This window comes from Mobula hypostoma, chromosome 5, assembly GCF_963921235.1.
Source record: "Mobula hypostoma chromosome 5, sMobHyp1.1, whole genome shotgun sequence".
NCBI lineage: Eukaryota > Metazoa > Chordata > Chondrichthyes > Myliobatiformes > Myliobatidae > Mobula > Mobula hypostoma.
Window position 1 is genome coordinate 190,426,740 of NC_086101.1, and position 124,190 is coordinate 190,550,929.

The 124,190-nt window shown below is 46.0% G+C and overlaps 2 protein-coding genes and 1 long non-coding RNA gene across 5 annotated transcripts in view; 1 reads left to right on the plus strand and 2 right to left on the minus strand.

The window, feature by feature from the left end:
- Window positions 1-4,968, plus strand: part of LOC134346376 (uncharacterized) — an 8,559-nt gene extending 3,591 nt beyond the window's left edge. The window contains exons 2-3 of the long non-coding RNA XR_010017924.1: window positions 4,324-4,373; window positions 4,474-4,968. This is a non-coding gene — a long non-coding RNA (uncharacterized LOC134346376). The remainder of the gene's footprint in view (window positions 1-4,323; window positions 4,374-4,473) is intronic.
- Window positions 4,969-17,533: 12,565 nt separating this feature from the next.
- Window positions 17,534-63,508, minus strand: LOC134347242 (uncharacterized). Its single transcript, XM_063049586.1, has 6 exons — window positions 63,080-63,508; window positions 44,870-45,268; window positions 27,654-28,037; window positions 24,178-24,208; window positions 20,997-21,058; window positions 17,534-20,620 (listed from the first exon to the last, which is right to left on the minus strand). Exons 1-6 carry the CDS (start codon window positions 63,135-63,137, stop codon window positions 19,785-19,787), a joined length of 1,770 nt encoding a protein of 589 aa, XP_062905656.1. The 5' UTR covers window positions 63,138-63,508; the 3' UTR covers window positions 17,534-19,784.
- A 22,889-nt stretch (window positions 63,509-86,397) lies between these two features.
- On the minus strand, window positions 86,398-107,260 carry LOC134346377 (sialic acid-binding Ig-like lectin 15). Of its 3 annotated transcripts, none has more exons than XM_063047732.1 (5): window positions 107,170-107,260; window positions 102,502-102,918; window positions 96,380-96,658; window positions 90,838-91,212; window positions 86,398-88,342 (listed from the first exon to the last, which is right to left on the minus strand). In XM_063047732.1, the coding sequence occupies exons 1-5, from the start codon at window positions 107,216-107,218 to the stop codon at window positions 88,335-88,337; spliced, it is 1,128 nt and encodes a 375-aa protein (XP_062903802.1). In that variant the 5' UTR covers window positions 107,219-107,260; the 3' UTR covers window positions 86,398-88,334. The 3 variants fall into 3 exon arrangements, with proteins under 3 accessions (XP_062903802.1, XP_062903801.1, XP_062903800.1); XM_063047731.1 differs by having other exon boundaries at window positions 96,299-96,658; XM_063047730.1 differs by having other exon boundaries at window positions 90,838-91,218; window positions 96,299-96,658.
- Window positions 107,261-124,190: the final 16,930 nt, after the last annotated feature.

Sequence of the window (124,190 nt, forward strand, 5' to 3'; positions counted from 1 at the left end):
CTATCCACCTGTGGGGAGGAAGAGGAAGGGAGACCGAGGGTCGGAGGTAGGAGGATACTTGAACCCCGGGGAGCCTTTTGGATTGAGGTGGGATGCTCAATGTGAGGAGGCGTTCCAATCTCTGAAAAGGGCGCTGACGCAGGCCCCAGTGTTGGCTTTTGCTGATCCCCGGAAGCCGTATGTCTACACACTGATGCCAGTCACGCGGGTCTGGGGGCTGTTCTGTACCAGGGAAACGGCTTGAGGCCGGTGGCATTTGTCAGTTGGAGCTTGTCGCCATCTGAGAGAAACTATCCCACTCACAAGCTGGAGTTCTTGGCGTTGAAATGGGCGGTGGTGGACAAGTTGAGTGACTACCTATACGGGGCCCAGTTTGAGGTGAGAACTGACAACAACCCCATCGCTTATATCCTGACCTCGGCAAAGCTGGACACTACTGGGCACCGGTGGTTAGCAGCCTTGTCTGCCTATGAGTTCAGCCTGAAGTACCGGCCGGGGAGTCGGAACATCGATGCAGATGCCCTGTCTCGTCGGGCGCGCGACGAGTCGGGCACGGCCGGGGAGTGGAAGAGTGTCCCGCCCCGGGAGTAAAGGCCATGTGTCAAGTTGGGAGCGACGGGGAAGTAGGAGCACAGATGGGAACGGATCGGGCAGTAGATCAACTGGGGGCTGACGATGACGCGCTGCCCACTGTTTACTGTAATGTGACTGCTCTGAGGAACAGGCAGCCGCCGGAGTTGAGTCCCCAGGAAGTGGAGGCGGCTCAGCGTGATGACCCGAGCATTGGCACTATCTGGTACGCGGTTAGCCAGGGTGATATGGGGCAGGTGGAGAAGGCGAAGCATGCCTCCGTTCCCCTACTACTGAAGGAGTGGCCCCGGTTGAAGCTGAAGAACCACGTCCTGTACCGAGTCACGTCGCCTCCGGACCACCCCCGGCGCTGGCAGCTGGTCATGCCTGAGAAGTATCGGAAGACTGTGCTCCAGGCTCTACCTGATGATTCCGGGCACTTAGGGGTAGAGAAGACCTATGGATTAGTCAAGGACCAGGTTTTACCGGCCCCGGATGAGGGGGGAGGTGGAAGAATACTGTAAGACCTGTAGCCGTTGCGTCAGGAGGAAGACCCTGCCTGCACAGGCGGCCCCGTTATCCCACTTGCAGAGTGCGGGACCCATGGACCTGGTGTGTATGGATTTCCTGTCTATTGAGCCAGACACCAGCAACACCGCGAATGTCTTGGTCCTCACGGATCACTACACTAGATATGCGCAGGCTTTTCCTACTAAGGACCAGAAAGCGACTACAGTGGCGAAGGTGTTGTGGGAGAAGTACTTTGTTCATTATGGCCTTCCCCGGCGGATCCACAGTGATCAGGGACGGGACTTCGAGAGCAGGCTTATCCATGAATTATTGGGTATGCTTGGGGTTGAGCAATCCAGAACCACCCCCTATCACCTGCAGGGTGGTCCTCAGCCCGAGAGGTTTAACCGGACCCTGCTGGACATGCTCGGCACTTTGGAGATCGGACAGAAGAGTAAGTGGAGTCAGCACATCGCCCATTTGGTTCATTGTTACAATTGTACTCGCAATGATGCTACGGGGTACTCGCCCTACTATCTGATGTTCGGACGGGAAGCGAGGTTGCCCATTGATCTGTGTTTTCGGACTGAAGCGGGGGAAATACCTTCGAAGCCATGTCTGATGTACGTGTCCGATACGAGGAGAGAGTTGAAAAGGGCGTACGAGTTGGCTGAGGCGGCAGCCACCAAGCAGAACCAGCGGAATAAGAAGAGGTACGATCAGAAAGTAAAGTTCGTCCAGCTATTGCCGGGAGACCGAGTCCTTATCCGGAATTTAGGACTACCGGGTAAGCACAAGTTGGCGGACCGTTGGGCAGCCACCCCATATGTGGTGGAGAGTCAGATGCCGAATCTCCCTGTTTACCGGGTGAGACCCGAGGGTGGGGAGGGCCTGTCAAGGTACTCCATCGGAACCACCTGTTGCCTCTGGGTCGAGAGGTGAGGGTAGACTCAGAGCTCGAATGGGAGTTTATGCCTAGTACTTGGACTCTGCGAGGGCGCGGGGCGAGGGAAGAGCCCGCTGTGAAGAAGACGGGGCCGAAGAAGAAGGGATACGTCATCGGAAGATGATGAGTCGGACGTGTAGTACCTGTTTCCGTTCGCTGATTCCCCGGTGCCGGGAGAAGAGACTCCTGGCCCTTCCATCACTGAGTTAGGGGAACCGAGGGAGGGTGTTGCAGAGCCGCCTGTATTACAGCCGGAATTGGGGGAGGAGAGGGTGGAACAAGAACCTGAGGCAGAGGGCTCACAGGGGCTGAGGGGTCCCGGTGAGGGGGAGGGTCCGACAGATAGGCCCGGGAGATCACCTGGGGTGTCTGAACAGGGAAAGTCAGCAGAGGAAGTACAGAGGCCGCAGAGGAGTAGACATCCCCCGGAGAGACTGACTTACACAGCGCTGGGAGAGCAGGGTGTGATCTCTACTGCCCTGGGAGGTTATGTCACTGCTTTGTGCACCTGGGTTGGGTTTTGTGTTTTACAAGGAGCAGTGGTGAACTCTGTTAACGTCATGAGGGCATGACTTTTATTGGTGGGGGGAGAGTGTACGGGGTCTTTCTTTTTGTTAAATTTAAAATGGCTTATTTTGTTATGTTATACTGAGGAATGCTAGAAAGTCTCTAACTAGACAGTTGCTTGGGTTATTAGAGATAGCAGGGTGCTATCAGCCTATGGGTGGTCATGTATCGTTTTGTTTTCCAATACAATGCTGCTCATATGACTGGGAACGGGGGTTTTGGGGAAGGAGTCAGAGGAGAGATGGGGAATCGGAGGAGAGACGGGGAGGATGGTGGACGGGGTTTTTGGGGAAGCAGTCGGAGGAGAGACAGGGAGTCGGAGAAGAGACGGGGAGGACGGTGGGGAGATGGGGAGTCGGAGGAGAGGCGGGGAGTCGGAGGAGAGACGGGGAGGACGGTGGAGAGATGGGGAGTCGGGGGGAGAGACGGGGAGTTGGAGGAGAGACGGGGAGGACGGTGGAGAGACGGGGAGTCAGAGGAGAGACGGGGAGGATGGAGGACGGAGGAGAGACTGGGAGGACGGTGGAGAGACGGGGAGGACGGTGGAGAGACGGGGAGTCAGAGGAGAGACGGGGGGGTCGCAGGAGAGACGGGGGGTCGGAGGAGAGACGGGGGGTCAGAGGAGAGACGGGGAGGACGGAGGAGAGACGGGGAGTCGGAGGAGAGACGAGGAGGATAGTGGAGAGACGGGGAGGACGGAGGAGAGACGGGGAGTCGGAGGAGAGACGGGGAGGACGGTGGAGAGACGGGGAGGACGGAGGAGAGACGGGGAGTCGGGGGAGAGACGGGGAGTCGGAGGAGAGACAGGGAGGACGGTGGACGTGCGGGGGTTTTTGACGGGGAGTCGGAGGAGAGATGGGGAGTCGGGGGAGAGACGGGGAGTCGGAGGAGAGACGAGGACGGCGGACACGCAAAAGGCTCCGGTCGATCACTCCGGGTGCTCTTGAGCCGTGAGTCGACAGGATCCGGGTGGTTGTCAGGAATCGATTGAGCTCCAACGGTACTGCGCGAAGAACTTGGACTTGGATAAGTGTTGGTGCCTTTTTTTTCATTACTTTCCTCTCTGTATCAAATTTATATTAATGTCATAGAATTAGTAATATCTATAAAGTGTATTTGTTAAAATTTACTGAGTGTGCTGGCTGATGACTGATGTTTAGGATTGATTTGGGCGGCGACCGACACTGTGGGAAGTGTTGAGGCAGGTGCTGGGCGGGATTTCCCCTAGACATATACGAGCCAATATAACAGAACGTTACACCAATAAGAAGTATTCATTTACATGGAACCCAACTCATCGGGGTTTCCCTTTACGTCCCTGAAGGAATCTACTCATTTCTTAGCCACTCTCTTACTCCCATGAACCAGTCAACAGTTGTGGGATGTCCATTATACTGACCACCAGCATTTCAAATCCTATTTTTATTCCCTCCCAATTTCTTTCTGAAATTCTCTTTAGTAGATGTGAGTGCATTCCAACATGCTATTGTCCTCTGATGTACCCAAGCAGACACAGGAATGAACAACAACAACATCCAGCCCTGCTTGTGACACCCAGACCTCAGGAGTGAGGGAGGACAAACTGTAGTCAGTAATCTCTTCAGCAGATTTCAGATGCAATTACTCCTCACCTGTTACTTTGATGTTTCCATGAGCAATTTCATATTTTCCTGCCTTTTGTGAAATCGACATGACAATATTACGTCTTTCCTTCTGTCTTCTTTATTTAGTTATTCGATGGGATTATTTGAAGCATTGTTCTCCCATGGGTCCCCCAGAGGTTGGTAGCGATCATCTTTGTTCTCCACGATCCGATTTGTCAACCTACATCCTGGTGGATAATTTATGTAATTGAAAAGTGTCAATTCCCATTCTTCCAGATGATGCTGATGTTCCCCTTGTATTCATGGAAAGGGACAGTGAAAGAGCAGAACAGAACCAAGGAATTCCCTTGTCTCCTTATCACCTTGCCAGAAATCTCCATGGTCCATCTATTATTGTCAGCAGCTGTGAAGACAGAAGTGTGGTGTTAACACTGAGCTGAAGCCTCAGACACTTTAGGAGTCATACTATAAGACCATAAGACACAGGAGCAAAATTAGATCATTTGTCCCATCGACTCTGCTCCACCATTCCACTATGGGTGATTTATGTGCCCACCCTGGGTCACTGCCCTGTTGAAAGAGGGCTGAATTATGAGAGAATTGTGTTGTGTCACATTCAATAGATAGTGAATGAATCGAATTGAGTTGAATTGACTTTATTTCTTACATCCTTCGTATACAGGAGGAGTAAAAATCTTTATGTTACACCTCTGTCTGAATGTGCAATGTGCAAATTATAGTAATTTGTAATAAATAGTATGTAGAGTAAGATATACAACAGAACAATCAATAAAGCTTAGAAATACAATTGTGTCAGTGTGAATTAATCAGTCTGATGGCCTGGTGGAAGAAGCTGTCCCTGAGCCTGTTGGTCCTGGCTTTTATGCTGGGGTACCGATTTCCAGATGGAAGCAGCTGGAACAGTTTGTTGGTTGGGGTGACTCGGGTCCCCAATGATCCTTCGGGCCCTTTTTACACACCTGTCCTGAATAGTGGGAAGTTCACGTCTACAGGTGCACTGGGCTGTCCGCACCACTCTCTGCAGAGTCCTGTGATTGAGGGAAGTACAGTTCCCATACCAGGCAGTGATACAGCCAGTCAGGATGCTCTCAATTGTGCCCCAGCAGAAAGTCCTATGATTTGGGGGCCCATACCAGACTTCTTCAACCAACTGAAGTGAAAGAGGAGCCGTTGTTTTTTTTTGCCACACAGCTGGTATGTATAGACATTGTAAGATCCTCGGTTGTATGTTTACCGAGGAACTTGAAGCTGTTCACCCTCTCAACCCCAGATCCATTGATGTCAATAGGGTTGAGCTTGTCTCCGTTCCTCCTGTAGTCCACAACCAGCTCCTTTGTTTTTGCAACATTGAGGGAGAGGTTGTTTTCTTGACACCACTGTGTCAGGGTGATAACTTTTTCTTTGTAGGCTGCCTCATTATTATTTGAGTTTAGGCCAATCAATGTAGTATTGTCAGCAAAATTAACTGGAGCTGTGGGTGGCGACACAATCATTGGTGTACAAAGAGTAAAGGTTGGGGAGGGGCTTAGGACACATCCCTGGGGGGCTTCTGTGTTGAGAGTCAGAGGGGCAGAGGTAAGGGAGCCCATTCTTACCACCCGCCAGTGATCTGATAGGAAGTCCAGGATCCAGCTGAATAAACATAGAAACATAGAAAATAGGTGCAGGAGTAGGCCATTCAGCCCTTCGAGCCTGCACCGCCATTCAGTATGATCATGGCTGATCATCCAACTCAGAACCCTGCACCAGCCTTCCCTCCATACCCCCTGATCCCTTTAGCCACAAGGGCCATATCTGACTCCCTCTTAAATATAGCCAATGAACTGGCCTCAACTGTTTCCTGTGGCAGAGAATTCCACAGATTCACCACTCTCTGTGTGAAGAAGTTTTTCCTAATCTCGGTCCAAAAAGGCTTCCCCTTTATCCTCAAACTGTGACCCCTCGTTCTGGACCCCCCGCCCCCCCCACAACATCGGGAACAATCTTCCTGCATCTAGCCTGTCCAATCCCTTCAGGATCTTATACATTTCAATCAGATCCCCCCCTCAATCTTCTAAATTCCAACGAGTACAAGCCTAGTTCATCCAGTCTTTCTTCATATGAAAGTCCTGTCATCCCAGGAATCAATCTGGTGAACCTTCTTTGTACTCCCTCTATGGCAAGGATATCTTTCCTCAGATTAGGGGACCAAAACTGCACACAATACTCCAGGTGTGGTCTCACCAAGGCCTTGTACAACTGCAGTACTACCTCCCAGCTCCTGTACTCGAATCCTCTTTCTATAAATGCCAGCATACCATTCGCCTTTTTCACTGCCTGCTGTACCTGCATGCCCACTTTCAATGACTGGTGTATAATGACACCCAGGTCTTGTTGCACCTCCCCTTTTCCTAATCGGCCACCATTCCGATAATAATCTGTTTTCCTGTTTTAGCCACCAAAGTGGATAACTTCACATTTATCCACATTAAATTGCATCTGCCATGAACTTGCCCACTCACCTAACCTATCCAAGTCACCCTGCATCCTCTTAGCATCCTCTTCACAGCCAACACTGCTGCCCAGCTTCGTGTCATCCACAAACTTGGAGATGCTGTATTTAATTCCCTCATCCAAGTCATTAATATATATTGTAAACAACTGGGGTCCCAGCACTGAGCCTTGCGGTACCCCACTAGTCACTGCCTGCCATTCTGAAAACGTCCCATTTATTCCCACTCTTTGCTTCCTGTCTGCCAACCAATTCTCTATCCACATCAATACCTTACCCCCAATACCGTGTGCTTTAAGTTTGCGCACTAATCTCCTGTGTGGGACCTTGTCAAAAGCCTTTTGAAAATCCAAATATACCACATCCACTGGTTCTCCCCTATCCACTCTACTAGTTACATCCTCAAAAAATTCTATGAGATTCGTCAGACATTTCACCACTTTCCAAATGTGCTGTTATCACATCTTTGATAACTGACTCTAGCAGTTTCCCCACCACCGATGTTAGGCTAACCGGTCTATAATTCCCTGGTTTCTCTTTCCCTCCTTTTTTAAAAGGTGGATTTACATTAGCCACCCTCCAATCCTCAGGAACTATTCCACAATCTAAAGAGTTTTGAAATATTATCACTAATGCATCCACTATTTCTTGGGCTACTTCCTTAAGCACTCTGGGATGCAGACCATCTGGCCCTGGGGATTTATCTGCCTTTAATCCTTTCAATTTACCTAACACCACTTCACTACTAATATGTATTTTCCTCAGTTCCTCCACCTCACTGGACCCTCTGTCCCCTACTATTTCCGGAAGATTATTTATGTCCTCCTTAGTGAAGACAGAACCAAAGTAATTATTCAATTCGTCTGCCATGTCCTTGCTCCCCATAATCAATTCACCTGTTTCTGTCTGTAGGGGACCTACATTTGTCTTAACCAATCTTTTTCTTTTCACATATCTATAAAAGCTTTTACAGTCAGTTTTTATGTTCCCTGCCAGTTTTCTCTCATAATCTTTTCTCCCCTTCCTAATTAAGCCCTTTGTCCTCCTCTGCTGAACTCTGAATTTCTCCCAGTCCTCAGGTGAGCCACTTTTTCTGCCTAATTTATATGCTTCTTGTTTGGAATTGATACTATTCCTAATTTCCCTTGTCAGCCTTGGGTGCACTACCTTTCTTGATTTATTCTTTTGCCAAACTGGGATGAACAATTGTTGTAGTTCATCCATGGGATCTTTAAATGCTTGCCATTGCATATCCACCGTCAACCCTTTAAGTGTCATTCGCCAGTCTATCTTAGCTAATTCATGTCTCATACCTTCAAAGTTACCCTTCTTTAAGTTCAGAACCTTTGTTTCTGAATTAACTATGTCACTCTCCATCTTAATGAAGAATTCCACCATATTATGGTCACTGTCACCCAAGGGGCCTCTCACGACAAGATTGCTAATTAACCCTTCCTCATTGCTCAATACCCAGTCTAGAATAGCCTGCTCTCTGGTTGGTTCCTCGACATGTTGGTTCAAAAAACCATCCCGCATACATTCCAAGGAATCCTCTTCCTCAGCACCCTTACCAATTTGGTTCACCCAATCTACACATAGATTGAAGTCACCCATTATAACTGCTGTTCCTTTATTGCACACATTTCTAATTTCCTGTTTAATACCACCCCCAACCTCACTACTACTGTTAGGTGGCCTGTACACAACTCCCACCAGCGTTTTCTGCCCCTTAGTGTTACGCAGCTCTATCCATATCGATTCCACATCCTCCTGGCTAATGTCCTTCCTTTCTATTGCGCTAATCTCCTCTTTAACCAGCAACGCCACCCCACCTCCTTTTCTTTCATGTCTATCCCTCCTGAATTTTGAATATCCCTGAATGTTGAGCTCCCATCCTTGGTCACTCTGGAGCCATGTCTCTGTGATCCCAACTATATCATAATCATTAATAACAATCTGCACTTTTAATTCACCCACCTTGTTATGAACACTCCTTGCATTGACACATAAAGCCTTCAGGCACGCTTTTACAACTCTCTTAGCCCTTATACAATTATGTTGAAAAGTGTCCCTTTTTGATGCTTGCCCTGGATTTGTCGGCCTGCCACTTTTACTTTTCACCTTAGTACTTTTTGCTTCTACCCTCATTTTACACCCCTGTTTCTCTGCACTGGTTCCCATCCCCCTGTTGTGAACTAACCTCCTCTCTCCTAGTCTCTTTAATTTGATTCCCACCCCCCAACCATTTTAGTTTAAAGTCACCTCTGTAGCCCTCGCTAGTCTCCCTGCCAGGATATTGGTCCCCCTAGGATTCAAGTGTAACCCGTCCTTTTTGTACAGGTCACGCCTGCGCCAAAAGAGGTCCCAATGATCCAAAAACTTGAATTTCTGCCCCCTGCTCCAATCCCTCAGCCACGCATTTATCCTCCACCTCATCGCATTCCTACTCTTACTGTCGCGTGGTACAGGCAGTAATCCCGAGATTACTACCTTTGCGGTCCTTTTTCTCAACTCTCTTCCTAGCTCCCTATATTCTCCTTTCAGGGCCTCTTCCCTTTTCCTACCTATGTCATTGGCACCTATATGTACCACGACCTCTGGCTCCTCACCCTCCCACTTCAGGATATCTTGGACACGATCAGAAATATCCCGGACCCTGGCACCAGGGAGGCAAATATCATCCGGGTCTCTGGACTGCATCCACAGAATCGCCTATCTGACCCCCTTACTATCGAGTCCCCTATTACAACTGCTCTTCTCTTCCTTTCCCTACCCTTCTGAGGTACAGGGCCAGACTCTGTGCCGGAGGCACGGCCACTGTCTCTTCCCCCAGGTAAGCTGTCCCCCCCAAAAGTACTCAAACAGGAGTACCTATTGTCAAGAGGCACAGCCACTGGGGTACTCTCTATTACCTGACTCTTCCCCTTCCCCCTCCTAACCATGACCCACTGGTCTGCCTCCCGTGGCTCCGGTGTGACCACCTGCTTGTAACTCCTCTCTATCAACTCCCCACTCTCCCTGACCAGACGAAGGTCATCAAGCTGCAGCTCCAGTTCCGTAACGCGGTCCCTTAGGAGCTGCATCTCGATGCACCTGGCGCAGATGTAGACGGCCGGGAGGCTTGGAGGCTCCAGGGCCTCCCACATCCGACACCGAGAACAGCAAACTGCCCTCACACTCATACTGCCTCTCTCCTCAAATAACAACAAAAAATGAATGTCAAACCTTCCTCGCCTTGCCCGTTTCCGCCTAAGCCCGTTGAGCCGAAGCCCTTAAGTCTTCACTCTGCTCCCGGCTCACTCCGCCGCCCGCAAACTACGCTGCCCGCTGTATGAGGCTCTGTTCCTTTTAAATCTGCCGCGCTGCACTGCCCAACGTCACACGCCTGCGCAGTCCCGCCTCTCTGAACGCCGATGGAAAAAAAAATGAAAAATTCAAAAATGGCTTCCTCCGCAGTCCCGCTCCGACTCTCAGACTTCCTTCTTCAAATCCTGCGAAAGGGTGAAGGCCGAGGTCTCTGAGCTTCTTGTCGAGCCTGGAGGGAATTATGGTGTTGAATGCTGAACTGTAGACCAAGAACAGCATTCACACATAAGCATCCCTCCTCTCCAGGTGCGCAAGGACAGTGTGTAGAGCTGCATCTTTTGTGTTATCTGCCAATTGGTTGTGTCAGTAGGTGAATTAAAGAGAGTCCAATGTGGGTGGAAGCATGCTGCAGATGTGGTCCTTGACCAGCCTCTCAAAACCTTAGCTTATTATTGGGGTGAGTGTGACAGCACGCCAGTTGTTCAGACATGTTACCCGGGTCTTTTTTGGTACAGGGATAATGCAGAGAAATAGAATGGGAGACAGCAGCACCCAAGGAGGTTCTCCTTGCCTGGGCCATGCTAGCTCTTCACTGGAACTATGGTTCTCACAGCTTGAAGCTGAGATGAAATGAAGACTCAGTGTGACGGAGAGCACCTGGCAAGCACACTCCTTACACATACACACACACAAACACAAACACACATACAGAGTGACACACAGACACATACACACACAAACAGCCACGTACAGACACAGACACACACCCACAGACAGATACAGACACACACGCTGTGCAATCTGTGACCCTGTTACTAATCAGTGCCACAAAAGACTATACACTGCATACAATTAAAAGATCATATTTATGATTCTGAATCTGATTGAAGGGTTAGTAAAGAAAAGAACAAAAAAAGGGCCCATTTTAATGAAACAGCCAAATGTGCGCAAGTTGGAGGTCCTAGTTTCTCCAAAGTCACCGACCCTCAATCGATCTTGCTCCTGGCTTCGTTGAATCGTGGCCCTGCTCTGGGTCGAATCCGACAACCTCTTCTCTCCTGTGTCTTCCCTCTTCATCCCCTCTCGTACAAAAGCCCCAAGCCCAACTTTAGTGTCCCTCACCCGAGAAACCTCACCTTAATTCGACCATCTTAATTGCATGGCACACATTTCTCCTCATCTCTTATCTTCAACAATAACCCAAACAAGCTGAAAACAGAACAGACTGCTCTCACAGAATTGCTAAATGAAATACATACAGCATAACAATAAAAATATGAACCAGGGCATTACAGGAAGCATCCTCTCCACATCCACTCTGTCCAGGCATTTCAACTTTCAATAAGTTTCAATGAGATCTCCCCATCCCCCATTCTTCTAAATTCCAGCAAGTACAGACACAGAACCATCAATCACTCCACAGGTGAAAAGCCTTTCGATCCCAGAATCATTTTTGTGAATCAGTAATATCAGCACATCTTTCTTACAAAAGAGGTTATCATAGGTTACAGGGAGATGTTGATCAGTTATGGAAACAGGCTGATGAGTGACAAATGGATTTCAAGACAGGTGAGTATACATAGAACATAGAATAGTTCAGCATAGTACAGGCCCTTCAGCCCACATTGTTGTGCCAACCCTCAAACCCTGCCTCCCATATAACACCTCACCTTAAATTCCTCCATATACCTGTCTAGTAGTCTCTTAAATTTCACTAGTGTATCTGCCTTTACCACTGACTCAGGCAGTGCATTCCACGCACCAACCACTCTCTGAGTAAAAAACCTTCCTCTAATATCCCCCTTGAACCTCCCACCCCCTACCTAAAAGCCATGCCCTCTTGTATTGAGCAGTGGTGCCCTGGGGAAGAGGCGCTGGCTATCCACTCTATCTATTCCTCTTATTATCTTGTACACCTCTATCATGTCTCCTCTCATCCTCCTTCTCTCCAAAGAGTAAAGCCCTAGCTCCCTTAATCTCTGATCATAATTCATACTCTCTAAATGAGGCAGCATCCTGATAAATCAACATGCTCCACAACATCAACCTCACTCATATTGTCCTCACTATCATCAAGTTCCCTCTCATTGGTGAATACTGAAGAGAAGTATTCATTGAGGACCTTGCTCACTTCCACAGCCTCCAGGCACATCTTCCCACCTTTACCTCTAATCGGTCCTACCTTCACTCCTGTCATCCTTTTGTTCTTCACATAATTGAAGAATGCCTTGGGGTTTTCCTTTACCCTACTCGCCAAGGCCTTCTCATGCCCCCTTCTTAAGCTCCTTTCTTGCTTCCCTATATTCCTCAATAGACCCATCTGATCCTTGCTTCCTAAACCTCGCGTATGCTGCCTTCTTCCACCTGACTGGATTTTCCACCTCACTTGTCACCCATGGTTCCTTCACCCTACCATTCTTTATCTTCCTCACCAGGACAAATTTATCCCTAACATCCTGCAAGAGATCTCTAAACATCGACCACATGTCCATAGTACATTTCCCTGCAAAAACGTCATCCCAATTCACACCTGCAAGTTCTAGCCTTATAGCCTCATAATTTTCCCTTCCCTAATTAAAAGTTTTCCTGTCCTCTCTGATTCTATCCTTTTCCATGATAATGCTAAAGGCCAGGGAGCAGTGGTCACTGTCCCCCAGATGCTCACCCACTGAGAGATCTGTGACCTGACCCGGTTCGTTACCTAATACTAGATCTAGTATGGCATTCCTCCTAGTCGGCCCGTCAACATACTGTGAAGTGAAGTAAATGAAGTGATAAATTATGGAAAGTCAAACCAGATAAATGGTAGTTCACTCGGGAGGGCCATGGTACAAACGGACCTAATATATTGCAAGCAGCATCTCAGGTAGACGGGGCGGTTAAACATGTGTTTAGTGTGCAGTCCTTCACCAGTCAGGGCATTGCCTTCAGGAGTTGGGGTATTTATGTTGGAGTTGTATTTGTCATCGGTGAAGCCACACTTCAAGTGTTGTGCATAGCTTTCATCACACTGTTATAGAAAAAGATGTGCTTGAATTTTAAAGAGTGCAGAAAAGATTTAAGAGGATATTGCCAGCAAAAGAGGGCTCTATAACAGGAAAGTTATAGAGAAGTGTGGCATTAGCAGCCAACCACTTGATTCGCAGAAAGAGAGCGCTTCGCACAGATCGGGAAGAAAAGCTTAAAAGAGGAGCATTTTGCGGGACTTGGTGCATTAGTGGCAAACCAATCAATTCGCAGGTAGAGAGAGAGAGCTTTGTATAAGTCGGGGAGCAGAGTGTAAAAAAGGAGCATTTCATGGGACTCGGCGCATTGGCAGTGGACCAATCGATTTGCAGAGAGAGAGAGCTTCGCACAGGTCGGGAGAAGAGTTTTTTTGCGGGGTTTGACGTATTAGTGGTGCACCAGTCAATTCATGATTAATTTGCAGGAGCAAATAAAAGTAAAGCAGGGTCTAAGCGTAGCGGCCATTGTGTGAGTGGACCAGTATAGGAGTGGGAACTTCTGGCTTCAGCGAGGAGGCACAGGTAAGTAGCAGGTAAGGCTTTTTTTTAATAAAAAGACACTAAATTACAGCTAATTAAATAGAGGGATGATGCACGCTCAGGTGATGTGCTGTAGCTGCATGATGTGGGAGCTGGTGGACTCCATTGTGGTTCCTGCTGACCACATCTGCGGCAAGTGTTGACTGCTCGAGGAACTCAGACTCAAATTTGATGAGCTGGAATCTGAGCCTCAAACACTGTGGCACATCAGGGAGGGGGAGATCTGCCTGGATTCTCTGGTTTAAGAGGTAGTCACACCCATTAAATTAGCTACCTCAAATTCGGTCTGTGGTCAGGGACAAGAGGGTGTCACTGTGAGTGAGATGGTTAGTGGGATCCAAAAGAGAGTTCTGGACAGCCTTAGCCCTCAAGTTTATCCAACAGGTGAACCACCTCACACTTACCTGGGTTAAACTCCATCTGCCACTTCTCAGCCCAGTTTTGCATCCTATCAATGTCCTGTTGTAACCTCTGACAGCCTTCCACACTATCCACAACACTTCCAACCTTTGTGTCATCAGCAAATTTCCAACCCATCCCTCCACTTCCTCATCCAGGTCAATTATAAAAATCACGGAGGGTAAGGGTCCCAGAACAGATCCCTGAGGAACTCCACTGGTCACCAGCCTCCATGCAGAATATGACCCATCTACAACCACTCTTTGCCTTCTATGGGCAAGGTAGTTCTGGATCCACAAAGCGATGTCCCCTTGGATCCCATGCCTCCTTACTTTCTCAATAAGCCTTGCATGAGATACCTTATCAAATGCCTTGCTGAAATTCATATACACTACATCTACGTCTCTACTTTCATCACTTTGTTTTGTCACATCCTCAAAAATTTCAATCAGGCTCATAAGGCATGACCGGCCTTTGACAAAGCCATGCTGACTATTCCTAATCATACTATGGCTCTCCAAATGTTCATAAATCCTGCCTCTCAGGATCTTCTCCATCAACTTACCAACTACTGAAGACTCACTGATCTACAATTTCCTGGGCTATTTCTACTCCCTTTCTTGAATATGGGAACAACATCTGCAACCCTCCAATCCTCCGGAACCTCTCCCGTCCCCATTGATGATGCAAAGATCATTGCCAGAGGCTCAGCAATCTCCTCCCTCACCTCCCACCTGAGGTACATCTCATCCAGTCCCGGAGACTTATCCAACTTGATGCTTTCCAAAAGCTCCAGCACATCCTCTTCCTTAATATCTACATGCTCAAGCTTTCCAGTCAGCTGTTAGTCAGCCCTACAATCGGCAAGATTCTTTTCCGTCTTGAATACTGAAGCAATGAATTCATTAAGTACCTCTGCTATCTCCTCCGGTTCCATGCACACTTTCCCACTGTCACACTTGATAGGTCCTATTCTCTCACGTCTTAGCCTCTTGCTCTTCACATACTTGCAGAATGCCTTGGGATTTTCCTTAATCCTGTCCGCCAAGGCCTTCTCATGGCCCCTTCTGGCTCTCCTAATTTCATTCCTAAGCTCCTTCCTGCTAGCCCTATAATTTTCTAGACCTCTATCTGTCACAATGGGGTGCTGGGAACAGACCCAAATGCAAGACACAGACACTGAAGTACAAGGAACAGGACTTGACTAGAGTAGGGATGTGACAGGATTCAGGCAAGGAGCAGGGACAAGAACGCAGACTTGGGCTAGGGAAAGCGGGACCAGGACTAGGAACCATGGACTAGGAGACAAGGCTTGGACTCCGAGCTCGAGACTGGACAAGGACCCAGAACCTGGGTCTTGCCTCAGTCTCGGACCCCGGAACCAGGCAAGGACATGACATGGCTTCAGGACAGGATGTGGCTGGGGTCTAGAGGTGTGAGCTTGGAGACAGGCTGGGGTCTTTGCTCTTGAGGCTTGAGGCTTGGGTTCCTGAGTCTGGAACTGGGTGGCGGGATCCTCGAGGCTCGGGTTCCTGGGTCTGGAGCTGGGCTGCGGGATCCTTGAGGCTCGGGTTCCTAGAGCTTGGCTGCGGGATCCTCGAGACCCGGGTTCTTGGAGCTTGGCTGCGGGATCCTCGAGACCCGGGTTCTTGGAGCTTGGCTGCGGGATCCTCGAGGCTCGGGTTCTTGGGTCTATGGCAGCATCTATGGAGTGGAATAAACAGCCAGTGTTTTGGGCTATTTGTTGGGCTTTTCCGAAATACGGAGTTTCTGCAGCATTTTGTGTGTGTTACAAATGAGAAAATTTGCAGGTGCTGGAAATCTGAGCAACACACACAGGAATGCTGGAGGAACTCAGCAGGCCAGGCAGCATCTGTGGAAAAGAGTACAGTCGACATTTCAGCCTGTGACCCTTGGTCCCTGAGGAATGTTGTTTTGTTTAGCTGTATACGTGTGCAGTTGAATAACGATACACTTGGACCTGAACTTCGTGTGTGCCACTGCGAGATGCAAATCTGTTTAGTTTAGTACTGTCACATGCACCAAAGTACAGTAAAAAACTTTGTTTCCAATGCCATCTATAAAGGTCATTTCATTACAAGGCAGTACAAGGGAAAACAGTAATGCAGAATGTCGTTACAGAGAAACGAATTGCGGGCAAACAAGAATGTGTGATGTCACAACGACCTAGACCTGAGGTCAAGAGTCCATCGTATCGTACTAGATAACTGTTCAATCATCTTATAACAGCGGGATAGACTTGCCTTTGAGCCTGGCGGTACGTGCTTTCAGGCTTTTGTATCTTCTGCCCAATGGAAGAGGGGAGAAGACAGAGAGCCCAGTGTGGGTAGGATCTTTGATTATGTTGACTGCTTTACTGAGACGGTGGGAGGTATTGAGCAAGTCCATGCAGGAGAGGCTGGTTTCACTGATATCCTGAACTGCGTGCACCACTTGTTGCAGTTTCCTACCATGCTGTTATGTGTCAGATAGGATGCCTTCTTTGATGCATCAATAAATATTGGTGAGGGTCAGCAGGTAAATGCCATATTTCTGTAGCCTCCTGAGGACATCTCCCAAGCCCCACTTCCATCCAGGACACACAACAGCGGCACTGTGTTCGCAGAGCCCTCAACATTGTCAAGGACTCCTCCCATCCGTCCCATAATCTTTCTGACCTCCTACTGTCAGGAGCAAGGGCTGTTAGGCTGGGGAAGAGCTTCTTTCCCAGGCTGTAAGACTTCTGAATCCCCTGTTGCCACCCAGTACACATTATTTATCGCAGTGCCAGTAACAGTAATACAGTTGTATACTTAACTATATGTCGTGTATGCACTTTATATCAACTTGTACATCTACAGAATACCTAAATCTTCTAATATTATTGTGTTAATATTATTTTCTCTGCTGTTTGTGATATATGAACTGTGTTTTGGTCCCTGAGGAACATTGCTTCAGTTAGCTGTAAACATGTATAGTTGAATGACAGTATACTTGGACTTCAAGTTGAGGGTTTGGAGGACTTTCTTGGCTATGGCTTCTACATGGTTAGAGCAGGACACACCATTGGTAAAGGTCACTCCTGGGGGCTTGAAACTTTCGGCTCTCTTAACCCCAGCACTGTTGATGTAAACAAGAGCCTGTGCACCCCACCCCTTCCTGAAGGAGATAACCAGTTTTTTAGTTTGTTGGTATTGAAGGAGAGATTATTATCATGACACCATGTCACAGAGCTCTCTATCTCCCTCCTGAGATCCTGCCCACTGCAGTGATATTATCTGCTAACTTGTAGGACAGGGGTTCCCAGGCTTTTTTACACCATGGACCCCTACTATTAAGCAAGGGGTCTGTGGAGCCCAGGTTGGGAACCCCCATTAGAGGGAGTTGAGCAGAATCTGGCCACACAGTCCTGAGTACACAGGGAGCCGGGGGGGGCGTGGGGGGGGCTGAGGACGCAACATTTTAGAGCATTGGTGTTGAGGATTACAGTGGCAAAGGTATTGTCGCCATCTTTAATGATGGCAGTCTGTTGGTCAGGAGGTCAAAGTTTGTTGCAAAGGGGTGGGATATTGAGCTGCAGAGTCTCGGAGTTTAGAAATGGAGGAAATAAGATGCAGGACAGGTGGAGGAAAAACTATCCACATGACTACATGAACATCAGCTAACCATAAGCAGACATGATCCTCTGTCACTCACCTCAGCACATGAAAACCAAGAAGGATACAAGTTTATCTGAGAAACTACAAAAATCCTGCTAGAAGCACAGGAGAATTTTTAGAAGTGAAAGACGTATCTGACCATGGGAACCCATTAGAGTCGGAATAAGTACATGGATGGGAGGGGTATGGTCCAGGTGAGGGTCCACTGGACTAGGTAGAATAACAGTTTAGCACAAATTAGATGGGCTGAAGGGTCTGTTTCTGAGCTACAGCACTCTCTGACTCATAACCAATAACGTTCTTTATTTCTGTTCACATGTCAAACATCGGCCCGCTAATACCTGTACAGAACAGAAATGTCTTGCACTAACATTTCTGAGTGAGCAGCAGTTAACAATGAGTTCAAGTTACAACAGTGCAGTGGGTACAATCCAATATTATCACCCAGTACAAGAACCCCATTCCACACAAACGCAAAAGTCATGGCACAGTTACTTTTATAGTGTCAGTGACTTGGGTTCAATTCTGGCGTCTGTAAGAAGTCTGCACGCTCACCCCGTGACCGTCTGGGTTTCCTCCTACATCACAAAGACAGACGGAACTGGGTGGCACGAGCTCACTGGGCCTGTTACCATGCTCATTCTCTAAATGAAAAACTAATCAAAAAGACAAAGGCCATTGGCTTGTGAAGGGAGGGTCTGCTTTATGCATTGTTTGGAATGTCTTTGAGAAAACCCAAACATTTTTCAGAAGTTTTCCCAGTGCTGAATGCCAAAGAAATAAATAAATAATGAATGAAACACACCAAGAATTAAATATTTGACACCCAGAGGAAGTTTTGTTCAACTGAAAAGCGGGTGAATGGAAATATATTAATCTTTGGGGTGGTCTCGAAGCGGAAACACTTTTGCTAGTAACTAAATTATCTATATGTGGTGCATTGAACTCCAGCGAGTACAGGCTCAGAGCCACCAGATGCACCTCATATGTTAACCCTTCCATTCCTGGACTGATTCTCATGAACCTCCTCTGGACTCTCTCCCACACCCGTACATCCTATCTTTGATAAGGGACCCAAAACTGCTCAGAATGCTCCAAATGCGGTCTGAACGTTGAAATTCAGTTTCCAGTGGGAGGAATTTTTTTTTTAAAACACCTAGAAGCTGCAGAAGTTGTTAGAGAACTCTCATCTGGCCGCTTTCTCCTTAGGTCTGATGTCTGGCACTCTGGCTCCACTCAGCCAAGGCTCACCAGCATCTTCCCACAGGGATCAATTCTGGCCGGATCCTGCAGAAGTTTGCAACCTGTCTACCAAGCTCTGGAACCACACCGCTGGGCAGGACGTCACATCCTGCTAGGGTAGAATCTATGTCCTGTGGGAAACCGCTTCACCGCTTCACGGCTCCACGTGTGTCCACTCGTCCACTCACTTCAAGGATCTTAAAAGCAGTCGTTCATCCTCAGCACTCTCTGTGCTCACACACACTTAAATATGCGCACAGTGATGTACCCACTGGGAAACAGCTCACTGACATACAGTACACACAGATAGAAATGCACTGATATACTGATAAATACACACACACACACACACATACACACACACACATACACACACACACACACACACACACACACACACACTTGTAAACAGCTCACTGAAATACGCACAGATACAAATGCAGCTATATATTGATAAATACACACAAACACACTCACTCACTCACACACTCGTACACACACATGACATGCTTGTAAACAGTTCACCGACGTACACACTCATCTACACACACTGACTGATATAGAAACACACTCTCACTGACATGCATAGGCTGGTAAGTGGGTTTATTGACATACATATACTCTCGGACACACATCACGAACACAGAATTGTATCTACATACGCACACACACACTGGTAAATGTACACATGCTCTTCATACACACTCACAGACACTCGTTACAGATGTGTTCATTTATACACACACACGCTGACATACTCACAGGTAAACCCACACGCAGACATGCTCATATACACATACACACTAACATTCACACTCAGTCTCTCTCTCATACACCGTTTGTCCTGAAAGTAGATTCGATTTGGCTGAAGTGTGTCCCTAGTAGTGAGTCTCTGCAGCATTAACTCAGGGTTAGTTTGGCCACTCATTTATCGCTCCCCTCCGTGTCCTGCTCAGGCACACAGGACACTGCCACAAGCGAGTCATTGTCTTCAGTCACGTTCGCTTCAGGCGTGCAGGTCTGCGCAGTAAGAAAGGCGCTCTCCTCAGTTGCGTTCAGTTCTGGCGTCTGGGACACCGCCGCAGGAGAGGCGTTTTCTGTGACTGAATTCCCCTCAGGCGTCTGGGACACCGCCGCAGGAGAGGCGTTTTCTGTGACTGAATTCCCCTCAGGCGTCTGGGACACCGCCATAGGAGAGGCGTTTTCTGTGACTGGATTCCCCTCAGGCATCTGGGACACCGCCATAGGAGAGGCGTTTTCTGTGACTGGATTCCCCTCAGGCGTCTGGGACACCGCCATAGGAGAGGCGTTTTCTGTGACTGGATTCCCCTCAGGCATCTGGGACACCGCCATAGGAGAGGCGTTTTCTGTGACTGGATTCCCCTCAGGCGTCTGGGACACCGCCATAGGAGAGGCGTTTTCTGTGACTGGATTCCCCTCAGGCATCTGGGACACCGCCATAGGAGAGGCGTTTTCTGTGACTAAATTCTCCTCAGGCGTCTGGGACACCGCCATAGGAGAGGTGTTTTCTGTGACTGGATTCTCCTCAGGCGTCTGGGACACCGCCGTAAGAGAGGCGTTTTCTGCGATTGAATTCTCTTCAGGCGTCCGGGACACTGCCACAAGAGAGCCGTTTTCAATCACGTTCACTTCAGGCATCCAGGTCTGCGCGGTAAGAGAGACGCTCTCTTCAGTCGCATTCGGTTCAGGCACAAGGGGCACCACCTCAAGAGAGCCGTTCTCTTCAGTCCTGTTTACCACTGCAAGAGAGGAATTCTCTTCAGAACAGATTATCTCAGAAAATGGGGAGGAATCACAGAGCCCCAACCTTCCTCCGCACCACCCCCGGCACCACCTTCCAACTTCTACCCCCGCCTTACCTCCTCCACTCCACACCTGAGCTCACAAAGTCAATAGCGAGATTCCACACCCTACCCTCCGCCCTCTACCCCCAGTCTCCGGACTCAGTCCATCCACTCCCGGCAACTCCCGCACGCATTCTGTCCTTTCCTCCACACCTTCCAGCTGCATTACGCTCCCCCTTGAAATTTACCAAATACTTTTCCCCGGCACTTTCTACCACAGAATACTCTGTTTAAGGAGCTGTGGAGCGGTTTAATTGTTAAACCAGGTTACCTGCTGACGTTTGCTGCAGACGCACACTAGCTCTTGAATACTCCGATGAATTTGGCTGGGCCCTGGGTGATAAGCAAGAAACCGAATTAAACCTTCATTGCTGTGTGGGGCACACAATACGCCTCGTTACCCTGAGACTAGTGCTATTTCGGGCTCATAAACCTCGCTGTATTCCAAGAACCACGCCTCAGGTAAAGACACAGTAACGGTTAGCGTAACGCTATTACAGAGTCAGTGACAGGGGTCCAATTCCAGCCGCTGCTGTCTGCAAGGAGTGTGTTTTCCAAGGGACCGCGTGGGTTTCCTCCCACATCTCAAGGACCTACGGGTTAGCAGGTAAATTGGTCACATGGGTGTAACGGGGCGGCAAAGGGACCAGAAGGGCCTGTTACCCTGCTGGATCTCCAAATAAATAAATAAAATAAATCTTGCTATAGGTGAAGAGGCATCTCGGTTTCTTGGCATGTGAACCCAGCAAACTAGCAGGCAGGTGCAACGAGGTGTCAAGAAGACAAATTGGCCTTTGTAGGAAAGGGATTTGAGTTTAAACGCAGAGAGCTTTTGTTAAGTTGCACAGAGTTGGTGAGGCCACAGCTGGAATACTATGCAATGCTGTGGTCCCTCTAGTCCAAAAAAACAGGGATAGAGTAATGTCGGGCGCAATGCTGAAGAGATTCACCAGGCTCATTCTGGACACAAAAGGGTTGTCCTATTTAGAGAAGTTAGGCAGTTTGGGTTTTTAATGCTTTAAGTTTAAAAGGAAGGGTGTTGTTATTGATCCTGAGAGGCTTGATGGGAAGATGGTACGTAGAAAGTGAGACATTTTAACCAATGGGATATCTTAAACAAGGGGACCTATTTACAAGAAAAGGAGATGCTCACTTAAAAGAAGGTTCTTTTTTTTTTATCAAGGGCAATGAATCTCTGGAACCCTCTACCCAGGAGGTTTAGGGAGATTGTCATTAGAGTTATTTAAGTTCTGATGCAGATGATAAAGATTAGCTTTATGTGTCGAACATCAAAAGATACAGTGAAGTGCATTGCCTTGTGTCAGATCAAATCAGACAGGACTGTGCCAGGCAGCCTGCAAGTGTCGCCATGCTTCTGGTGCCAACATACCATGCCCATAACTCATTGGCCCTAACTCATACATCTTTGAACTGTGGGAGGAAACTGGAGCAGCCGGGGGAAACTCACATGATCTTTAGGAACTGCATGCTAACCACGATGCTACTGTTCCGCCCATAAGAGCTGACTGAGGGCTAGACGGAACAGGAGCAGGAGAGGGGTTGAGGCCACTGCGGATCAGTAATGATGTTGTTCAGAGGTGGGACTTGAGGGGCCGAGTGGCCCACTGGTGCTCCTACTGTCATGCGACACGTGGTCTTGTTTTCATTTTAGTGCTGAAATACACCTGACAAATATTCGCCTTGGTCAACACAGGTGAGTTAGAGTTATTGACGCAAGACTCAGTCTACCAGGTAGGTTGGAAGAATGCTCCTGTGAGAGCAGTGACTATGTCATTAGAGTTACTTAACATTGAACATTAAAATTCCTAGATAACCTACTAAATACTGAAAGGCCTAGATGGATTGGATGGACAGGATACCTCCTATAGTGGGTGAGTCTAGGACCAGAAGGCACAGCCTCAGAATAGAGGGACATCCATTTAGAACAGATAAGGAGAGATTTCTTTCGTGAAGCTGTGGAATTCATTACACAGGCGGCTGTGGAGGCCAAGTCATTGGGTATATTTAAAGGGAAGGTTGATAGGTTCTTGAATAGTCAAGGTGTCAAAGGTTATGGGGAGAAGGCAGGAGAATGGAGTTGCGAGGGGTGATAAATCAGCCACGACAGAATGGCAGAGCAGGCTCGATGGGCTGAATGGCCTACTTCAGCCCCTTTGTCCTGCGGTCTTATGAAGTGGAGAGCAGAGAAACTTGACGCCGGGAATCCAGACATAGCACTCCCACGGATGGGCGTGCGTTGCTCAGAGCAGATTGGTGTGGATTGTGACGGTGTCTGAGGGGCCCTCAAAGGTGCAGTTTGAGCAGGGTCTACACGACGACTGAGAACCCTTAACCATGGGTGTAGGAGCCAGAGAGGTGGGTGAGTGGGCTGCGTCACGAGTTCTGGTGAGCCATGTACTGGGTGATTAGAAGACAAAGTCAGCAAGGAGACCAATTAAATAATTGAGTCTGGAGGTAGCCGTAGAGATAGATGGGGGTTTCAGGAGTGGACTGCCTGGGCTACACAACAGTGGAGAGGACCCAGTGTAAGAGGGAGACTTTTAACTGGGTATACATCTCATAGGATCAGGTTTGTTATGTTATACAATGTTACACCACACAAGATATATGGTTAGTGGCCACTTTAATAGGTACACCTGTACACCTGCTCATTTCTACTAATATCTAATCAGCCAATCATATGGCACTAACTCAATGCATAAAAGCATGCAAACATGGTCAAGAATTTCAGTTGTTGTTCAGACCCAAAATCAGAATTGGGAAGAAATGTGATCTAAATGGCTTTGACTGTGGAATGATTGTTGATGTCAGAAGGGGTGGTTTGAGTATCTCAGTAACTGCTGATCTCCTGGGATTTCTACACACAACTGTCTCTAGAGTTTATAGGCAATGGTGTGAAAAACAATAAAACATCCAGATATGTGGGTGAAAATGCCTTGTTTATGAGAGAGGACAGAGGAGAATGGCCAGACTGGTTCAAGCTAACAGGAAGGCAACAGTAACTCAAATAACCACACATTACAACTGAGATGTGCTGAAGAGCTGAACAGATATTTGCATGAATGGACAGGTGTACAGGTGTACCTGGTGAACAGGTGAACAGAACGTGATGTCAGAGGACTGGCTCACAATGCCTCCTCCCTGCTAATCCATTTGGAGACACAGTGGGAGCCCACCACACCAATGGAACACTCTATAATTCCCACCCTTACTGATCCCCAAGGTATTCTCCACAAAGTGTGTCCAGTTCTATTAGTACGTTTCTCCCGACATTCTGCCCCTCTGATGACCCTGATTAGCAGATTGATTCCATTCCCATAAAGCCAGTTGAGTAGCACCTTTCCCTTGGTAATTCCTAATTTGGTACATTAATTTAACTTTAACAACAGTTTGGTACACAACAGAGAAAGATGACGATTTTTGCTTCATACCTTCTGCGCGTTGGGTTAAACTCTGCTCTTCCTGGAAGAAGAAAGGAGAGATTGTATTGTAAGTATAATCTTGCTGCTGATTACACATAGAAACATAGAAAACCCCCAGCGCAATACAGGCCCTTCGGCCCACAATGCTGTGCCGAACATGTACTTAATTTAGAAATTACCTCGGGTTACCCACAGCCCTCTATTTTTCTAAGCTCCATGTACCTATTCAGGAGTCTCTTGAAAGACTCCATCGTATCCGACACAACCACCGCTGCCCGCAGCCCTTTCCGCGCACTCACCACTCTCTGCATAAAAAACTTGTCCCTGACATCTCCTCTTGCCCCTGACATGTCAATGTACCACATGTTCACCCTGGTGACTTAACTTGGTGCATCAAATGTTCATAGTTGAAGAAAAGGAGATAAAGATGAGCTTTATTTGCCATGTGTGCATTGTGTCAAAGACCAACAGTCTGCGGTTATACTGGGGTCAGCCCGCAAGTGTCACCGTGCTTCTGACGCCAACATAGCGTGCTCACAACTGACTCCAACCCATGCGCTGGCGCAGTGTGACGGCGTAGTTAGTGCAGTGGTGAGTATCACACTTTGCCGCACGAGCTGTAGGACCAGGGTTGACTCCCGCCGTTGTATCACCTCCCCGTGACCGTGTGGATTTTCTCTGGGTGCTCTGGCTTCCGCCCGCGAGTTAGGGTTGCTGAATTGTGGGAATGCCATGCTGGTGCCAGAAGCATGGTGACATCTGCGGGTTGCCCAGCAGAATCGTCGCAGATTTGATTTGACACAAACGATGCCTTTCACTGTACGTTTCAAAGGCAAATAAAGCTAATCTTTTAACCTTTATCTTTGGACTATGGGAGGAAACTAGAGCACTCTGAGGAACCCCAGGCATACAAGGGAAGAATGTATAAACTCCTAACAGACAGCAGTGGGAATTGTACCTGGGTCGCTGATGCTGTGAAGCACTGTGCTGTTTTACTGCACTACCCATATATGTTTGGCCAGACATACAGTACCGTGCAAAAGTCTTAGACATATATGTACTGTATGGCTCTAGTGCCTAACCTTTGCACAGTACTGTAGTAATCTTATGTACTGCACTGTACGGCTGCCACGAGAAAACTAATTTCATGAGACATGTGAGTGATGATAAACCTGATTCTGATACGGGTCTCTGTTGTGGACTGGGAATGGGAAGGGGGCAGGGAGAGGGGAATCATGGTTAGGAAAAGGGGAAGGGAGAGGGGAGGGAGTGGGAAGCACCAGAGAGACATTCTGTATTGATCAATAAACCAATTGTTTGGAATCAAATGACCGTGCCTCATGACTTGGGGCTGGAGGTGTCTGCGCCCGTGCCACCCTCCACCCCCGGCACTCCTTCTCTGCCACCTGTCCCACACCCCTCCCGTGACGTTCCACCCTCGTCATTCCCAACGTCCTTTGCTCCCACCAGCGTTACAAAATCTCTACACATAGTACTGTGCAAAAATCTTGGGCACCTGAGCTATATATATGTGTCCAAGTCTTTTGCACAGTGCTGTATGAGAAATGAATCCCAGAAAGTGGGTTAGATTAGTATCCTTTGGGAAATAACTTACTTCACAGCACCCAAAGCCCCTCCACCAGCAGGACACAACCAGTCACAAGTCTGATGGGATAGATTCCTCTTGTCTGAGGAGTGCAGTGCCAAAAGGACTGAAGAAGCTTGCAACCAACCCAGAACAAAGGAGCCCACTATCCACAATGAACCCTATCCACTACCTCCACCACTAAAGTATACCATTTGCCCCCTCCCTCCCTCCCTTTTTAGCCACACCAACTCACATTCCTCCGAGGTACTTGATGCAGAGGGTGGTGAATCTGTGTAACTCTTTGCCCCAAGGGCTGGTAGAGGCTGGCTCACTGGAAGTATTTAAAGTGGAGGTGGATAATTTTTTTCATTTTTATTTATTGAGCTCGAGCACGGAACAGGTCCTCTGGCCCTTTTGAGCCAAGCCGCTCAGCAGTGCCGACTTAACCCTTGCCAATCACGGGACACTTTACAATGACCAATTAACCCACCACCTGGTCGGTCTTTGGACTGTGGGAGGAAATTGGAACACCCGGAGGAAACCCACACGGTCACGGGGAGAACGTGCAGGCAACGGTGGGAATTGAACCGGGTTGCTAGTACTGTAAAACACTGCACTAGCCACCATGTTACCATGCTGATAGAGAACTAGAGGAGTATGGAGAAATGGCACAGAAAAGGACAGCTTAGCTCAGCTACAGTCAGATTAAATATTGGGGCCAAGTTGCCGGCACTGGCTCGTATGTTTCTGGTGTGTTTTCCCCTTGATCCTCTACTCTACCCACCACTCTCCATCCTCTCTCCTCCTCTTTCCTCTCTGGGTTTCCTATTTCCCAATGACCACGCAACTCGATTTCCTCCCTCCAATTTCTTCAGTCAGAGGCTGGTGAACCTGTGGAGTTTATTGTCACAGACGGCTGTGGAGGCCAAGTCAACGGGTACATTTAAGACAGAGGTTGATATATTCTTGATTAGTCAGGGCATGTAGGGATATGGGGAGAAGGTAGGAGATTGGGACCGAGAGGGAATTGGATCAGCCATGATGAAATGACAAAGCAGACTTGATGGGCCAAATGGTCTCATGGTCAATTCATGTACTATCACCACACTCCCATTCATCCAACACAAATTTCCCAACCCCACTTGCCTATTCCCAGCCATTCCCAAGTCCTTTCCAATTTATCAGATTCCACCTAGGAATCTCCCTCCCATTTCCCACACCTAGGTCCCTCCCTCCTGGTCTTCACTTCATCCATCGTTCCTCCACACTCCCCCCCCCCAACCCTTCTTCACCGGCCACCCCAGGCCCTCCCTTATACTTCTTCCTCTTCACTCCTTCCCCTTGACTTCAATCACTCCTGTAACCCGGAGCCTCTCTTCCCTGCCCTCCCCATCCAGAAGCGTGCATTCACAGAACCCTCAGCATCGTCAGGGAGCCCTCCCTTCTGTTTAACAATCTCTTTGATCTACCATCAGGCAGAGGGTATCGTAGTGTAACGACAAGCACCGTTAAGCTGGGTAACAGGTTGTGAGACTCCTGAATGTCCTGTTACCACCCAGCACACATTATTTATCAAAGTTGTATACTTAACGTTCTTTTGTAGATGCACTTTATATCAATTATGAATTATTAAATTATCTCTTAATATTATTCTATGTGCTCTGTGTGACTGTATGGACTGTGCTTTGTAACTTGGTCCCTGAGGAACTTTGATTTGTTTGGCTGTCTACATGTGCATTGTTGAATGACAATAAACTTGACCTTGAACCAACTCTTCCTTCCAAACCATATATATTCACCATCTAAAACGTATCTTTGAAATAAATCCAGTGTGACCTGACCCTCTGGTGAGGTTGTCAGCTCCCAGATCCCTTGCCCCCTACAAAAAGTAACTCACCGCTCCTCCTCCTCAGGATCACTAAGACAATAACAATCAGAATCATCACGATGATGCTTCCGACCAGAATTCCGATGATGTAAATGAGCCGGTGTTGGCTCTGCGCGGTTTCGGGCAGGTGGACGGACTCCGTACTGTTTCCTTGGTCGTTTACCACCAGGCAGGTGTAATTTCCCCCCAGCTTTGGGTGATGTAGCTCTCCCAGGGTCTGAAACTTTCCCGGTCCTGGTGTGACGGGAGTGTCGCTGCCGTTCACTGGAAGCCTCTTGTTGTGGGGGTCGATCCAAATGATGTTTGGGGAGGGTTGCCCTTCTGCCAGACATTGTAGAGTAGAATGGGTGGCGTTGATTACGTTAACTGAGACATGCAGGATGATAGGGGCACCTGCGAAAGGAAGAACACAGGTTTAATATTTAACTACGTAAGATATTCAAATCATTGTTTACTTAACAATTCCTGTAGAACCGTTGTACTAACGTGCAAGGCACATGCCTCTGCTCACAACAGGAATTCTGCAGATGCTGGAAATTCAAGCAAACATATCAAAGTTGCTGGTGCAGATGCTGGAAATTCAAGCAACACACATCAAAGTTGCTGGTGAAGGGTCTCGACCTGAAACATCGACTGCACCTCTTCCTAGAGATGCTGCCTGGCCTGCTGCGTTCACCAGCAACTTTGATGTGTGTTACATGCCTCTGCATTCTGGGGAGGCTGTGGAGAGCTGGACTGTGCATATCCATACTCGCGTCATTCTACAGATGGGCAGTAGAGGGCACCCTAACAAGCTACAGAAAGGGTGGGTAATGTAGCAGGATCCTCTTTTGAGTCAATATGGGTGGAAGTCAGGAACAGGAAGGGAGCAGTTACTCTACTGGGGGTATTCTATAGGCACCCTGGTAGCAGCAGAGATAACGAGGAGCAGATTGGGAGGCAGATTTTGGAAGGGTGCAAAAATAACAGGGTTGTTATCATGGGTGACTTTAACTTCCCTAATATTGATTGGCACCTGATTAGTTCGAAGGGTTTAGATGGGGCAGAGTTTGTTAAGTGTGTCCAGGATGGATTCCTGTCACAGTATGTGGACAGGCCGACCAGGGGGAATGCCATACTAGATCTAGTACTAGGTAATGAACTGGGTCAGGTCACAGATCTCTCAGTGGGTGAGCATCTGGGGGACAGTAACCACCGCTCCCTGGCCTTTATAATTATCATGGAAAAGGATAAAATCAAAGAGGACAGGAAAATTTTTAATTGGGGAAAGGCAAATTATGAGGCTATAAGGCTAGAACTTGCGGGTGTGAATTGGGATGATGTTTTTGCAGGGAAATGTACTATGGACATATGGTCAATGTTTAGAGATCTCTTGCGGGATGTAAGGGATAAATTTGTCCCTGTGAGGAAGATAAAGAATGGTAGGGTGAAGGAACCATGGGTGACAAGTGAGGTGGAAAATCTAGTCAGGTGGAAGAAGGCAGCATACATGAGGTTTAGGAAGCAAGGATCAGATGGGTCTATTGAGGAATATAGGGAAGCAAGAAAGGAGCTTAAGAAGGGGCTGAGAAGAGCAAGAAGGGGGCATGAGAAGGCCTTGGCGAGTAGGGTAAAGGAAAACCCCAAGGCATTCTTCAATTATGTGAAGAAAAAAAGGATGACAGGAGTGAAGGTAGGACCGATTAGGGATAAAGGTGGGAAGATGTGCCTGGAGGCTGTGGAAGTGAGCGAGGTCCTCAATGAATACTTCTCTTCGGTATTCACCAATGAGAGGGAACTTGATGATGGTGAGGACAATATGAGTGAGGTTGATGTTCTGTAGCATGTTGATATTAAGGGAGAGGAGGTGTTGGAGTTGTTAAAATACATTAGGACAGATAAGTCCCCGGGGCCTGATGGAATATTCCCCAGGCTGCTCCACGAGGTGAGAGAAGAGATTGCTGAGCCTCTGGCTAGGATCTTTATGTCCTCGTTGTCCACAGGAATGGCACCAGAGGACTGGAGGGAGGCAAATGTTGTTCCCTTGTTCAAAAAAGGTAGTAGGGATAGTCTGGGTAATTATAGACCAGCGAGCCTTACGTCTGTGGTGGGAAAGCTGTTGGAAGAGATTCTTAGAGATAGGATCTATAGGCATTTAGAGAATCATGGTCTGATCAGGGGCAGTCAGCATGGCTTTGTGACGGGCAGATCATGTCTAACAAGCCTGATAGAGTTCTTTGAGGAGGTGACCAGGCATATAGATGAGGGTAGTGCAGTGGATGTGATCTATATGGATTTTAGTAAGACATTTGACAAGGTTCCACACGGTAGGCTTATTCAGAAAGTTAGAAGGCATGGGATCCAGGGAAGTTCAGCCAGGTGGATTTAGAATTGGCTTGCCTGCAGAAGGCAGAGGGTGGTGGTGGAGGGAGTACATTCAGATTGGAGGATTGTGACTAGTGGTATCCCACAAGGATCTGTTCTGGGACCTCTACTTTTCGTGATTTTTATTAACGACCTGGATGTGGGGGTAGAAGGGTGGGTTGGCAAGTTTGCAGACGACACAAAGGTTGGTGGTGTTGTGGATAGTGTAGAGGATTGTCGAAGATTGCAGAGAGACATTGATAGGATGCAGAAGTGGGCTGAGAAGTGGCAGATGGAGTTCAACCTGGAGAAGTGTGAGGTGGTACACTTTGGAAGGACAAACTCCAAGGCAGAGTACAAAGTAAATGGCAGAATACTTGGTAGTGTGGAGGAGCAGAGGGATCTCGGGGTACATGTCCACAGATCCCTGAAAGTTGCCTCACAGCTGGATAGGGTAGTTAAGAAAGCTTATGGGGTGTTAGCTTTCCTAAGTCGAGGGATAGAGTTTAAGAGTCGCGATGTAATGATGCAGCTCTATAAAACTCTGGTTAGGCCACACTTGGAGTACTGTGTCCAGTTCTGGTCACCTCACTATAGGAAGGATGTGGAAGCATTGGAAAGGGTACAGAGGAGATTTACCAGGATGCTGCCTGGTTTAGAAAGTATGCATTATGATCAGAGATTAAGGGAGCTAGGGCTTTACTCTTTGGAGAGAAGGAAGATGACAGGAGACATGATAGAGGCGTACAAGATAATAAGAGGAATGGATAGAGTGGATAGCCAGCGCCTCTTCCCCAGGGCACCACTGCTCAATACAAGAGGACATGGCTTTAAGGTAAGGGGTGGGAAGTTCAAGGGGGATATTAGAGGAAGGATTTTTACTCAGAGTGTGGTTGGTGCGTGGAATGCACTGCCTGAGTCAGTGGTGGAGGCAGATACACTAGTGAAGTTTAAGAGACTACTGGACAGGTATATGGAGGAATCTAAGGTGGGGACTTATATAGGAGGCAGGGTTTGAGGGTCGGCACAACATTGTGGGTCGAAGGGCCTGTACTGTGCTGTACTATTCTATGTTCTATGTTCTATAAGTTGCATCACTACATGGTACGGAAATTGCACCGCAGTGAACAGGGAGGCTCGACAACGGTTAGACCTGTGAGGGGATCCTGGAGTGCCCCTATTAACTGTTTGGAGAGAGACAGAGCGAGACATTCATCATTGTTGGTTTGTCTGGGAAGGAGAGAGAGACAGAGTTAATTACCACCGATATGTTGCTTTTGAAAAGAGAGAGAGAGAGAGAGAGAGATGAAGATTAACGGTGACTGTCACTTTAAGGCATTGGAAGTAACTTTGGATTTCTACTGAGTTTGGAGTTGGAGACAGCACTGAGCAGCTCGAAGGTTGCTATGGTGACCAAAGGCAGATTGTTGATCTTACTTTCAAGGACTTATTGCCTGCTTGTGCTCCTTTACAGACAAAGGAGGGAGGGACTCTTTGAATGACAGGTGATGCTCAGCCTGGTGAAATAAATAGGGGGTCAGATGATACAGACCTCAGATACATGATCTGGACACTGAATGAGCATTGTTGTGCCCGCAGAGAAAGTGGGTTTTGGAGGATCGATCAGGTGGATCGATTCCAAATTGCCATTCCAGTTTGAGGAGAAGGAGTTGACCGGTGGGGAGTTGTCTATGTGTCCACCCTTGCTGGGGTGATAGCTCCACCACAGGAAAACCGGTCCGCCTGGTTAAAGTCACAGTCGGTGACTTGTAAAGGATTTCGGAGGACAACGAGAAGATTGATGGCATCAGCTCACCTGAAGACTCAACTCCCTCTCCCTCTCTCTCTCCCTCTCCCTCTCCCTCTCTCTCTCCCTCTCTCTCTCTCTCTCTCTCTCTCTCTCTCTCCATCACTACTCAACTAAACACCACGAACTGAACTGAACTGAACTTTACTCAACATCGTATGACTGTATCTTTTTACCCCTAGACTTAAAGAAGCTTGGTTTTCATACATATATATTCCACACTTACTTTTATATATAATCATTGCTAACCTGTTTGATTTATCTACATTTATATTACTGTATTGCGTAGTTACTAATAAATATTATTAGTTGTTAGCAATACGAGACTCCAAAGTGTTTTCCATCTGTGCTGGTTCTTTATCCCCGTCATAGGGTACATGATAGATCAAAACTGCGTAACGCATCAATGGCACCATCCTACCTGCTATCAAGGACGTGTATACAGAAAGGTGCAGGGAAAGGGCCAGTAATATCATGAAGGATCCCACCCACCCTGCTCATAGACTGTTTGTCCCACTCCCATCAGGGAGGAGGTTATGTAGCATCCACTCCAGAACCACCAGACTTAAAAACAGTTACTTTCCCGAAGCAGTAAGGCTGATCAACACCTCCACCCACTAACCCACCCCCCACCACCACTACTTTATCATCTCCTGTCAGAGTCACCTTATGTCCAGGCATTCCTGTGCCTAGCATAACTTTATGGACATAGTCAATCTATGTATATAATCTGTCCTATGCATTTATATTTATTGTGCTTTTTATTATTGTCTTCTTTATTTTATTGTGGTTTTTGCGCTGCATCAGATCTGGAGTAACGATTATTTTGTTCCCCTTTACACTTGTGTACAGGAAATGACATAAAACAGAAACGAGGAAATCTGCAGATCCTGGAAATCCGAGCAACACACACACAAAATGCCAGAGGAACTCAGCAGGCCAGGCAGCATCTATGACCTAAAGCAGTCTTGAATCCTGACCAGTTAATTTTATGAATCTAATACAGAGGTATAAAAATTGGATTGCATCTATTTTTGATGTGCTAAAATATTGTTACTCTTTAAACTGAATTTACTTAAAAATAGTGATAAGTGTCAGAGTACAGCACAGAAACAGGCCATTCGGCCCACTTAGTCCATGCTGAAACCATTGATCTGGACTGGGACTATCACCCTCCATAACCATACCATCCATGTACCTATCTAAACTTCTCTTAGACACTGAAATCGAGCTCGCCTGCACCACTTGTGCTGGCAGCTCATCCCACACTCTCATCACCATCTGAGTGAAGAAATTTCCCCTCTTGTTTCCCTTAAACTTCTCACCCTTCACCCTCCCATGAACTCGGGCTGTAGTACCACCCAAGCTCAGAAGAAAAGGTCTGTTTGCTTCTACCCTAGCCCTCATAAATCTGTGTACCTCTATCAAATCTCCTCTCAATCTTCTACATTGCAAGAAATAAAATCCTAACCTATTCAATCTTTACTTACAATTCAGGTCCACTCAGGTCCTCCAGACCCAGCAACATCCTTGTAAATTTTCTCTGTACTCTTTCAACCTTACATACATCTTTCCTGCAGGTAGGTAAACAAAACTGCACACAATACTTCAAATTAGGCCTCAACAACGTCTTGTACAACTTCAACATAATATCCCAACTCCTGTACTCAACGTCCTGACGAAGGGTCTCGGCCCGAAACGTCGACTGTACCTCTTCCTAGAGATGCTGCCTGGCCTGCTGCGTTCACCAGCAACTTTGATGTGTGTTGCTTGAAGTTCCAGCATCTGCAGAATTCCTCGTGTTCCTGTACTCAATGCATTGATTTATGGCCAATGTACCAAAAGCTTTCTTTACAACGCTATCTACCCATGAAATTTGTCACTTTCAATGAATTATGGACCTGTATTCCCAGGTCCCCTTGTTCTACCACTCTCCTCAGTGCCCCACTGTTCACTTTGTGATCTACCATGGTTTAGGGGAAACTTGGATTATCCTGATGTAGGGTAAAGGTAGTTGAGTAATTATATCCCCATTGAATTGGTTCACAATATGCATGTTCACTGCCATGAGTCTTGCTGCATCATTACACTGAGGCCTAATTTGTAGTATTGTGTGCAGTTTTAGTCACCTACCTACAGGAAAGATATCTATAGCAGGGGCGTATCGACGGAAAATAGCGCCTATGGCAAGCACTAAAATTCCGCCACTGTCCAAACATCTGACACTCATCTTCTAAATAAATTTACCATAATATCAGTTCAAAAATACAAGTCAAGCTCGTTAATCATTTAGTTAACAAATTATGGCACTACATGAAAATTATAACAGCACCTTCCTTGCTTTCACTGATGCAAGTTGGTCTATGATGTGATCAAAGTCAGTTTTTTCATCAGAGCAAGATCACAGAGTCTGCCTTGACCCATGGAGGCTCTCAAATATGAAAGTATTTGTTTTAACTTACTGAATGATCTCTCACAGCTGGCGATGGAAACTGCGATGGTTAGCATTATCTGAATAGCAATGCGAAGATTGGGGAAGACGCTCTCATCTCCACACTGAACAATAAATTCAAGAAGCTCTTCAGGTCTTGATATTTTCATGTTGACCCGCCTTGATAGCAACATTCTTCCATCCAAAATTTCTTCATATAGCTGCTGTCCATCAACATCAGAGCTGTACAATTCACCCAAATTTTCACACTTCTTCTTTAGGTCGTTACCGTCGGCACCGTAACACAGTCCCTCGACATTGAGAAGGAACCCAAACTTGGTGTCAGTGTCATGCAAATGAGCGAACCTTTCGTCCATTTCTCTGTGAAGATGGTCGAGTGTTCCCTTCATGACTCTTTCCATCTCCTCCTTAGCTGTTAACCCAGCGTCTCTTGAGTTCTCATCAGCCATTTGTTTCTTTCATCTCTGACATCTTTCAACTTCAATATTCCATTCTTGACAGAGACCGACTCCTTCTTCGAGTGACTCACTGACCAACACTTCTCTTTCATCATAAAAATTATCTTGGAGTGCTTTCAAATCCAGGGCAGCATCCTGGAAGTTCATGCTAGGATCCTGCAGCCTGTTTTGAATATGGTCAATGTGAATGAGCACTTTGTTCCAAAATCCTAGCAAAATCAGAAAATCGTAACTCAACATGCAGTTGTACAGCTGCCTTGCATCACTTCTTGATTCACTGGACTCATTTTCATTGTCTATCATGTCCTGGAGAACTTGAAGTATCTCAAGGTACTTGTTGACGGGCTTCACTGCTTCTGTCCTTGCACTCCACCTGGTTTCAGACTCCGACTTAACAACCACAGGCACGGCGTTTTTGAGTTTTTCCCAACGCTGTGTTGAACGAGAGAAAAACACTTATAGAGCTTTGATGGTTCCAAAAAATGTGACCATCATTGTATCCTGTACACCCACCAAATTGAGTGAGTGATTGTCGCAATTCACAAACACTGCCAGGTTGTTTTTCTCACTTATTCTTGGAGGAACACCACTTCTGTGTCCAGCCATCACAGCAGCGTTGTCATAGACCGACAATCTTGTAGCTCCACTTCATCCTTCTCTAGCTGTTTCAAGAAGTCTTCCACCAAGCTCTCAGCATCCTTCTGGTTTATCTGGATAAAACCAAGGAAGGACTCTCTAACACGAACTGTTTTCCTCTCAAAATCAACTTCCACATACCTCACTACTTCTGACATCTGCCCACGGTGTGCCTGATCGGGAGTTGAGTCAAACATGAGACCATAGTACTTGGCTTTACGAATGCTTCTCAGTTAACTCTGGAGAACGGTGGATGCCATCATGTGGATTAATTCATTCTGGACACCCGGTGAAAGATAAGACATGGATCCAGGATGACTTTCCAAATGAGTGAGGTGTTCCTTTATGACAGGGTCAAAGATGGCCAGTAGTTTCAGTAAGCCAAGGAAATTTCCCACATTGGACTCATCGTCTAGCTGAAGTAACTCCTTGTGTCCTCGCAAAGCCAGGTTCTGAGTCGCAAGGAATTTTATGCAGTCAAGGATTCTTGTCAAGATATCACACCACTTCTGCTTTTCCTTCTCAATCTGTGACTGAAATTCCGCGTCAATAACTCCTCTGTTTCCAGCTAAATTTCTTTCCACTGTGTGAAGCATTCCCGATGATTCTTAGAATTTTCATGAACACTAATCCTTTCAGGTGCTTTCCACAGGTTGAATCCACTTTCCTGCTCCAATGAGGATGGATGGTCTGACTGGGAATAGAGAAGACAACAGACACAAAATGCAGACTTCTTAGAAGGGGAATAGACCAGTCATGAGCGAGTCACTTCCTCACCACGACCATTTCCCAATTTCCTCTTGAACCAAGTTTTGTTCATTGAATGGTTATTTGTTGGTAGGAAAGGCCCCTCACTGTTCTGAAAATACTTTGAACCCAGCTTTATTATTTCTGTTCTCACGCGTCAGGCAGAATTGCTTTTCCAGTATCCTTGTCGAACTTCAGAAGTCCAATGCCATGCTGTTCAATCACTGCTGGTATGACAGTTCGATGCTCTTTGACACCATCCAGTTCACTAGGTTCAGTGTCGTCAGGTTCAATCTCGTCAGGTAAAATCTCGTCAATAAACTCAACATCACCACCACTATCGTCTTCCCCTCCTGTCATGTCCACGTTCTCTGTGGCAGCCTCACTCTTAATCTCGTCATACTCGGATTTATCTGACTTGACTTCCTCCTCGGCTTGTGACCCATTTGTACTTGATCCACCTTCAGATTCTAACAAACTTGTAGAAGGTGCAGGCGACTCTGTGGAACATGTCAAACTACTTGTTCCGGGCTTTTCAAAGAAAGGCATGAAGAATTTGCTCGACTTCTTGGCTTCCTCCACCTCCAACTTTCGTCTCTTCCATCCTTCAGCTCCACTTTCCTTCTTCGTGAAGAAATGTTTCACAGCCTTCTTACACAATGCTCTGAAATAAGGCCATCCTAGTGCTTCTCACCCATGATAATCAAAGACAAATCATACATCTGAAGAAAGCTCTTTTTCACTATCCGAGGATGGCTTGTCTGACTTTAATAGAAACTGCTCAGTGGCGCCCCCCCCCCTTCAAGTGGTGCCCAGGGCACGTGCCATACCTGCCACACCTTAGAGATGCCACTGATCTATAAGATTTAAGGAGTACAAAGGAAATTAAAATAATTTTCCCATGACTTGAGAATCTGAGTTATAGGTTAGGACTTTATTCCATGGAGCATAAGAGAATGAGGTGAGATTGAATAGAAAAACATAAGATTATGAGAGCTATAGATAAGGTAGTGGCCAAGTGGATGAGGCATTAGACTAGCGACCTGAAGGTCGTGAGTTCGAGCCCCAGCCGAGGCAACGTGTTGTGTCCTTGAGCAAGGCACTTAATCACATGTTGCTCTGCGACGACGCTGGTGCCAAGCTGTATGGGTCCTAATGCCCTTCCCTTGGACAACATCAGTGTTGTGGAGAGGGGAGACTTGCAGCATGGACAACTGCCGGTCTTCCATACAACCTTGTCCAGGCCTGCGCCCTGGAGAGTGAAGACTTTCCAGGCGCAGATCCATGGTCTCGCAAGACTAACGGATGCCTTTAGAGAAGGTAAATGCAGACAGGGTTTTTCACTGAGGTTGGTTGGGACTAAAACTAGAGGAGTGAAAGATGAAATATTTAAGGGGAACATACAGGTAACTTCTGCAGTCAGAGGGTAGTGAGAGCGTGGAATATGTGGCCAGTGGATGTGCTTTCGATTTTAACATTTAAGTGAAATTTGGATAAGTACGTAGGTGGGAGGGATATGAAGGTCTTTATAATAATGCTTTTCTAAGTTATGTGTCTAAACGGAAGGTTGTAAGAGAAGAGGGTGGAGACCAGTACCACTACGTATTGGGGAAGCCTGGTGTTAGAGAAGAGATCTTGTAGGAGCAGCTTCTTTGTGCAAGAGGGGAACGTTCTCTTAAGCCGAGTCACAACTAGGGATAGTGCCAGGAGTTGGAGACAGGGACAAGAATGGAGAGGGAGAGAGGGAGAGAGAGGGAGACAAGGTGAGGGGGGAGAAAGAGAAAACGGTTGCATGAAATATTGTCAGATACCCGGCATTGCAGAGATCGGCTTATTACGTGTATGATAACTGCTGCGTTGTTTTCAGAACTCCTCCCTCATTAATCGTAAACATGAGGAATTTTGCAGATGCTGGAAATCCAAAGCAGCAGACAAAATGATGGAGGAATTCAACGGGTCAGGCCACATCTACTGAATGGAAGAAACAGTCAAAGTTTCAGGCCAAGACCCTCTATCAGGACTGGAACGGAAGGGGGAAGAAATCAGAACAAGAATGTGGAGGGAGGGGAAGAAGTACAGGCTGTCAAGGGTTAGGTGAGACCAGGAGAGGAGAAGATAGGTGGTTGGGGGAGGGCTTGATGAAGTGAGAAGCTGGGAGGGGATAGGTGGAAAAGGTAAAGGGCTGGAGAGGAAGGAATCTGATAGGAGAGGAGAGTGGATCTTGGGAGAAAGGGAAGGAAGACGGGGATAGCAGCAGCAAAGTGGACAGTGGAAGAAAAGGAAGGATGCAATGAGCTCATCAGAGGCTGACACTTTCTCAGATGTTGCAATTCAACTAACGCCTGATCTACCCCCTTGGTGAGCGATCCTGATTCCTTTCTCTGTGCCCCACTCTAACAACTTTCTACAGGGGTATCACTGAGAGTGTCCTGCCTGGCTATGTCATTGTGTGGTACTGGAGCTGCAAGGCATCAGACCGCAAGACCCTACAGAGGATAGTGAAAAGCACCGAGAGGATCGGCGGGGTCCCCCTTCCCTCTATTTGTAACAGTTACCGGGGGCGTGGGACACCAAGGGCCCAAAGTATCATTGAGGGTCCCTACCACCCATCCTGCAATCTCTTTGACCCACTACCATCGGGCGGGGGGGAAGTACAGGAGCATCAGGACTAGCACTACCAGAGTGGGTAACAGCTTCTTCCCTTCACCTATGACACTAGTGAATGCCCCGTCGCCACTGATGTCTCATCACCAGGAGAGCCAGCTGTTTACTGTTTACCTGTGCTGTGCACTACATGCATTTTGAATTATATTTTATTAACTTATCTGTGGTCATATTTTGTTTTCTGTGCTGTGTGTGATATATGTATTGTGGGAAGACCATGGTCCAAAGCAATGTTGTATACATGCACAATCAGGTGACAATAGACTTGAACTGACAGAGTGGATGAGAACCTGGTTCTTCCCAGTTTCCAGGGCAGCACCTATTCCTCATCACTAAAGAAAAACATCATCTGCTCAATGACTCATTTCTAAATTGGTGGATTAGTTTACTATTGTCACATAAAGATAAGGATTAGTATTATTTGTCACATACAGTGAAAAGCATCCTATCAAATCCGCGAGAATTGATCGTGATGAGGGCCGTCCATATGTGTCGCCACACTTCCACTGCCAACAAACCTTCCCACAACTTACTAAATCTAAACGGTACACCTTTGGAATGTGAGAGGAAACCAGAGCACCCGGAGGGAACCCTCGCAGAAAGGGGAGAACCAGGGCTGGACTTTAGGCAGGGAGAGGCTGGGCTGCAGCCCAGGGGCTAGAGCTGCAGAGGGGCCCCAAAATAATTAGCTATCATCATGGCAGACAAAAAAAAATATGAGAGTGGAGCACAGAAAAGAAAAAAGAAAGAAAAAGAGGACCGTGAGAAAGAAGCATTAAAAAAGACATTGAAATTGACGGAATTTTTTAAACCTGTTCTCGATGATGCAGCACTACCATCGCTCTTGTCACAGTCCGAGACCGGTGGACAAATGGAGACTTGTTCAACAGCTAGAGCTAGCACCAGCGTTAGCACAGGACCACTGTCCTTGCCACAGTCAGCAGCTAACGTTGAAGAGGCAGAGAGCATGACTTTGGAATTCCCGACCACAGAGGCCTCTGAACAACCAAGTTGAGCCGCCATTAATGTTAACGTTACTGCTACTGAGGATCCTTACAGCACTGATCCTGCTCGCTGGGGAAAGGAAACGTTAGATGATTCAGTCTGAGTGTACTGGGCTAAGAAAGGGCCGGAGTCCTGCCAGAATAAGGATGTGGATATCAAAGCTTTGGAACGAGTATACAAACAGCAGAGACTTTTATTCTCCGAATTTCACTTCAAACGCAAGCTCGTAAATGGAGAGTACATATCAAGGCAATGGCTTTTATATTCCCCTTCCACGGCTGTGTGTTTTGTTTTGCATGCCGTATCTTAAGTGATGGTAATTGTCAGTCCATCTTTGAAACTGGCTTTAGCCACTGGAAACATGTTGCTGAGCACACAGCAGTGCATGAAAATAGCGAACACGACAGGAAAGCAAGACTGACCTATGTTACTCCAGTGCCTGACAGCAGAAGAATAGATACAGAACTGCAAAAACAATATCCCTTCTCTCTCTGTACAAGATCTGCACAAGAGAGCGTCTGATCTCCAAAGCTGACCTGGAGTTAGACTTTGTGGAGGAGATTGTCCATTTCGGGGAAATTGTAAGTGGCAAAGATATTTCATCCGCAACAGAGCTTTTATGCTTCCTCAGAGAAAAACACTTGCAGGTCATCTTCCCAAATGTAAGCATTGCTTTGAGGCTTTACCCGACTCCCCCTGTCACAAATGCAAGCGGTGAGCGATCTTTCTCCAAGCTCAAGCTAGTGAAGAATAGGCTCAGGTCCACAATGGGACAGGACAGGTTGAGTCATCGTACTCTGATGTCACTTTAAAGTGATCTTGTTCGGAAACTGGATTTTAGTGATCTGATCAAGGACTTTGCTGCGAAGAAATCCAGAAGAACTAGGCTTTAATTTTGAAAAACAAGCATCTGACTTTGTACATTCTAAGCTTGTGTGTCAGTGCTGTTCCTGTTTTTGTGGCAATAGGCTAATAGTTGACTGTTTACAAACCTAGTAAGTAATGAGTGCTCTTTACTCTGCAAGTCACACAGTACAGCAACAGGTTAGTATGTGCTTGATCTCATTTTTCAAAAAGAGTGTTGGGGTATTGTGAAGTTTCCTAGTTTGCCAGAGTGGCATCTCCCTTGGCCTTTTTGTCTCTCATTTCCATTTTACTTTCTCAGAACACACGGTTGAGAAAAATACTGAGATAAAAATGCTTTGGCATTGTTTGAGAGATAAGGCCTATGGTATGTGCAGCACTAGCTAAATAAAGATTTAAGATTGGGTACATCATACATCATCTCCCTCATAACTTTACTCAGCCAACTGAGCCTAGGTCAATTTTTGAGTGCTTTAGATGCTGTCCTTCAAACTAAGAATCTGCATTACTTTCTGTCCTCCCTCTTAAGGCCTGTAAGCTTATAGCCTACGTATTGTACTAAACCAATGTCTTGGTCCACAGTTTTGATATTTAGACCAGTACGACCTTTGCTCTTGTTCTTGCCTTTTTTTGCTTGGTACAGCAGCATTTTATGGTGTCAGCAGGGGCCCATCAGGGCCTCCAGCCCAGGGGCCCTGGGGAGAACGTACAAACTCCTTACAGACAGGATTTGAACTTCGATCAGTGTTCGCTGATGCTGTAATAACGCTATGCTAACTGCTTTGTTACTGTGCCGACCTGTACCAGGTACAGTGAAAACTTTATTTTGCATACCATCCATACAGATCATTTCATCACATCAGTGCATTGAGGTAGAACACGGGAAAAAATAACGGAATGCAGAATAAAGTGTTACAGTTACAGAGAAAGTGTAGTGCAGCCAAACCACAAGGTCAAGTGTCCAACTGTCATTCAATAATTGTATAATATTTCTCAAAACTTTCTGTGTATAAAAGACAGGTGAATGCACACAGTTTCTTGTTTTCTGCCCTCAGTGCTGGGGAATCAAGAACTAGAGGGCGAAGGTTTAAGGTGAAAGGGGAGAGATTTAATAGGAACCTGAAGGACATCTTGTTCACCAGGATGGTGGTCAGTATGTAGAATGAGCTGTCAAGGTGGTTACTTCAACAACATTTAAAAGATACTTGGACAAATGCAAGGATAGGAAAGGTTTAGAGAGATATGGGTTAAGTTCAGACAAACGGGATGAGATAGTCAGCACAGACTGGTTGGGCTGAAGGGCCGGTTTCTGTGCTGTATGACTCAGACACGTTGGCTGCTTGGTTTGCCAAAACTGGAAACCTCGGCTCCGACACATCCCTCAGGCAAGAGTTCTCATGCAGTGAGAATGGGGGATCCCATAAGTTGGGACCTTGACCACTGGAGCCCCACTCTGACCCTCCACGTGCACACAGACACAGACACACCCTACCCACTCTCATTGACTGGATACAGTATCCGGAGGAGGCCAGACACATGACCTCTGCTGATGGTAGTGTGGGCAATCTACCTGGCACTAGAAAGAGTGCAGAGAATATTTACGAGGATGTTGCCGGGACTTGAGGACCTGAGTTATAGGGAAAGGTTGAAAAGGTTAGAACTTTATTCCCTGGAGCGTAGGAGAACGAGGGGAGATCTCACAGAGGTACACAAGATTATGAAGGGTATCGATAGGGTGAATGCTTGCAGGCTTTTTCCTCTTATGTTAGGCGAGACTAGAACTAGACATTATAGGTTTGAGGTGAAAGATGAAATATTTAAATGGAATCTGAGGTGGAACCTCTTCACTCAGAGGGTGGTGCAAGTGTGGAACGAGCTGACGGTGGAAGTGGTAGATCTAAGTTCAATTGTAACATTCAAGGGAAGTTTGAAGAGGTACAATACATGGATGGGAGAGAGACGGGTTGATATGGTCTGGGTGTAGGTAAACGGAACAAGGAAGAAAACTGGGCTGGCATGGTCAAGATGGGCCAAAGAGTCTGTTTCTGTGCACCATGACTACCAGTTGTTACATTTTCTTGATATGGAGTAGTTTGCTGCACTGTTTTAGAAGGCAGCCACAGGTCAGTCACATGAAGTCGAGACTGCTAATAGACAGAAGACTTCCTTCCCTGTAGGATATTAGTTATAGTCATAGTCATTGAGTACTACCCCACAGGAACAGGACTTTCAGTCCATGTGGTTCTTGTCAAATTGTTATCCTGTTTAGTCCCAGTGACCCACATCTGGACCATCGCCCTCCATACCCCTCCCTTCCATGTACCTATCCAAAATCCTCTTAAATGTTGAAATTAAACTGTCCCACCACTTCCACTGGCAGCTCGTTCCACACTCTCACCACCCTCTGAGTGAAGAAGTTCCCCTGAAACGACCCAGATTGGATTTTTTTTTTAGGACAATCGATTTCTTTCTTGACTTTTGTAAAGATTTACTGAAATAACCGAATTTAAGTTCCATGGCTGTTGGGTTACGTTTGAGTTTCCATTGTTGGAGGACTGTCTCAGGACTGTAACTGCTGTGTTAATGAAGGCTGGAGGACGAGCAGTGTGGAATGATCGAGCCTGGAGTGAGGCAGGCATGGCGCCTGATGCAGATGATGGAAGCGTCTCACAGTGGTAGAAGCAGTCGACCTTTGGACTGACTTGGAAGCTGAATGATATTGAATGAGTCCTTCAGATGCATACAGCTCACACGCCGGACACAAGAGGCAGGGAGGGGTCCTGGTGGAAGCCAGGGCTCAGAGGTCATGGTAGGAGGAAGGGATTTTACCTTTTGTCCGTAAGACCATACAACACAGATGCACAATTAGACCATTTGGCCCATCAAGTCTGCTCCGCCATTCCATCATGGCTGACTTATTACCCCTTCCAACCCCATTCTTCTGCCTTCTTCCTTAACTTTTGATGCCCCTGACTAACCAACAGTCCATCACAATTCACTTTAAATAGGCCCAGTAACTTGGCCTCCACAGTGGTCTGTAGCAATGAATTTCAGATTCACTAAAATAAATTCCTCCTAATCTCTGTTGTAAAAGGATGTCCCTCTGTTCTGAAGCTGTGCCCCCAGTCCTGGACTCTGGCAGTATACGAAGCTTCCTCTCTGCAACACAATCATTCTTTTTCTTTCTCGGCCTTGCAACATTAGGTTTCAATGACACCCTCCCCTCCCTCAGTCGTTCTTCAGAACTCCAGGAAGTAGAGGCCCAGAGCCATCAAACACTTATCTGTTAACCCTTTTGCTCCCAGGATTATACTTTATCCATGTCAGCACATCCTTTCTTAGATATGGGAGAGGAGAGAGGGAGGGGGAAAAGAGAAAGAGAAGAGAGGGAGGAGAGGGGGAGAGGGGACAGGGGACAGAGGGGGAAGGGGAGGGGGAAAGGGGAGAGGGGGAAAGGGGAGAGGGGGAAAGGGGAGAGGGGGAAAGGGGAGAGGGGGAAAGGGGAGGGGGGGAAAGGGGAGGGGGAAAGGGGAGGGGGAAAGGGGAGGGGGAAAGGAGAGGGGGAAAGGAGAGGGGGAAAGGGGAGATGGGGAGGGGAGAGAGGGAGGGGAGAGGGGGAGAAGGGGAGGGGAGAGGGGGAGAAGGGGAGGGGAGAGGGGGAGAGGGAGGGGGAAGGGGGAAGGGGAGGGGGAGGGGAAAGGGGGAAAGGGAAGGGGAGAGGGAATGGGGAGAGGGGAGGGGGAGAGGGGGAGGGGGGAAGGGGAGGGGGAAGGGGAGAGGAGAGAGGGGGAGGGGAGAGAAGGGGAGGGGAGAGAGGGGGGAGAGAGGGGGAGGGGGAGAGGGGGGAGAGGGGGGAGAGGGAGAGGGGAGGGGGAGAGGGGGAGGGGGAGGGGAGGGGGAAAGGGGAGGGGAAAGGGGGAAGGGAGGGGGGAAAGGGGGAAGGGAGGGGGGAAAGGGGGAAGGGAGGGGGGAAAGGGAGGGGAAAAGGGGAGAGGGGGAAAGGGAGAGGGGGAGGGGAGAGGGGGAGGGGAGAGGGGGAGGGGAGAGGGGAGGGGAGAGGGGAGGGGAGAGGGGAGGGGAGAGGGGAGAGGGAGAGGGGAGAGGGAGGGGGAGAGGGAGGGGGAGAGGGAAGGGGAGGGGGAAAGGGAAGGGAAAGGGGGAGAGGGGAAGGGGAGAGGGGAAGGGGAGAGGGGGAGAGGGGGAGAGAATATGAATGAGAATGAATATATCCAACATCTATGATATTTACCCAATATTTCCAGTGTGATCCCAGGTTTGGACTCAGCCTTGAAGGTGCCCAGGCCCTGCCGACTAATTTCCACACGGCAGAAGTATTGATCGCTGTCATCCAGCGTAGCGTTCTGCAGCTCCAGGGCGGCATTTCCCTTTCTCGGGTCCCCAGCCAGTCTGTACCGGCCTTCAATATTTGTGTGAACTTCATTCTCAAACTCCTTGCTGCCCTTGCTCCTGTTAGTCACGTTGAACAATACCGGCCCTTCGTAAAACACCTTTATCTTCCAGATGATGACAATCTCAACGGTCGTGTACTCAGTGTAGGGAGACTTTAAAGTGCAGGGCAAAACCACCGAATGTCCGACAGTACCGTTCACTCTCTCCGGGACCTCCACAGACATAAGGTCTGGGTCTCCTGTAGGGATAAAGAGTCTGAGCATAAAGGACGTCTCACCTTGGACAATCAACGATGTCACAATGCAAGAAGAACACAAACAACAGAACTACAGTACATGATAAACAAATCAAACTCCAAGTTCAAGTTTATTCCATTTAGCTGTTCATCGCCAGGCGAAACAATGTTCCTCCTGACCAAGGTGGACAACGCAGTACTTACGATCAAAGGAAGAAGCTGTTTCCTATCCTAACAGTCCTTGTCCTAATGCTACAGTACCTCATGCTTGATGGTAGGAGGGTTCAAAGAGATTGTTGGACGGATGGGAGGGACCACTGACAAAGCTAAGGGCCCTGCACACACAGTGCTCCAGATAAACATCTCAGATGGGTGTAAGAGAGACCCTGATGATCCTCTCAGCTGTCCTCACAATCCTGTGTAGGGACTTGAGGTCAGGTGTCTTGCAATTCCTGTACCAGACAGTGATGCAGCTGGTCAGAACACATCTCAATGTTCTGTAAAGGTTCTGGTGACTCTTCTGTCCAAGATCACAGGACATTGAAGGGAGTTGTGAACACAGTCCAGCCCAACACACAAAACCAGCCTCTCCTCCCTGTACTCCATCTACACGCTTGATTTTCAGCATCTGCAGGTTTTTTCCCAATGAAGCTGGGACCAATTCCTGAATGTAGAGTTGAGATAAAACATGGACATACAGACACAGCATGGGAACAGACCCGTATCTGAGAACACACCCACCCCCAGCTTTCCATGAACTCCCCCCTTGATTCTACAATCCTCCTACACACTACACAGACTAGAGGCAATTTGTAGTGGCCGATTAACCAATCAACCTGCACGTCTTTGGGATGTAGGAGGAAATAGGAACTTCCAGGGGAAAGACCATAAGACACGGGAGAAAATTATGCCATTTGGCCCAACAATTCTTCTCCACCATTCTACCTTAGCTGATTTATTGTCCTACCTTCTCCTGATAGCTTTTGATATACTTACGAATCAAGAATCTATCAAACCCCACTTTAAATACACCCAATGACATGGCCTCCAAGAGCTGTCTGTGGCAATGAATTCCACAGATTCATCACCCTCTGTCTAAAGACATTCCTCCTCATCTCTGTACTAAAGGGACGCCCTTCTATTCTGAGGCTGTGCGCTTTGATCCTAGACTCTCCCACTATTGGAAACTTCTTCTCCCTGTCCACTCAATCCAGGCCTTTCAATGTTCGATAGATTCCAATGAGATTCCCCCCGCACCCCACCGCTCATTCCTCTAAACTATGAGTACAGGCACAGAAATATCAAATGTTCCTCACATGTTAACCCTTTCGTTCCTAGGATCATTCTCGTGAACTTCATCTGGATCTTCTCCAAGGCCAGCACATGCTTTCTCAGATAAGGGCCCAAAACTGCTCATAATATTCCAAGTGTTGTCTGACCAATGCCTTAAAAATTCCACACAGGCAGCACCAGAGGTCAGGATTAAATCCTGGTCACCTGAACTGTGGAGCAGTGCACCAGGTGTACTACTGTGATGCTCAGAGAAAGAGGCTGAGGCAGATACAATTCTAACGCATAAAGATATCTGGATGAGTAAATGGATTGCTTTATTATTATCACATGTCCCAAGATATAGTGAAAATCTTTTGTTTGTGTGCGATCCCCAGAGATCATTCCATACACAAGTACAAAAGGGAAAAGAGAGAGCAGACTAGCTCGGAGTTTTGGAGTTGGGAAGTTACGTTATGGGTATTGGATGACACAGACGTTGGGGGTGTTGTGGATAGTCGGGAGGGCTGTCGGAGGTTACAGCGGGACATCGATAGGATGCAGGACTGGGCTGAGAAGTGGCAGATGGAATTCAACCCGAATAAGTGTGAAGTGGTTCATTTTGGTAGATCCCATTTGAAGACAGAATATATTATAAATGGTAAGACTCTTGGCAGTGTGGAGGATCTGAGAGATCTTGGAATCCATGTCGATAGGACCCTCAAAGCTGCTGTGCAGGTGGACATTGTTGTCAGAAAGCGTGTGGAGTGTTGGCACTCATCAACCATGGAACTGAGCTCGGGAGCCGGGAGGTGATGTTACAGCCATATAAGACCTTCGTCAGATCTCACCTGGAGTACTGTGTTCAGTTCTGGTCACCTCATTACAGGAAGGATGTGGATACTACAGAGAGAGTGCAGAGGAGACTTACAAGGATGTTACCTGGATTGGAGGGCGTAGCTTATGAGAATAGGTTGAGTGAACTTGGCCTTTTCTCCTTGGAGCGACAGACGATGAGAGATGACCTGATAGAGGTGTATAAGATGATGAGAGGCATTGATCATGTGGGTAGCCAGAAGCTTTCTCCCAGGGCCGAAATGGCTAACACAAAGGGGCATAGTTTTTTGGTGCTTGGAAACAGGTATTGAGGGGATGTCAGGGGTAAGTTTTTCACGCAGGGAGTGGTGGGTGCGTGGAATGCACTGCCAGCGGCAGTGGTGGAAGTGGATACAATAGGGTCTTTTAAGAGCCTCTTAGACAGGTACCTGGAGCTTAGAAAAATGGAGGGCTATGTGCTAGGGAAATTCCAGGCAGTCTCTAGAGCAGACTACATGGTCAGCAGAACATTGTGGGCTGAAGGGCCTGTAATGTGCTGTAAATTTCTATGTCCTATATGTAAAACATCAGTGAGACCTGTCTTGGAGTACCTTGTACAGGCGAATAAACTTCTCAGCCTTCCAGCTGGGTACAGGTATCAATTATAACCGAAGTTTCGATGACAAACTCTGCCATCAGGGATGAAGATGGCAGGGTTTGCCATCGAAAGGTCGATACTTGTACCGGGCTGGAAGCCCGAGACGAGTTACTTGTCATATATGCCAGAAAAGCACTCGGTCCTTTTTACTTTCTACAGGAAAGATAGTATTAAACTAGAAAGAGTGCATAAAAGATTTCTCAGGATGGCACCTGGAATTGAAGGTCTGACTTACAAGATATTCCATAGACTAGGACTTTATTTCCTGGAACGTAGAAGATCAAGGGGGTGACCTGATAGAGGTACATAAGGTCATGAGGGGCATAGACAGAGTGAGGGGCTGCCAAAAACAAGACAGAATAGGATCAAGATCAGAGGCAAGAACTTTAAAAGGAACATGAGGGCAGTTCTTTACAGAAAAACTGGTGTGTATTTGGAATGAGTTGTCAGAAATAGTGATTGAGGTGGACACCTATGCGAAATTTAAAAGCTGTCCAGATAAGTACATGGGTAGGGGAGGTTTAGAGAGATCTGGGCCAAATGCAGGCAGATGGGACGAACTCTCAGGGCAACGCATTCCGGATGGACAAGGCATAATCAGGTTTAATATCACTGGTAGATGTCGTGAAATTTATTGTTTTACATTGCAATACGTAAAAATAAACAGAAACTACAAATCTGAATAAAATATATCAAAAATTTAATTAAGTAAGCAGTGCCGAAAAGAGCAAAAAACAGGGAAAAATCGTGAGGTAGTGCACGTGGGTTCATGGTCCATTCAGAAATCTGATGGGGAGGGGAAGAGGCTGTTTCTGAAATGTTGAGCACGGGCATTTTGGGCCGAATGGTCTGTTTCCCTGCTCTAGACTGTATGGCTTTAATAAAGTGTGGAAGCTACGGAGAAAGTGCAATGGGTAGGGGTGGAGTATAGGGCCATGGCCCTAATGCGGGCACTCAGGTTCAGAGCAGGCAGGCAAAGCCGTTTCTCTGCTGTATCTTTCTGAGAGTCATGGACTAAATATGGCAAGAGGTTGAGTCACGGGGAACTTAGAATGAGTTCCTGTGACTGACAGCCCATGCTTTATTCAGCGTGTTCTGCGGGTTGCTAATCACAAGACGCGACTTGGACAGGAAACTCCCACAAACTCCCAGCTGCACTGAGGCATTCTGAGGACCTGCAATGACTCAGAAAGCTTTTCTCTTGAGGAAAGAATTTTCCCCACTGCTCGCGTCAGTCTCTCTTTTTCTCTCTCTCTCTCTCTCTCTCTCTCTCTCACACAGCTTTTCTCTTGAGGAAAGGATTTCCCCCACTGCTCTTGTTAGTCACTCTCCCTCTAACACACTTTTCTTTCCTGCTTCTCAGTGCACCGTGTTGGTGAAACGGCCCTCGTAAACTTCCACGGCTCCCACAGTTAGGAAAACCACAAGTGGCTTCCGGTTTAACCTAACTCCACGGCCTGGCCAACGCTTCCTTTCTCATTATTTGACCCCTGATCCCAACCTCTCCCCACCAGCCAGGGGCCATAAGACATAGCAAGAGAATTCGGCCATTCAGCCCATCAAGTCTGCGCCAATATTCCATCATAGCTGATTCCATAGATGTGTGGGGAAGAGTATATTGACTGGCCGCGTCACAGCCTGGCGCGGAAACACCAATGCCCTTGAATGGAAAACCCTACACAAAGTAGCAGATCAGCCCAGTCCATCACGGGTAAAGCCCCTTCCCACCATTAAGCACATCTATACAATACGATGTCGCAGCCTTCTATCATCAAGTAACCACCCCCCCACTACCACCCAGGCCTATGCTCTCTTCTCACTGCTGTCATCGGGAAGAAGGTACGGGAGCTCAGGACCCACACCGCCACATTCAGGAGCAGTTATTACCCCCTCAATCATCAGGCTCTTGAACCAAAGAGAATAACTTCACTCAACTTTACTCACCCATCGCTGAACTGTTCCCACCAACAATGGATGCCCTTTCAGGGACTCTGCATCCTAACCCCAACACTTACTGCTTATTTATATTTTATTACTTTTTTTCTGTTTTATATTTGCACAGTTTGTTGTAATTTGCACATTGGTTGTTTGTCCGTCCTGTTGGGAGTGGTCTGTCATTGATTTTATTGTGTTCTTGGATTTACTGTATACTGTATGCCTGCAAGGAAACAAATCTCAGGGTTGTATAGGGTAACATATACATACTCTGATAATAAATTTACTTTGTACTTCGTACTCACAACTCCATTCTCTTGTCTTCTCCTTGTAATCTTTGACACCCTTACTCATCAAGAATTTATCAACCTCCACTTTAAAGATACCCAAAGACTTGGCTTCCACATCCATCTGTGGCTATGAATTCCACAGATTCACCACCCTCTGGCTAAAGAAATTCCTCCTCATCTCTGTTCTAAACGAACATCTTTCTATCGGATGTGCCCTCTTGTCCTTGACTCCCCCACTATAGAAAACATCCTCTCCATGTTCCTCTACTATAGGAAATATCCTCTCCATGTCCACTCTAAATAATTGATAGGTTTCAATGAGATTCCCCCCTTCTAAACTCCAGCTGAGTACAGGCCCAGAGCCATCAGTACATCAGCCGTAGTGCAGGGCTATGATAGGAAACTTTGTCACATGGTGTGAGCAGAATTATCTGCAGCTTAATGTGAAAAAGACTAAGGAGCTGGTGGTAGACCTGAGGAGAGCTAAGTCACCGGTGACCCCTGTTTCCATCCAGGGGGTCAGTGTGGACATGGTGGAGGATTACAAATACCTGGGGATACAAATTGACAATAAACTGGACTGGTCAAAGAACACTGAGGCTGTCTACAAGAAGGGTCAGAGCTGTCTCTACTTCCTGAGGAGACTGAGGTCCTTTAACATCTGTCGGACGATGCTGAGGATGTTCTACGAGTCTGTGGTGGCCAGTGCAATCATGTTTGCTGTTGTGTGCTGGGGCAGCAGGCTGAGGGTAGCAGACACCAACAGAATCAACAAACTCATTCGTAAGGCCAGTGATGTTGTGGGGATGGAACTGGACTCTCTCACGGTGGTGTCTGAAAAGAGGATGCTGTCCAAGTTGCATGCCATCTTGGACAATGTCTCCCTTCAACTACATAATGTACTGGGTAGGCACAGGAGTTCATTCAGCCAGAGACTCATTCCACCGAGATGCAACACAGAGCGTCATAGGAAGTCATTCCTGCCTGTGGCCATCAAACTTTACAACTCCTCCCTTGGAGGGTCAGACACCCTGAGCCAATAGGCTGGTCCTGGACATTTATCCTGGCATAATTTACATATTACTATTTAATTATTTATGGTTTTATATTGCTATATTTATATTCTATTCTTGGTTGGGGCAACTGTAATGAAAATCAGTTTCCCTCGGGATCAGTAAAGTATGACTATGACTATGACTATGACTATGACTATGACTATGACTATGACAATGATCAGACGCCCCTCACGTGTCCTTTCATTCCTGGAATCATTCTCATGAACCTCCTCTGGACCCTCTCCAATGTTAGCACATCCTTTCCTAGATAAAGGGCTCAAAACTGCTCACAATACTCCAAGTCTGACCAATGCCTCAGAAAGCCTCAGCATTACATCCCACATTCTAGCCCTCAGTAAACAAGGACCAAAGTAGGTCATGGTGAATTTTAACAGTGGAATAAAATAAGAGATTGCTGGGAACTTGGAGACTTTCCCCAAGCTTTCCCTCATACTCCAAGCACGTGCTTGAGAGGAGTCTTTTGCAGTTCTACACGCAGACCGAGGCTGCCCGTGGAGTGATGCACCCCTTCACATCCGTCGTACCAATGCCCCTCACTCACTGAACATAGAACAGTCACAAACAAGAGAAAATCTGCAGATGCTGAAAATCTGAGCGACACACACAAAATGCCGGAGGAACTCAGCAGGCCAGGCAGCGTCTATGGGAAAGAGTATAGCCGATGTTTCAGGCCGAGACCCTTCATCAGGACTGGAACACAGTTGAAGCATTCCTGTGCGGGTCTGGAGCAGAGCTTGAAAAACCCAGTCCCCATAAAAGAGAGATACCGCCTAGTGGAGTGCCCATCATGGAAGTGTTCTGAGTCAGAATGGTCAGGCTTTGGCAAGAACAGGCGAAGGCAAGGTAAGTTTATTTCCTTTTCTTATTTAACTCTTGAAAGTATAGGGGGTATGTCTGCAGGGTCAGTGTTTTGTTCTGGGTGTCAGATGTGGGATTTCCAGGAGACATTCCGCCTCCCTGATGGCCACATCTGCGCCAGGTGCATGGAGGAGCAGTTCCTTAGGGACAATGCTAAGGAACCAGAGCTGCAATTCGATGACCTTCGGCTTGTTAGGAAAAATAAGGGGATGATAGACAGGAGTTACAGGGAGATAGTCACCTGAAGACTACAGGAGATAGATACATGGGTGACTGTGAAGAGAGGGAAAGGAAAACGTCAGATAGTGGACAGCACCCCTGTGACCGCCCCCTCAACAATAAGTACTCCATTTTGAGTACTGTGTACCTGAGGGAAGCAACAGTGGCTGTGCCTCTGGGACTGAGACTGGCCCTGTGGCTCAGATGGGTAGGGAATGGAAGAGGATAGCAGCAGTAATAGGGGGCTCTATAGTTAGGGGACAAATAGGCAATTCTGTGGACGCAAAAAAGAAACACGAATGGTAGTTTGCCTCCCAGGTGCCAGGGTCTGAGATGTTTCTGAACATGTCCACAATATCCTGAAAAGGGAAGGTGAACAGCCAGAGGCCATGGTACATATTGGAACCAACAATATAGGTAGGAAGAGGGAGGAAGTCCTGAAAACAGACTACAGGGAGTTAAGAAAGAAGCTGAGAAGCAGGACCTCGAGGGTGGTAACCTCAGGATTATTTCCTGTGGCACGCCACAGTGAGGATTGGAATAGAATGAGGTGGCAGATAAATGCGAGGCTGAAGAATTGGAGTAGGGGGCAGGGATTCAGATTTCTGGATCACTGGAACCTCTTCTGGGGTAGGTGTGACTTTTTCAAACGGGATGGATAGCATTTGAATCCGAGGGGTCCAATATTGGGAGTGGTTTAAACTAATTTGGCAGAAGGGTGGGAACCAGTATGATAGAGCTGAGGATGAGCCAGCAGGTTTACAAGTAGATGATGTCATCTGTAATATGAATGTAGGGGACAAGCCATTGATGGGGTACAAATGCAGACAGTGCAAAGAGTTAAGTTGTACCACAGTTAAAAATTCAAAAGGGCGAAGAATGCAGGACTGAAGGTGACTGTCAGGAGAGGGAAGGGGAATAGACAGAATGAGCAGAGCACCCCTGTGGCCGATCCCATCAATAATAAGTACATCATTTTGGATACTGTTGATGGGGATGACCTACCAGGGACAAGTTGCAGTGGTTGCGTCTCTGGCACCGAGACAGGACCCTCAGCTCAGAAGGGAAGGAGGGAAAAGAGGAGAGCAGTAGTGATAGGGGATTTGATAGTTAGGGGGACAGATAAGAGGTTCAGTGAAAGAGATCGAGAATTTTGGATGGTCGGTTGCCTCCCTGGTGCTGGTCCACGATATCTTGGATCGAGTTCTAGGTATTCTCAAGAGGGAGGGTGAACAGCTGGATGTCGTGGTCCATGTAGGGACCAATGACGTGGGTAGGAAGAGTGAGGAAGTCCTGAAAGGTGAGTTTAGGGAGTTAGGCGCCAAGTTAAAGAACAGGACCTCCAGGATAGCAATCTCAGGATTGCTACCAGTGCCACGTGCAGGCGGGTTTAGAAATAGTAAGGTAGCTCAGATCAACACGTGGCTGAAGACATGGTGCAGGAGGGAGGGCTTCAGATTTATCGATAATTGGGCAGTTTTCCAGGGAAGGTGGGACTTGTTCCGGCAGGACGGTTTACATCTGAACTGGAGGGGGACAAATATTCTTGCAGGTAGGTTTGCTAGAGAGGCTCTGGTGGATTTAAACTAGATACAAGGGGGGAGGGGAACTATAGTGTAGGAACAGATGTAGGGGAGAAGGAAGAAAAAGAAAATAGTAAAGTTGTTTGCACTGTTAGTGTTAAACAGAGAGTAAGAGGTGGAAAATTTCTTAAATGCATTTATTTTAATGCCAGGAGCATTATAAGAAAGGTGGAGAGCTTAAAGTATGGATTGATACCTGGAAGTATGATGTGGTAGCAATTAGTGAAACATGGTTACAGGAGGGGTGTGATTGGCAGCTAAATATTACTGGATTTAAGTGCTTCAGGTGTGATAGAATCGGAGGGACAAGAGGGGGAGGTGTTGCATTGCTTGTCAGAGAAAATATTACAGCGGTGCTCTGGCAGGATAGATTAGAGGGCTCGTCTAGAGAGGCTACTTGGGTGGAACTGAGGAATGAGAAAGGTGCAGTAACACTTATAGGGGTATATTATAGACCCCAAATGGGGAGCGAGAATTGAAGGAGGAAATTTGTAAGGAGATAGCAGATATCTGTAGTAAGCACAAGGTCGTGATTGTGGGAGATGTTAATTTTTCACACATAGACTGGGAAGCCCATATTGTAAAAGGGCTGGATGGTCTGGAGTTTGAAAAATGTGTGCAGGATAGTTTTTTGCTGCAATACATTGAGGTACCAAATAGAGAAGGGGAAGTGTTGGTTTTCCTGTTAGGGAATGAGATAGGTCAGGTCACGGAGGTATGTGTTGGGGAGCACTTCGGGTCCAGTGATCACAATGCCATTAGTTTCAATGTAATTATGGAGAAGGATAGATCTGGACCGAGGGTTGAGATTTTTGATCGGAGAAAGGCTAACTTTGAGATACAAAAGGATTCAGAAGGAGTGGATTGGGACAATTTGTTTTATGGGAAGAATGTAACAGAGAAATGGAGGTCATTTAAAGGTGAAATTTTGAGGGTACAAAATCATTATGTTCCTGTTCGGTTGAAAAGAAAGGTTAAAAGTTTGAGAGAGCCATGGTTTTCAAGGGATATTGGAAACTTGGTTCAGAAAAAGAGAGATATCTACAATAAATATAGGCAGCATGGAGTAAATGAGGTGCTCGAGGAACATAAAGAATGTAAAATGAATCTTAAGAAAGGAATCAGAAAAGCTAAAAGAAGATATGAGGTTGCTTTGGCAAGTAAGGTGAAAATAAATCCCAAGGGTTTCTACAGTTACATTAATAGCGAAAGGACAGCGAGGGATAAAATTGGTCCTGTAGAGAATCAGAGTGGATGGCTATGTGTGGAGTCAAAAGAGAAAGAGGAGATTCTGAACAATTTCTTTTCTTCGGTATTCACTAAGGAGAAGGATATTGAATTGTGTAAGATAAAGGAAACAGGTAGAGAAGTTATGGAAATTATGATGATTAAAGAACAGGAAGTACTGACACTTTTAAGGAATATAAAAGTGGATAAGTCTCCGGGTCCTGACAGGATATTCCCTAGGACCTTGAGGGAAGTTAGTGTAGAAATAGCAGGGGCTCTGACAGACATATTTCAAATGTCATTAGAAACAGGGATGGTGCCGGAGGATTGGCGTATTGCTCATGTTGTTCCATTGTTTTAAAAGGGTTCTAAGAGTAAACCTAGCAATTATCGGCCTGTGAGTTTGATGTCAGTGGTGGGTAAATTGATGGAAAGTATTCTTAGAGATGGTATATATCATTATCTGGATAGACAGGGTCTGATTGGGAACAGTCAACATGGATTTGTGCGTGGAAGGTCATGTTTGACAAATCTTATTGAATTTTTTGAAGAGGTTACTAGGAAAGTTGATGAGGGTAAAGCGGTGGATGTTGTCTATATGGACTTCAGTAAGGCCTTTGACAAGGTTCCACACGGAAGGTTAGTTAGGAAGTTTCAAACGTTAGGCATTAATATTGAAGTAGTAAAATGGATTCAGCGGTGGTTGGACGGGAGACACCAGAGAGTAGTGGTGGAAACTGTTTGTCAGATTGGAGGCCAGTGACTAGTGGTGTGCCTTAGGGATCTGTACTGGGTCCAATGTTGTTTATCATATACATTAATGATCTGGATGATGGGGTGGTAAATTGGAGTAGTAAGTATGCAGATGATATTAAGATAGGTGGAGTTGTGGATAATGAAGTAGGCTTTCAAAGCTTGCAGAGAGATTTAGGACAGTTAGAAGAGTGGGCTGAAAGATGGCAGATGGAGTCTAATGCTGATAAATGTGAGGTGCTACATTTTGGTAGGACTAATCAAAATAGGACATACATGGTAAATGGTAAGGCACTGAAGAATGCAGTAGAACAGAGGGAGCTAGGAATAATGGTGCATAGTTCCCTGAAGATGGAATCTCATGTGGATAGGGTGGTGAAGAAAGCTTTTGGTATGCTGGCCTTTATAAATCAGAGCATTGAGTATAGGAGTTGGGATGTAATGTTGAAATTGTACAAGGCATTGGTAAGGCCAAATTTGGAGTATTGTGTACAGTTATGGTCAGCAAATTATAGGAAAGATGTCAACCAAATCAAGAGAGTACAGAGAAGATTTACTAGATTTACTAGATTTACCTGGGTTTCATCACCTAAGTTACAGAGAAAAAACAAGTTGGGTCTCTGTTCTTTGGAAAGTAGAATGTTGAGTGGGGACTTGATAGAGGTAGTTAAAATTATGAGGGGGACAGATAAAGTTGACGTGGATAGGCTTTTTCCATTGAGAGTGAGGGAGATTCAAACAAGAGGACATGAGTTGAGAGTTAAAGGGCAAAAGTTTAGGGGTAACATGAGGGGGAACTTCTTTACTCAGAGAGTGGTGGCTGTGTGGAACGAGCTTCCAGCAGAAGTGGTTGAGGCAGGTTTGATGTTGTCGTTTAAAGTTAAATTGGATAGCTATATGGACAGGATAGGAATAAAGGGTTATGGGCTGAGTGCAGGTCGGTGGAACTAGGTGAGAGTAAGAGTTCAGCACGGACTAGAAGGGCTGAGATGGCCTGTTTCCGTGCTGTAATTGTTATATGGTTATATATGGTTATTTAAATGTAGGCAGTATTCAGAATAAAGTGGACGAACTCGTGGTGCAATTACAGATTGGTCAGTATGACGTTGTGGGCATTACTGAGTCATGGCTGAAAGAAGGACAGGCAGGAGGGCATAGGCTCTGTTGGTAAGAGATGGAATTACATCTTTAGAAAGAGGTTACATAGGGTCAGAGAATGTCGAATCTTGTTGGTGCAAGGGTGAAAAAAGATTATGGGAATCATATATAGGTCTCCAAATAGTAGCCAAAATGTGGGGTTGAGATTGCAAACGGAGCTGGAAAAGGTAATAAGGGTAATGTCACAATTATAATGGGGGACTTCAATATGCAAGGGGATTGGGAAAATCAGGTTGGTGTCAGACCGCGAGAGGGGGAATCTGTCTACGAAATGGCTTTTTTTACTACAGCTTGTGCTTGAGCCTACTCAGGGAAGGCTATCTGAGACTGGGTGTTGTGTGATAACCCGAATTTTACTAGGGAGTTTAAGGTAAAGAAATACTTGGGAGGCAATGATCATAATATGATTGAATTCATACTGCAGTTTGAGAGGGGAAAGCTAAGGCAGACGGAGTAAAGGGAATAACAGAGGCACAGAGAGGAGCTTGCCCAGGTGGAATGGAGGGGAATACTGGCAGGGATGACAGCAGGGATAAGAAGTTTTCTAGTAATAGTTCACAAAATGCAGGATAGGTATGTCCCACAGAGGAAGAAGTTCTCAAATGGCAGTGCTAGGCAACAGTGGCTGACAAGGGAAGTTAAGGACTGCATAAAAGCCAAGGAAAGGACATATAATCTAGCAAAAGTGAGTGGGAAGTTGGATGATTGGAAAGTTTTTAAAATTCAACAAAAGGCAACTAAAAAATGCCTAAAGGGAAAAGATGAAATATGAGGGGAAACTAGCCAATAATATAAAGCAGGATACCAAAAGTTTTTTCAGTTATATAGAGAGTAAAAGGGAGGTGAGAGTTGATATTGGACTGGAAAATGATGCTGCTGAGGTAGTAATGGGGATAAAGAAATGGCAGATGAATTTAAATTGTACTTTGCATCAGTCTTCACTGTGGAAGACACTAGCAGTGTACCAGAGGTCTGTGAGTGTCAGGGAGCAGGAGTGAGTGCCATTGCTATTACAAAGGAGAAAGTGCAAGGCAAACTGAAAAGTCTTAAGGTGGATAAGTCACCTGGACCAGATGGACTACACCCCAGAGTCCTGAGAGAGGTTGCTGAAGAGATAACAGATGCGTTGGTCATGATCTTTCAACAATCACTTGATTCTGGCATGGTTCCAGAGGACTGGAAGATTGCAAATCTCTCTCCGCTCTTTAAGAAGGGAGGAAGGCAAAAGAAAGGAAATTATAGGCCAGTTAGCCTAACCTCAGTGGTTGGGAACGTGTTAGAGTCCATTATTAAGGATGAGGTTTCAAGGTACTTCGAGACTAATAATAAAATAAGTCAAAGTCAGCATGGTTTCTGTAAAGCGAAATCTTGCCTGACAAATCTTTTAGAGTTCTTTGAGGAAGTAACAAGCAGGGTGGACAAAGGAGAGGCAGTCGATGTCATTTACTTGGACTTTCAGAAGGCATTTAATAAGGTGCCACACATGAGACTACTTAACGAGATGAAATCCTATAGCATTACAGGAAAGATATTGACATGGATAGAGGAATGGCTGACAGGCAGAAACAGCCAGTGGGAATAAAAAGGGCCTTTTCTGCTTGGCTGCCAATGACTAGTGATGTTCCTCAGGGGACAGTTTTGGGACTGCTACTTGCCACATTGTTTGTCAGTGATTTAGATGACGAAATTGATGGCTTTGTTGCAAAGTTTGCAGATGATACAGAAGTAGGCGGAGGGGGTAGGAAGTGCTGAGGAAGCCATGCATTTGCAGAAGGACCTGGACAAATTGGAAGAATGGGCAAAAAAGTGGTAGATGGAGCAAATGTGTGGACTATTATCTAAATGGGGAGAAAATTCAGAGGTGCAAAAGGACTTAGGAGTCCTCATGCAAGACTCCCAGCAGGTTGAGCCTGTGGTAAAGAAGGCAAATGCAATGTGGCATTTATTTCAGGGGTAACAGAATATAAAAGCAAGGAGATATTGCTGAGGCTTTATATGACACCGGTCAGGCCACACTTTGTCAACAGATTTGGGGCCCATATCTCAAAAAGGATGTGCTGTCATTGGAGAGAGTCCAGAGGATGCTCATGAGGATGATCCTGGGAATGAAGGGGCTAACATATGTGGAGCATTTGACAGCTTTGGGCCTGTTCGCACTGGAACTTAGAAGAATGCAGAAGGATCTCATTGAAACCTAATGAATGTTGGAAGTGCTAGATAAGGTTGATATGAAGAGGACATCTCCTCTGGTGGGGGAGTCTAAGATTAGAGCAGACAACCTCAGAATACAGGGATGTACATTTAGAATGGTGATGAGGAGTAAGTTCTTTAGATAGAGAGTGGTGAAACTGTGGAATTTGTTGCCACATGCGCTGTGGAGGCCAAGTCATTGGGTATATTTAAGGCAGGTGTTGATACATTCTTAATTAGAACTAGAGGGTACTGGCTCGAAATTGTTGGGCAATCCTTTAGAACCGAAGTAAGGAGGAATTTTCTAGCCAGAGAGCAGTGAATCTGGGGAATGCTCTGTCACGGACTGCTGTAGAGGCGAAGACTGTAGGTACATTCAAGGCAAAAATTGATAGTTTCCTGATTTGTCGGGGCATCAAAGGTTATGGCAAGAAGTCATATGTAAGGGGTTGAGTGGGATCTGGGATCAGCCATGATGGAATGATGGAGCAGACTAGATGGGCTGAATGGCCTGATTTGGCTCCTATGTCTTATGGTCTAAAAGATGAGCAGTCAGAGTAAGGGGGGGGTGGGGTGGGAAGAGAGAAAGACATAGGGTGATAGGTGAAACAGGTGAAGTCAAGAGCTGGGAAGTAAATTGGTGCAAGAGATATGGGGCTGGAAAAGGGGGAATCTGATAGGAGAGGACAGAAGGCCATGGAAGAAAGAAAAGGGGGGAGGAGCACCAGAGGGAGGTGATGGGCAGGTAATGAGATAAGGTGAGAGAGGGAAATGGGAATGCAGAATGGTGATGGTGGGGGGTGGGGAAGGCTTTACAGAAAGTTCAAGAAATCGATGTTTGGGCCATCAGATTGGTGGCCACCCAGACAGACTATAATGTGTTGTTTCTCTAACGTGTGTGGCCTCATCATGACCATAAAGGGGACCATGGACTGATGTGTCAGAATGGGAATGGGAAATGGAATTAAAATGGCTGGCCACTTGGAAATTCTGCGTTTTCTGGCGGGTGGAGCATAGGTGCCCGGTGAAGCGGTCTCCCACTCTGTATCAAGTCGCACTGAAATACAGGAGACCACGCCAGGAGCAGCAGATACAGTAGATGGCCCCAACACACCACAACTGTCCAGGTAGACCCATTGTTTTTGCTTGTTCCTTCCCCCCTGAGCTCATATCTGCATGCCCCAACTCAGTCCCCTCCTACCTACATCCATGGCACTTCACATGCTCTTGATCTTTTCAATGATTTCAAGTTCCCTGGCCCCCATCATCTTATTTTTACTATGGATGTCCAGTCCTCATACATCCCCATTCCCCACCAGGAAGGCCTCAAAGCTTCTCCATTTCTTTCTGGACACCAGACCCAACCAGTTCTGCTTCACCTCTCTCCTCCATTTGTCGGAACTTGTCCTGACTCTTAATAATTTCTCCTTCAGCTACACCTCCTTCGAACAAGAAGTGTAACCATGGGCACTCACATGGGTCCCAGCTATGCCCGCACCCATGCCAAGCTTGTCAACTTTATTAACTTTGCCTCCAACTTCCACCCTACCCTCAAATTTACCCGGTCCATTTCCGACACCTCCCTTCCCTTTCTTGATCTCTCTGTCTCTATCTCTGGAGACAGCTTAGCTACTGATGTCTATTATAAATCCACTGACTCCCACAGCTACCTGGACTATACCTCTTCCCAACCTGTTACTTGTAAAAATGCCATCCCTGTCTCTAATTCCTCCATATCTGCCATATCTGCTCTCAGGATGAGGCTTTTCATTCCAGAACTAAGGGGATGTCCACCTTTTTCAAAGAAAGGAGCTTCTCTTTCTCCACCATCAATGCTGCCCTCAACTGCATCTCTTCCATTTTGTGCACATCTGCCCTCATCCCATCCTCCCACCATGCCACAAGCGATAGGGTTCCTCTTGTCCTCACCTACCACCCCATCTGTCACCGCGTCCAGCACATAATTCTCTATAACGTCCATCATCTCCAGCAAGATCCCTCCACCAAGCACATCTTTCTCTCCCCCTACTTTCTGCTGGATTTGCTTCCAGTGCAACCCCCTCCCCATTGATCTCCCTCCTGGCACTTTTCCCTGCAAGCAGAACAGGTGCTACACCTGCCCTTACACCTCCTCCCTCACCACCATTCAGTCCTTCCAGGTGAGGTAACATTTCACCTGCGAGTCTGTTGGTACCATCGACTGTATCCGGTGCTGCTGGTGTGGCCCGGGAGACCCGACGCAGATTGGGAGACTGCTTTGTTGAGAGCCTGTGTTCGGTCTGCCAGAAAAAGTGGATCTCCCAGTGGCTACCCATTTTAATTCCAATTCCCATTCCCATTCCGACATAGACAGTCTGCTGTTGTGATGAGGCCATACCCAGGTTAGAGGAGCAATATCTTATATTCTGTCTGGGTAGCCTCCAACCTGATGGCATAAGTAAACATCAATTTCTCAAACTTGCCCCCTACACCATTCCCAGTTCCCTCTCTCACCTATTTCCTTACCTGCCTATTACCTCCCTTTGGTGCTCCTCCCCCTTTTTTCTTCCATGGCCTTCTGTCCTCTCCTAGCACACTCGACCTTCTCCAGCCCTGTACCTCTTTCACCAATTTACTTCCCAGCTCTTTACTTCACCCCTCCTGGTTTCACCCGTCACCTTGTGGTTCTTTCTCCCCTCCCCCCAATTTCTTAATCTGACCCCTCATCCTTTCTTCCTGGCCCGAAACATTGACTGTACCCTTTTTCCGGAGATGCTGCCTGGCCTGCTGAGTTCCTCCAGCATTTTGTGTGCCTTGATTGAACATGGAACAGTGTTGTGTCAACCTTTTAACCCATTCCCAGATCGTTCTAAACCTTTCCTCCCACATAGCCCTCCATTTTTTCTATCATCCATGTGCCTATCTAAGAGTCTCTTAAATGTCCCTAACTCATCTGCCTCTACCTCGATCCATGGCACCCACACTCTGTGTAAAAAAAATTACCTCTGACATCCGCCCCCCCCATACCTTCCCCCAATCACCTTAAAATTACGTCGCCTTTTACAAGCCTGGATTGGTTGCTGTGATAATAATGGAAACAGGCTGCTTGGTGGAGTTTAAGAAGCTTTTAGATAGACCAATGAATAAGAAGGGGATGGAGGGATACGGGGTGGCCATTTAGTAAATAACCAGAGATTCTGCAGATGCTGGAAATCCTGAGCAACACACACACAACACTGGAGGAACTCAGCAGGTCAGGCAGTATCAATGGAGAAGAATAATCAGTTGACTTTTGGACCTAAACCTTTCATCATGGCTCCTAATATAAATTGGCAGCGGGATCAGCACAACATAGTGAGATGAATGGCCTGTCAGTGTGGTGCTGCTTTCTGCCCTGTGTTTTAGCAGAGACACAGAGTGGTTTAGAATTCTACAACGCTGAACTCACGGTTCTAATTTGAAACAATTTTTGATCCCACCCCTGTTGCCCCGAGGATATGTATTTTATCACCGTCTCTCGCCTCAAAGGCAAGAAAAATACGGTCACCACATAACACACATCGTGGGCATGAAAGGGTAACCTTTATGCCAGTTCTGTGTGGTGTGTGGCCTTCACGGGTCCTTTAAGTTCTATGTGGAAAGATACGACGGGAATTAAAACGGAGTTGGGGAGCGGGGAGAGAGAGGGGGAGGGAGAGAGGTTTGGAGGGAGAGAGAGAGAGCGAGATCTTACTTCCTGGTATCCATGTTTAATCTAGTTACCGACCATGAGCCTGAGAGAGAGAGCGGGGAAAGGAACCTACCTGAGATGAGCACCGCGGCCAGGAGTATTAAGAAGACCAGGAGGGGAGGGAAGGTCATCCTCACACCGCGGACTCGGGCGCGCTGTCTCGGAGACTCGGCGACTAGGCAGGGCGGCAAACTGCGTCGCTCTCTTCCCCTCTCTGATGTCGCAAAAACCGAAAGTGAAGCTGCTGTCAGCTTCCTGTGTCTTTTGTGAAGTCCCCCGTTTAACTCCCGGTGAAGGGCGAAAGACTGGTCAAGTGCCCCACCTCCACGCGGGACTGATCCGACCGGCTCCGTCGCTGAACTGCGTGATCAACCGGGACTCTAGGCTCACCGGCACTGCCCGAGAGCGAGACTCTTCCGGCCTCTCCAACTCGCCCCGCTTCCTCAAAATAAAAAGCAACTGTGGCCGGCTGGACGCGCGGCGGCTCCGGAGATTTTTCTATCTCCAGGGCGTTCAGGAATTCTGAAGTGCAAAACCAAAGGGTAACCTAATCTAACTCCTCCAAAGATAGAATGTGCGATACAGTCTTCCTCCTCGGAAATTCCAAGGGTAATTTTTCTTAAGCTGTTTAAAACAGGAAGCAGGTCAGGTAACGTGTACAACATTACCTCATTAATTTCAAGCCATTCTGTTTGCCACGAGGAACGAGGGGAGAAACCTTCAGGGGAAAAAACATTGCATTCAGAAGAAAGTGGATCTCAGAGTATGAGGCTTTCTATACAATCGCAGAGGTCACTGGGTCTGAAGGTGAAGGGAAAATCCAGATTGATAGTAGGGAACCCAGAGTAGATGGTCAGGAACCTTTAGGAATCTCCAATCCAGTAATCCCTTCAACAGAATTCAGCACGGATATAGACCCTTCGGCCCAACGACCACCTTCTGGTCCCAATTTATAAACACAAGAGATTGGGCAGATGCTGCAACTCCAGAGTGAGGAGCTCAAAATGCTGGAGGAGCTCAACAAGATGGGCAGCATCTATGGAGGGGGAATAAACAGTCGATGTTTTGGGCCGGGGAAAAGTCCTTAGTACGCTGTAAACGTTCTCTGGTCCTAATTTCCTGCGTTCGTCCCATATCCAGGCGCTTCCCGTTCCATGTACCTAACCAAATGCTTCTTAAATGATACTATTTTACCCCCTCAACCTCTTCCTCTTAAAGCTGAAACTCAAAAAGTTACCCCTCGGGCCCCTTTCAAATGTTACCTCTCTAACAATGAACCCCGCCATCTAGTCTTGGAATATTTTACGCTGGGGGGGAAAAAAACTATTACTGTCCATCTTAACTAACCGGAAACAATAGGTGTACAAAGTTCATAGTAAATTTATTATCGGAGTGCATATGTCATTATTACACCCCTGAGATTCATTTTTTGTGGAGTGGGAGGTGTTTCTCACTCGGCAGATGTTGCCTGAACTGCCAGCTGTTTGCAGCATTTACAGAGGCGAGATAAAACCCAACACAATCTCTTTGACTTCCCACCATCAGACAGGAGGTACCGTAGCATTAGGGCAGGGGCTGTTAGTATGGGAAACAGCTCCTTCCCCCCAAGGCCGTGAGACTACTGAACCGCCTGCCACCACCCACGTCTCATCACGTGTGAAGCGCCAGTAACGTCATACTGTGTACATTTTAACTTGTATCTTATATGCACCTTAAGATTTGTTGTTATTTATAGTAATGTTGCTTTATGTGTTTTGTGTGCGAGTTATACGTTGTGTCCATAGGTTCGGAGGAACGTTGTTTCGTTTGGCAGCGTTCATTTGTACAGTTGAAAGAACTTGAAGACAAGATTGCTCTCGACAGCACATGTGAAAGCTTTCAATGGCAGCAGTGACTGCGGCGTACAAGCCTCTGTCTCATAACTCGAGGGAACCAGGTCGGGAACTGTTTGCGCGTCCAGCGGTTAATTTATTTGCTGATGACACTCCCCGTTAGAAGGAACTCCTAATCTTGATGTACCAGTTTTCTGATTATTTTTGTTTGGCGTCCCGAGTTTAGCAAACACTGCACGGGGCACGCGACGGGGCGCGCCTGAATGGGGAAACCCCAATGAGGGGAACCCCACTCATCAGCGACCCCAGCCTGGTGGTGTGAAATCCCCGCCACTGCCCTCTCCCAGCTCCCCCGAGCCCTGGCGGTATTTTGTTTTGTGTCAAAACCAATCTCGGCGATAACATTTTCCTCCCACGTACGTTCAGCCCGCCGTCTAACATTCAAATTTGGGTAAGTCCAGACAATTCGTAGGCGGGAATAGGTTTCTACAGAATTCAAATCACTTCAGAATCAATCAAATTTCTCTCACAATATAGAAAACCAACAGGAAACTGTCAGGTCGGCAGAAAAGGTCATTGGCTGCAGTTTACCGTCACTGCAGGACTTGTGTATGCCCAGGATAAAGAAACAGGCAGGAAAAATCATTGCAAACAAACTGCTTTTTCCAAACGCTCCCTATTGGAAAATACTGTAGGGCTATTAAAACAAAAACTTATTGTCATTTTAAAAGCTTCTCCCTCAGACAGTTAATCTGATCGACCATTCAACTTCTATCCTGTGAACACCTTAAACCACCTTTTATAGTGTTGTCTACATTGTAAGCACAGTACCTACTGGTATTTACGAAAACAAATATTCCATACCTGTAGTTTAATGTCTAACTTTATTTTATATAAATCTTTATTTTTTTTTATAATTATTGAACGTTGTCTTTGGTTGCATGTCGGGCCCTGATCAACACAGCCCGTCGGGACCATACCCAGCCGTCGCTGACTGATAGGAGCAATGCCCGCGGGAGCTATGCAGCAGCAAGTGGGAGACACGCTGCAGTGAGCACAGAAGCCTAGGCCCCGGAGGAGCTGCCATAGCTGCCAACCTTGGTGGTAGTAGCAAATGTTCTAACCGGAACACTGAAGGCAGAAACAATTGTATCTGTTTGATGAGATTTGGTATAAGACCATAAGAATTAGGCCATTTTGGCTCATTGCTTCTTCTCCGCTATTTTATCAAGGCTGATCCAATTTTCCTCTCAACCCCAGTCTCCTGCCTTCTCCCAATATGTCTTCATGCCCAGAACAATTAAGGATCTATCAACCTCTGCCTTAAATATACATAAATACTTGGCCTTCACTACAACCTGTGACAAAGAATTCCACAGATTCACCACTCTCTAGTTAAAGAAATGCCTTCTCATCTCCATAAAATGTCTCTCTATTCTGGGGCTGTGTCCGCTGGTCTTAGACTCTCCCAACATAAGAAACATTCTCTCTACATCCACTCTATCAAGGCCTTACACCATCAGATAGGCTTCAATGAGGTCACTCCTCATTCTTCTGAATTCTAGTGAATACAGGCTCAGAGCCATCAAACACTCTTAATGTGACAAGCCATTCAATCCTGGAATCATTTTCGTGAACCTCCTTTGAACCCTCTCCAGTGTCAGCAAATCCTTTCTCAGATAAGGGGCCCAAACCTGCTCATAATACTCCGTGAGGTCTCACCAGGGCTTTATAAAGTTTCAACATTACATCCTTGCTTTTATATTCTAGTCCTCTTGAAATGAATGCTAACATTGCATTTGCCTTCCTCACCACAGACTCAACCTGCAAATTAACCTTTAGGGAATCCTACACAAGGACTCCCAAGAACCTTTGCATCTCAGTTTTTTTTTGTATTTTCTCTCCACTTTGAAAATAGTCAACCCTTTCATTTCTTCTACCAAAGTGCATGACCATACACTTACCAACACTGTATTCCATCTGCCATTTCTTTGCCCATTTTCTTAATCTAAGTCCTTCTGTAGTTTCTACTTCCTCATGACTACCTGCCCCTCCACCGACCTCCATATCATCGCAAGCTTTGCAATAAAGCCATCAATTTCACCATGCAAATCACTGATATAAAACGTAGAAAGAATCAGTCCCAACACAGACTCCTGTAGAACACCACTAGTCACCAGCAGCCAGTCAGAAAAGGTTCCCTTCATTCCCACTCTTTACCTCCTGCCAATCAGCCACTGCTTTATCTACTCTAGAAACTTTCCTGTAATACCATGGGCTCATAGCTTATTAAGCAGCCTCATGTCCGGCACCTTGTCAAAGGCCTTCTGAATATCCAAGTACACAACATGAAGCGATTCTCCTTTGTCTATCCTGCCTGTTATTTCATCAAAGAATTCCAATAGATTTGTTAGGCAAGATTTTCCTTTAGGGAAACCATGCTGACTACGGCCTATTTTATCATGTGCCTCCAAGTACCCCGAGACCTCATCGTCAAAAATCGATTCCAACATCTTCCCAACCACTGAGTTAAGACCAACTGGTCTATAGTTTCCTTTCTTCTGCCTCTCTCTCTTCTTGAAGAGTGGAGTGCCATTCGCAATTTTCCAGTCTTCCGGGACCATTCCAGAATCTAGTGATTCTTGAAAGATCATTACTAATGCCTCCATGATCTCTTTAGCCACCTTTTTCAGAATTCTGGGGTGTACTCCATCTGGTGCAGGTAACTTATCTACCTTCAGACTCTTCAGTTTCCCAAGAACGTTGTATCTAGTTTTGGTAATTTCACACACTTCATATCCCTTGGCACCTGGAACTTCCACCAGACTGCTAGTGTCTTCCACTCTGAAGACAGATGCAAAATACTTCTCAGTTCATCCGCCATTTCCTCATTCCCCATTACTACCTCTGCGGGACAGCTTCTTCCACCAGGCCATCAGACTGTTTAACTCATGCTGACACAACTGTATTTCTGTGTTATATTGATTATCCTGTTGTACATACTATTTATTATAATTTACTATAAATTGCACATTGCATATTTAGATGGAGATGTAACGTAAAGATTTTTACTCCTCGTGTATATGAAGGTAATAAAGTCAATTCAATGCAATTCATCAAAAGGTGATGCCTGAAAAAGGTGGCATCCATCATTGGGGACCCAAACACCCAGGACATGCATCCTTCTTATTGTTACCATCAGAGGGGAGGTACAGAAGCCTGAAGACACACACCCAGTGATTCAGGAACAGCTTCTTCCCATCCACCATTCGATTTTTGAATGGTCCATGAACCAATCCATACCATCCACTATTTTGCTCTTTTTACACTACCTATTTATTTTTAAAAATTATACAGTATTTCTTATTGTAACTTAGTAACTTGCTATGCATTGTATTATACTGCTGCTCAGTCATTAAACTTTCTCATTCCACATAGACACCACTCTTCGCATAAAAGGGTTGCCCCTCAAACCCCTAGCATAGTGGTTAGCATAACGCTTTACAGTACGAGCGACCTAAGTTCAATACCCTCCACTGTCTGTAAGGTGCTTGCACTGTTCATCATCCCCGTGACTGCATGGATTTCCTTCGGGTGCTCAGGTTTCAACCCACAGTTTAAAGACGTACTGGTTGGTAGGTTAATTGGTTATTGTAAACTGTCCCATGATTAGTCTAGGATTATATCGGGGGTTGCGGCCAGCGTGGCTTAAGGGGCCAGATAGGGCCTACTCCAGCTGTATCTCAATAAATAAATAAAAATAAATCTTTCCCCTCTCACCTTAAACCTATGCCCTTTATTTCTTTTAATTCTCCAGAGTGCAGCTTGAACCAATAGTCGAGAGGAAAGAGAAGGTTAGTGGCTCCTTCCCATGTAGCTCTCCCAGAGCACCCATTTCTGCTCATGTGACCCTGACCTCAGCAAGCATCACTAGATCCACTGTTAGTCCCACAGAAACCACTTTCTTGCTGGGTGTTAACGTGCCCCCGGAAAGCACTGACATCACAAGTACCAACCAGGATCTCTGGTCCACCTGGATTACACAGAACAGTACAGCACAGGAGAAGGCCATTTGGCTCATGGTATCACTGCTGAGCACAATGCCAAATTAAACTAAATCTCTTCTGTCTGCACATGACCTATATTCCCCCCCCCCGCCCCCCGCCACCCCGTGTGTCTTGTCCAAAGCCTCTTAACACTATAAAACATAAAAGTCGTATTAGGCCATTTGGCCCATCGAGTCCACTCTGTTATTCCATCATGGCTGATTTATTAGATCTCTCAAACCCTGCCTTCTGCCTTCTCCCCGTAACCTTTGATGTCCGGACTAATCAAAAACCTATCAATCTCCGCTTTAAATATACTCGATAGTTTGGCCTCTGCCTTAAGCACCTCTATCTACTTTGACTCCTGACAGCCTGTTCTAAACACCCACCACTCTCTGTGTAACAAAAACCCGCCTCTCACTATGTCCTCCAGTCCTTCCCATCTGCTCTGTATCTGACTACAGGAAACAACAGAGAGTTGTGGTCACAGTTCAGCACCCACAAGAACCAGCCTCCTCTTTATGGACTCGGTCTGTACTTCTTGCTGCCTCAGTAAAGCAGCCAGCATAATCAAAGGTCCCACCCGCCCCAGACATTCTCTCTTCTCTCTTCTCCCCTCTCCCATCGGGCAGAAGGGACAAAAGTCTGAAAGCACGTCCCACCAGCTTCACGTACAGTTTCTACTCCGCTGTTACCAGACACTGGAATGCATCACGTGTACAGTCTTGGCCTCACAATCTACCTCATCAAGATCTCGCATTTTATTGTTTACTGCACTGCACAGTTTTGGTAGCATTTACAGTTTATTCTGCATTGTCATTGTTTTACCTTGTTCTACTGCAATACAATGTGATGTGTATAAACAATGTACAAGACAGGCTTTTCACTGCATCTTGGGACATGTGACTATAATATTAATTAACCAATACCAACAGCCACTGTGCGGAAGATTTTTGGTAGACAAGGATCTGGTATTAAACCAGTTTGCATTTCTGCAGTGTATAGAAAAACATGTAGATAATCATCTTTCTATTTAATGTTGACAAACATCCTTCACCATGATTTCCCTGCCAAATGTAAATGAGGATATCAGGGATGCAACAGGATCAGAGCTTTAGGTCAAAGTCTCATTGGCAAACCCACCTCTAGGCTTTTAACTTCCTGCAACAGAAGCACCCTTGCTTTGTCTGCAACATGGAGGGTTTCTTGGTGGCCACCCATTTTCACTCCAATCCCCATTCCCATTCCAGCATGTCAGTCCATGGCCTCCTCTACTCCCACAACGAGACCGCACTTGGGTTGGAGGAGCATCACCTCATATTCCTCTTGGGTAACCTCCAACCTGGTGGCATGTGCATCAATTCTCCAACTTCCAATAACGTCTCCCCTTCCCCTTCTCTCATTATCCATCCCCAGTCTGGCTCCCCTCTTACCAGTTCTATTCTCCTCACCTACCTATCACCTCCCTCTGGTGCCCTTCCTCCTTCCCTTTCTCCCATGGTGCACTCTCCTGCCCTATCAGATTCAGCTTTCTTCAGTCTTTTACCTCTTCCATCTATCACCTCCCAGCTGCTGACTTCATCCCCTTCCCCCACTCACCCACCTTCCCCCTCACCTTGTCTCATCTCTCACTGCTAGTCCCTCCGCTCTGCCTACTTTCTTATTCTGATCCCTTTCTTTCACATTCTGAGGGAGGAGAAGATGGCGGCGCGACGGCAGCGCGCATGGTCACTTCGGTGGTGATGTCTGTAATCTGTCAAGTAGGGACCGTGCACAATCCTGATTTGATGGAGACAGATGTGAGAGCACGGAGGAACATCTGGAAAACTTCTGAAATGCCCGCTTCGCTGCCGCTGCTACTGTGTGGTAACCGGAATCTCCGGAGCTGAAGGCCCCGAAATCCTCGGTTTTGCATGTTTCAGCGGCCGGGGAGGGGTCGAAGGCGCTTGGCAGAGGATGGCGCTCGGGAGGCTGTATCGGAGAGGCTGGTCAGGAACTCGAAGTTTTAGGATGGATGGACTCAGTGTCGGCTGGGGTCGGCTGCTTCCAAGGTATCGGCAAGTTGACGGTGCCTGGAGGTTTATGGCAGGGAGTTTCTCCCTTTTGCCGCCTGTTATCGAGGACTCGGGAGTCGTTCGACTCGGGGACTTTGAGACTTTATTTTACTGTGCCTATGGTCTGTTCTTCATCAAATTATGGTACTGCTTTGCACTGCTGTAACTATATGTTATAATTATGTGGTTCTGTCAGTTTTAGTCTTTGGTTTGTTCTGTTTTCTGTGATATCACTCCGGAGAAACATTGTATCATTTCTTAATGCATGTATGCATTTCTAAATGACAATAAAAAGAGGACTGAGTGTTCTCATGATCTAATCTAATAAAGGGTCTTGGCCCAAAACATCAACTCTATTCCTCTCCGTGGATGATCTCTGTCTTGCTGGGTTCCTCTGGCACATTTTGTGTGTGCTAATCATCATGTTTACTGTTTCCCATGAGACAGGTTTTGGCTACTTTCTTTGGAAAATATAGCAGAACAAGTTTTAAAGTTAAGGTGAAATGCTGGAGGAAGTTGTTGCAGTCTCAGGAAATCAGAATCATTTTATTGCCAGTATGTGAGACATACTAGAGTTCATTGTGGTACAGTGCCAGGCATAACACCATGGGACACCACAAGACAATGACAACCAACAATACACAAGACACAGGGAGAATGCTGGAGCAACACAGCAGGCCAGGCGTTATCTATGGAAAAGAGTAAACAGTCAATGTTTCGGGCCACGTTGATTGAAACTCGGCCCAAGTCTCGACTGTTTACTCTTTTCCATAGATACTGCCTGGCCTGCCGAGATCCACGGATGGTAGTTTGCCTCCCAGGTGCCAGGGTCCGGGATGTTTCAGATCGTGTCCAAGATACCCTGCAGTTGGAGGGAGAACAGCCAGAGGTGGTGGTACATATTGGTACCAGCGGCATAGGAAGGAAAAGGGAAGAGGTCCTGAAAACAGACTAGAGGGAGTTAGGAAGGAAGTTGAGAAACAGGACCGCACAGGTAGTAATCTCGGGATTATTGCCTGTGCCACACAACAGTGAGTATAGGAATAGAATGAGGTGGAGGATAAATGCGTGGCTGTGGGATTGGAGCAGGGAGCAGGGATTCAGATTTCTGGATCATTGGGACCTCTTTTGGGGCAGGTATGACCTGTACAAAAAGGACAGTTTGCTAAGGCTGCTGGGGAGAGTTTAAACTAGAACTGTTGGGGGGTGGGAACCGAACCGAAGAGAACTGGGGAAGAGGCAGTTGGCTCACAAATAGAGAAAGCTTGGAGACAGTGTGTGAGGGAGGACAGGCAGGTGATCGAGAAGGGATGTGCTCAGATGGACGGTTTGAGATGTGTCTATTTTAATGCAAGGAGTATTGTGAACAAAGCAGATGAGCTTAGAGCGTGGATCAGTACTTGGAGCTATGATGTGGTGGCCATTACAGAGACTTGAATGGGCTCAGGGACAGGAATGGTTCCTTCAATTGCCGGGTTTTAGATGTTTCTGAAAGGACAGGGAGGGAGGCAAAAGAGATGGGATGTGGCACTGCTGATCAGAGATAGTGTCACGGCTGCAGAAAAGGTGGAAGTCATGGAGGGATTGTCTATGGAGTCTCTGTGGGTGGAGGTTAGGAACAGGAAGGGCCAATACCTTTACTGGGTGCTTTTTATAGGCCGCCCAATAGTAACAGGGATATCGAGGAGCAGATAGGGAAACAGACCCTGGAAAGCTGTAATAATAACAGAGTTGTCGTGATAGGAGATTTTAATTTCCCAAATATCGATTGGCATCTCCCTAGAGCAAAGGGTTTAGATGGGGTGGAGTTTGTTAGGTGTATTCAGGAAGGTTTCTTGACACAATATGTAGATAAGCCGACAAGAGGAGAGGCTGTACTTGATCTGGTATTGGGAAATGAACCTGGTCAGATGTCAGATCTCTCAGTGGGAGAGCATTTTGGAGATAGTGATCATAATTCTATCTCCTTTACAATAGCATTGGAGAGAGATAGGAACAGACAAGCTAGAAAAGCGTTTGTGTGGAGTTCTGCATAGGTACGCTCCAATGAGATGGGGAAGTTATGGTAGGGTACAGCAACCGTGGTGTACAAAGGCTGTAATAAATCTAGTCAAGAAGAAAAGAAAAGCTTACAAAAGGTTCAGAGAGCTAGGTAATGTTAGAGATCTAGAAGATTATAAGGCTAATAGGAAGGAGCTTAAGAAGGAAATTAGGAGAGCCAGAAGGGGCCATGAGAAGGCCTTGGCGGGCAGGATTAAGAAAAACCCCAAGGCATTCTACAAGTATATGAAGAGCAAGAGGATAAGATGTGAAAGAATAGGACCAATCAAGTGTGACAGTGGGAAAGTGTGTATGGAGCCAGAGGAAATAGCAGAGGTACTTAATGAATACTTTACTTCAATATTTACAATGGAAAAGGATCTTAGTGATTGTAGTGATGACTTGCAGCAGACTGAAAAGCTTGAGCTTGTAGATATTAAGAAAGAGGATGTGCTGGAGCTTTTGGAAAGTATCAAGTTGGATAAGTCGCCGGGCCTGAATGCGATGTACCCCAGGCTACTACAGGAGGCGGGGGAGGAGATTACTGAGCCTCTGGTGATGATCTTTGAATCATCAATGGGGACAGGAGAGGTTCTGGAGGATTGGATGTTGTTCCTTTATTCAAGAAAGGGAGTAGAGATAGTCCAGAAAATTATAGACCAGTGAGTCTTATTTCAGTGGTTGGTAAATTGATGGAGAAGATCCTGAGAGGCAAGATTTATGAACATTTGGAGAGGTATAATATTATTAGGAGTAGTCAGCATGGCTTTGTCAAAGGCAGGTCGTGCCTTGCGAGCCTGATTGAATTTTTTGAGGATGTGACTAAATTAATTGATGAAGGCAGAGCTGTAAATGTAGTGTATATGGATTTCAGCAAGACATTTGATAAGATACCCCATGCAAGGCTTATTGAGAAAGTAAGGAGGCATGGGATCCAAGGGGACATTGCTTTGTGGATCCAGAACTGGCTTGCCCACAGAAGGTAAAGAGTGGTTGTAGATGCGTTATTTTCTGCATGGAGGTCAGTGGTATGCTTCAGGGATCTGTTCTGGGACCCTTACTCTTCATGATTTTTATAATTGACCTGGATGAGGAAGTGGAGGGATGTGTTAGTAAGTTTGCTGATGACGCAAAGGTTGGAAGTGTTGTGGATAGTGTGGAGGGCTGTCAGAGGTTACAGCGGGACATTGATAGGATGCAAAACTGGGCTGAGAAGTGGCAGATGCAGTTCAACCCAGATAAGTGTGAAGTGGTTCATTTTGGTAGGTCAAATATGATGGCAGAATATAGTATTTATTGGTAAGACTCTTGGCAGTGTAGAGGATCAGAGGGATCTTGGGGTCCCAGTCCACAGGACACTCAAAGCAGCTGCACAGGTTGACTCTGTGGTTAAGAAGGCATATGGTGTATTGGCCTTCATCAATCGTGGAATTGAATTTTGGAGCCGAGAGGTAATGTTGCAGCTATATAGGACCCTGGTCAGACCCCATTTGGAGTACTATGCTCACTTCTGGTCGCCTCACTACAGGAAGAATGTGGAAGCCATAGAAAGGGTGCAGAGGAGGTTTCCAAGGATGTTGCCTGGATTGGGGAGCATGCCTTATGAGAACAGGTTGAATGATTTTGGCCTTTTCTCCTTGGAGCGACGGAGGATGAGAGGTGACCTGATAGAGATATATAAGATGATGAGAGGCATTGATCATGTGGATAGTCAGAGGCTTTTTCCCAGGGCTGAAATGGTTGCCACAAGAGTACACAGGTTTAAGGTGCTGGGGAGTAGGTACAGAGGAGATATCAGGGGTAAGTTCTTTACGTAGAGAGTGGTGAGTGCGTGGAATGGGCTGCTGGCAATGGTGTTGGATGAGGATACGATAGGGTCTTTTAAGAGACTCTTGGATAGGTACATGGAGCTTAGAAAAATAGAGTGCTATGGGTAAGCCTAGTAATTTCTAAGGTAGTGACATGTTCGGCACAACTTTGTGGGCCGAAAGGCCTGTATTGTGCTGTAGGTTTTCTATGTTTCTATGTTTTTGTCTATGTTGCTTGGATTTCCAGCATCTGCAGATTTTGTTGTGTTTGTGCATTTACAAGTCAAAAGTGCAAGCAGCTATGAGCAATTGACAATTAGCAGAATGGTCACATGCACAAATGTTAACAATCAGACTTAAATAAATGTGAACGTATGAACAGACTCAACAATTATCAACAGAACAAGGAGGGCAGGAGAGACAATTTAATGGATATTGCGCAGGGACAGTTAGGGTATTACACTTGAATGTGTTTTGTGAAGAAGTTGGATAGCTACAGGAAAGAAGATTCAGAGATTATGTGTAGTCCTGTCCTGGTGGTGATGGACTTGTAGCGTCTCCCTGATGGCAATCTGGTGAATAAGTGACTGCTAGGATGGGTGGAGTCAGCAGCAATTTTTTCAGCTCTTTTCTCTGCTTTGGCAATGAGCAGGTCTTCTAATGTCGGTAGCTGACAGCCAATGATCTCCTTCACTGAGTGGACCACGCACTGCAACCTGGACTTGGAGAGGAAGGAGCTAAACTTCCTGGATGTCATGACTCATGAACTAAAACTGACAGGAATGAACCTTTAACGAAGGGGATATTTAGAGATTAACAGTCTTCACAATGCACTTGAACAGCAGCAGCGAGCTGATGCTGTAATTAGGGAATCAGCTCAGCTTTGAACTGTAGCATTTCTACTGGTAACTTTGTCATTAACAGTCCTCCCACTACAGTCCACTATTCTCCATCCCATCACCAGGTGGAATGTATTCTAGCTGCAGGTCAGTGCCCAGTAGTGGTCTGCAGGGAGCTGTTCTGGGACCTCTGCTCTTTGAGAATTTTATAAATGACTTGGATGAGGAAGTGCAAGTGTGGGCTCGTCAGCTGCAGATGAGATGAAGGTTGCTGATATCGTGGGTAGTGTAGAAGATCAGGAGATTGATAGGATGCAAAGCTGGGCTGAGGAGCAGCGGATGGAGTTTCGTCCTGAAAATGTGAACTTTGGAATGTCGAAAATTAAGGGATGACAAAGAAGTCAAAGATTGGAGTACAAAGAAGGTTCACCAGATTGATTCCTGGGATGGCAGGACTTTCATATGATGAAGGACTGGATCGACTAGACTTATACTCATTGGAATTTAGAAGATTGAGGGGAGATCTTATTGAAACGTATAAAATCATAAAGGGATTGGACAGGCTAGATGTAGGAAAATTGTTCCCGATGTTGGGGAAGTCCAGAACGAGGAGTCACAGTTTGATGATAAAGGGGAAGCCTTTTAGGACCGAGATTAGGAAAAACTTCTTCACACAGAGAGTGGTGAATCTGTGGAATTCTCTGCCACAGGAAACAGTTGAGGCCAGTTCATTGGCTATATTTAAGAGGGAGTTAGATATGGCCCTTGTGGCTAAAGGGATCTGTGGGTATGGAGAGAAGGCAGGTACAGGGTTCTGAGTTGGATTCACCTCTTCTGGGGCAGGTGGGACCTGTACAAGAGAGACGGGTTACACTTGAACCACAGGGGGACCAATATCCTTTCAGGGAGGTTTGTTAGTGCTGTTGAGGAGGCTTTAAACTAGATTTGCAGGGGGATGGGAACCAGAGTGCCAGAGCTGACAGTGTGGCTGGGGTGAAAATAAATGGTGTTGAAAGTTTAAGCAAATCCGCTGATAGAAAGGTTGTGAGTGGTGGTAAAAATCTTCTGAGGTGTATATATTTCAATGCTAGGAGTATTGCGGGGAAGGCGGATGTGTTGAGGGCGTGGATTGACACGTGGAATTATGATGTTGTAGCAATTAGTGAAACTTGACTACAGGAGGGGCAGGACTGGCAGCTTAATATTCCAGGGTTCCGATGTTTCAGATGTGATCGAGGCAGGGGAATGAAAGGTGGGGGAGTAGCATTGCTTGTTAGGGAAAATATTACAGCAGTGCTCAGGCAGGACAGATTAGAAGGCTTGTCTACTGAGTCCTTATGGGTGGAGCTGAGAAACAGGAAAGGTATGGCCACATTAGTGGGATTGTATTACAGACCACCCAATAGTCAACGAGACTTGGAAGAGCAAATCTGCAGAGAGATAGCAGGCAACTGCAGGAAACATAAAGTTGTGGTGGTAGGGGATTTTAATTTTCCATACATTGACTGGGACTCCCATACTGTTAGGGGTCTAGATGGTTCAGAGTTTGTAAAATGTGTTCAGGAAAGTTTTCTAAATCAACATATAGAGGGACCAACTAGAGGGGATGCAATATTGGATCTCCTGTTAGCTAACGAATTAGGGCAAGTGACAGAAGTCTGTGTAGGGGAGCACTTTGGTTCCAGTGATCATAACACCATTAGGTTCAATTTGATCATGGACAAGGGTAGATCCGGTCCTAGGGTTGAGGTTCTGAACTGGAAGAAGGCCAAATTTGAAGAAATGAGAAAGGATCTAAGAAGTGTGGCTTGGGACAGGTTGTTCTCTGGCAAAGATGTAATTGGTAGGTGGGAAGCCTTCAAAGGGGAAATTTTGAGAGTGCAGAGTTTATATGTTCCTGTCAGGATTAAAGGCAAATTGAATAGGAATAAGGAACCTTGGTTCTCAAGGGATATTACAACTCTGATAAAGAAGAAGAGGGAGTTGTATGAAATGTATAGGAAACAGGGGGTAAATCAGGTGCTTGAGGAGTATAAGAAGTGCAAGAAAATACTTAAGAAAGAAATCAGGAGGGCTAAAAGAAGACATGAGGTTGCCTTGGCAGTCAAAGTCAAGGATAATCCAAAGAGCTTTTACAAGTATATTAAGAGTAAAAGGATTGTAAGGGTTAAAATCGGTCCTCTTGAAGATCAGAGTGGTCAGCTTTGTGCGGAACCAGAGGAAATGGGGGAGATCTTAAATAGGTTTTTTGCATCTGTATTTACTAAGGAAGCTGGCATGAAATCCATGGAATTGAGGGAATCAAGTAGTGAGGCCATGGAAACTGTACAGATTGAAAAGGAGGAGGTGCTTGCTGTCTTGAGGAAAATTAAAGTGGATAAATCCCCGGGACCTGACAGAGTGTTCCCTCGGACCTTGAAGGAGACTAGTGTTGAAATTGCGGGGGCCCTGGCAGAAATATTTAAAATGTTGCTGTCTACGGGTGAAGTGCCGGAGGATTGGAGAGTGGCTCATGTTGTTCCGTTGTTTAAAAAAGGATCGAAAAGTAATCCGGGAAATTATAGGCCGGTGAGTTTAACGTCAGTAGTAGGTAAGTTATTGGAGGGAGTACTAAGAGACAGAATCTACAAGCATTTGGATAGACAGGGGCTTATTAGGGAGAGTCAACATGGCTTTGTGCGTGGTAGGTCATGTTTGACCAATCTGTTGGAGTTTTTCGAGGAGGTTACCAGGAAAGTGGATGAAGGGAAGGCAGTGGATATTGTCTACATGGACTTCAGTAAGGCCTTTAACAAGGTCCCGCATGGGAGGTTAGTTAGGAAAATTCAGTTGCTAGGTATACATGGAGAGGTGGTAAATTGGATTAGACATTGGCTCGATGGAAGAAGCCAAAGAGTGGTAGTAGAGAATTGCTTCTCTGAGTGGAGGCCTGTGACTAGTGGTGTGCCACAGGGATCAGTGCTGGGTCCATTATTATTTGTCATCTATATCAATGATCTGGATGATAATGTGGTAAATTGGATCAGCAAGTTTACTGATGATACAAAGATTGGAGGTGTAGTAGACAGTGAGGAAGGTTTTCAGAGCCTGCAGAGGGACTTGGACCAGCTGGAAAAGTGGGCTGAAAAATGGCAGATGGAGTTTAATACTGACAAGTGTGAGGTATTGCACATTGGAAGGACAAACCAACGTAGAACATACAGGGTTAATGGTAAGGCACTGAGGAGTGCAGTGAAACAGAGGGATCTGGGAATACAGATACAAAATTCCCTAAAAGTGTCGTCACAGGTAGATAGGGTCGTAAAGAGAGCTTTTGGTACATTGGCCTTTATTAATCGAAGTATTGAGTATAAGAGCTGGACTGTTATGATGAGGTTGTATAAGGCATTGGTGAGGCCGAATCTGGAATATTGTGTTCAGTTTTGGTCACCAAATTACAGGAAGGATATAAATAAGGTTGAAAGAGTGCAGAGAAGGTTTACAAGGATGTTGCCGGGACTTGAGAAACTCAGTTACAGAGAAAGGTTGAATAGGTTAGGACTTTATTCCCTGGAGCGTAGAAGAATGAGGGGAGATTTGATAGAGGTATATAAAATTATGATGGATATAGATAGAGTGAATGCAAGCAGGCTTTTTCCACTGAGGCAAGGGGAGAAAAAAACCAGAGGACATGGGTTAAGGGTGAGGGGGGAAAAGTTTAAAGGGAACATTAGGGGGGGCTGCTTTACACAGAGAGTGGTGGGAGTATGGAATGAGCTGCCAGACGAGGTGGTAAATGCGGGTTCTTTTTTAACATTTAAGAATTAATTGGACAGATACATGGATGGGAGGTGTATGGAGGGATATGGTCCGTGTGCAGGTCAGTGGGACTAGGCAGAAAATGGTTCGGCACAGCCAAGAAGGGCCAAAGGGCCTGTTTCTGTGCTGTAGTTTCTATGGTTCTATGGTTCTATCAGCCATGATCATACTGAATGGCGGTGCAGGCTCGAAGGGCCGAATGACCTACTCCTGCACCTATTTTCTATGTTTCTATGACACGGTTGAGGTGTTTAGGAATTAAAACAGACATGATAGAGCCCAGAATATACTTAAAATTCGAATCGACAAATAATGTCTTTGCAAGGCTCGTTAGGACCTTAACAGAATCTCAGTCAGTGCTTTAGACCGTAACGAGTTCAATAAAAGTTTTGTTCCCCAGGATGTAAACAGATATGGCACCTGGTGAAGGAATAGAGTTGGGATACAGCTCAGCCATCATCTCAATGGGCAAGGATTTGATTCGATGGCCTGAGCGGTTTGCCTTTATGTTCCAGCCCTTACTCTGGGCTTTCTTGAGTTCCCTTTCCTACTCCTGTCAATGGCTGTCTCTATTTAACATCTAACATTTAACCAGCAACCGTTATGGCTAGAAAATGTCCCTTACATTTAAAGTAATTTGGTTAAATGATATATGGTACAGACTGGTTTTTATTTTATTTATTTTTTACTTTCTGATACAGCACAGTAACAGGCCCTTCTAGTTCAATGAACCTGCACTGCCCAATTGCACTGATGTGACTAATTAACCAACTAACCTATAAATCTTTTGACTATGGGAGGAAATCAAAGCACAAAGAGGAAACCCAAGTGGTCATGGGGAGAACATACAAACTCCTAACAGGCAGTGGCAGGAATTGAACCCATGTCACTGCCTCTGTAATAGCATTACACTAACTGCTAGGCTACCATGCCACCCCTTAAAAGGACTTACTTAAAATCAAGGGTTTGCTTGGTATTGGGAAGAGGTTTAAATATTACAGAAAATGAGGGGTCGATGTGTAGGTGGGTGATAGTCACCACTCAGAGTGTGAGATTCGCTTTAAAGAGCAGACGTGCTTATCTTCAGTTCCTGCACATTATGAGTCAGAGCGTCCCGGTGCACAGGGTGTGATGGTGTACGAGGTGCCTGACAGAAACCTGGACTGAAAAAGAACCCAGAGAACTGAGTTCAAGTTTCGCCTGAGCTGCTGTGGAATTTTCATTTACATTATATGGAATTTACAAAGGTCGTCAGCTTCAGAACCTAAATACAGGGGGACCTCTGAGTCACTGATTACCTGATTTACGAAAACCTGACTTTAGGCAAATTCTCTGATACATATTCAAAGCATTTTTCAATCTTGTATTAATAATAAAATAGTCATAGTCATACTTTATTGATCCCGGGGGAAATTGGTTTTCGTTACAGTTGCACCATAAATAATTAAATAGTAAAAAACCCATAAATAGTTAAATAGTAATATGTAAATTATGCCAGGAAATAAGTCCAGGACCAGCCTATTGGCTCAGGGTGTCTGACCCTCCAAGGGAGGATTGTAAAGTTTGATGGCCACAGGCAGGAATGACTTCCTATGACGCTCTGTGTTGCATCTCGGTGGAATGAGTCTCTGGCTGAATGTACTCCTGTGCCCAACCAGTACATTATGTAGTGGATGGGAGACATTGTCCAAGATGGCATGCAACTTGGACAGCATCCTCTTTTTAGACACCACCATCCCCACAACATCAGTGGCCTTACGAATGAGTTTGTTGATTCTGTAGGTGTCTGCTACCCTCAGCCTGCTGCCCCAGCACACAACAGCAAACATGATAGTACTGGCCACCACAGACTCGTAGAACATCCTCAGCATCGTCCAGCAGATGTTAAAGGACCTCAGTCTCCTCAGGAAATAGAGACAGCTCTGACCCTTCTTGTAGACAGCCTCAGTGTTCTTTGACCAGTCCAGTTTATTGTCAATTCGTATCCCCAGGTATTTGTAATCCTCCACCATGTCCACACTGACCCCCCGATGGAAACAGGGGTCACCGGTACCTTAGCTCTCCTCAGGTCTACCACCAGCTCCTTAGTCTTTTTCACATTAAGCTGCAGATAATTCTGCTCACACCATGTGACAAAGTTTCCTACCGTAGCCCTGGACTCAGCCTCATCTCCCTTGCTGATGCATCCAACTATGGCAGAGTCATCCGAAAACTTCTGAAGATGACAAGACTCTGTGCAGTAGTTGAAGTCCGAGGTGTAAATGGTGAAGAGAAAGGGAGACAAGACAGTCCCCTGTGGAGCCCCAGTACTGCTGATCACTCTGTCGGACACACAGTGTTGCAAGCACATGTACTGTGGTCTGCCAGTCAGGTAATCAAGAATCCATGATACCAGGGAAGCATCCACCTGCATCGCTGTCAGCTTCTCCCCCAGCAGAGCAGGGCAGATGGTGTTGAACGCACTGAAGAAGTCAAAAAACATGACCCTCACAGTGCTCGCTGGCTTGTCCAGGTGGGCGTAGACACGGTTCAGCAGGAAGACGATGGCATCCTCAACTCCTAGTCGGGGCTGTAGGCGAACTGGAGGGGGGATCTAAGTGTGGCCTGACCACAGGCTGGAGCAGCTCCAGAACAAATCTCTCCAGGGTCTTCATGATGTGGGAGGTCTATGCCACCGGTCTGTAGTCATTGAGGCCGCTGGGGCGCGGCGTCTTCAGCACAGGGACGAGGCAGGATGTCTTCCACAGTACAGGAACCCTCTGGCGCCTCAGGCTCAGGCTGAACACAAGGCGAAGTACGCCACATAGCTGAGGGGCACAGGCTTTGAGCACCCTGGTACTGACACCATCCGGTCCTGCAGCCTTGCTTGGGTTGAGATGTTTCAGCTGTCTTCTCACCTGTAGAGCTGTGAAGCCCACCGTGGTGGTTTCATGTGGGGAAGGGGTATAGTCATGAGAGTAGGGTGGGAGACTGTGAGGAGGGGTAGGAGAGGAGAGTGGAATATGCGTTGGTTGGGGGCCGACAACAGATGGCTCATGTGGGGGATGGGCAGGGGTCACAATGTCAAATCTGTTAAAGAACAGGTTAAGTTCATTGGCCCTGTCCACACTGCCTTCAGCTCCTCTGTTGCTAGTTTGCTGGAACACAGTGATGGTCCTCATCCCCCTCCAGACCTCTCTCATGTTGTTCTGCTGGAGTTTCCACTCAAGCTTCCTCCTGTACCTGTCTTTAGCCTCCCTGACCCTGGCTTTCAGGTCCCTCTGTATTGCCCTCAGCTCCTCCCTATTCCCATCTCTAAACACCCTCTTTTTAGCGTTCAGGATGTCCTTGATGTCCTTTGTCGCCCATGGCTTGTTATTTGAATAACAAAGGACAGTTCTTGTCGGAACATTGCAGTCCACACAGAAGTTGATGTAATCAGTGATGCACTCTGTGAGCCCATCAATATCCTCTCCATGTGGCTCACAGAGTGCCTGCCAGTCTGTCACCTCAAAACAACCCTGGAGCGCCTCATAAGCCTCCTCCGATCACTTCCTCACTGTCCTCGAGGTTGCAGGTTTACTCTTCACCAGAGGCACACAGCAGGGTTTTAGATGCACCAGGTTGTGATCTGCCCTTCCCAGTGGGGGGAGGGGAGAGGAGCTGTATGCATCCTTAACGTTAGCGTACATCAAATCCAGAGTCCTCTCCCCTCTGCTTGTACAGCTCACATACTGCGTGAAGTTGGGCAGTGTTCTAGCCATGGTAACCTGGTTGAAGTCACCTGAGATGGTAATGAGGGCACTCGGGTGCTGGGTTTGTAATCTGGCTATGACAGTGTAAATGATGTTACACGCCGACGTCGGGTTGGCAGAGGGAGGGATGTACACAACAACCACAATTGCATGCGAGATTTCCCTTGGCAAAGAATATGGTGTTAATGACAGGATATATTCTGTTAGGTCAATTATGGGTAGTGTTCAGATGTTTCTTAAATGAGAGCTTTATAACGTGTGTAATGTGATATGATCATGGTTACTATCGAACACGGAACACTACAGCCTTTCAGCCCACAATGTTGTGCCAGCCCTTTAACCTGCTCTAAGGTTAATCTAACCCTTCCCTCCCATGCCATCAAAAATGTATGGGCTAGGGTTAGTGAGTTGTGGGCAAGCTTTATTGGCATCGGAAGCATGGGAAGACTTACCAGTTTCCCTCAGTAGAGCCCCAGACTGCGTTGGTCATTGATGTAATTTCACTGTATGTCTTGATGGCTCAGTGTTCTAATGTGACAAATAAAGCTAATCTTTAATACCTTCTGAGGAGGAAACGTGGCATTGATCAAAGTTCAAAATAAGTTTCACTATCAGAGTACGTATATGTCACCACATACAACCCTGAGATTCATTTTCCTGCAGGAATATTTCTATGTCTCTATATTCAGCAAATCTATAGAATAGTAACTATACCAGGATCAATGAAAGATCAACCGGAGTGCAGAAGACAACAAACTGCAAATACAAATGTAAGTAAATAGCAATAATTAATGAGGACATGAAAAAAGGAGAAATTTCTGGAATGCCTAGTTCGCTGCTGTTACTGTGCGATCAAGAATCTCCGGAGGGAAGGCCCCAAAATCCCCGGCTTTGCCTGCTGCTGGCGACCGAGGCTGAGGTCGAAACGTTTGGATAGAGATGGTGCTCGGTACTCGGTGTCGGAGGGCTGATCAGAGCTCAAAGTTTTCGGACGACTCAGAGTCGGACTGTGGTCGGGCATGGCAGGGAGAGTTTTCTTCCTTCTCCTGTCTGTGTGAGATGTGGGACTTTCAAGAAACTTTGAACTTTTTTACTGTGCCATGGACTGTTCTTCATCAAGTTATGGTATTGTTGCACTGTTGTAACTATATGTTATAATTATGTGGTTTTTGTTTGTTTTTCAGTCTTGGTCTGTCCTGTGTTTTTGTGATATCACACCAGAGGAATATTGTATCACTTCTTAATGCATGTGTTACTAAATGACAATAAAAGAGGACTGCGTGTCCTCATAATCTAATCTAATCTAATAATCTAAAATAACAAGATAAAGAGACCTTAAAGTGAGATTATTGGTTGTGGGAACATCTCTATGAGTGGGAAAGTGAGTGTAGTTATCCCCTTTTGTTCAAGAGCTCAATCGTTGTGGGGTAGTAACTGTTCTTGAACCTGGTGATGCGAGTCCCTAGGCTCTTGTACCTTCTACCTGATGGCAGCAGCAGGACGAGAGCATGGCCTGGGCGGTGAGGATCTCTGATGATGGATGCTGCTTTTTATGTAGATGCGTTCAATAGTTGGGAGGTCTTTACCCATGATGTACTGGGCTGAATCCACCATCTTTTGTAGGATTTTCCATTCAAGGGCACTGGTGTTTCCATACCAGGCCGCGATGCAGCCAGTCAATACACTCTCCACTACACATCTGTAGAAGTTTGTCAAAGTTTTTGATGTCATGTTGAATCTAGTGTGAGCTCTCTTCAATTTTAGACCCACCAGTGTGGTTGTCTCTTAAGTGCCATCTAACTGGCCAGCAGCCACTGTTCAAGGAACAACTTTTTTCAGCACATAAATTTATATGTAGTGTCAGGAATTTGCTGTGGTGTGTTGTCAGGGTGTGACATGCAACAGAAACAACATTCAGTGATTATAAGGAATAAATAACTATATAAAAATAAACAGAGAGGTTAAAGTACAGATATTGGAATAATATGTGCGTAAATACATAAATTCCAACATGTATTTAAACAGCTGTACAAAAAGTGGTTTAAAGTGCTTCCAGTGCAGTGGTCGAAATGATAGAGAGGGTAGCAGCTCAGGTTAACTGCCTGGGAGATGAAATTTGTAAGATGGTGTGAAGTTTTTGTTTTAATTGCCCTATAAAATTTTCCAGAAAGGCAGTTTGCCTGGTGGGTAACAATTAGCAAAGAGCATTAATTCCCAACCTTGGAAGAGGTGCCAATGTCCTGAATAATGAGTAAATAAAGGAATGTGGCAGTGGAACATCACTAATTGGGACCAATGGGTGTGGAAATCCAATCAATAAATAATAATATTAGCTATGGACAAGATTGCTTGTAACACTAAGGCTGAGTATACATGCCATTTCAGCAGCTGACAAATTTAATTTGCTCTTATTTCCCTCACTTCCCCTTTAACACATTACTGCAATTCATCCCACTCACTTGGAAACCACTTCCACTTTCCTACTAAAACTCAGGTTAAGAAGTAAAATTCTCAATTCCTCTTTGGGACTTCTGGTAAATGTGTTTCCGGTGCCTGCTCTTGGAAACATTGCGTAATTATTAACCAATTCTATTGTTACTTTCTTTTATGTCCTGTTATTCTCTCAATAAACTACACATGATTGAACAAAAGTGTAAAAGTTGTGTGATTGGACAAGGTGTATAAACTACACTCAATTGGACATAAGTGTAAAAGCTACATGATTGGACAAAGGTGTAAAACTACACCTGATTGGACAAAGATGTAAAAGCTACACATGATTGGACAAAGATGTAAAAGCTGCAAATGATTGGATAAAGGTGTAAAAACTACAAACAAGAGAAAATCTGCAGATGGTGGAAATCCAAGCAACACACACAAAATGCTGGAGGATCTCAGCAGGCCAGGCAGCATCCCTGAAACATCGACTGTACTTTTTTCCATAGATGCTGCCTGGCCTGCTGAGTTCCTCCAGCCTTTTGTGTAAAATCTACTCCAGATTGGACAAAGGTGTAAATACTTCACGTGATTGGACAAAGGTGTAAATACTGCACGTGATTGGACAAAAGTGTAATTACTGCACATGATTGGACAAGAGTGTGAGCACTACATGATTGGACAAAGCCAGAGTGGGTCTCTGAAAGGGAGGTAATGCTTAAAGAATCTACTAGAACAATTTGAAGCTATATAAAGTTCAAAGTTCAAACTAAATTTATTATCAAAGTAGATATATGTCTCCATACATTAACTTGAAATTTATTTTCTTGCAGAAATTTATGGGAAAAAATTAGTACAATGGAAAAAGCTACACATAAATAGACAAGGATTGATAAATATAAACACAAGATATGCTGCAGTTGATGGAATTCCAGAGTAACACAAACAAAATGCTGAAGGAATTCAGCAGGTCAGGCAGCATCTACGGAGAGGAATAAACAGTTGACTTTCCAGGCTGAGACCTTTCATCAGGACTGGAAAAGAAGAAAGAAGAGGTCAAAATAAGAAGGTGAGAGGCGGGGTGGGAAAGAGTACAAGCTGGCAGATGATAGGTGAGACCATGTGATGGGGACGGAGGTGGATGGGGAAGGTAGGCGGATGAGGAAGTCAGTGGATGGGGAAGTCAGTGGATGGGGAAGGCAGTGGGTGGGGAAGGCAGTGGATGGGGAAGGCAGTGGGTGGGGAATGCAGCAGATGGGGAATGCAGCAGATGGGGAATGCAGCAGATGGGGAAAGCAGATGGATGGGGAATGTCGGTGGATGGGGAAGGCAGACAGATGGGGAAGGTGGCGGATGGGAAGGCAGTGGATCAGGATAAAGTAAGAATCTCAGATTAATAGGTGGAGGAAGGAACCTGAAAGGAGAGGAGAGTGGACCATGGGAGAAAGAGAAGGAGAGGGGGAACCAGATGGTCGAGATAGGCAGGGCAAAGTCAAAGTGGGTCTTTGATGGGAAGATCATGTCAACACTAGAGCATTTTGAATCTGTACAAAATTTGAAGTAAATTGACTATCAAAGTGTACATATGTTACCATATGAACCTTGAGATTCATTTTCAGTGGGTGAAAATGTTGTCTCCCAGATTTCTATTTAATCTCTCTCCTCTCACCTTACACCCATGCCGTCTGGTTTCAAAAGAGCGTGTGTGCGTTCACCCTGTCCATACCCCTGGTGGTACTCATTCATTTGTCTGTGGTGACAAAAAGGTCATTTGCACACATCAACACGAGAACTGCAGTCATTTTGATGACTGAGTCACACTGGAAAATGCATGGCAGGTAAAGGCTGAAGTGGATCAATTTGTGGTTATCCACTTCTGTTTCCAAAGCGGAAAGCTATTATTCCCAATGAAGTCCTTCTGATGAGCCCCGATGAAGGGTCTCGGCCCGAGTCATCGACTGTTTATTCCTGACCTGCTGAATTCCTCCAGTATTGTGTGTGTGTTTCTCAAGATTTCCATTATCTGCAGAACCTCTTGTGTTTCAACTATTATTCTCTGTGTGGTGGTGGACTGGAAAGGGGAGATACAACATCTGCATCAGGCAGAAGGTACCACAGAATAAAAACAAAGAGAGTTCGGCTGGTTCACAGCTTGTTCTTCTGGGCTGTGAGGCTTCTGAACGCCCTGCTGTGACTCAGAGAGCCCCCGTACGTATACTTGAATTTACAAATGCTGAGGGAGCTTGTTCATAAGTACAAATGTCCATAAGTCAATTATTTATAACCTATGGACAATCTGTACAAAAGGGAGATGTTCTTTTACATAGCATCCTTATGTCAGGACACTTTTTAAAGTTTTGGTAAACACAATTAGTGTTCACGTGGAAAAGATTGTACTGTTCACAGTTACACACACAAAATGCTGGAGGAACTCAGCAAGTCAGGCAGCATCAGCAGAGAGGTACAAAGAGTCAGGCCGAGACCCTTCATCCAGATTCAAACCTTCAAACTTTTCACAACATTCTCCAAAGATGTTCATTTTAGTAAAACCCCTAAGAATAGGTCAAAATGGAAGTGCTTGTGTTCCAGTGGATGCTGTGTTTTCCATGGTCCAGAATTGCCACGTCTTCTGAATTATAGTGCGTCAATAAGTAGAATCATTCCGTCAACATACAAGAAACTGCTCTCCCCAGGTGTTCAAACTCATTGTGAATGGGGATTGTTGTAAATGTACGAATCTTTCAGTTCTCTGGCAAGGGAACAAAAATTGGAAGACCAAGAGTTAATTAGTAAAATAAGGTAAAGATCTTACCTCTAAGACTAAAGATTAGCTTTATTTGTCACTTGTTCTTCGAAACATCAAACATACATATGTTGGTGCCGGCAGCAGAGCACATTTGGTAACTGCCTCTAGAACATGTTCAGACAGTGTTGGTCATTGACGCAAAAAAACATATTTCACTGCACTTAAAATACGTTATTTTGCATCAATGTGAACACAGTCCGAACAGATCCTGGAGGCAGCCAGCAAGCGTTGCCATGCTGCCAGCACCAAAACAGCATGACCACAACTTATTTACCCTAACCTGTACGTCTTTGGAATATGCGAGAAAACTGGAGCGCCTAGAGGAAACAAACACAGGGAGAGCAAACAAACTTACAGGCAAGGACAATATTTGACTGCAATCAGTTGCCACGTAAAACGGGTAAAATTGCGATAATCGTGGAGGATTTCAGTATACAAGTAGACTGGGAAAATCAGGTTGGTGTTGGATTTCCAAGAGAGGGAATTTCTACAAGATAGCTTTGTTAAAGCAATTTGTGTTTGAACCCATTAGGGGAATGGCAACTGTGGACTGGGTGTTCTGTAATAACCTGGATTTGGTTAGAGAGCTTAAGGTAAAGGAACCCTTAGGAGACAGTGACCATAATATGATAGAATTCACCCTGCAGTTTGAGAAGAAGAAGCTAAAATTGGATATATCAGTATTACAGTGGAATAAAGGGAATACAGAGGCAAGAGAGAGGAGCTGGACAAAGTGGTTGGAAGGGGGCAGGAGCAGGGATATCAACAGAATAGCAATGTCTAGAGTTTCCAAAGGGAAATTTGGATGGTGCAGGATAGTTACATCCAAAACATGCTGCACACGAGGTTGCTTAATAGGTTAAGAGTCAATGGTATTGGAGGAAAGATACTAGCATGGATAGAGCATTGGATGATTGGCAGGAGGCAAAGAATGGGAATAACGGGGATTTTTTCTAGTTGGCTGCCAGTGACTAGTAATGTGCTCAGAGGTTGGTGTTAGGTTCACTTCTTTTCACATCATATGTCAATGATTTGAATGAAGGAATTGATGGCCTCGTGGCTAAGTTTGCAGATGATACAAAGATAGATGGAGGGACAGATAGTGTTGAGGAAGCAGGGAATCTGCAGAAGGACTTAGACTGATTGGGAGAATGGGGAAAGTGGCAGGTGAAATATAACGTAGGGAAGTGCATGGTCATGCACTTTGGTAGACGGAATAAAGGGATGGACTATTTTCTTAATGGGGAGTAAATTCAAAAATCAGAGGTGCAAAGAAACTTGGGAGTCCTCATGTAAGATTCCCTAAAGGTTAACTTGGAGTTTGAGATGGTGGTACGGAGGGCAATCTTAATGTTACCATTCATTTTAAGAGGACTAGAATATAAAAGCAGGGATGTAATGCTGAGGCTTTATAATGCATTGGTCAGACCTCACATGGAGTATTGTGAGCATTTTAGTGTCCCTTATCTAAGAAAAAATGTGCTGGCATTGGAGAGGAGGTTTACGAGAATGATCCCAGGAATGAAAAGGTTAATGTATGAGGGTTGTTTGATGGTTCTGGGCCTGTACTTACTGGAGTTTAGGAGAATGAGGATCTCATTGAAGCCTATCGAATACTGAACGGCCAAGACAGAGTGGAGGTGGAGAGGATGTTTCCTATAGTGGGTAAGTCTAGGACCAGAGGGCACCACCTCAGCATTGAGGGAGATCCATTTAGAAGGAAGATGAGGAGGATTTTTTTTTTTGCCAGGGCATGGTGAATCTGTGGAATTCATTGCCACAGGCGGCTGTGGAGGCCAAGTCATTGGGTATATTTAAGGCAGAGTTTGATAGGTTCTTCATTAGGGAGGGTATCAAAGGTCCCAGGCCCAAGGCAGGAGAATGGGGTTGTGAGGGATAATAAACCAGACAGAGGGCATGTCCTGGGTGATGGGGACCCTTAACGATGGATGCCGCCTTTTCGAGGCATCGCCTTTTGAAGATGTCCTCAGTGCTGGGGAGGCCAGCGCCCATGATGGAGCTGGCTGAATTTACAACTTTCTTCAGCATTTTCAGATCCTGTGCGGCAGTCTCTCCTGCATACCAGGCAGTGATGCAGCCAGTTAGAATGCTCTCTACAGCCCATAAGAGGGGGCATGATTTTAAGGTGATTCAGGATGATAGAGTTAAGTTTTTCTACACGTGCATGGAATGCCTTGCCAGGGGTGGTGGTAGAGGAAGACACATTGGGGGCATTTAGGGGACTTAGGCATTTGGATGATAGGAAAATGGAGACTATGTGGGAGGGAAAGTTTAGATTGATATTAGAGTAGGTGAGGAGATCGGCGCAGCATTGTGGGCTGAAGGACTGGTTCCGTGCTGTAATATTCTATGTTCTGTGATGGCTAACTGCCTCACTTCACACTCGCTTTAAAACAAATAGATGAGGCCTGAGGTACCTTTTATCTTAATGAAGAGAATGATGCCTGTTATTAGAAGGAGAAGAAACTTAATCAGTGGAATCAGGCACAGCATTCCGATGATGAAATTCGAGTAACTGTTATCGGTGGCGGACAGGTCAATCTCGCGCGTGTCTCTTCCGTGTCCATTCTCAGCCACGCAGTGGTAGCTTCCTCCCGTCCTGGGGCGGAAAAGCTCCCCAACAACCTGATGTCGCTCTGGATCTCGCGTGAATCTCATCTCACTACCGTTGGCGGGCAATGCACTGTTCTCAGGGCCGATCCACGTGATGATTGCAGGGGGTTCTCCTTCAGCCCTGCACACCAGGGTCTCTCTGTCATCATCAGTCACAAGAGACAGCTCCAGGATGGTGGCTGGGACTCGAGGAGAAACAAAAATGGATTAAATTAATGTGTGTAATGTGTGTGTGTGTGTGTGTGTGTGTGTGTGTGTGTAATGTGTGTGTGTGAGTGTGAGTGTGTGTGTGTGTGTGTGTGTAATGTGTGTGTGTGTGTGTGTGTGTGTAATGTGTGTGTGTGAGTGTGTGTGTGTAATGTGTGTGTGTGTGTGTGTGTGTGTGTGTGTGTGTGATTGAGGAGGGGTTTAGAACATAAGACATAGGGACAGATTTAGGCCATTCGGCCCATTGATTATGCTCCATCATGGCTGATGTATTATCCTTCTCAACCTTGTTTTTCTATCTTCTATCCAAAACCTTTGATGCCCTGATTAATCAAAAACCTATATAAAAACTTCAGTTTTAAACATATTCAATGACATGTGCTCCAAGACCATCCATGGCAATGAATTCTACAGATTTACCACCCTTTGTCTGAAGAGGTTCCTCCTCATCTCTGTTCTAAATGGATCGTCCCTCTATTCTGAGGCTGTGCCTTCCCCCACTGTAGGACACATCCCCTCCGCGTCCACTCTATCTCGGCCTTTCAATATTTGATAGGTTCCAAGGAGATCCCCCACCGTTATTCTAAACTCTAGGGAGTCCAGGCCCAGAGGCATCGAATGATCCTTATACGTTAACCCTTTCATTCCCAGAACCATTCTCGTGAACCTCCTCTGGACCCATTCCAATGCCAGCACATCTTGTCTCAGATAAGAGGCCCAATGCTGCTTACAATACTCCAAGTGTGGTCTGACTAAAGCTATGGAAAGCCTCAACATTACATCCTTGCTTTTATATTCGAGTCCTCTCAAAATGAATGCCAACATTGGATATGTTTATAACGAACATTAGGGTCTTTTTACCCTTCCAGTTTCTTAACTCTACCCACAAGGATTCTACATCTCCTGATGCTACATCTCTTCTTTATAAAGATTTGTTTTCAGTTTTTACCTACAGAGAGAGCCCACCCCCTCTGCTTTCCTGTCTGTTCTTTCGATGGAATGTGTATCTTTGGATATTAAGCTCCGAGCTATGATCTTCATTCAGCCACGATTCAGTGGGATTCAGCCCTATCACACCAGTTCCCAAGCCCCTGCCAAGTTCATTTGAACTCTCCCCAACAGCTCCAGCAAACCTGCCTGCAAGGATATTGGACCCCTCTTGGGTTCAGGTCCAACCCGTCCTTTTTGTCCGGGTCATACCTTTCCCAGAAGGGGGAATCCTCATACTGTTTATATCACATATATGTCTCACGATATACAGAAACTAAAGCGAACTGTCAGGTCAGCAGTAAAGGCCATTGACTGCAGTCAACCATCACTGTTGTTCGTCCATCACTGACGTCGATGAGGACCTCAACACCATTATTGATGGTGTCGAGACTAGCGCGTGACTTGGATTTAAGTGAGGGAGAGTTGCGCAGCGTCAGCCTCACTCTCTCTTCCCAATTCCCATCTGGATCCAGTGGCAAGACAGAGTCTAGATGGCTGGAGATGGGACTAGGTGCAGTGGATGACCAGGACGTCTTCTGTGTCTTGTCCTGCTCTACACGTTCCACGACGCTTGCAAAGACCACCTTCTTGACCGTTGGACCTTCCATTGGTCTCGTCCACTCAATCCGCCGGAGTCTGTCTTCACATGCTGGGATAGACAACTCCCTATCTCACCGAGGGTTTGAGACCCGTCGGCTACCCTCACCTGGTTTAGCCGGCTTGTCGAAGCCGTTGCCTGGGGTGTGGCCGCTGTCGCATGCAAACAGCTATGGGGAGCCTCAGGTGAGAGCTGAGTGCCAGGTGGGGACCAAAGGTGGACTAACCGCCCTGAAAAGGACACGACATGTTCCCCCACCAGAGGTGCTACCCCTCCCTGACACCCCATATACATCACTGTAGGACTTGTACGTGTCCAGAACAAAGGAGCAGGCAGGCGACATTATTGGACACCACCCATCCTGCAAACTGCCTTCTCCAAAAGCTCTCTTCTGGAAAGCACCATAGGGCAATTAAAACAAAAACTGCACACCATCTTAAAAGTTTCTTCCCCCAAGCAGTTAATCTGATCAAACATTGTAGTTAGCACCCGTGGGTATTTATATATTTATGCACCTTTTATCCCATATGCTGTTTTTTTGTTACATGCTGCACCCTGACCAGCACACCACAACAAATTCCGAGTATATGTAAATGCATATGGCAAACAAAGGTGATCCTTGATGCACTATCCTCTCACTTACACCACTGTGTCAGTCAGCCTGAGGGAATGACTGGTATAGGAAGCAGCTGTGTGGAGCTGACAGATAAGTTTCCTGTTCGCGCACTGCTCCACTGCTGTGGGAAGGGGAAGGAAACCCATGTGGCGATGGGAGAATGAGCAAACTCCTTACACATAGCGGTAAGGGATTGAACCCTGGTGACCTTTGGCACGGTCATGTGATTGCGTTAACTGGTGCGCTACCGTGCAGTTTGTTTCTCCGCTGTATCTCAGTTCAGTTCAGAATGCTAATTGCTTGTGTTTATTGTTTTCATGATTTACTTTTCTCTCTGCAGTGTTTGACAGTCTGTTTCTAATGGGCTCTTTTGGGTTTCTTTGTTTAGCGGCTGCCTGTTGGGAGACGAATCTCAAGGTTGTATAATGTACACATACTTTGAAGTAAATGTATCTTGAACTTTGAATCAGGTCAGAATCACTGATATTGTCATGAGATAAAGCGACAGTAAATTTGACCTTTATCAAATGGCGGCGCCATGCAGCTGTTCCGAATGATATCGTATGTGTTAACTAGGGGGCTGTGCACAATCCTGATTTGATGGAGACAGCTGTGAGAAGCACAGAGAAACATCTGGAGTAACTTCTGAAATGCCCGCTTCGCTGCCGCTGCTACTGTGCGATCGAGAATCTCCGGAGACGAAGGCCCCAAATCCTCGGCTTTGTGTTTTGCCTGTTGCTGGGGCCGGGGTCGAAGCGCTCGGCAGAGATGGTGCTCGGTGCTCGGTGTCGGAGAGCTGGTCGGAGGCTCGGAGTTTTCGGACGGACTCGGAGTCGGACTGTGGTCGGATGCTTCCAGGATGCTGCATCGGCAAGTTTGCGGTGCTGGAGGTTCACCGTCTGCGTGAGATGATGGGAATTTCGAGAGACTTTGAGACTTCTTACCATGTGCCCATGGTCTGTTCTTTATCAAATTACGGTATTGCTTTGCACTGTTGTAACTATATGTTATAATTAAGTGGTTTTTGTCAGTTTTTCAGTCGCTTTGTCATGTGTCTCTGTGATATCATTCTGGAGAAACATTGTATCATTTCTTAATGGATGCATTACTAAATGACAATAAAAGAAAGCTGCGTGTCCTCATAATCTAATCTAATCTTTATGCCATTAGATATGTGCTCAATGGGGAATGATTCCGGCGCTCTGCAGATGAAGCAGGGAGTGGGCAATGCTTTCTAAATGGCAGCAGAGACAAACAGGCCAAATAGCCTTGCTCTGTGTTGTAAAATTCCACTAGTCTGCACTGAGGCTGCAGTTAACACCTTGCACAGTTTCTTTGCCAGCACCCGTCAGTCCCATGACGAACTTCTACCACCTTTGAATGACAGGCACAGAGAAATACTGTCAAGTTTCCCAGTTGCCACTATCCAGGCCAGTCCCTCTTCTTGCTACTACCGTCAGGAAAGAGTTACAGGAGCCTCAGGCCCCACACCACAACACTGAACTGATTCTACGACCTGCAGACTCTCTTTCAAGCACTCTTTACAACTCACGTTCACAGTATTGTTTTAATTTACATAGTCTGAATTCCCTTATGCATTGATTGTTTGTCAGTCTTCCTTTATGTCTGGTATTTCATAAGTTTTATTGTATTCTTACAAGTGTATTTTATTCTCTATTGATTATGTAGTTCCAGTAATATCTATAAACTGTAATTCATTTAATTGTATCTGGTGTTTTGTCTGTTATTTGGGCGGGGTGGGGTACATCACACAGCATCCACACAAACTAATTACCCATTTTGGCGGGGCTGAGGGCTGTTTCCCTAGACGACAGTGAGCCGAGCGACCCTGAGGGTGGCCGGGGGGGCTACACAAGCTTACAAGAAAATGAATCTCGAGGTAGTTCAGTTTGTTTTCTTTTGCACATTGAACATTTGCCAGTCTTTCTGGGAGCCCGCGGCATCCGATTACACCATGTGACCAATTAACCTACTAACCGGTACACCTTTGGGACTGTGGGAGGAAACTGGAGCACCCAGAGGAAACCCACACAGTCACAGGGAGAACGTACAAACCCCTTGCAGACAGCAGCGGGAATTGAACCCAGTTCACTGTAATAGTGTGATGCTAACTGCTAGGCTACCGTGACATACCACCATCATTTCCTCCTGGAGTCCTCTGGGGCCCTTCCATGATGTTTTATTTAGAGATAGAGCAGGGTAACAGGCTGTTCTGGTTCAAAGACCCAGTGTCACCCATTTACGCCCATGTAACCAATTAACCTATTAATCCGGAGGAAAATGACGTGGTCACAGGAAGAAAGTAGAAACTCTTTACAGACTGTGGTGGTCACTGGTGCTGTAATACTAACTTACATATAGTATTTTTTGTAAGATTCTATTGCATTTCTTTTTCCCTGTAAATATCTGTAAGCAAACAAATCTCAAGTTAGTACATGGTAACATACACGATTTTTAATGGGAAATTTACTTTGAAAGTTGAAGTTGAGTGAAATTAATTTAAAGTTGATGTGGAATTTGAAAACTGTGTAACTTTGAAGTTACACACCTCCCTGACCTGGAAACAAAATGCTGCCAATTCGATCTAAATTCTGGGAGCTTCTGCTCAGACGTGCTGGGGGAGCACCGTCACCGCAGGGACAGCAGCAGCTCAGACAGGGAGTCTGCCACCACTCTGCTGAGCAGAAGGGAGTGCAGATGGGTAAGAAATGCTGGTGCTAGCCACGATCTCCTTATGAATAAAGAGAAACACCATCAAATCCACTCCAGGACGAACGATGCTAAGGCTCAAGAATTACGGCTGCTGTTCTCACTGACAAAGGTGTTTCCTTACCTATAACCTGGAGTCCTGTCTCGTCCTGAATCACCGTTTCCCATGTGGAATTCCTGACCCAAACACAACAGAAATAATCACCAGAGTCATTCATTCTGAGGTCCGTCACCCCGATGGAGGCGTCTCCCTGCTCTGGGTTTCCCACCAGCTCATAGCGACCTCCTTCGTTTACAGTGATGGTGTAGGGAGTGCTGACGGAGCTGGAGCGAGTCTGATTGAAGACAGTGGTCCCTTTCCAAGGATTCCCCTTCGTCCAGAGGATAGTGATGGACGCAACTTTCTTATCAAGGGGGCTGAAGGAACAGGGCAGTCTGGAAGAACCTCCCCTCTTCCCGATCACCGAAGTTGCTTTGAAACCACCTTGGATAGAGAAGTGTTGCAAAGAATTATGTTATTCAACTATTAACTGTGCTGTCTTTGCAGTAACAAGGGCAGTAAAACTGTTAATGCTTACCATAAGACAGGGGTCCCCAACCTTTTTTGCACTGTGGACCGGTTTCATATTGACAATATTCTTGTGGGGGGGGGGTAGGGTTGCCAACGAACAAGAGTAGCAGTCAAATACGTTGTTTACCCCAAAAGACGACAAGGACCATGAAGCCTTGCGCGGGCACCTGTGCGCATGCGCGATTTCTGCATGCATGTATGTGCCAATGTTTTCTACAATTTGTTTCTGGCGATTCTGTTCAGGGGGGTGGTGCGGTGTTAATCACGACCGGAATATAGGTGATATGTGGCTAATACACTCAATTTCGTTTCTAAAAGGGTTTATCTAACGAATTTAATATTAAACACGCAGTGCATATTTTCCTCGCATGAATATAGCAATAAGTCAATTATCGGGGAGGACAGGGGAGCTTGAAGTAAGTGTTGAACGAACTTCCAGTAGAAGTGGTAGAAGCAGGTTCGATGTTATCATTTAAAGAAAAATTGGATAGGTATACGGACAGAAAAGGAATGGAGGGTTATGGGCTGAGTGCAGGTCGGTGGGACTAGGGGTGAGTAGCGTTCGGCACGGACTAGAAGGGCCGAGATGGCCTGTTTCCGTGCTGTAATTGTTATATGGTTATATAATGGCATCATAACATTTTAAGTAACGTTTGGATATTAAACACACAGCACATATTTTCCCCGTATGAACATATAAAATCATTGCAACACACCAGTATCGCTGAACCAGTGGGAGCCCTGGGATGGGAGACAGCGATACTCGAACGGGGTTCCTTATGTCCAGTCTATTCTGCAATTTAGTTTTTGTTGCATTCTGTAGCTCTGGGGTGGGGTTGCCAGCCCCATGCACTACCCTCCTCCTTTTGCAGCTGAGCTTGTGACCGCCCATGGAAGAGTTTTCCTCATCCCTGCATCTCATCATTTTGTACACCTCTCAGGTCTCTCCCCCTCCACCCAAATCGGTCCGGTCTTTCACTGATTCTATTATAGTTGTTATTCCATTAAGGATTTACCGAGTATGCCTGCAAGAAAATGTATCGCAGGGTTGTATATGGTGACGTATATGTGCTTAGATAATAAATTTACTTTGAACCAGAGATATTATTAGATCTTTGTGGTTGGCTATGCTCGAGGCCAGTGGCAGACACTTCCTTCACCATAAAACCAAAAGTTCCCATCAGTGTTTGTCTGAAACTATTTTTTTTATAGGAATCCATTAGTCTCGTGAGACCATGGATTTGCGCCTTGGAAGGTTTCCAGGGCGCAGGCCTGGGCAAGGTTGTATGGAAGACCAGCAGTTGCCCATGCTGCAAGTCTTCCCTCTCCACGACACTGATATTATCCAAGGGAAGGGCATTACGACCCAAACAGCTTGGCACCAGTGTTGTCATAGAGCAATGTGTGATTAAGTGCCTTGCTCAAGGACACAACGCTGCCTCAGCTAAGGCTCGAACTAGCGACCTTCAGATCACTAGGCGAACGCCTTAACCACTTGGCCACATGCCAACATCTGAAACTATTAACTGAAAGAGAAAGTGAGATCATATCACACCTAGCAGGAAGGTTATTCAACCTACTAACGAATAAAAGGCCCTGGAAGCTGCTACTAAAAATCTTTGCAAGAACCGTCGCTCTTTTCCTTATTGGTGGAAGAAAGCTGTCCCACCAGGACAGAGCAGGACAGGGCAAATCCGTTGGGTCTGGGAAAAGTGGGAACTGAGCTCATTGAGATCTTCTAATTGCCTACCATGGTAGATGGTAAGAGGATGTTCTCCATGTCTGAAGGGTCTTGAATCAGAGTGTGGGGTCTCCCAACAGATGGGAGGATTGTTTATAACCAAAGACAGGAATAGTCTCTTTACTCAGGGAGCTGTGAAATCAGGGTCACTATATTATGAATAGACTTTTGGAGTCTGGAGGAGTCAATCGATATGAAGATCAGGAAATGATGAAGAACATAGAACAGTACAGTACAGGCCCTTCAGCCCACTTTGTTGTGCTAACCTTTTAACCTACTCCAAGATCAATTTAATTCTTCCCTCCCACATAACCCTCCATTTTTCTATCATCCATGTGCCTATCTAAGAATCTCTAAATGTCCCTGATTTATCTCTCTACCACCACCCCTTGCAGCACAGTCCATGCACTTACCACTGTCTGTGTAAAAATACCTTACATCTGACACCCCCCCATATACTGTACTTTCCTCCAAAATCTCTTTAACATTATGCCCTCTTGTTTATACATTTATGCCCTGGGGAAAAGACTCTGGTTACCTACTCTATTCATGCCCCTTATCAACTTATCCACCCCTATCAAGTCACTTTTCATCCTCCTTCGCTTCAAAGAGAAAAACCCTCGATCACTCAACCTGACCTCAAAAAACATACTCTCTAATCTAGGCAGCATCCTAGTAATTCTCCTCTATACCCTCTCTAAATGTTCCACACCCTTCCTATAATGAAGCAACCAAACTGAACACAATACTCCAAAGTCTAACCAGAGTTTTATAGAGCTGCAACACTACCTCACAACTGTAGAATTCAATACCCTGACTAATGAAAGCCAACACAACGTACACCTTCTCAATCAACCTATCAACTTGCATAGCAACTTTGAGGGGTCTATGGACGTGAAACCCAAGATCCACCTGTTCTTCCACACTGCTAAGAATCTTTCCATTAACCCTGTGCTCTACCTTCAAGTCCAAGCTTCTAAAGTGAATCACCTCACACTTTTCTGATTGAACAGCATCTGCCACTTTGCAGCCCAGCTCTCTAGCCTGTCAATGTCCTATTATAATCTACGACAAACGTCTACACTATCCACAACCAATCTACCACAAAGGTGACGCATTATATTATTTCGCTGAACACCTACGCTCTGTCGGCCAGAGAAAGCAGGATCTCCCAGTGGCCACACATTTTAATTCCACGTCCCATTCCCATTCTGATATGTCTATCCACGCCTCTCTACTGTAAAGACGAAGCCACACTCAGGTTGGAGGAACAACACCTTATATTCTGTCTGGGAAGCCTCCAACCTGATGGCATGAACATTGACTTCTCAAACTTCCACTAATGCCCCACCTCCCCCTCGTACCCCATCCGTTATTTATTTATTTACATACACATTTTCTTTATCTCTCGCTCCTTTTTCTCCCTCTGTCCCTCTCACTATACCCCTTGCCCATCCTCTGGGCTTCCCCCCACCCCTTTTCTTTCTCCCTAGGCCTCCTGTCCCATGATCCTCTCATATCCCTTTTGCCAATCACCTGTCCAGCTCTTGGATCCATCCCTCCCCCTTTGGATCTCCCCCTCCCCCTCCCACTTTCAAATCTCTTACTAGCTCTTCCTTCAGTTAGTCCTGACGAAGGGTCTCGGCCCGAAACGTTGACTGTACCTCTTCCTAGAGATGCTGCCTGGCCTGCTGCGCTCACCAGCAACTTTGATGTGTGTTGCTTTATATCATTGAATGGTGAAGCAGGTTGCAGGCTCCATTTGGTTGACTCCTGACCCTCGATTTTATGCTCTAAGGTGACCAAGAAGCACAGCAGATGTTCAGAAAGTTTCCACATATAACAATAAAGCAGTAACACATGAAAAACTGGAGGAACTATGTGCGTCAGGAGGGAAATAGGCAGATGATGTTTTGGGTTGAGACCGTTCATCAGGACTGGAAATAAAGAGGAGAGATAGACAGTATAAAGAGGGTAAAGAGGAGGGGGGAGGGATGGAACAAGAGCTGGTGGGTGACAGATGAAATGAGGTGTGATTGGCAGGTCAGGGATGGATATCACTGGCAATGATGCAAGAAGCTGGAGGTGAGAGGTGGAGATCATAAAGGGTTGAAAAGGATGGAATCTGTTAGGAGCGGACGGTGGACCATGGAATCTGTTAGTAGCAGACAGTGGACCATGAAATAAAGGGAAGGAAGTGAGGAGGGGAACTGGAGAGTGGAATGTGCGAGCAGGCAGGAAGAGTGATGAGGTTAGTAATTACTGATCAAAATGGGGCAGAGGGGAGTGGTTACCAGAAGCTAAAGAAAATGATGTTCATACTTCAGGTTGGAGACTACCAAGGCAGGATATGAGATGGTTGTTCCTGGCAATAGTGGAGGCGATGAACAGACATATTGGTGTAGAAATGGGAATTGGAATTTAGTTGCAGAAGGGTCCTGGTGTGACAGCAGCAGGGAAGGAAGGAGTTCAGTGAAGTGAACCCAAATCTATGTTGGGTCTCCTGGATATAGAGGAGGCTGCTTTGGATACAATACATGATACTGATGCATCGCCATGTGAGGGACTGTTTCACCACCTGCACAGTAAAGTAAGGACAATGTCAACTGTTTTATTGATGTTGCTTGAGATATTGGCCAAGTCATCAGGAAGAAACCCTCTGCTGCTTTTGCAGATGGTACTATGGGGTCTTTTCTGATCACTTTAGTGAGCTAACTGGAGCATTGTTTATCAGCTCATCTGAAGGAAGCCACTTCCAATGGGGCAAGACTCTGTTAGTGTCTTTCAGTGTGGAGAGTGTGGGTAATTCTCTAGGGCAGGATTTGACAATATAATAGCCAGTGTTCAGTGGTAGGACATCTTGAGTTGTGTCATTTGTAGGGCGGGGGATAGATGAGGGTAACTACAACTTAACACTTTCAAAACAGCTGGCGGCACAGTGGCATAGTGGTTAGCTTAACGCTTTACAGTGCCAGTGATTAGCGACTGCCGTTCAATTCCTGCCACTCTCTGTAAAGAATTGAATGTTCTCCCCTTGACCACAAGGGCTTCCTCCGGGTGCCCTGGTTTCCACCCACATTCCAAAGATGTTCAGGTTAGGGTTAGTAAGTTGTGGGCACTGTACCGTTGGTGGTGGAGGCATGGTGATACTTATAGGCTCCCCCAGCACAACTTTGGGCTGTATTGGTTGTTAACAAAATTAGGCCAATTGGCCCATCAAGTCTGCTCCACAATTTCACCACGGCTCATCCATTTCCCTCTCAGCCCCAGTCTCCTACTTTCTCCCCGTAACCCTTCATGCCCTGACTGATCAAGAATCTATTAACCCTTGACTTGACTTGGCCCCCCACAGTCAACTGTGGCAACAAATTTCACAGATTCACCACTCTCTGGCTGAAAAAAGTCCTCCTCGCCTCCATTCTAAAGGGATGTCCCTCTATCCCGAGGCTGTGTCCTCTGGACCTAGACTCCCCCACTATAGGAAACATCCTATCACAAATCCACTTGATCGAGGCCTTTCAACGTTCGAGAGGTTTCATTGAGATCACCCCTCATTCTTCTGCATTCCGATGAATAGAGGCCCAGAGCCATAAAGTGCTCCTCATATGATAAACCTTTCTATTTCACTGTATATTTTGACAAATTAAGTTCATCTTCTTACTAATGAATTGTTGGCAGCATTCCAGAGAAAAATGTTAAAGTGGGATGGGAGACCTCACAGAGCATTGGACTTAATAACCGTAAGGAGTATCCTTAAAGAAACTGGACATTACTGAATGCCTCAAGCAGAACTGGACAAAAGACCAAATAAGGAGAAAGCAAAAATGCAGGTGGCAGCTCAAAGAAAGATGTTCCCATGATTGGATTTGGACTTGGATGGGTTCCAATCGAGGGGAGGACAATGGGGGTGTGAAATTAATTGTATACTTTCAACAAATCAGTGGAAGCAGTAACATGTCTGTTAAGTGATGCTTTGTATTGAATAATCCACAAGCCAATTGGAACAGTTCCTCACCTGTTACCATGAGAAGTGTTTGGGAGAAGTTATGGGCTGTCTGATTCCTGTGCACCTGCAGCTCCACAAGGCAAGTATACTGCGTATGGTCATCACAAGGTCTCAAACTCCTGATGATTATGGACACGTCGTTCCGCCGCGGACTCCCCACTAGTTGGAAGCGCTCCCCTGCACTCTCTTGGATCCAACTGGCAAACCCGTTGCCCGAAGGGTAATTGGTGTAATTGAGAAACCACTTGCCCGTCTTCTCTTCCCTCCAGCTGACGCTGATGTTCCCTCTGTATGCATGGTGAGGGTGAGTGAACGTGCAGAACAGAACCACTGGCTTTCCTACCCTCCCTATCACCGTGTCCGGGCTCTCCACACTCCATGTCACCACATCCGGTCTCTCCAGGCTCCTGCCATTACGATGGAGGCCTGCAAAGTTCAAAGTAAATTAAATATTATCAAATTACATATATTTGTCACCTTTATTAACCTGAGATTCAGTTTATTTAATTTTATCTAGAGAGACAGTGTGGAATAGCCCTTTCCGATTCAGTGAGCCACACAGCCCAGAAACCCACCTATTTAACTCTAGCCTAATCACAGGACAACTTACAATGACCAATTAACCTGCTAACCAGTATAACTGTGGAATGTGGGAAGAATATTCTTGCAGGCATTCACAATAAATACAAAGAAACAAAAGAGAATCAATGAAAAACTACAGACAAACAACCAATGTGTAAAAGACAACTTTTCAAAGTTCAAAGTAAATGTATTAGCAAAGTACATGTATGTCACCATGTACTGTAGAACCCTGAGATTCATTTTCTTGCTGGCATACTCAATAAATCCATAATAAAATAATAATAATAATAATTGAAAGAATAAAAGAACACACAAACTTGAGTGTTTAATCAGTGTGCAAAAGATATAAATTATTCAAATACGAAAAAGAAAGAAATAATAATAAGTAGACAACAAATATCAAGAACATGAGATGAAAAGCCCTTGAAAGGGAGTCCATAAGCTGTGCAAACATTTCAATGATGAAATGAAGTTGGGTAAGGTTATCCCCTTTGGCTCCAGAGCCTGATTGCAAACATTTCAATGCTGAAATGAAGTTGAGTAAGGTTATCCCCTTTGGCTCCAGAGCCTGAAAGCTGAGGGGTAATAACGATTCCTAAACCTGGTGGTGAGAATCTTGATGCCCTGTACCTTCTTCCTGATGGCAGCAGTGGGAAGAGGGCATCTCCTGGACAGTGGTGAGCCTGATGACGGGTACTGCTTTCCTGCAACAGTGTTTCATATAGGCGCGCTGAATGGTGGGGAAGGCTTTACCCGCGATGGACTGGGCCATATTCACTACTTTTTGTAGGATTTTCTGTTCCAGCGCATTGGTGTTTGCTCACCAGGCTGTGATGCAGCCAGTCAGTATACTGTCCACCACATATCTATAGAAGTTTGTCAAAGTTTTAGATGTGATGCTGAATCTTTGCAAACTCCTAAGGAAGTAGAGGCACTGCTGTGCTTTCTTCATGATTGCACTTGTGTGCTGGGTGTAAGACAGGTCATCCAGGATAAAAACACTGAGGAATTTAAAGTTGCTGACCCTCTCCAACCCTGATCCTCTGATGGACCTTTGGTTTCCTCCTCCTCAAGTCAATTACAGGCTCCTTAGTCTCGCTGACATTGAGTAAGAAGTTGTTGTGATGGCACCACTCAAACAGATTTTCAATCTCCCTCCTATACGCCGGTTCGTCACCACCTTCCTTTTTGTGCAAATACAAAAAGACAAACAAAGTAAGAATAATAATAGATAACCTATCCCTCAACGTCAGTAAGACAAAGGAATTGGTTGTTGACTTCAGAAGGAGTAGCGGACCGCACGACCCAATTTACATCAGTGGTGTGCAAGTGGAACAGGTCAAAAGCTTTAAGCTCCTCGGGGTCAATATCACAAATGACCTGACTTGGTCCAACCAAGCAGAGTTCACTGCCAAGAAGGCTCACCAGCGCCTTTACTTCCTGAGAAAACTAAAGAAATTTGGCCTGTCCCCTAAAACCCTCACTAATTTTTATAGATGCACCGTAGAAAGCATTCTTCTGGGGTGTATCACAACCTGGTATGGAAGTTGTCCTGTCCAAGACCGAAAGAAGCTGCAGAAGATCGTGAACACGGCTCAGCATATCACACAAACCAATCTTCCGTCCTTGGACTCACTTTGCACCGCATGCTGTCGGAGCAGTGCTGCCAGGATAATCAAGGACACGACCCACCCAGCCAACACACTTTTAGTCCCTCTTCCCTCCGGGAGAAGGCTCAGGAGCTTGAAGACTCGTACGGCCAGATTTGGGAACAGCTTCTTTCCAACTGTGATAAGACTGCTGAACGGATCCTGACCCGGATCTGGGCCGTACCCTCCAAATATCCGGACCTGCCTCTCAGTTTTTTTGCACTACCTTACTTTCCATTTTTCTATTTTCTATTTATAATTTAAATTTTTAATATTTACTAATTTTTACCATTTTAAATATCTTTAATATTTGTAACCCAGGGAGCAGGAAGTGCAAAATCAAATATCGCTGTGATGATTGTACGTTCTAGTATCAATTGTTTGGCGACAATAAAGTATAAAGTATAAAGATAAATAAGGAATAAATAATATTGAGAACATGAGTTGTAGTGACTTTGAAAGTGAGCTCATAGTCCTTCGGCAGAGCAGGAGAGGATTGGCACCAACCAAACCATTGAGTTGAACTTCAAGTGATGCACTCCACCCTCTGCACAGTGTGCTGGGATCAATGCCATCCATTGCTGCATCAGATAGTCATCCTGGAGTCTCTGTTTGGTCACTTAAACCCACTACGTTGAGACTCAGAGGCAAGAATGGGACCCACTACACAAAACTAGCTTCCTCTTATAACAGCAGCAAAATGTGTAGGAGAACACAAGAGACTGTAGGTGCTAAAATCTGCACCAACGCACAATCTGCAGCAGGAACTCAACATTGGTGGGGGGGAATCAAAGTTCGAAGTGTATTTATCAAAGTCTCCATATTATATAGAATCTTGAGATTTGTCTCCTTGCAGGCAGCCACAAAATAGAGAAACACAGTAGAACCAATTGAAGATGAAAACTGTCAAACACCCAACTGGCAAAAAAAAATCGTGCAAACAATAAAAAGCAAATAACAGAAGTTCGTGAAAGTGAGCAACACACACAAAATGCTGGAGGAACTCAGCAGACCAGGCAGCATCTGTGGAAAAAAGTACAGTTGACGTTACAGGCCGAAACCCTTTGGCCGGACTGGAGTATGGTCTCAGCCCAAAACATGAACTGTACTTTTTTCCACAGATGCTGCCTGGTCCATTGAGTTCCTTCAGCATTTTGTGTGTTGCTCGGGTTTCCAGCATCTGAAGATTTTCTCTTATTCACGAAAGTGATGGAGCATAATCAATGGGCCGAATGGTCTAAATCTGTTCCTATGCCTTATGTTCTAAACCCCTCCTCAATCTCTCTCTCTCTCTCACACACACACACACACACACACTCACCCATTGACTCTCTTTCTCTCTCTCTCTCTCTCTCTCTCTCTCTTTCTCCCTCCCTCCCTCCCCTCTATCTCTCTCTCACACATACACACAAGTTTCACATCACACGTCGGTGATATTAAACCTGATTACTGATTCTGATTCGGAACACTGCGGGTAGTGGGTGTGTGGAATGAGCTGCCAGAGGAAGTGGTAAAAGTAGGTAAAACTACAGTGTTTAAAAAAGCACTTGGACAGGTACACGGGGGCAGGAAAGGGTTGGAGTTACATGGATCAAATGCAGGCAAAAGGGACTAATTCAGACAGACATCTCAATCGGCACGTGCAAATTAGGCTGAAGGGCTTGTTTCCATGCTGTTTGCTTCACGGAGAAAAGGAAAGAAGATCCTGTGATGGTGTTTGATGAAACTAACAGAGCAATGACTGACTGGGTTGAATGGTTTACTTCATTGCTGTGTGTTCCCCAGCCCCTCGATTATCAGTCATAAACCATTGTGGATTCCTCAGCCTGGTTGCCAGTGAATCATTAACCGGCTCCCAATACATTTATCCATGGTTTGTTACCAGAATGCTGTCAAACAAAAGGACATGAGAGAAACAAGAACCTGAAGTGGGAATAACCTTTCCATCCCCTCGATTCTGACCTCCTGTTGGATAATATCGCAGCCCATCTTTTATTTCTGCCCCACTTTCTCGCTCTAGCCCCATACCTCTCAATTACTTCAACATCCAAAAATCAATTCATTCCTCTCTCTAATGCTCTCGAATCCCTGTGCCCTCCGGGAGAAAGACTTCCGAAGTTTCTTCCCACTGGGAATGATGAAGTATCTTCTCACCCCATCCCTCTAATGTTGAGACCGTTTCTCGCCTGCAGCATCTCAGTTTTCCCTCCACTGCTGCATTAGAAAGGCAAGAGATTTTCAAATCTCAGCACGGATTTCAAACGTTATGTTGGACTGCCCAGCTCGCCAAAGGGATTTGGTCGGTCCCAACACAGGGGGTTCTCAGCAAGTGAATGAGCTGATGGGTGGGTTTAGAGCTAACATAGTCCAGGATAAGAGGGTTAAACTCTGACCACATTTACTCCGGAGTGGAATAAGTTTGTGCCTCACACTGTGAGATACTCACCCCCAGTGGAAAAAACACAGACGATTATGCAGAGCAAGACAGCCAGCATTGTCCACTACCACCCACCTCCAGGAGTCTGATCCTGGCTGCTTCTTCCTGAGCCACACCATCAGTCATTTCTCCGCCTCTGTAACCCTGTAAGTGCCAGGCTGATGTGTGAACCAAACACAGTACACTTCAGCACCCATAGCTTCTATGTACAGATGCACCACCGAAAGCTCTCTGTCTGGATGCATCAGGGCTTGGTGCGACAACGGCTCTGCCCGAGACCACAAGAAACTGCAGAGTTATGGACACAGTTCAGCACATCACAGACACCAGCTCCCCTCCGTGGACTCTGTGTTCAAGTTTACTGCCATCTGACTGTACATGTATACAACCAAACAAAACAACATTCTTCCAGCCCGTGGTGTGCCCACAAACTTAGATCACACACAGCACATTAAATAAAATACTGTCACAAATAAGTTAATAAAATATAATTCAAAATGCATGTAATGTGCAGCACAAGTATACATTAAACATCTCACTGTCCCAGTGACGAGATCTCAGTGGTGTCAGGGTATTCATTAGTCTTACAGTCTGAGGGAAGAAGCTGTTACCCAGTCCGGAAATCTTAGTCCTGATGTCTAGTACCTCCTTACTGATGTACCGGGTCAAAGAGATTGTGGATGGGTGGTAGGGATTCTCAACAATGCTTCAGACCCTTTGATTACAATGCTCCTGGAAAATGTCCCAAACTGGGGGGAGGGAGACCCTGGTGATACTCTCGCCAGTCTTTACTGCCCTCTGCAGGTTCTTGCAGTCCGATGCCTTGCAGCTCCCGTACCACACAATGATGCAGCCAGACATGACATTCTCAATGGTGCTCCTGTAGAAAGTTGTTAAAATACAGTGGGGAGTCTCCTCAGAAGGGGTAGATGACTAGTGAAGAGGTGTTGTGGGTTGTGGGTCAAGGTTAGATTGTCCATTATGTGCGCGTCAAGGAACTTCACTCTCTCCAGGGCAGAGCTATTGATGTGCAATGGAAAGTGGTCAATCTGTGCCTTCCTGAAGTCCACAATCACCTCTTTTGCCTTGTCCACATTGTGACTCAGATTGTTGTTCTCACACCATTTCAGAAGACTCTCTACCAGCTCTCTGTATGAGTCCAAAAGCCATATAACCACAAAATTACCATAAATAAGTTAATAAAATATAACTCACTCACTCACCTGTGGGTCAACAACCCTTTGTCCTTGGAACCTGCTGACCGCTGTCCTTAAGCAGCAGCATCAGTGGTTTTGTCCTCCATGCCTGCAGACCAGACCCACCGGTATCACTAGCCTTCAACATCACTGCACTTCAACTTGGACTCTGAAAACAGGCTCCTGCCCCTATCTCTTCATTTATCGCCCCTGACCTCTAACTCCCCCTCATCCCTGCCCCTGAACCCCACACTTCATAAAAGGCTTGGCAGGTGGAAGCAGGAAAAATGTTACAAAATTCCATAAACACTCTGTTAAATCCATCCTTTTATTCCTAATTAAAATTAATTCAAGTTCCCCAGTTACTATGGTGGGATTTGACCTTGTGTCATTTGTTATTTCTGCCAGGGAGAAATAATAACATCAGTAACTTTGTTTTATTGTACCTGGCCTGGGAGTAGTCACTCAGTAATTTTTAATAGCTTTCTCTGCTTAAAGCAGGTATTTTGAAGGCTTGCTGAGTGCAGGCAGAGGCCATTGTGCCCATCAGTACAATGGCAGCACTTTGTCTTGATAATTCCAACCAAATTCCACTGCCTGGGTTTCTTCCCTTAGTCTGCTCAATTTCTTAACCACCCTTCACACTCAACTCCTTACTCAACAATGAGTGAATCAGATGGGATGGTTCCCATTCAATTCAGTTTCCAATGAGTGGGCACGCCAGGGAAAGCAGACATGGAATTGTTACAACGTTGAGAGGGGTTCCAGGCGATTGAGTCTGTCAGCTCCTGGTAGAACAGTTCTTTGTCTGTCTCCATTACCCTGATAATGACTTTCACCCTGATCTATCTTATCCCCTGCAGAAAATTCCAATCCCCACTTGAACATTCCACGAATCACAGAGTCGTAGAGCAATCCAACATGAATACAGGCCCTTCAGCCCAACAAGACCATGCTGACCACCCTTCCAATCCCAACTTCCTGAATTCAGCCCACACCTCTACAAGCCTCACCCTTCTATGCACTAAAGTGATTCTTAAATGACTCTGGCAACACACATAAAAGTTGCTGGTGAACGCAGCAGGCTAGGCAGCATCTATAGGAAGAGGTACAGTCGACGTTTTGGGCCGAGACCCTTCGTCAGGACTAACTGAAAGAAGAGAAGAAAGTCTTAAATGACTACTGCAGCTGCTTCAACCATTTCCTCTGGCAGCTCGTTCTATATATACCACCCTCTGGCTGAAAACGTGACCCCTCATCTTTCCCCTCTCACCCTAAACCGATGCCTCACAGTTACAGTCCAGCCAGTGAAGCACTTGACAAAGTATGTTGTAATTGTGGGATACCGGAATCACTCAGTGCCCTAACGCACCCACACATTCATTTGCAACTAAGTGTGCATCCACACCGAGCAAGAAGCAAGTTTCTCTTTTATGTTAAAGATTTAAAAGATTAGCTTTATTTGACACGTGTACATTGAACCATATAGTGAAATGCGTTGTTTGCATTGACGACCAACAAACCACGAGGATGTTCCACGGGGAGACCGCAAGAGTTGCCAGGCTTTCGGCATCAACTTAGTGTTTCCATAACTTACTCGCCCTAAAGTTTAAGAGACTACTAGACAGATACATGGAGGAATTTAAAGTGGGGGGGGGGTATATGGGAGGCAGGGTTTAAGGGTCGGCGCAACGTTTCGGGCCGAAGGGCCTGTAACGTGCTGTACTATTCTATGTTCTATGTTCTAACCCTGTGGAGTCTGTGGAGTATGGGAGAAATCCAGAGCACCGGAAGAAGATCCATGCTGTCTCGGGGAGAATGTACAAACGTTCACGTTATTGAGAGTTTCTGGTCGCTCCTTTTCTCGTTGCTGTTTTGTGCGATTTTGATCCGGACGGACTACCGCTGTCGCCAGCAAATAGCGGCGCAAGATTGACGTGAACTGAATACGCCTGGACTCTCAGGATGTCTTTGTGATTTCCTGTTTTGCGTTCTGCGTGTCTCACTCTTCTTTGCCGTTTGCGCGATTTGTTCTTTTTTTTTGCTCATGGGGGTTTGATGTTTTCCTCTAAATGGGCTCCTGGGTTTCTTTGTTTCGTGGCTGTCTGCGGGGAAGAGGAATCTCAGAGTTGAGTACTGAATATATACTCCTATAATAAATGTACTGTGAAGCTTGAACTCCTTGCGGACGGCAACGGGAATTGAACCCCGATCAGTGATCACTGGCGCTGTAAAGTGCTTGCGCTAACCACAATACTCCTTCAACACAACTCTGGGTATTTGCTGGACCGTGTCAAGAATCGAACCCGTGTCCCTGGCGCTACAAAGTGCACCCTCAGTGCTATACAGTACTAGCGTGCCATTAATCATCCGCAGAGTGGCAAATGTTGGTTGGTTACGGTACAGTCTGATCATACAGTTCGTCTGCCTCTAGTTCTCCGCTTGTCCTCAGGACATTGACTCAACGTTGTGCTGCACCTGAGTCACATGTCTGCCCAGGGCAGATCAGGCGGCCACCTTCCCGAAGGACACTTAAATCACCGAGGTTTTACAGCAATGCCACAGATTCACATGGTTGTTTTTTTTAATATCAGATTTCAGCGGACGGACGGGTTACTGCACCATTTAGTTTTAATAGCGGCAGTAAAATGCACACGTGGTTAGTTTAAGATTAGCCGAGAGCACTTCCACAGCGACACGGTCTGATTTAAAGGGTTAGGTTCTCAGGGGACTGCAGGAAAAGCTGAGACACACTCGTTTTGGAAACAAAGACCTGTGCTCAAAATAATTTACCAATTCCTGATGAAGGGTCTCGGCCCGATAAGTCGACTGTTATTCATTTCCATGATCTGCTGAGTTCCTCCAGCATTTTGTGTGCCTTGCTCTGAATTTCCAGCATCTGCAAAATCTCTTGTGTATGTACTCAAATGGTGCCTTTCAGGAATTTCCCTTGCATACCCCAGCCGGCGAAATAATTTACAAAGTGTACTCATTGTAAATACTGGAATTGTTCTGCGCATCTGACCATAATCCCAACCTCAATAAATAACCTTTATTCAAATAACCTATCACCCCTTCTCTTCTCCTCACCTGTCCATCACCTCCCACGGTCCGCTGTCCTCTCCTATCAGATTCCTTCTGCTTCAACCCTTTACCTCTTCCACCGATTCCACACCCCCCCCCCCGCTTCTTACTTCATACTCCCTTCCCCACCTGTTATATTTTCTAACTGCAGAACCGAATTGAAAGAAAATCACAGGAGCCAGGATTATTCGTTTACTTAGTTTCTTTACTTTAGTGAGGCACACAGGAATGACACGGTGGTACAATCAGGTATGCTATTTACATACGTCTTACTTATAACTCGTAATGACTTATGTAGCAAAGAATACTTAATCAAACAATATATTTGCAATAGGACCAATCAAGTGTGACAGATGACACAAAGATTGGAGGCGTTGTGGATAGTGTGCAGGGCTGTCAGAGGTTACAGCGGGACATCGATAGGATGCAAAACTGGGCTGAGAAGCGGCAGATGGAGTTCAACCCAGGTAAGTGTGAGGTGTAAATATGAGGAATTCTGCAGGTGCTGGAAATTCAAGCAACACACATCAAAGTTGCTGGTGAACGCAGCAGGCCAGGCAGCATCTCTAGGAAGAGGTACAGTCGACGTTTCGGGCCAAGAACCTTTGTCAGGACTATCTGAAGGAAGAGCTAGTGAGAGATTTGAAAGTGGGGGAGGAGGGAGATCTGAAATGATAGGAGAAGACAGGAGGGGGAGGGATGGAGCTGGACGGGTGATTGGCAAAAGGGATATGAGAGGATCATGGGACAGGAGGCCCAGGGAGAAGAAAAAGGGGGAGGGAGGGAAAAACCCAGAGGATGGGCAAGGGGTGTAGTCAGAGGGACAGAGGGAGAAAAAGGAGAGAGAGAGAAAGAATGTGTGTATATAAATAAACAATGGATGGGGTACGAGGGGGAGGTGGGGCATTAGCGGAAGTTAGAGAAGTCAATGTTCATGCCATCAGGTTGGAGGCTACCCAGAGGGAATATAAGGTGTTGTTCCTCCAACCTGAGTGTGGCTTCATCTTTACAGTAGAGGAGGCCATGGATAGATATATCAGAATGGGAATGGGATGTGGAATTAAAATGCGTGGCCACTGGGAGATCCTGCTTTCTCTGGCGGACAGAGCGTAGGTGTTCAGCAGAGCGGTCTCCCAGTCTGCGTCGGGTCTCACCAATATATAGAAGGCCACATCGGGAGCACCAGACGCAGTATATAAGTTTGAGGTGGTTCATTTTGGTAGGTCAAATATGATGGCAGAATATAGTATTAAAGGTAAGACTCTTGGCAGAGTGGAGGATCAGAGGGGTCTTGGGGTCTGAGTCCATAGGACACTCAAAGATGCTGTGCAGGTTGACTGTGTGGCTAAGAAGGCATGCAGTGTATTGGCCCTCATCAACCATGGGACTGAGTTTAAGAGCCAAGAGGTAATTTTACAGCTTTATAGGATCCTGGTCAGACCCCACATGGAGTACTGTGTTCAATTCTGGTCACCTCACCACTGGAAGGATGTGGTAACTACAGAAAGGGTACAGAAGAGATTTACAAGGATTTTGCCTGGATTGGAGAGCATGCCCTATGATAATAGGTTGAGTGAACTTGGCCTTTTCTCCTTGGAGTGATGGAGGATGAGAGGTGACCTGATAGAGGTGTATAAGATGATGAGAGGCATTGATCATGTGGATAGTGAGAGGCTTTTTCCCAGGACTGAAATGGCTAACACAAGAGGGCACAGTTGTTTGGAAGTAGGTACAGAGGATATGTCAGGGGTAAGTCTTTTATGCAGAGTGTGGTGAGTGTGTGGAATGGGCTGTGGTGACGGTGGTGGAGGCAGATACAACTGGGTCTTTTAAGAGACTCCTGGATAGGCACATGGAGCTTAGAAAAATAGAGGGCTATGGATAACCTTAGGTAATTTCTAAAGTAAGGACATGTTCTAAAGTAAGGATATGTCTGTGGTGGAAAAGCTGTTGGAAAAGATTCTTGGAGATAGGATCTATGGGCACTTAGAGAATCATGGTCTGATCAGGGACAGTCAGCATGGCTTTGTGAAGGGCAGATCGTGTCTAACAAGCCTGATAGAGTTCTTTGAGGAGGTGACCAGGCATATAGATGAGGGTAGTGCAGTGGATGTGATCTATATGGATATTAGTAAGGCATTTGACAAGGTTCCACATGGTAGGCTTATTCAGAAAGTAAGAAGGCATGGGATCCAGTGAAGTTTGGCCAGGTGGATTCAGAACTGGCTTGCCTGCAGAAGGCAGAGGGTGGTGGTGGAGGGAGTACATTCAGATTGGAGGATTGTGACTAGTGGTGTCCCACAAGTATCTATTCTGGGACCTCTACTTTTCGTGATTTTTATTAACGACCTGGATGTGGGGGTAGTAGGGTGGATTGGCAAGTTTGCAGACGACACAAAGGTTGGTGGTGTTGTGGATAGTGTAGAGGATTGTCAAAGATTGCAGAGAGACATTGATAGGATGCAGAAGTGGGCTGAGAAGTGGCAGATGGAGTTCAACCCAGAGAAGTGTGAGGTGGTACACTTTGGAAGGACAAACTCCGAGGCAGAGTACAAAGTAAATGGCAGGATACTTGGTAGTGTGCAGGAGCAGAGGGATCTCGGGGTACATGTCCACAGATCCCTGAAAGTTGCCTCACAGGTGGATAGGGTAGTTAAGAAAGCTTATGGGGTGTTAGCTTTCATAAGTCGAGGGATAGAGTTTAAGAGTCGCGATGTAATGATGCAGCTCTATAAAACTCTGGTTAGGCCACACTTGGAATACTGTGTCCAGTTCTGGTCACCTCACTATAGGAAGGATGTGGAAGCATTGGAAAGGGTACAGAGGAGATTTATCAGGATGCTGCCTCATTTAGAGAGTATGAATTATGATCAGAGATTAAGGGAGCTAGGGCTTTACTCTTTGGAGAGAAGGAGGATGAGAGGAGACATGATAGAGGTGTACAAGATAATAAGAGGAATAGATAGAGTGGATAGCCAGTGCCTCTTCTCAATACAAGAGGGCATGGCTTTTAGGTAAGGGGTGGGAGGTTCAAGGGGGATATTAGAGGAAGGTTTTTTACTCAGAGAGTGGTTGGTGCATGGAATGCACTGCCTGAGTCAGTGGTGGAGGCAGATACACTAGTGAAGTTTAAGAGACTACTAGACAGGTTTATGGAGGAATTTAAGGTGGGGGGTTATATGGGAGGCAGGATCTGAGGGTCGGCACAACATTGTGGGCGGAAGGGCCTGTACTGTGCTGTACTATTCTACATTCGGTTCAGCTTTGGGGCCGAAGGGCCTGTATTGTGCTGTAGGCTTTCTATGTTTCTATGTTTCTAATATTATTCACATATTTATGAAACATTAAATACACTACCCCACTCCTCCCTCACCTGCTTTTACGTACAACTTCCCAGCTTGTAGTTCCCCCACCCCATCTTCTTATTCTGGCTTCTGCCCCCTTCCTTCCCATCCTGAAGAAGGGTCTCAGCCCAAAACATCGACTGTTTGTCCCCTTCCCTAGATGGTGTCCGACCAGCAGAGTTCCTCAGGCATTTTATGGGCGTGCTCAACATTTCCAGCATCCTGTGCTTCACTGTCCCATGCAATACACTGAACTCAGATGACCAGGCAGCGTCAGTGGGGAGGAGGAAAAGAAATTGTCGACATTTCATGTGGAAACCTTGCATCAGAACTCATCAGGTCCTGACGCAGGGTTTGAACCAGATGGTTGATAATTCCTTTCCCCACCGCGCCCCCCTCCACCACAGCCACTCGACCCGCTGAGTTCCTCAAGCCGATTGTGTGTTGCTTCAGATCGGAAGACCATAAGACAAAGGAGCAGAATTAGGCTATTTGGCCCATCCCAGCACCTGCAGTCTCCTGTGACTCCGCTGTGCTTGTTAAAGACACAAGATTGGGCATTATTTGTCACACCTACATGGAAAGTTACAGTGAAATGCTTCATTTGTGTCAATGGCCGACACAGTCCGAGGATGTGCTGCGGGCATGTGTCACCACGCTTCCAATGCCAACATGGCATTCCTCAACTCTTAACCCTAAACCCATCCGTCTTCGGAATGTGGGAGGAAGCCGGGGCACCTGGAGGAAACTCACGCGGTCACGAGGAGATAATATAAACACCTTACAGACAGTGGTAGGAATTGATTCTTTGTCTGGAATTGCTGACGCTGTGAAGCGTTCTGCTCGCCGCTACTCTACCGTGCAACCCCATACTTGTTCTATTTTCTGTGTTTATCATCAAGGCTCTGAATTCCCATCTGTTCATAGCTAGCCGGAATAATTGGCGCGATTAATGACAGAGGCAGGCCGGACACCCGAATGCAGTTTCCACACCAGACTCCGATGGTTTCTGTAATGTTATCAGTGTGGTACTAGATGGCGCCGTCTGTCTAACTTCACTCAACACGGGCTGAGCGCATTTTAGAAATGCAAACGGGGATCCACCTCGGCGAGACCACAATCTCACCGCAAAATTTCATTCATGTCGGTTGTCGCCTTCATTGACAGACAGAACAATTCAGGTCACACCTATCGGAAGGGAAACAGTGACGCGAGAGATTTCTGCAGACACTGGAAACTTTGAGCAACAAACGCAAAATATTGGACGAACTCAGCAGGCCAGGCAGCATTTATGGAGAGGAACAGAGGAGATGTCGGGGAAAGTTTTTTACACAGAGAGTGGTGAGTGCGCGGGATGGGCTGCCGGCCACATTGGTGGAGGTGGATATGATAGGGTCTTTTAAGACACTCTTGGACCGGTACATGGAGCTCAGAAAAACAGTGCTGTGGGTAACCCTGGGTAATTTCTAAGTTAAGGACATGTTCGGCACAGCTTTGAGGGCCGAAGGGCCTGTATTGTGTTGTAGGTTTCCTGTGTTTCTATGAATAAACAGTCGACGCTGAGACCTTCATCAGCACTGGAAAGGAAGGCGGCAGAAGCCGGAATAAGAAGGTGGGAGAGGGGAAGGAGTACAGTCTGGTAGGTGATAGGTCAGACCAGATGAGGCAGAAGAAATAAGAATCTGGGAGGTGTTGGCTGAAAGAGGTAATCAGGTAAAGGAGCAATCTAATAGCAGAGGACAGTGGACCATGAAAGAAAGTGGGACACCACATTTTTGTTCTGGCTTCTGCCTCTCTCCTCTTCAGTCCTTATGCAGGGTCTCAGCCCAAGCTATCAGCTGTGCCTACCACCACAATAGGTCTACAGTGGACACCATGTCAATGGCTCTTTACACAGCCTTATCACCTGGACAATACAACCGCCTATGTCGGGATGCTGTTCATTGACTATAGCCCAGCCGTTAACACCATCATTCCCACAGTCCTGATTGATAAGCTACAGAACCTTTGTCTCTGCAATTGGATCCTCAACTAGAAGACCACATTCTGTGTGGATTGGTGATAATATCTCCTCCTTGCTGATGATCAGCACTGGTGCGCCTCAGGGGTGTGTGCTTAGCCCACTGATCTACTCTCTCTAAACTTTGTGGCCATCTACAGCTCAAAAGCCATCTATAAATTTGCTGATGATACAAAACACACTAATAATGGTAGAACAGTGGATGCAGTGTACATGGATGTCAGTAAGGCATTTGATAAGGTTCCCCTTGCAAAGCTCATTCAGAAAGTAAGGAGGCATGGGATCCAAGGGGACATTGCTTTGTGGATCCAGAATTGGCTTGCCCACAGAAGGCAAAGGGTGGTTGTAAATGGTTCGTATTCTGCAGGGAGGACAGTGGCCAGTTATGTTCCACAGGGATCTGTTCTGGGACCCCTCCTCTTTGTGACTTTTATAATTGACCTTGATAAGGAAGTAGAAGGGTGGGTTAGTAAGTTTGCTGGTGACACAAAGGTTGGGGGTGCTGTGGATAGTCTGGAGGATTGTCAGAGGTTACAGCAGGACATCGATAGGATGCAGAACTGGGCTGAGAAGTGGCAGTTGGAGTTCAACCCAGGTAAGTGTGAAGTGGTTCATTTTGGTAGGTCAAATTTGAAGACAGCTGATAGCTGTCAAAAAAAAAAATCAGAAGTCACTTCTACCAGATGGTGTACACCCCAGAGGTCTGAAGGAGGTGGCCAAAGCGATTGTGGAGACATTAATAATGATCTTTCAAGAATGACTAGATTCAAGAATGGTTCTGGAGGACTGGAAAATTTCAAATGTCACTCCACCCTTCAAGAAGGGAGGGAGCCAGAAGAAGGAAAACTATAGGCCCGTTTGTCTGACCTCAGCAGTTGAGAAGATGTTGGAGTCGATTATTAAGGATGAGGTCTCAGGGTACTTTGAGGCGCATGATAAAATAGGTTGTAGTCTTCATGGCTTCCTCAAGGAAAATCTTGCCTGACAAATCTGTCGGGATTCTTTGAAGAAGTGACAAGCAGGATAGACAAAGGAGAATAGATTGATGTTGGTTACTTGGATCTTCAGAAGGTCTTTGACAAGGTGCCACACATGAGGCTTCTTAACAAGCTACAGTCCCATGGTATTACAGGGAAGATTCTGGCATGGATAAAGCAGTGGCTAATTGGCAGGAGGCAAAGAGTGGGAATAAAGGGAGTTCTTTCTGGCTGCCAGTGACTAGTGGAGTTCCACAGGGGTCTGTTTTGGGACTGATTCTTTTTACGTTATATGTCAATGATATGGATAATGGAACTGATGGCTTTGTTGCAAAGTTTGCAGAGGATATGAAGATAGGTGGAGGGGCAGGAAGTTATGAGGAAGTAGAAGCTACAGAAAGACTTAGACAAATAAGGAGAATGGGTAAAGAAATGACAGATGGAATATAGTGTCAGGAAGTGTATGGTCATGCATTTTGGTAGAAGAATCGGAGGGGTTGACTATTTACTAAGTGGAAAGAAAATACAAAAACTGAGGTGCAAGGGGACTTGAAAGTCCTTGTGCACGATTCCCTGAAGATTAATCTACCAGTTGAGTCAGTGGTGAGATAGGTAAATGCAATGTTAGTATTCATTTCAAGTGGACTAGAATATCAAACCAAGGATGCCATGTTGAAACTTCATAAGACACTGGTGAGGCCTCACTTGGAGTATTGTGAGCAGGTTTGGGCCCCTTATCTTAGAAAGGATGTGCTGAAACTGGAGAGGTTTCAAAGGAGGTTCGTGAAAATGATTCCAGGATTGAGTGGTTTGTCATATGAAGAGTGTCTGATGGCTCTGGGCCTGTGTTCACTAGAATTCAGAAGAATGAGGGGTGACCTCATTGAAACCTATTGAATGGTGAAAGGCCTTGATAGAGTAGATGTGGAGAGGATGTTTCCTATGTTGGGAGAGTCTAAGACCAGAGGACACAGCCTAAAAATAGATTGGCAAATAGATAAGGAGGAATATCTTTGCTCAGAAGTTGATGAATCTGTGGAATTCTTTGCTACAGGCAGCTGTGGAGGCCAAGTCTTTATGTATATTTAAGGCAGAGGTTGATAGATTCTTGATTGGTCAGGGCATGAAGGGATACGGGGAGAAGGCAGGAGATTGGGGCTGAGAGGAAAATTGGATCAGCCATGATGAAATGGTGGAGCAGACTCGATGGGCCAAATGGCCTAATTCTGCTCCTATATAACTTATGGTCTTGTACTAGCAAAGCATTTAATAGTCTTATAACAGCAGGGAAGAAGCTGGCTGGAACTTGGCTGGTGGTAAGAATCTGTTTTGGACATGCTTAACAAATTCCATTCTGTCTAAGCCCTTTGCTCTATAGGTGAGCCAAGTCAATATTAGGGAAATTAAAATTCTATGTGTACCTATTGCTTCATAGCTGTAGATTCTTTCAAAACCCACATCCTCTAACTCATTGGCAAGGCAAACCCAGTTTACAATGAGGCACAGCGTTCGCCAGTGATTTCTTCATTCCTTTACACTGTTGGTGTTGTTGATGCAACAGTGCAGCCCACATAGCCGGGAGGAGAAGGGATGATCGTGCACAGCTAGAGACTACACTGAACTTTGGTAATAAATTTACCTTGAACTTTGATCTCTGATTTGGACAGAAATTGGCTGACATACACTTGTCAGGAACGGAATCTAGGGACTGTCTATAGTTGTGTGTGTTCCCTGAAACAGCAGAACCAGGTCTCTGTCTGTCTGTCTGTCTGTCTGTCTCTCTCTCTCTCTCTCTTTCTCTCCTTTTAGTAATCATTCATCAGTTTTGTATGCTTTGGTTATGCCATGCATGACCATGCTTTGGAGGTGCAATAACCGAGTTGAATGATTTATGTGCATTTTCCAAATTTGTGGACAAAATCAACTTATGAACATTCATAAAAACAGAATTGGTTCATTACCCTGGGGCAGCTCATCTTTACCCTGATGTAACAAGAGAGAATGAAGATTGTAATGTGAGCATTTCACTGTGTGTTTCAATGTTTGTGACAAGTAAGGCTAATCTTCCATCTTCAATAAATAATATGTTTATATTACTTACTAATTAACTCCTGGTCTTCCAGCTCCTGCTAGAGAGCACATTCTAAGTTATAAGATAAACTGATTCTGAAGTGTTCAGTTTCATGAACAGCACTCAAATAATTCATGCCACATGCTGCTTTGACTGACTCAAGGCGTTATAACTGCGGCTTGTGGTTTTCATTAGATGTGGTGAAGCCATGTCTGCAGCTTCAGTAACTCTGGGTTGAGAGAAAGGAAATAGGAGGAGGCAGCCATTCGGCCCTTCAAGTCTGTTCCACCTTCCAACATAATCATGGCTGATCATCCACTTCAAGACCCTGGCCCTGTCCCTCACCACTTCACGTGATCCCCTTTGCATTAAGCAATATGTCTACCACAAATGACTTGATGTCTGCAGTCTTCTTTGGTTCTTCTGATATTGTTGATGTATAAGGGGATAGTTGCCTACAAATGGCTGCTCAGATTGATAGGTGGTAAAGAAGGCATATTGCATGCTTGTGGTTATTGGCCAAGGCACTGAGTTTAAGAGACAGGAAGTTACGTTGCAGCTATGTTGAACACTGGTTAGGTCACTCCCTGGAGTTTTGCATACAGTCTGGTTGCCTCATTACAGGAGGGACTCGGAGCCTTTGGAGATGGTACAGAAGAGGTTCACCAGAACGCTGCCTAGATGAGAGGGCATGAACTACAAGGAAAAGTTAGACAAACTTAAGTTGTTTTCTCTGGAGCGGCAGAGGTTGAGGGGAGATCAGATAGAAGGTTATAAGATTATAAGAGACACTAGATCGCTGGTATCTTTATCCCAGAGTAGAAATGTCAAGTACCAGAGGGCATGTATTTGAGGTGGGAGGGCGGTAAGTTTAAAGGAAAAATATTTGTTTTACACAGAGGGCGATGGGTGCATGGAACATGCTTCTAGGGCTGATGGTGGAGGCAGATACAATAGAGGATCACAGATAGGTAAATGAATAAACAGAAAATGGAGGCAAATGGACCATGTGCAGGCAGAAGGGATTTGTTTAATTGAGCATTTTTAGATTAACGAACTCAGCACAACATCATGGCTGAAGGATTGTACCTATTCCTGTGGCGTACTGTGTTCTTTTTCTGATGACTTTCCCTGTATCCCAAGGTTGCGCCTTCTGATTCCAGATGCTCCAGCCGGAAAATTCTCCCTGTGCAGTCCTGATGGGTTTCCTTGACATACACTTTCATTCTCTAACACACTCGCACACTACTGTTTGTAAAAGCAACACACATCAAAGTTGCTGGTGAACGCAGCAGGCCAGGCAGCATCTGTAGGAAGAGGTACAGTCGACGTTTCAGGCCGAGACCCTTCGTCAGGACCCTTCGTCTAGTCCTGATGAAGGGTCTCGGCCTGAAACGTCGACTGTACCTCTTCCTACAGATGCTGCCTGGCCTGCTGCGTTCACCAGCAACTTTGATGTGTGTTGCTTGAATTTCCAGCATCTGCAGAATTCCTGTTTGCGTTTTACTGTTTGTAAAAGCTCAGTTTCATTATCCCATGTACATTGAAGCATTCAAAGTTCAAAGTGCATGTATGTCACCATAAACAACACCCAGATTTGTTTTCTTGTGGGCATTCACAGTAAATCCAGGAAACAGAATAGAATCAATGAAAGACCACACACAACAGGATGGACAAACAACCCATGTGCAAAAGATAACAATCTGTGCAAATACAAAAGAGAAACAAAAAAGAAATAATAATAAATAAATAAGCAATTAATATTGAGAACGAGAATCATGAAATGAAGACTTATTGTAAGTGAGTCCAGGTTGTGGAAACAGTTCAGTTGAGTGAAGCTTCCCCTCTGGTTCGGGAACCTGATGGTTGAGGGGTAATAACTGTTCCTGAATCTGATGGTGTGGGACCTTTTTCCTGATGGCAGCAATGAGAAGAGATGGTTGGGGCCCCGGATGTTGATGCTGCTTTCCCGTGACAACGCTCCATGTAGATGTGCTCAATGGTGGGGAGGACTTTCCTGGTGTAGGACTGCGCCATATCCACTATTTTTTTGTAGGCTTTTCCATTCAAGTGTATTGGCGTTTCCATACCAGGCCATGTGGCAACTAGTCAATGTACTCTCCACTATACGTCTATAGAAGTTTGTCAAAGTTTTAGAAGTACTGATCCAAGGACTCACTGAAGACAGGTTCCTGAACTCCAAACTGGACTCACGTATCTGGTGTTGGGGGGGTCACCAGCTCTCATGCCTGTTCCCTGCATGGATTTCCAATCTCTGAACCCTCGAAGCTGGGGAACTCAGTGGCTAATCATTGACAAAGAGTTTGGCAGCATTAAACCTTAGTCATGAAGCAAGTCTGGCTACATTGGTGCAGCTCACACCCATCTCTGAACTGTTCCCACAATCTAAGGACTCATTTTCAAGATTCTTCATCTCATGTTCTTGACAATTACTATGTATTTATTTACTTTTTATTTGAAGAGCTTGTTATCTTTTGCACATGGGTTGTTTGCCCTCTTGCATGTGGTCTTTCATTGATTCTATTGTGTCTCTTGGATTTACTGTGTATGCCCGCAAGAAAGTGAATCTCTGGGTTGTACGTGGTGACCTTGTACTTTGGTAATAACTTCACTTTGAACTATGGCCACTTTGGGACACTTTGGAGGCCGAGGGAATGTTTCAATTAAATTGTATAAAATGACAAGAGATGTAAAAGGGGTTTAAAAATATAACAACATTCACTGGGGTTGAAGGGCAGAACATGGGGTAGCACACCTCACCATTGCTGAAAATATTTGTACGTGCACTTGATGCGCTTTAACCCAGGTGGCGTTTTTTTAAAATCCTGCCTTCATCCTTCCCCAGTTCAAGCAGCTTTTCCAGTTTCTCAGGATTCCTCTTTCCATCCCCAAATTAAATCTATGATCATATACTTTGGTAGAAGGAACAAAGGCATCGACTATTTTCTAAATGGAGAGAAAATTCAGAAATCCGAAGTGCAGAGGGACTTGGGAGTCCTTGTGCAGGATTCCCTGACAAGTTGAGTCACTATTGAGGAAGGCAAAGGTAACGCGAGCATTCATTTCAAGAGGACTAGAATATAAAAAAGAAGAAAGCAATTCACAGGCTTTATCAGGCATTGGTCAGGCTGCATTTGGAGTATTGTGGGCAGTCTTGGGCCCCTTATCTACGAAAATGTTTGCTAGCATTGAAGGGGGTCCAGATGAGCTTTACAAGAATGTGGGTTTCCTCCGGACACTCCAGCTTCCTCCCACAGTCCAAACACATATGGGTTAGTAGGTTACACACATCAAAGTTGCTGGTGAATGCAGCAGGCCAGGCAGCATCTCTAGGAAGAGGTACAGTCGACGTTTCAGGCTGAGACCCTTCGTCAGGACCCTTCGTCTAGTCCTGATGAAGGGTCTCGGCCTGAAACGTCGACTGTACCTCTTCCTAGAGATGCTGCCTGGCCTGTTGCGTTCACCAGCAACTTTGATGTGTGTTGCTTGAATTTTCAGCATCTGCAGAATTCCTGTTGTTTGGGTTAGTAGGTTAAATGGTCATTGCAAAATGCCCCATGATTACGCCTGCGGTAAATTTGGGGTTGCTGGGTGGTGCGGCTCAGGGTGGGGGGAGGGTGGAGGGCAGCTATGCTGCACTCTATCTCAATTGATAAATTTGCAGACTGTCTCCACAGCATTTTGGAATGGAGAATTCTAAAATTTCTGAAATGATGAACTCCTCCTATTCCGAAGCAAGTGATTTCTTCTTAGTCCTGGAGTCAGAAGCGGTACAACCTTAGAAGCAGGTTTTTGACCTGAAACATGGACATTCCCTTTCCTCCCACAGACATTGCTTGATCTGCTAAGTTCCTCCAGCAGATTTAACTTGCAGGTTGAGTCAGCGGTGAGGAAGGTGAATGCTCTGTTGGCTTTCATTTCAAAAGGACTAAAATATAAAAGTAAAAATGTAATGCTGAGGCTTTATAAGGCCTCAGACTGCACTTGGAGTAATTGTGAGCAGATGGGCTCCTTGTCTGAGAAAAGATGTGCTGGTATTGGACAGGGTCCAAACAAGGTTCACGAGAATTATCCCAAGAATGAATGGGTTACGGTATGAGGATCATTTGATATCCCTGGGCCTGTACTTGCTGGAGTTCAGAATTATGATGGGGATCCCATTGAAACCTATCAAATATTCAAAGGCCTAGATGGAGCGGATGTGAAGAGGATGTTCCCATAGTGGGGTAGTCCACGACCAGGGGGCACAGCCTCAAAATAGAAGGACATCTCTTTAGAATGAGGAGGATTTTTTTTTAGCCAGAGGGTGGTAATTCG

Bases quoted from the DNA above. Each gene is read 5' to 3' on its own strand.
- LOC134347242 (XM_063049586.1), bottom strand. From the start codon at position 63,137: ATGACCTTCCCTCCCCTCCTGGTCTTCTTAATACTCCTGGCCGCGGTG. The intron at 28,038-44,869 runs GTAAATATCATA...TTCCTTTCGCAG, and splicing joins GATCACACTGGAAATATTGG to GTGCCCCTATCATCCTGCAT. The intron at 24,209-27,653 runs GTGAGTTACTTT...TTCTTCTTCCAG, and splicing joins GATCCTGAGGAGGAGGAGCG to GAAGAGCAGAGTTTAACCCA.
- LOC134346377 (XM_063047730.1), bottom strand. From the start codon at position 107,218: ATGCTGGCTGTCTTGCTCTGCATAATCGTCTGTGTTTTTTCCACTGGG. The intron at 96,659-102,501 runs GTGAGGAACTGT...TCTCTATCCAAG, and splicing joins AACACTTCTCATGGTAACAG to GTGGTTTCAAAGCAACTTCG. The intron at 91,219-96,298 runs GTAAGGAAACAC...TTTCTCCTCGAG, and splicing joins GACAGGACTCCAGGTTATAG to TCCCAGCCACCATCCTGGAG.